Below are 117,892 nucleotides of genomic sequence, written 5' to 3'. Positions count from 1 at the left end.
GTATAGCATTGTGGTTTATATGCAGTCCTATGGGGCAGATACACTGACTACAGACTGTTCTATTCTGGTAGCTCTGCATAGTTATAACTTTTAGTAAATGGCATTTTGTTCTACAGTATAATCACACATATAACATCTGCTTATATGGCAAATTATTTCCCCTAAAGGATATTTAAACAAGCTTTATCGCTTATCGGCGGCTGATAAGTGGATGCTATCATAACCCTTACTTGTCGCTCTCAGAAGAATAAAAGGCTGAGAATTTACCTACAGTCCTGAGGTCCACAAAGGATCTATAATGTCAAAATATAATATTGTGTAGATAATTAAACACAATGGTTATTATGTCTAAAGAGCAAATCCAGAGACATTCTAAATATAGCATTGAGAAGGAACGTTGCACCAATTTGAATCATCATTGTCCCACTTCTAGATATTTACTGCACAATAGTTTTTTGGAAAAAACATTTTATTAATTTTTATAGGAATTGGTCTAGAGAATGTCCCCAAAGGTGCTCTTCATATATAACACCCAATATGGTTTGACTGACTTATGGAGAAGTATACAGGACCAGGACATTATGCAAACAAACTAATTCAGAAACATACAAAATTTACAAACATCACACCATAGAACAATAAATTACAAGATTTGGGGAGAGCTGGTCACAACATACTGCAGTAAACATTGTCTTTCTATAAATATGTTAAATAACACTTTAATAAATCTGCCAACTGTCTGTTTATATTAGGTGAGTACAAACAGAAGAGCAAAAGCTGGCAAAATATCCAACTTACTGCAATTTCTGTGCATAATGGTAATAAAACTCACAATTCCAAGGAGCATTTTACACAGAGTGTACCTGTGTATATATATATATATATATATATATTTTTTAAAATTATCCAACAAGCCTGTGGGGTGTACAATAATATACTGAAAATGTATAAATACATGTAATACCTATGAAACCTTTGTATCCAGAAACAATGTAATTCTTGACGCACCAGACCGAACTATAAAACATATACATGAAGTGTAAAAGGGAACACTAAGATGTATGCAAAAATGAACTCACGTGTTGTAGAGCTACAGCATTGGCTCTCCTACCAGTGTTTGTAAAGTGGAAACTATTATACATATTAAAATATTATATATAATCCTACGACAGATGATTAAAACACTTTAGTTTATTTAGCACTAGCGTTATTTAATTTGTCTCCCATCTTAGAATTAGTGTAGAACCCACCGATATTGGGGTACTGTTAAGTACTGGTGGGCTTAAAGGACCACTATAGTGCCAGGAAAACAAACTCGTTTTTCTGGCACTATAGGGTTATTAGGTACCCCCCATCCTCATGGCCCCCTTCCCGCTGGGCTGAATGGGTTAAAAAACCCTTTAGCTACTTACCTTTCTCCAGCGCCGGGCTCCCTGCTGACTTCAGAGCCGAATGCGCATTTGCGCGGCTAGAGCCGCACATGCATTCAAACCGCCCGTAGGAAAGCATTATTCAATGCTTTCCTATGGACTTTCAGCGTTTCTCACTGTGATTTTCACAGTAAGAATCACGGAAGCAGCCTTTAGTGGCTGTCAGTGAGGCTGGATTGACCCTAATGTAAACATATCAGTTTCTCTGAAACTGCTATGTTTACAGCTGCAGGGTTAAAACTAGAGGGACCTGGCACCCAGACCACTTGATTGAGCTGAAGTGGTCAGGGTGCCTATAGTGGTCGTTTAACAAAGTATGGCCATGTGGTGGAACTGAATCCCCATATTTGTTTGCTGAGATAGGTGATTTTTAAGTAGCCTTGTAAATTTTAAAAATGTATTTTTATGTGTGCGCTGTTCCTTAATCTGTATTATTGATTGTCACTTATGTCATTGGCACTTTGTTCCTTTTCCTGCGCAGGGATATTTGAAAGGTGACTATGGGGGGCAAGAGCACACCTTACATGTAATGGGAATCCCGGCTTGTTATATTTCACTCTATTGCATAATCCACATTTAGAGTGTAAGCCTTGACAACGACCCAAACATTCACAAAGCTTATTCTGCCATTATGTTCTACAATGCAATTGTTTTCAATAAAAAAAAAAAAAAAGAAAACTGTGAGTTTAATTGTTTAACACTGATTTGTGGCTAATTGACAACAAACCTGCAAATCGGAACAACCTTAAAAAACCTTCTCAACTCAATTTAGCTATTTTTGCAACTGAGCTATTTAGTGCTAAATTTAACAAGGAAGCAGCATGTTCGTTACATCCTCCCCCTTCAACGCAGTGATTAAACCACTTTGCTTCTTTCACATCACAATCTGCATAATATTTCAGATTCCGATTGCGTCTGGCTGCAATACATATTTCAAGAATCCTAATAATCTATTTTCTCTCTCATGACAAAATAAATTCTTTTTCAGTCAGTTGTTAACATAAACCGCTGCTTTCCAGAAAGATACTTTATGAGAGTTAGTTTTTTTTTTTCCAAACATTAATGTGATAAATGATCTCTAGGATAATCTGTTTGAATCACATATTTCCTGTTTGATAGTGATCATCCAGCCTTGTTAAAAGGGCATTTCTGCTCGCATTATTCGTGTTTACATAAATCCTGTTAAATAAAAGGAATCTCCAACCAATGCATCCCCAGCGGCCTCTTAAAACATTAAAGTACAAACGCAAGAGAAAAGGCACTTTCCTAAATTAAAGATCATGTTAAATATAGTGTGAAGAAAAGCTGACTCAAGTTACCCTAAACGCACTCATCAATTTGTCTCTCACTTTCCATAATGCACTCTCTCCTGCACATGCTACATTAAATGCACACTATAGCCACCCAGACCGGTGCACAGTCCCTCTCTCCTTAACCCTGCAATGTAAAACATTGCAGTTTCAGAGGAACTACAATGTTTACATTGCAGAGTTAAGACTGCCTCTAGTGGCTTCCTGCTTTTTCTTGGAGTTTAACTCCGGAAACCATGCTCGTCGTCCTCATGCTTTGTATAAGGACATCCAGCGTCTTCTTAATTCCCATAGGAAAGCAATAATTCAATGCATTTGTACAGAGAAGGCCTTAGGTTCCCCCTAGCACTGACATAACAGGAAGTGAGGACAATACCTGCGCCGAGAGACTATGGCGCTGAATTTAGGTGAGTATTTTTTTTGGCTTTAACTACCACGGGGGGCATTTGCTCCACTTTAGAGTTTTGCCCTGAATGGTTCCATTTTATTCCTAACGCCTGGTGCAACTTTACCTGACTAGACAGGTATATAGACTAAGCTTAATAAACTAGGTGACATTTGTGTAAATGCTCACCAATAAGCAAGGTGCACAATTTACTTAATCTGTATTGAACTTTTACAACTAAATCTAATATGATTTATACATCTGCTATTTTTCCAATTAATACTTTGTAAATCCATGATTTTACTTTTATCAAAAATGGACGTTTTGTCACTCGATCATTGTCTCCTAACCCAGTCCTCAAGGGATAGTAACAATCCAGCATTTAGGAATTCCCCGGAAATGTTCCGTGGAAGATGGTAAGAAACATTGGATTGTTGGTAGGTCTAGATACCAGTTTCACTTGATTTATATTTTCTACCTGGCAAACATTGCTTTATTGTAACAATATACTCAATCCATTATGACTTTGAGAGGCATGCACTAAATTGGAAAAAAATTCTAAATTATTAAAAAAAAATAGACATTAACAACTAATTAGCGCTTTAGCTTTTGGCACTTGTAGGAATTTTCTAAATCAAATATTGAGTTGCTAGTAAATTCCATAACAGCACAAATATATCCACAACTTATAGCTATTTTAACACATTTGCTAAGCTCGCAATAAAATTACATAGTAACGGGTTCCTTTAACATGCTATTTAGTGCCAGTATATTTTTTAAAATTGATGTTTGACTGTCAACCTATAAATAATGAAACTGCCAATTTTTCTTCCCACTTTATTCATTTTTGCATTTAAAAATCTGAGCCTTGTTTGTATATGTTTTAATAGAAAAAAACAAACAAAAAAGGGTTGTTTTTTTACCGTTGCAATAAAGCAATGTTTCTGAGTTAATTAGTGACGGATACAAAATACAAACCTGTATTCCAAAATGCTAGTGGACAAATAAAGTGCCCTTTTAAAAAGAATTGATAATAAATGAGCAAATCTTGTAAGAAACATTTAACACAAGTAACAATTCAATGATCTCCACAGTAACGTAGTTTTTAGATACACTGGAATAAAGGCTTACATGTTTCTGGTCTATCTGAGTGGATTGGTTGCCATGCCAACAGCCAATGCATTTGGAATCCAGAGAGAGTGAATCACACCCACTCTGTCATGGAAAAGTGACGGTTTCTCTTTAAATGAGTAAACCATGTTATATATATGATGTCATTAAGAAAAGCTTTGTATCTTGTAACTTATACATTCTATCAATGTCAATAATTTTTCATAATCCTCTTTGCACACCAGAGCAGTTCACAGAACATGGCTACATAATGCCTTTGGTACACTCAAAGAGTTAAAAACATAAATTCAAATATTTGCTATCTTTCTTTCCAGAACGGCACAATATCTTATAAAAACATGAATAAATTTAAAGGAACCTATCAATGTGTAAACACGGGTGAGGCAGTCTATTGGTTATGTAGTTTATATCAAGACGCCAAGTGTTGTCCTAATAGCATTGTTTAATTACATGAGATTAAAAAGTACGATGGGGTTATTATTCACACAGTGAACTCCTTTGCAGAACCGAACAATGTATCTGCCAAACTTGGACCAAAACAGCCAAGAGAGGCATGGGACCGAGCAGGAGAAGTTTATCAAACTGGCCAACGTTGTCTTCATTTAGCAAATTTGTTTTCTCTTCAGCACTGTTAAGCGAGTATACCCTTTTTATACTTCATTCCCTGACATTCGAAAATGGGTTCCCTTATACTTAATGTTAATCTTTTTTTTTTTTTTTAATTACCCCATTTGTTGTAAAAGAAAATCAAGACATAAAAAATAAAATCTACTAAACAAATAAGAACACAACCTTTGTCTATCTCAGATAGACATTTTTAGTCCATTTGTGCTAAAACTGTGCTATGACTGCAGTGCATGGAGATGCATAGTATTCTTTATGTGTCGGTGATACACAATCTGAGAGAAATGTGCATGGTTATACACATGTGTGGATGAATATACGGGTCTGATAAAGTCTAATAAGATGGAGATATATAAAATGTACCCTCTGTGTACAAGCAGGAGGTACAGTCTAAAAAGATGTACCTGTAAAATAAACCACGTCTCGGAAGAATACCCAGTAATTCTAAAATGCAAAGTTTGTAATGAATTTACAGGTGTAATGAACAGCCAGCACTGAATGTAAAGGTGTAATGCACAGCCATCAATAAATGAACAGGTGTAATGCACAGCCAGCAATACATGAACAGGTGTAATCCACAGCATGTAATACATGAACAGGTGTAATGAACAGCTAGCACTGAATGTAGAGGTGTAATGCACAGCCATCAATAAATGAACAGGTGTAATGCACAGCCTATAATGAATGTACAGGTGTAATATACTGCCTATAAAGAATGTACAGGTGTAATGCACAGCCTATAATGAATGTACAGGTGTAATGTACGGCCTATAATGAATATACAGGTGTAATTCACAGCCAGCTATGAATGTACAAGTGTAATGTACAGTTTATAATGAATGTACAGGTGTGGTATGGCCTATAATTAATGTATAGGTGTAATCCACAGCCAGCAATGAATGTACAGGTGTAATATACAGCCAGCAATGAATGTACAGGTGTAATTCACAGCCATCTATGAATGTACAAGTGTAATATACAGCCAGAAATGAATGTACAGGTGTAATTCAAGGCCAGCAATGAATGTACAGCTTATAATGAATGTACAGGTGTGATGTATGGCCTATAATGAATGTAAAGGTGTGATTCACAGCCAGCAATGAATGTACAGTTGTAATATACAGCCAGCCATGAATGTACAGGTGTAATGTACAGCTTATAATGAATGTACAGGTGTGATGTATGGCCTATAATGAATGTAAAGGTGTGATTCACAGCCAGCAATGAATGTACAGGTGTAATATACAGCCAGCAATGAATGTACAGGTGTAATATACAGCTTATAATGAATGTACAGGTGTGGTATGGCCTATAATTAATGTATAGGTGTAATCCACAGCCAGCAATGAATGTACAGGTGTAATATACAGCCAGCAATGAATGTACAGGTGTAATTCACAGCCATCTATGAATGTACAAGTGTAATATACAGCCAGAAATGAATGTACGGGTGTAATTCACAGCTAGCAATGAATGTACAGGTGTAATATACAGCCAGCAATGAATGTACAGGTGTAATGTACAGCTTATAATGAATGTACAGGTGTGGTGTACGGCCTATAATTAATGTATAGGTGTAATCCACAGCCAGCAATGAATGTACAGGTGTAATATACAGCCAGCAATGAATGTACAGGTGTAATTCACAGCTAGCAATGAATGTACAGGTGTAATATACAGCCAGCAATGAATGTACAGGTGTAATTCACAGCCATCTATGAATGTACAAGTGTAATATACAGCCAGAAATGAATGTACAGGTGTAATTCACAGCTAGCAATGAATTTACAGGTGTAATATACAGCCAGCAATGAATGTACAGGTGTAATGTATGGCCTATAATGAATGTAAAGGTGTGATTCACAGCCAGCAATGAATGTACAGTTGTAATATACAGCCAGCAATGAATGTACAGGTGTAATGTACAGCTTATAATGAATGTACAGGTGTGATGTATGGCCTATAATGAATGTATAGGTGTAATTCACAGCCAGCAATGAATGTACAGGTGTAATTCACAGCCAGCAATAAATGTACAGGTGTAATTCACAGCCAGCAATAAATGAACAGGAGTAATGTACAGCCAGCTATGAATGTAGAGGTGTAATGTACAGCCAGCAATAAATGAACAGGTCTAATGCACAGCCAGCAATGAATGTACAGGTGTAATGCACAGCCAGCAAAGAAAGTAGAGGTGTAATGCACAGCCAGCAATAAATAAACAGGTGTAATGCACAGACTATAATGAATGTAGAGATGTAATGCACAGCCAGCAATGAATGTAGGGATGTAATGCACAGCCTATAATGAATGCAAAGGTTTTGTCTTATTTAACTGCAATAAATGTTCAGCTGGAATACACAATATTTAAAAAATATAAGTGTGCTTTCAGATTGCGCACTCAGTAATAAGTGCGCAAATGATATGAACAGCCAGTAATAAGTGCGCAGGTGGAAAGCAGTCAGTAAAAAATGCAATGGTGCAGCAGGACTGTCGACACTTTTGACACTGGGAAGCGTCTAATGAAGGCGCATTACATAATTAAGAACAGTACATATTACATCATCATTTAAGGTCACCAAGGTAGTGACATGAATACCACGTGGGTGTCAGTCAAAAGAAAAGTTAAAAATGAATGAGTTACACTAATGCATTTCCCTGACCCACTTTTATCCAGTGTTTCTTCCAGAAGACATAGGAGTACAATGTAGGCAACATACAGAGATAAGTATGGAATGTAAACTAAGTATTCACTCTGATGACACAGGCTAAATGTACACACTAGTTGCTGCCACAAAGCAACTTTTAAAGTCACACACAAACTGCAGAAGCATGTATCCTGTAGGAGCTCTATTTCTACTTTCCCGCCGTGACTTTGCATTACCAAAATGGCTGCCACAAGGTGGCTGAAGCCTTTGAGGTAAGTGGTACAGAGGTAAAATGAAGGGAGCATTAATACAATGAAATAACACGGCACATACTTGACCGACTATACAGTAACCAGGCTGCTATTTAACCAGCCACTAACTATCCCATATAAGCTTGCCCCTGCAGAGAGAAAAACTTTAACCCTTTTTCTCATGGCTTCGAGACCACTGCAAAAAGAACACCGCTTTGCGTCCCCTTTATTACCAGGTATTGAAAGGGGTTAAAAAGCATTGCATGTGATAATCAGTAAAAAAAAAAAGCACAATGGTGAATTTGAAAATCAAATCATCAGCAAAGTTTGTTCTTACCTCGTCTGAATTGCTTATAAGCCATAACAATTTGGGTGACAGAAGAGAGAACAATCTGTTCTCCTCTACCACACCCAAAGTGTTAAATGTTAGATGCCGATAATTACAGCGTGTGCCATAGATTTCATTTTGTGCACTTTATTTGCTTGTAGCTGTTAAACCAGTGCTGATGACCATTTGTTTTCAGTTGGCTTTTTAAATTCCTCTACACCTACAAAGTCATTTTAAATGATGCTGGGATACACCAGCCGAACATGGAGGCCTTGTCAAAAATAGTCTGCATCAGAGCATTATTGCATAATCTCCGTCTGGTGGATACACAAGCATCTACTGTGCAAGAAAACACCTTCTCAGCTGCAAGAGCCTGTGTGCACTCGGAGGATGCCTTTACTGTGCATATGGATGAAGTTAAAAATCTCTGAAGGCATTGCATGGAAGCCGGGGCGAGGTTTGACATTGTCATAATAGTGATGAGTAATAAAAGTCCCTGAGGGATTCATTGGGAAACCCCAAAAACCGTAGAGATGCACCTCTTCACACAGTTCCAGGGCAGCAGTCACCAGAATTAGACCGCTACTGACGCGTTTTGCACGAACGCCTTGGGTGAGCCAGAAGCGAGAGACATTTATGAGATACACTGGATGAAAATAATACACTGCTTGCTGTGACTCGAAGTCATCCAGGACATACTTTACCCGGATCGACACATCGGTGTTTCTGGTGTTGTAAAAAGCAGGCAGGAGCAGTGACGCATTTTCGTACCCTTGCAATACTTCGTAGAAAGGTCTTCTCCATTTTTCTAGTTTATTAAACCTGCAAAGAAGGAAATGTGACAGCAGTTAATAATATGCACAAGGACTAGCGCTAGTCATACATGTATTCCCAGTTTTGCTGTACATAATGCCACTGTACATTAATAACAGTATTTACATTTTTGTATTATTATTGACCTATACTCAACACAAATCCTAAGGTTAGCATAGTATATATGGTACATTTGAAGATTCTAGATGTAGTGTTAAGGTTATGTTTATCTAAACCTAACCCCAATTCTTAACTCTGCCTTATCTAAATTCTAAATATAAAAAGAGGAATTACTTTACCTTAACAACGACACGAACCATAAACCTCTAAATGTGTCTTCCCAACATTAAATCTATTTCTAAACTATGACATCGATTGCACCCTTAACTGATCCTAACGTGAAATCTTAAATTCAAGACTTCATAAAACTACCCTAAATATAAATCTATGTATCTAAAGATACTCGTTACTAGACTATTGAAAAAAATATTACAATCACATCCCTACAACTTGATGGATGTCTTTGAAAAAACAGACAACAAACCTATCTGTTATAATACTTGGGTTGATTGTCACCACGTCTGTCTTTTTCCCAACATCATCTACATATTTTTCAGATATTGGAGGCAGGTTACATCTAAAAGAAACAAAAACAAGCATTACACATGATAAAACCTTGATTCTAGGTCAAATTTAGAATTTAAATTATGTAAAATAACATTCTGCTTTTCTCAAAGTCTGTTTATAATAATGAGAATAAGAAACATATTTTTCTTGTTACTTTCTTTTCATTTTTGCAAGAGCTGCTTAGTCTTTTTGTAAATATATCAAAATCTCCAAGATGTTCAAATAACAAAGTGTACTTTTTTAAAACTTGTGCCACAAGGACTTTAGCTTAATGAAGCAGTTTTAGTGTATAGCTTGTGCCAGTGCAGTCTCATAGCACAGTGTGTTTAAATTAGAATTTATTATCTCCTGTTCTGTTAATTGCCTGCTAGAGCCTCGTGTGTGTGAATAAAGTTTAATTAACAGAGCAGGAGATAAGAGCTAAAGTAAACACACTATGCTGTAAGAACTAATTGAAAATAAAAAGTTTTCTTTTCATGGAGGGTGTGTAACAGCCATGGAAAGTGTGACTAGGGCTGCATAAACACAGTGATTAAATATATTCCAATAGCAGCCCATGATCATCCTAGCCATTGAGCACAGAGATCATTAAAAATGAACACAAAGGTCAGACAATAGGCTCTCCTCTAGAAATAATTTTCTCTCTATTATGCCAATTAACTATACGTTGAGAGCAACTTACCTAAAGACAAAATCTGCATTATCAATTTCTTTTCCACACTTGCTATTCTTTAAGATTCCACCATTTCCAATCACAGCACATTTTTTAAACTGGGAACGGTAATAAGGCATATCCTAGAACCAAGAACAACATGAAATTACTTGTTATAAAGACTTTTGGCCTTTCACAGAGAGGTCAATATCAAGAAAAGAGTAAAACATATAGAGCAATGTTTCTTGACACTGAGCGGAATTGCCGCCGTCACAAAGTATCAATCCCCCAGCTATCACCAGTTATGACTTTATGGAACTGCTCCGGTCTATGGTGGATCCCGCAGTCTCATGGGATCCTCCACAGACCAGTACAACTGTGATGTTGGCTACTGGCGCTGAAGTGCCAGAACCAGAAGAGGTTCGGCCAGAAATAGATGGCAGCTCCCACGAGGAACAGATTCAGGTAAGTAAAGCTCAACTTTCTCTGCCTCCCCCCAAGGGCACTGGGCCATCAGTAGCAATGTCATTGTTAGGGTTCTTAATTTTGCAAAGTTTCCAGGTGGTGAATGTAGTGGAGCTCCCTGTACCCCTGGCTGGGTACCTCCGCCAAGGACTACTTCCTAGCTGGAACAGGGGACAAACCACAGCACTTCTGCCCACAGTCCCCATGACTTGACTGGGGGCCCTGGAACTGCTCTCTCCTGAAGCCGAATGGGGAATTCGCTCTGGACACCCCCAGGCACTGGACGACACTCAGTTCTGGGAGCACTAGTCTTTACAAGGACTTTCCCCGTTGAATTCTCCACACTGGATGGTGATTAAAGAGTAGCCCTTTCCCCTCCCAGTAACCAGACAACACATAGTTCTGGGAGTACCATCTGGGATACCTTTAATGGCAACCACAACTGGCCTTATATGCATGACTCATGCAAGGGGCACTCCTCCCTGGACCTGAGAGTAAACCACAGTATAAACAAATACACAATTACATTGGCTCTCAGATCCAGGACACTACCATACATAATCAGATAATTCCTCCTCTGTGCCTGGGAGATAATTGGATCAGGAATTGTACTAATCTAATCCAATTATCTCCAAGCACAGAAAAAACACACTTTTTCCCAAACACCCCAAAAGTACCCTAAAAATACATAAAATCTCCACAGTTACATCCCCTGATAGCCCCAATCTGGGTGACCAACATATCCAAAAATCACCCAGATCGGTTCAGGGGTTCAGGAATTTCCTGGAAATCATAATTTGACCGACCGTGCACATGGTCCTATGCCCAAAACAGTTCCATGAAATCAGTGCTAACAGTCGGTCAAGTTTGGTAGTATTTTACAGGTTTTCCTGCAGGGCCCATAGTCTGTGGGCAGGAGGCTGGCAAGCAAGCTCCTCCAGGAGCTCGTGGCAAACTTACGTGGGAAGGGGAGTTTGTCACAGTGACAGTGCTGCTTCAAGACTTAAGTCATAGCTAACATATAAAGTGGCCATACTGATTTACTCAGGGCATGCCAAGGCCAAATCATTGTTGTGAAATGCAAATGCAAAAACTGTTGACAGAATTTGCCAGAATTGCTTGTTAAAAAGCCATATGAAAAGATTGGGAAACTTTTTCTAAATGACAGCAACAATACTAAGTCCAATAATTACTTTCTGAGTCATCTTTTCTCTACAAGTACCTACATTTGTTTAGTGGTTTTGGATTCACGGACGACTAATACAGTTATAGTCCCAGCATTCACAATTATATCCTACTGCATATTTATTTACTATTTATCACAGTATCATAATTATTTCCATAATTTAGTTTTGGACAGTTAGGGCTTAAATACAGAATTTCTAAAATTGAAAATTTCTACATAATTCATTGACCAAGATCGTTAGCTGATGCTCTCAATACATTTATGTTCCAATTCAGTTGGAATTTAGGTCACTAATGCAGCAGTAGGCAAAAACGCCTTAGTGGTATCTACAGTGGGATCCATTCATGCTCAGGGGACGCAGCCAATTGTAAAAATTATTTTAAAATGGTTGACTGTGGGGTGGTGCCAGGAGACTATTGGCACTATAACCAGTACAATATTTGTAAAGGTTGTGGTACTTCTAGTGCTCCTTTAACCATACATTGCAAATTATTACATCTATTATACAGAGCAATTTATGCATCACAAAATAATAATGGACTTTCAGGTGGCCAACAATAGAAAGATCTCTCTGTTTACGCATAGATGAATCAATGGCTGGTTCAGGATGGTTTATCTATATATTAGGGCACTGTGAGTGGTCCTCAAAGACCAAGCAGCATTTCTTTAATTTAGGCCATAATGACAAATCAAGTGCTTTAAATGTATGGAGTGTTAGCACGCAGCCAGAGATTCGTCTCATATGCTGCTTTAATATTACCATCTGAGGCCTATTTTCTGTGAGGTCAATTTGAGTCAGCATGGGTGTGACGGACCGCCTGGCACCCCGACTGGGTGCCTCTGCCAATCAATGCATCCTAGTGCTCACCGAGTACTCCAAGCACTCCACCAGACACCATAACCACCGTAAACCCAGCAGCCAGCATTACAGCTTGGTTGGGGTCTCGCTGTCCTCCACCCACCCTGGACCCAAGACCAGGATCCAGCTTCCAGTTAAACCTCTCCCAATCCAGAGAGTAAAGCAGGATAGCTCTTACAAGAGCTAGTGATTATAATCCAAGGGAGTATAATGAGTATAACAATCCCCAGAGTGAATATAAGACGAGGCTCTATGTTGAGGATGAAGAGGAACTGTTTAATGGCAGCCACAACTGGCCTTATATGCAAGTCCCCATGCAAGGGGATTTCATAACATATACCATAGTGTGTTCTCTTGTCACCTGTCCCGGTTGGTGTACTTAGATAGTATTACGTTTGTTGGCTTTACAAAAAAACAAACTTTTGTCTGGAGCTCTATTGTCTATTTAAGCTGATTTATTATAAACATTTTAAAATCTTAAAAAAAAAAAAAACTCACAAAGGAATGTGTACAGTACCATATATGACAAATACTACAAAAAAAGTAAAAGGCCTGGGGGAAAAAATTAAATCAGAAGAAGGAAGCGAAGAGGAGGGGAGAAAGCATCCAAGTATAATAAGGAACAGACTGAGACATGTGTAACATGGTTCATTGTGTAGAATGTGATTATGCATTAGAATTAGTGTGCCATTGTACCACTGGGTCATAATAAGGCAGCATGTGTTGCATCAAGTGTACAGCCTGTTACATTTCTTTAGCATGTTCTAAGAATATCATGGCTTCCTGTATCAAGATGATTACTCCTCCAATTTCAGGCCGTGGCAGTTATACATTTAGCTATATTACGAGGGATGTCCTCAGGAAGAAGCCCAAAATAACTGTTTCCAGTAAACGATTCAATGTCACTGCTGCCAAATGTTTTATATATATTGAAAATGTGCTGCCCATTTTCAATATATATAAAACATTTGGCAGCAGTGAGAAAATGTGCTGCCCATAAATTATGGGTCTTGGCGCACTCCAACCATATATGTGGAAGAGAACCCATCTTCCTGCAACCTCTCATGCACTGCGACAAGGTAGTGGAATAGACATATTATAAGTCAGCTATACTTTCAGTTTCTTTACTCTGACCTTATATTTGATTCACCTGGAATCCCCACTTTACTGAATAACCCTGTGATTTGCGCAGTTAGAGAACTGAGATAAATCAGCTATCACTTCTATCCATTCATTTTTTGGGAAGCGTTTATCAAAGCTTCACTTCCCAATTATTCCACGGAAATCTGTATAGGTCCCTATAATGGAGTAATTGAATGTATCTGCATATTCCCAGTCTCAGTTGTCTGGGGGACCTCTAATTTTGTAATATATGTACCGAGAAGTTCTACTTAGTAAAACAGCTTTACAGAGCTGGTCTATAGCAAATACATGATATAAGGTCTCAGACTGGTGTATTATAAAAGATAGCAAAAGGCTAGCTAAGGAAGATTGCAAATGAATTTAATTTAATTCTGTCAATCAGAAGTTAATTCGGCACAAAACACATGACGCTGTATGACCGCACAAATCTACAGTTTTAGAAATCGAAAAAGAGTAGTTTTCTAAATGTCTGAATTACCTTGGGAAATATTTTGAATACTTCTAAATTGATCTGGAATATCCCACTAGTGTCAACTTCATATCTGAGTTTAGTTCCAAGTGGGGTGTTCTTCTGGGTGGTGAAAAGAAAGGATGGGGCATTACAACACCTTGACAGAGTAGACCTAGAATGCAAAGAACAATGATGTTACAAAAGACTGTTTCCTGGGTTACTACAAACTGCTGTGTCTCAGTTATTGTTATATTATGGGATTAAACTTGTAACATAGTGTCCATCAAGTAAATGGGACCTGCCGCCAGCTCCCTGTTGTAGACAGGATACGCCTATGCAAATGCATGGGGTCTAAGGCAGAGAAGCCCCAGTGCATCGTAAACTATTTGCTCAGCTTATCAACAACTTTTTTTTTTACTTTTTGCCCGGTGTCCACCAGAACTATCATATAGACAATGACATTTCCCATTTTGCCCATTCTTAAAAGCCTGTTCCAAGTTCCAGTAAGCATTACCAAGTTAGCTTGAAATCAAAAGAATTGGAATATCTAGAGAAGGTATAAAATGTAAAAATATGCTGAACATTCTAAAATGTTACAACTATGTATACAGTAGTTTAGAATGTAAATAGATCCACTCAAATAGTCGCATCCCCTCCTCCCCCCAAATTCTCCCTGTGAAAAGAAAATTCACAGAGCATTGATTTCCAGGTACAGAACGTGTTACAAGTATTAGCAGTCATTTTGAAAGCATTGCAATGAGGCAATAGAGGCTGCCCCTGTCTAGTGTTTCTTCGAGGGAAAGCATAGTCTTTTTTACCAGGTATATTTCCTGTACACCACTTACTTGAAAGAATTTGCTTCTGTTGTGTTTAGTTCCCATTTGCAGATTTGAAGACTTTTCCATCTATCAAACAGTTCCGATTCTTTTACCCTGCAAAGGTGAAAGAATAGGCATAATACTGAGGGTCACACAGAGGTCAAAGTTATCTCCCACTGGCATTTCCGCCCCCCATAAAACTTTTTATTCCACCCACAGCCACCCCCCTCCAGCCACAGAATATAGAGGTATGTACAAATCCGAGGTTTACCTCTCTATGTCTCGGATCGCTGGTGGTCCCTTTTAATGTTTAATGTTGGCGTGTGTATAGTTGTGTATGGGAATGTGCAGCTGTGGTTGAGTGTCTGGAATATATAGAGTACAGATCTGTGTCTTGTCCTGTAAGTTGAATCTGAGACCTGTCCTTCAGAGTCATACAAATAAATAAATAAATAAATAAACATTCTATTTGAAACCAATAGAAAATGTCTATTCTATTACATTTCTGGATTACTTAAACTGGAATATTTAAAGAGGAACATAAAAGTGGACCCTTCTGCTGAAATGTCCCTCAAAATATGTGATATTTACAGTTAAATACTCCTAAAGTATCACATATGTGAAGATTAAAGGATGCTTTACCCAGGCTCACCATGAATTTGGCATTCACACCAAGACAATACTCAAGCTACTTTAATCAGAAGATCAATCTGTTACTTTCAAAGAAATTAAATTATAGTATTTTTCTAACACTTAGTCAATATTTTTTTTTGGTTCAAGTATAATTTATTAAGTGTTTTCTTTTTTAAAAACAAAAAATACAATATGAATAATAAGCATCACAATTCACATTGGAGAAGTTTGTTAAGTACATAATTCAGATCGCAAAAAATTACAGTCCGAAGTTTCCCTTGATGGTACCCGTATTAAACAATGGGATAAATGTATTAGTGATATCGGTCTGTAGTTTTCTAAAAAAAGTGGTATCTTTCCCTATTTTCGGGATTGGACAAATAGAAGCCTGTAGCAGCTCGTCTGGTATGTTCCCTCTCTCTCCCAAAAAAATTAAATAGCCTGAATCAACAACGGGCAAATCAAGGGGTCCGCAATTTTATAGAATAACGCAGCGTATTTGTCAGGACCCCGTGATTGACCAGTTTTTAATTTTGAAATTGTGTTCCTCACCTCTTTCAACGACAAAGGTTTGTTAAGAAAATCTAGAGCCTGATCAGTAATCCTAGGCAATTTTAGTTTCGACAGAAAATCTTCTAGTGCCATCTTGGGAATCTGTCCCTGTTTTAGATTATACAGTGACTGGTAGTAGTTCTCAAAAGCTTCTAAAATTTTAGATGGTTCTAATATAACCTTCCCACCCACTAACAAGGCGCTGAATCCTTGATCTTTAGTTTTTTTGCTTAAGTTTATTAATGAGTGTTTTCTCCACTCTATTGCTTGAATGGTACCATTTCTGTCTAGAGTTGTACATGAGCCTTTCAAGACTCTCATCCAGGTTCCCCTTAATCTCCTTCTGCACATTATTTATTTTTTCCACTGAAGTGGGGTTGGGGTTCATTTTATTTACTCTTTTTAGTTTAAGTCTGAGATAAGCTGCCCTTTTATTTTTAGAATATATGCATCCATTTTGATTAAGTATTCCCTGATCATATATTTTAAAGCACTCCATAATATTGGGCCTGCAACCTCATTGTTATCGTTACATTGTAAACATTGTTGTATTTCCTTACATAAATCTTGTTTAGCTGTGTCTGAAATCAAATTAAATTAATTAATTATCCAAACACATCTTACTTTGTAATTAGAATTATTTTCAAAGATGCAGAAAACCGTGACACAGTCTGACCATGAGATATTGCCTATATTTGAGGAGATACATTTTCCAAAATTTACAACCTTTGTAAAGATGGCATCGATCCTAGAACAGGATAGGTGTCTCTTTGAATAAAAAGTAAAATCTCTCTCACTTGGGTGTTGAGTTCTCCAGATATCATATAAGTTATATTTAACTAGACAGCCAGCTAATTTTTTGAGCGTGGGTCTTGTTCTTCTTATCTACATTATTTCCCATCCTTATCCTTTCATCTAAACTGACATCAATGACACAGTTCATGTCGCCCTCCATAATTAATATTTTAATATTTCTCTATTTTCTCAAATAATGAGCCCAATAATTTAACAGGAAAACCATTTGGAGCGTATAGATCACATAGTCTAATTTACAGATAAGGATGACATATCTTCAGTTACAGTCTGATTCATGGAAAATAGGTGAATTTAACCCCTGCGTATTGATGGTTACAAATTTGACACTCATTCTGACCAACCTCTGTCCTCATGATGCTCACCGCTACAGTACCCAAATAACAAAAGAGCTCTGTGTACAATTAATCCAAGACTCCATAAAAATTATTTTTATTATATATATATATATATATATATACATATCATACATTCATACCAACTATCTGGCAACTTTAAACGTAGCATCCCAGAAAGCAGATTACTGTGAAACTACAAAACAGAGTACAAACATGTGTGAGAGGTGGGTTTAGAGAGGTTAGCGTCTTTTTCTCTATAGAAGAACCCAATATTTTTGAGATCCACCACCTCGTCTGCTATAGAACGTTAGTTTTTGACCTCCAAATATTTTGGAGTTGAAAAAAAGAAAATAAATAACAATAATAATAATAATAATAATTAGGGGATTAAAAGGTTATTCTTATACTTATTAGCTCATCGTTGCCTTTAGTTTTATAATTTAATATTCTTAAATATAATTCTATATTTCTCACAGTAATGTACAATTATACCTGAATAAATTGAACTTGAAAATAAATTGAGATTGAAAAATAAATATATATATACTTAGTACAGGTGATAAACCCGAGTTTTACCCTCAATGTGTTCAAATTCTACTATGCGTTATCTACTGTAACTCGAGTATATCTCTTCCACAGTGAACTTTAACATTTACATTGGAGGGGGATCAAGTTAAGCCCTTCGAATAAGTAATTGCTTTGTGTTAAGAATCTATTGTGATTAATCCTCAATGCTATTATCCGCTTTGATTTCCATAACTATTCACTGTTCTACCTAACCATTTCCAAGTGCGTTAATATATAAGTTCATATAAACATAGCAAAACATATATGTGCTTAATTGAATTGACTATTTCGTACTCGCTTAGTAATGCTTTCTTCTTTTCCCCCCCTTTCCTCCCCTCTCCTCCCACCATCCCTCCTCTACACTACCCGTCCACCCTCCCCCCTCTCCCCTCCATTTTAAACATTAAAGATTCCACATAAGAGCTTATAGGCATATCTAGGGGCAGATTATTATTTTTTTTTTATACCCACCCTTGTGTTTGTAAATAGATTTTCTATTAGATGTTATCTTAAAAGGTTCATAATTATTAAATTCTTTGACCAGTTTCTTTCCCTTACCCCCTCGTCTCCCGGGTCAATATTTTTAACAAGCAGGAATATAACACACAGAAAGCCAAAAGAGGGGCGGGGCCATTGAGTGCCCACAGTGAGGTAGTACTCCCCAAAAGACACGGAAGCATGCCTTGGGGAGGGAAAGGGGAAGGGCCTGTCACACCCGGGGGAACCGGGGAGACCCAGAGGGGCACAGCTGACTCATCATGTGCACACTTGCCCTGCAGTAACTATGGTGAGGCCATACCAGGGGGAAGCCTGAAGAAATACCACCATGGGGGACGACAAGTCCACACTGGACAATTTCATCACACCGGGCGCCATTACGCCCCCTCCAGCGAAGTGACTTAAGGTCTAAATCTGGAATCAGTTTTGCTAGAGCTAAACATGTTACTGTTTTTCTTTGCACATGTCCTTGAACATCATATACAATTCGCTCAATGCTATATCCCTATCCACATATTGCATAAGTACCTATAGCATACATTTGATCGATACACAACACGCGGCACACCTATACTATATCCACAAACTGCTAACAGTAACCACACAACACACACTCACGTCTAGATGCTCTCAACCACACGAGGATGTATAGACATGAACGTGCAACTATCCAGATCTATACGTTATCATAAGCCACACAACAACGTAAAGTTGGCCAGCGATACTAAGGCAACAAGAGTGACATATAGAGGGCCTGACACTCGCATAACTCTGCTGCCACCAATACCTGCGCTACATACAAGTAAAAGCGATAAGATAAATTGCCTGCACTGAAAAGACTCACATGACATTCAACATGGTTTTAGCATAACCTCGCATAACATATAACTGCGCATTACCATTTATAATCCTAAGCTATTTACTGCGCCAGATACATGTAAACTTAAAAAATGTATGCAAGCTTGCGATATACAGATATGCACCCGCTTTGATTTACAGGCCTCTGCGCAGACAACCACATGACTTATACTGTCATGCACCCGCTCTGAATGATAAACCTCTGCGTAGGCAACCACCTGCCATATGGTTTTATACATAATACAGGGATTCCCATATTCCTAATAACCTAAATCTCTTTAGTGACAAGTACCAAGTGGCATTTTATCGCCTGTTTTATTACTAGCATGTTATACTATGAATATCTTCTACGTTTTTCATTTTTACTTAACTCCTACCTAGCATATACCATGTTTTATGCTCTGCCTTACTATTCTTTAAGATTGTACTCTCTCAGCCTGCTAATTATACCCATAAAAATGTGCAATTTACTCATATGCTATGACACTATATTTCGATGTATGTTCATATTATGCTTGTTACTGCCGTCGTAGCATCTCGAGCTTGTATGTCATTCTTAGCACAATAAAAATTATTTAAAACAGAAAGCCAAAAGAATCAAATTTGAGTATTATTATTTCTGGAATTATACAAAAGCAAAGTTAGCTCTGATGGAAACACTGTATTCACAGAATAGAGAGCAGACTATTTGGGTAAGTGAAACAATTGTGCACAATGGGAAACTAGAATGGCAATACTCAATTGAAACATGTAGGACCATGCTGTGTTAGAACCGATGAGTATGAAGTATCTCCTGGTCTGGAAGGATAGAATGTGGACATCTAAATCCTAAAGCAGGCAGAGGTTTTACGAGAATTATTGTGGATGAAAATCTGTGTATTTTGTCAGGAAACCAGCTACATTTTATGATTCAATAACAAGAAGAATCTGTAAGCACTTTATAAATAAATAAGAATAATAACCAGATAGTATGTAGGACTTCTTTCAAGGGCTAGTATCAGTAGCTGTTTGCCAAAACTGATAACATAAAACGGCGGAGCTGGCCACCGAGCTAAGCGGCCGCATGCCGCATGAGCTTCCGCTACTTTGAGCTATTACCACGGTTTTTGGCTGCTCCACGCACCAGGTTGAGATATACCGGACTGCCAAAAACTCCAGCATGCCATGGGGAAACACTCCCGAAAATCTGGGGGTCCAGTGAAGGGCAGACCAGGGATATAGCCCTACTCACTCAACCGAGCAGGCCCAAGATGGCAGACCTCCATCCAGATTCGTTCAAGGGCTCGATTACGGCCTCAGATGAGGATATTGACCTCTTGAAAGCTCCATCCCCACCCCGCAGATACTGGGGACAGGTCCAGTGATAACCTGAAACCCCACTGGCCTCGAAGTCAGACCTCACAATCATGGTCTCAGACCTAAAGGCCTTCTTTGCCTCTGAATAAGCAGTGCTTCAGGAGGACCTGGGCACACTGACAGGCTGCATTAAGATCACGGAAGAGGATATTCAAGACCTCAGAATCCAACAACACAAATAAACAACCTCAGCTCTACCTGCAAGCACCTTAATGCCAGAATTGGGCAGCTAGAGGACAGCACTCGACTATGCTGTAACGGATCGCCTGGCACCCCGACTGAGTACCTCCGTTAATGGATGCTCCTAGCGCTTCCTGAGGACTCCAAGCACTCTGGCAGACACCACAATCACCGAATCCGAGAAACCTTTAAATTCTCCCAAGCATATGAATGCTGTAGACCATTGAATAGGAACCATACGAATAGGCTTGTACTCCTAGCAGTCAACTGGAACAGCATACAATAAATCCTTCCCCCCAATAATGAGACGACACATCACTTTGAGGGTAAAACAGGAACTCTGGACTGGCTCATCCAGCCTGGCTTTTATTACAATAATACACAAAAAGTCCACACCCAGGGGGAGGCATAAAATACCCAATCACATACATGGTTCAGCCCACACATCTCCTCCCCTTAGATAACACTTAACCCAATTATACAGTACACACTTTTCCCCAATTCCTGGATGTACCCCAAATACATATGATACACCCCTAAAACAGGTATCCCCTGATAGCCCTGATCTGGGTGAGCAACATACTCAAAAATCACCCAGATCGGACCAGGGGTTTGGGAGTTATGAGCAGGCAAAGTTTTGACCGACCGCATGGGTAAAGTATCCGAAAACAGTTCCATGTATTTTGGCCCTGCGGTCGGTCACAGAAAAGTGAATGAAACAGACGAATTGCCTGGGTTATAGAGACTAAGGGGAATTCGCATGAATCCCCTAGTTCGTGAGTTTCTTTCTACCGAACGGCGGGCCGTTCGGTAGTTTCCCCACAAAATCCTGGAAGTCTGGAGGTCTCAGCGGTGCTTGCCTAGTCGAGTGTCCGTTTTCAGTTCCAGACACTCGACGGCAAAACACCGCTGTTCGGTAGTTTAAGATGGCCGCCGCCACGTGTTCGGCTCCCGAATGGCGGCCACCCAGAGGACACAGACCACACTGCACTGATTGCCAATTACCCATTTGCAACATTGTTGCAAACGGTAATTGGAGGCACACTCATTCCTGGGTGGTCTGGTTGTTCGGTAGTTTCACTCAATATACTGAATGGAGTGATTCTACCGAACAATCAGATGAATGCTGAATACAAATCACCCAGGATAAACTTAACACATAAATACATATATAATATTGCAGGCAGTACACTAGAGTATGCTTCACAGTCTTAAAGGGACAGTAGTGTCCATAGATGCTGTTAAAAGGGCCAGTAGCAGCAATATACAGTATAACAAGCCCAAATATAAATCTTTAAATGTACCAGTTTTCCAGGGGCCATAGTCAGCGGGTAAGAGGCAGGCAGCCAGACCCCTCCAATGTCCAGTGGCGAGGTGGGTTCCGCCACATATGCAATTTGAAGGTACGGGGGATCCCAGACATGATCAACGGGGCTGAGCTGCTGCAATCTATTCGGAGGCTGTTCTCCACCGCCTTAACATCTATACAGGCAAAGGGACTCCTACTTGAAGGGCTGTTTCGCTTGCCGGGCCGGCCAAACCCCAAGACCCAGACACCAAGAGATGACATCCTGTGCTTTAGGTCACGCAGTGACAAAGAGGTATTCCTGAAAGCCACTGGAGATCAAGCACCATTTGAGGAGCAATCTCTAACCTTCTTCCAGTCGACCGACCTTGCAGTGGCGTGAAACGCTGAGAGAAGTGACATCCCAACTGCGAGCAGCATCCATCTTCTACAAATGGGGATACCCCAGGGCTCTCATAGCCAAAAAGGAAGGCCGGAGATTCAGGCTGACATCCCTATCGGAAACAGATACCTTCAAGCACTCCCTGGGGCTAACGGCTAATACAGCCAATAACAACCCGGTCAGGCCCCCTCACCAATGGGATGTGGCGAATGTGGCAGTCTTCACCCCCATCAGGCTCCTCAGCTCCAGGCTGATCTCCCTTGGAGTGGAGTAATACTCACTTTAACTTGGCCTAACCCATACTCTGTTTGACTTACCAGAGTCATATGCATATGTTTGTTGATGCTTTATAGTTTCTTTTTACTGTTAATTTATTGACTTAAACGCTATCAAACAGTTCACAGAGGCACTTGCCGGTCACTAATTTACAAGGTGCTCCAAGCTGGTCCCTTGGTACAACCCCACCCCATGCTCTGGGGTTACAGAGCCTCTAACTCCCTGAACTAAATCACTTGCCACGATTATGCAACGCATGCAAGGTAGACTTCCCATCTGCCCCAGGTAGACTGCCTAATAAGTTCCATCACCGACCCCAACCCATGTAGCGGTTTGTGATAGTGGACCACCTTACCTGACCCTTACACGTGTCATAAAACTTTTACCCATTTTTGTTTTAGCTCAAATGTCTGTATGGAGTCTACCTGTACAGGCTTTAACGGGCCCCATAGGAGCCGTCTAATAACGGTTCTCCTCTATTGAGGCAACGTAAGCCATTTATCTCTTTCACCAACTACTTAAAATGGGCATGACACCTCACATAGCGACTCCCACAGTCCATCTAGGCCACAATGTAACGCCATTGATATGCCATTTTCTTTACCGCTATGTGTACTGGAAACTCTCTAGCAAGTGTATCGCTAGAATGCGCTGTGCAGCTACGATGCCCTAAAAATCTGCCTGTTCATATATATCTATTATAAAATGTGCTTGTTTTATCCTGCCTACAACTTTAAAGCTCTATGTACTGGATCGCCTGTAATACGCTGTTGGGGCGTGACACGACTGTTTGTCTATCTGTGCACTTCAAAAATAAAGAATTGGAAAACAAAAAATTATACCATCAAAAATATTTTGACAAAAATCAGAAATAAGGCTGAGAACTAATTTTAAATGTTCTACAAATGGCAACAAAACCAACAGTTTAAGGAACATAAATATATACTACGTGTGGGTTATGTAGAGCTAATATTACCAGGCACATCAGAGGCTTTTTACTGTTTAAAAAAGTGCCCAAACTTTTCTGGTTGTTTTCTGGTTGAGACGTGCTTGGATGCACAGTGGGAACAAGAACAAGATATCAGCCATTTCTGCTAATGCAATATGCAGCACTCACTATAATCAACAGAAAACCATTTACCAACTCATTTGCCATTAATTACGCTCTAAGGATGTGGAGTTAAATCCTGGTACTTGAAATGGAACACAATATGTTCAGCGAGACACAGTGGATGTTATGATGTTATGCCATTATCTGAGGGATACTGTGAAGATGTTTGTATTTATAAGAAGTCACTGTAATTTCAGGTCCATCAATGTTAAAGCCATTTCCAATGTTCCAAAGGTTTGTGGTAAGGAAAAGTTAGAATTAGGGGTACTTGGGGTTTGAATACTCTGCTACGTGAAATAAAGAGGCCTTGAATGGATATCTCATAATTCTCATGATCATTCAGTTTGCCATATAATTTTATACAAAAATCTGGGCACCTGTGACTCTTGTTGCTGGTTTTCGAACTAAAAAAGGAGTTAGCCCAACCACCACAAGGGAGCAAATATAACCTCAACATAATTCTGCAAATTGTAATTACAGTTATTTTTTACTTAATAGATAAAAAAATTAATATCTAAACTATTACCGTATTTTTCGCTCCATAAGACGCACCACACACTGAGGGGGAGAACACTATGGGAGGAGGGGAGGGGGGGGGGGACACTATGGGATGAGGGGGAGAACACTATGGGAGGAGGGGAGGGGGAGGAACACTATGGGATGAGGGGGAGAACACTATGGGAGGAGGGGAGGGGGAGGAACACTATGGGATGAGGGGAGAACACTATGGGAGGAGGGGAGGAGAGGGGGGAACACTATGGGTGGAGGGGAGGAGAGGGGGGAACACTATGGGATGAGAACACTATTGGACAAGGGGAGGATGGGGTTAAAGAACACTTGGACAAGGGGATGGGGGTTAAAGAACACTATGGGACAGGGGAGGAGGGGTTAAAAATCACTATGGGACAGGGGAGGAGGGGTTAAAAATCACTATGGGACAGAGGAAGGGGGGGTTAAAAATCACTATGGGACAGGAGAGGGGAGTGGGTGGTAAGGAACACTGGCCGGCTTAACAGAGCGCACCGCGGTACTGGAACTTCAATTTCAGGTTCCGGTTTCCGGCTGGACTGAAAGGAAGTGTGCACACTGAGTGCGCACTTCCTTTCAGTCCCACCGGAAACCGGAACCTGAAATTGAAGTTCCTGTACCGCGGTGCGCTCTGTTAAGCCGGCCCACGCTACAAGACAGGTAAGTAAAGCTTCATATTTGCTCCATAAGACGCACAGACATTTCCCCTCACTTTTGAGGGGGAAAAAAGTGCGTCTTATGGAGCGAAAAATACGGTAATTGTGGCATTTGTAAACATGTTGGCACTTTTTAAGTTGATCTTCTCATGATATCTTTTATAGGTCAGAGAACCTCAATTGCCAAGATGCACTAAGCCTTGATTATAGTCTAGTGGTGACAATTCCAAATTTTGAGAAATCCTCTGGCACTTTGAAACTATCGTGGTGTTGTGCTAACAGTCTACGATGGACTCCTATAAGCGACGACTGAGTCACACCACACAAAAAAAAAGTTTTAGACTTTAGAAAAACAGACTTTTCTAAAATTAGAATATGTGTAAAGTACTCATTATCAGACTGGATCAGTTTAAATGGAGTCCGAGAGAAATGGGATTTTTTTAAAAGTTGCAGTGCTGAAGGCAACAGAAGTGGCCAAAATAGTTAAAAACAAAAAGTTAGCATTTAGTAATGATAAAAAAAGTCCAGAGTGAGGAAGATAGACTGATCTTTAAGATTAAACAGAAAGAGCAATTTATAAGAGCTTCCAAATCACAAACAGAAGACAAAATAGCACAGTCAGTAATAAAAGGGGACAAAACATTTTTTTAGATAGATAAATGAGAAAATGAAAGTAAAACAAGAATGCATTAGATTAAAAACAAAAGAAGGAAGGTATGTAGAAGAGGACAAAGGTCTAGTTGACTGCCTCAATTAATATTTGTGTTCAGTATTTACAGATGAAAATGAAGAAAATGGACCTCAGTTAGGAAAAAGGACAAATTAGTCATGCGGTACAGAGGAAGACGTTCTATTTCAATTGTCAAAAGTAAAGACAAATAAGTCAATGGGGCCTGATGGAATACACCCAAAGTTATTAAAAGAGCTTAGTGGTGTACTAGCAAAACCAATAACAGATTTATTTAACCAATCATTGTTAACAGGAGAAGTCCCAGAAGATTGGAAGTTAGCGAATGTTGTGCTATTCACAAGAAAGGTAGGGAGGAGTCAGGAGACTATAGGCCAGTAAGCCTTACTTCAGTAGTGGGGAAAGTAATGGAAACCATGTTAAAGGATAGGATTGTTGAACATCTAAAATCACATGGATTTCAAGATCAGAGACAACATGGGTTTACTTCAGGGAGATCATGCCAAACTAAACTTATTGATTTTTTTAAATTGGGAAACTAAAAGAACTGAACAGGGTGGTGCAGTAGACATTCCTTACCTAGATTTCAGTAAGGCTTTTGACACTGTTGCACATAGAAGGCTTATCAACAATCTTTAAGTTCAGATTCCAAGTTAAGTTCAAACTGCAATCTTTAAGTTCAGATTCCAATATTGTTGAATGGGTTAGACAGTGGCTGGGTGACAGGCAACAGAGGGTTGTAGTCAATGGAGTATAGTCGAAGCATGGTCTTGTCATCGGTGGGATACCTCAGGGATCTGTACTTGGACCCATTCTCTCTAATATTTTTATTAGTGATATTGCGAGAGGTCTTGATGGTAAGGTATGTATTTTTGCTGATGATACTAAGATATGTAACAGGGTTGATATTCCAGGAAGGATAAGCCAAATGTAAAATGATTTAGGTAAACTAGAAAAATCGTCAGAATTGAGGCAGCTGACATTTAATGTGCATAAGTGCAAGATAATGCATCTTGGACGTAAAAACCCAAGGGCAGGGTACAGAATATTTGATAGAGCCCTAACCTCAACATCTGAGTAAAGGGATTTAGGGGCAATTATTTCAGATGACTTACAGGTAGGCAGACAGTGTAATAGAGCACCAGGAAATGCTAGCAGAATGCTTGGTTGTATAGGGAGAGGTATAAGCAGTAGAAAGAGGGAAATGCTCATGCCATTGTACAGAACACTGGTGAGACCTCACTTGGAGTATTGTACGCAGTACTGGAGACCTTATCTCCAGAAGGATATTGATACTTTAGAGAGAGTTCAGAAAAGGGCTACTAAACTGGTTCATGGATTGCAGGATAAAACTTACCAGGAAAGGTTAAAGGATCTTAACATGTATAGCTTGGAGGAAAGACGAGACAGGGGGGATATGATAGAAACATTTAAATACATAAAGGGGATCAACACAGTAAAGGAGGAGACTATATTTAAAAGAAGAAAAACTACCACAACAAGAGGACATAGTCTTAAATTAGAGGGGCAAAGGTTTAAAAATAATATCAGGAAGTATTACATTACTGAGAGGGTAGTGGATGCATGGAATAGCCTTCCAGCTGAAGTGGTAGAGGTTAACACAGTGAAAGAGTTTAAGCATGCATGGGATAGGCATAAGGCTAACCTAACTATCAAAATAAACATTAACTAAACAACCAAAACACAACCAAAATTAAACATTATCCAACAACCAAATCTCACCTCAAATCAAACATTAACCAAACAACCAAATACACCTCAAATCAAACATTAACCAAACAACCCAAATACACCTCAAATCAAACATTAACCAAACAACCCAAATACACCTCAAATCAAACATTAACCAAACAACCCAAATACACCTCAAATCAAACATTAACCAAACAACCCAAATACACCTCAAATCAAACATTAACCAAACAACCCAAATACAACCTCAAATCAAACATTAACCAAACAACCAAAACACACCTCAAATCAAACATTAACCAAACAACCGAAATACACCTCAAATCAAACATTAACCAAACAACCGAAAAACACCTCAAATCAAACATTAACCAAACAACCAAAATACACCTCAAATCAAACATTAACCAAACAACCAAAATACACCTCAAATCAAACATTAACCAAACAACCAAAACACACCTCAAATCAAACATTAACCAAACAACCGAAATACACCTCAAATCAAACATTAACCAAACAACCAAAACACACCTCAAATCAAACATTAACCAAACAACCAAAATACAACCTCAAATCAAACATTAACCAAACAACCCAAATACACCTCAAATCAAACATTAACCAAACAACCGAAATACACCTCAAATCAAACATTAACCAAACAACCGAAAAACACCTCAAATCAAACATTAACCAAACAACCAAATACACCTCAAATCAAACATTAACCAAACAACCAAAATACACCTCAAATCAAACATTAACCAAACAACCAAAATACACCTCAAATCAAACATTAACTAAAAAACCAAATCACACCTCAAATCAAACATTAACCAAACAACCCAAATACACCTCAAATCAAACATTAACCAAACAACCAAATACAACCTCAAATCAAACATTAACCAAACAACCAAAATACAACCTCAAATCAAACATTAACCAAACAACCAAATACACCTCAAATCAAACATTAACCAAACAACCAAATACACCTCAAATCAAACATTAACCAAACAACCAAAATACACCTCAAATCAAACATTAACTAAAAAACCAAATCACACCTCAAATCAAACATTAACCAAACAACCAAAATACACCTCAAATCAAACATTAACCAAACAACCAAATACACCTCAAATCAAACATTAACCAAACAACCAAATACACCTCAAATCAAACATTAACCAAACAACCAAAATACACCTCAAATCAAACATTAACTAAAAAACCAAATCACACCTCAAATCAAACATTAACCAAACAACCCAAATACACCTCAAATCAAACATTAACCAAACAACCCAAATACACCTCAAATCAAACATTAACCAAACAACCCAAATACACCTCAAATCAAACATTAACCAAACAACCCAAATACACCTCAAATCAAACATTAACCAAACAACCCAAATACACCTCAAATCAAACATTAACTAAAAAACCAAATCACACCTCAAATCAAACATTAACCAAACAAGCAAAATACACCTCAAATCAAACATTAACCAAACAACCAAATACACCTCAAATCAAACATTAACCAAACAACCAAAATACACCTCAAATCAAACATTAACTAAAAAACCAAATCACACCTCAAATCAAACATTAACCAAACAACCCAAATACACCTCAAATCAAACATTAACCAAACAACCCAAATACACCTCAAATCAAACATTAACCAAACAACCCAAATACACCTCAAATCAAACATTAACCAAACAACCCAAATACACCTCAAATCAAACATTAACCAAACAACCCAAATACACCTCAAATCAAACATTAACTAAAAAACCAAATCACACCTCAAATCAAACATTAACCAAACAAGCAAAATACACCTCTGTGGCGGAACCAACCTCGCCACTGAGAACTGGAGAAGCCTGGTTGCTAGCCTCCTGCCCAGTGATTATGGTCCCTGGGAGGTATTGCCCTTTAAGGGACTGAATTTGGGGCTTATGGACTGCTACCATAATGTACTGACCCTTTTGAACTATATTTGGGCATGTTTTAGTTTATATTGCTGCTGCTGGCCCTTTTAGAATCATCCGTGGACATATTGGGACGTTTGGGAATAATGTCCCATTAAGACGTTGTAACATATCACAGTAATACTGTCTTAAATATTATGTAGGTATTTATGTGTTCAGTTAAACTGGGGATATGTAGAAATGTGTGTTTTATGTGTTAAATGTATCAGTATGTAATTTTATGTCTTTTACTGTCTTTTTGTCTGCCATGTGGGTAATGGAGTTTTGCCTCAGTCCTTGGAGATAATTAGATTCCTTCCCCAATTATCTCCAGGCCAGAGGGGAGGGATTGTGAGGCATCGTGGGAGGTAACCGGTCTGAGCTGGAAAGTCATGCTGACAGGGGTTTTAAAAGATACTATTACTAACTTTTGGACCCCTGGTCTGATTCATGCCATTTTTAATATGTTGTTCCCCTGAATGGATTGATTGTGGATATGTATTTTTATGTGAATGTGATGTATGGTTTTGAAGTTACAGGTATTGTGTAAAAGTTATGTTTTAAACTGTATAATAAGTGGATTATCTCTCAGGCTAAGGGGAGGGGATGTGTGGGTTGTACCATATCTCGGATTGGTTATTTTATGCCTCCCCCTGGGTGTAGCCTGTATGTGTGAGATGGAAATAAAAGCCAGGCTGGATGAGCCAGTCCGGAGTTCCTGTTTAACCCTCAAAGTGAAGTGTCGTCTCATTATTGGGGGAGGATTTATTGCATGCTGTTCCAGTTTGACTGCTAGGAGTGCAAACCTATTCGTATGGTTCCTATTCAACTGTCTACAGCATTCAGAGGCTTGAGAGGATTCATATGCTTCTCTGATTCGGTGATTGTGGTGTCTGCCAGAGTGCTTGGAGGCCTCAGGAAACGCTAGGAGCATCTTTTAACGGAGGTACTCAGTCGGGGTGCCAGGCGATCCGTTACAACCTCAAATCAACATTAACCAAACAACCAAAACAAACCTCAAATCAAACATTAACCAAACAACCGAAATACACCTCAAATCAAACATTAACCAAACAACCAAATCACACCTCAAATCAAACATTAACCAAACAACCAAAATACACCTCAAATCAAACATTACCTGCTTAAAGAAACAAGCATTTACGGTTTTGGCATGGAATTTTCTGTTTCCAAATTTGTACATTAGTGAAAATCGTTGAGTTGATTGCAAACATATAGTGCATGAGAGGCAACTTGAATAATAATTCTGAACTAATTGAAGTTTAATGGAAAAGTTGCTAAATCAAACATATAAAGGCTACAAGAAGTGTGTAGAGGCTGTGATTTTTAGATAGAAAATGCAGACTGACATGGTGACCAAACCATGCAAAATGTACTCTGTTCTATTTAATTTGTGTAATCATTTAAGGGGGGGCTTAACTTCTTTTCACTTGGAGAATTAACAAATATTATTTTAAACAGTGCCATAATAGTATTAATTTAATCCACATCCATCCAGGTTATTTTGATGTACTTACATAGAGAGAACTTTCACATCTATGATATCTTGTCTCAACTCCAAACATTTTGTGGAATTGAAATCCAAGGGACCTTCATAAAATTCAAAATACCTGAAATTAACCAAAAAAGGAAAGTGTTATTTTACATTAATATTTAATCATGAATAAAAAGACAATGTTTATTGCGTTTACGTCCATTACATCACTAATACCTTCTTGCTATATTAGGTGAGAGGGGATAGGGTGTGCCTTGGTACATTAAAAAAGAAAAACATGAATATATACTCGCTCTGGCAAACTTTGATATACTCGTCACATTTGTGACGATAGTTTTGGATTCCTTTGTTTAACATCCAAAATGTTACCAAAATATAAAACTTGCAGGCGCTAAGAGAACATTGTCCTAATCATCATTTTTGTGATGGTGTTCCTGTTCATTAAATAAATAATGCCTAAAAAAAGACATAATTCAATGTATTGAATAGCTTTTTGCACAGTGTGATAGATTATAACAACACTCACAATAACACTCATAATAATAAAATGTGACCATCTCTATAAAAGCCAAAGCTTTAGCAGTTTGTTGGTCTGGGGCATGTGTGTTAACACAATACCAAGGAGAAAAGACATCAGCAATGATTTTAGAGAAGCAATTGTTGCTGCCCATCAAACTGGGAAGGGTCATAATGCCATTTCCAAACAATTTAAAGTCCATCATTCTACAGTTAGAAAGACTATTCAAAAGTGGAAAACATTCAAGACAGCTGTCAATCTTCCCAGGAGTGGACGTCCAAGCAAGGTCAGACCGTGCAATGCTCAGAGAAATAGCAAAAAAAAACAAGGCTTACATCTCTGGCTCTAAAGGCCTCATTTAGCATGTCAAATGTTAAAGTTCATGACAGAACAATTAAAAAAGACTGAACAAGTAGGGTTTGTTAGGAAGGGTTGCCAGGAGAAAACAATTTATCTCTAAAAAGTACATGGCAGCACGGCTTAGGTTTGCAAAGTTACATTTGAACAAACCACAAGACTTTTGGAACAATGTCCTTTGGACAGATGACCAAAGTGGAGATGTTTTGCACAGATCCACATTTAGCGAAAACCAAATAAAGCATATCAGCACAAACACAATACCAACTGTAAAGCATGATGTTGATGATTTGGGCTTGTTTCCCACTTAGGGTTTCCCAGTTCTATACAAACTGAACCTAGGTAACCTAAGTTGTATTAGAGAGGACAGATGGATGACACTTGTTGAATGTTGTTTTTGGTGGATACAGAGACGAAGAGTCAGGAGGTAATTTGTACTCAATAGATCTTTTAAGGGTCTTTGCACAACAAGGTTTTATGGTCTTGATTTAATATTTGTGCACAAGCTTTTCAAATAATGTAATATTTTTGGATTAACTTTTAAAATTAAAATATCAAAAATGTATCACATACAAAATATTAACCTATGAAAAGAAGTCTAAATATTAAAAATAATACAATATTTTTTAAAAATAATAAATCATTTTAAGAGTTAATCCAAAAATATTAAATAATTTGCACAGCTTATCCAGAAATATTAACTCGAGGACAGCTGCTACATTAGTAGATCTTAGAATAATGATATTACAATAGTAGACCATAGGATGCTTTTAGAGGAAACAAGTCTCTTATATCACCTAAGACCGGCCTGTCCATCCTGCACCTCACAGATGTTGCTGAACTATAACTCCCATGATTCTTTCAATGAAACAGATACCCAGGGAATCATGGGAGTTGCAGTTCAGCCAGGGCCGGCGCATCCATAAGGCGGCACAGGCGGCCGCCTTAGGGCGCACCGGCTCTGGGGGCGCAAAATTCCAGTGACCGGCAGGAGGGAAGTGCTCCCTCCTGCCAGGTCACCTCCTGGATCCCCGGAGCTGCTGCGCGGCGTGCGGCTGAAGTTGATTAGGAGGCGGCGAGGGAGCTCTCTGATCTCTCTGACCGGCTCCCTCGCGCGCCTTTTGCTGATGCCGCGGGAGCCGGAATATGACGTCATATTCCGGCTCCCGCGGCATCAGAAAACAGCCTGCGAGGGAGCCGGTCAGAGAGATCAGAGAGCTCCCTCGCCGCCTCCTAATCAACTTCAGCCGCACGCCGCGCAGCAGCCTCACTGGACCACCAATGAGAGACCCATGCCAGCACTCCAGGTAGGGAGGCTGGGTGGGACATTTAAATGTAATTTTTTATTAATTACTGTGTGTGTGCATGTGAGTGTGAGTGTCTGTCAGTGTGTGTGTAAGTGTGTCTATGAGTTTGTGTGTGAGTGAGTGTGTCTGTCGGTGTGTGTGAGTGTGTATGTCAGTGTGTATGTGTGTCTGTGAGTTTGTGTGTGTGTGAGTGAGTGTGTGTGTGTCTGTCAGTATGTGTGTCTGTCAGTGTGTGTGTGTAAGTGTGTCTATGAGTTTGTGTGTGAGTGAGTGTGTCTGTCGGTGTGTGTGAGTATGTCAGTGTGTGTGTGCGCATGTGAGTATGTGTGTGTGTGTGTTCGAGTATGTGTCTGTGAGTTTGTGTGCGTGTGTGTGTGTGAGTGAGTATGTATTTTTCTGTATGCCTGTCTGTATGTATGTATGTATCTGTATGATGGTATGCCTCTGTATGTATGTATGTGTCTGTATGCCTGTATGTCTTGTACGTATGTTTCTGTATGTCTCTGTATGCATGTATGTAACTGGATGTATGTTTGTCTCTGAATGTCTGTATATATGTCTCTGTATGCATGTATGTAACTGTATGCCTTTATGTCTCTGTATGTACGTATGTGTGTGTCTGTGTGTCTCTGTATGCCTGTATGTCTTTGTATGCATGTTTCTGTATTTATGTATGTGTCTGTATGACGGTATGCCTCTGTATGTATGTATGTGTCTGTATGACGGTATGCCTCTGTATGTATGTATGTGTCTGTATGCCTGTCTATATGAATGTGTCTGTATGACGTTATGTCTCTGTATGTATGTATGTATGTATGTATGCATGTGTCTGCATGCCTGTATGTCTCTGTATGTATGTTTCTTTATGCCTGTATGTATGTGCCTGAATGTCTTTGTATGTATGTTTCTGTATGCCTGTCTGTATGTATGTGTCTGTATGACGGTATGCCTGCATGTCTCTGTATGCATGTATGTCTCTGCTTGTATGTCTCTCACTGTATGTGTCTGTATGTCTCTGTATGATTATTGCTGTCTTTGTATGACAGTGTACCTGTATGACTTTGACTGTGTGACTGAAAAATGATGCCTGTGTGCCTGTGGCTTGGGAGGAAAGAAACACAGGTGAAGATGCATTTTTTTTTTTTTTTTTTAATGAGGGTTGGGGGCACCAAAATGCATCTTCGCCTGTGTAACTAAAAATCCTAGCACCGGCCCTGAGTTCAGCAACATCTGGGGGGGATGCAGGTTGGACAGCACTGACCTAAGATCTTGTCCCTCTACAATAGCTTTAGAATATGGAAATTTTATTTCCACATTATCCTTACAAAGCTATCTAGAGTCGGATGTCAACAAATGTTTGTGAGTGCTGTGAGCAGGCTAGTCTTTACACTGTGTCCTCTTTGATTAGTTTATATTTAATTTACACCCACAAAATGGTTGTTTGATTATTGCATACAGTCCATCCATATAGACCAGGGTATCAGGTCCTGTTATAGGTCACAAAGTGGGATCATGTAACTTCAGCAAGGAGCATAGATTAAGATTGGCCTCATGTTGGTATTTTCCAATTACCGGTATAATAATAAAAAAATTTCAGCTTAGTCCCTCAACATTCTCTGTACATCCAAAAAAATACAGACCGATATAAACACTACGGAAGTTCCTTCTGTCCTGATGGCCTATCGCATATCAGACATTTCCACTGCACCCCATTTAGAAATGATCAGTTCTACAGACATCAGATACAGGCTAATAGGAGGGATATTATTCCTGCAACCCCAAGCTATGTTAATTATTTCCTGTTTACCTAATGCTGCTTGCACTTTGCTTAAACTTAGAGCCACATGGCTTGCCAGTTGGTGTGTGCTTTCTATCGGCTTGTCACTTTGCCCACGCAAGTCAAATGCACTGCATTTTTATTAATAGTCGTTGGTTTTACTTCCACCAGCCCACAATCCGGCTGTCCATCTAATCTGTACCAAGTATTACGATGGATCGGCCACCTGAGGATTTAAACTTATTGGATTTATTTTTTAAAGTATTCTATTGGCAGTTACTCTAACAACTTAAATAGTGTTTTATCTCTGCAGGGTTCTGCCTTGTGCCTTTTCAGCACACCCCCATGAGCTGACACTTTTTCATATATATAACGTGATGAAACCCTCCGCTAAAACAAGTGGATAAATTATTTATTTTTAACAGAAAAACGTGTTAATGAAAAAAAAAAATCGAACAAAAAGCAGTGCTATTTATTTATTTTTTCCATATTTTAAAAAGAGTGATAAGAATATTTCTCTTAAATAAATTTGGGAAGTAGCTAAACCGTATGCACTTGGCACAGCCACTTCTGAATCCAAAACCTTCTGCTGGGAGTTTCAGGCCAGACTTAGTTCAGACAGAGAACTTCCGGCTTCCCTGTAGGGTGTAGTGGAGAAGGGGAGCGTGGCATCTATTGGACCCAAGGTAAGATAAACCCATTTTAAAACAGTTTGACTATTTACATTGGGGGGACGCTCCTGGTACCACTGCTGTAGTGGTGATGGCGCTTGGAGTATTACTTTTTAACATACCACATATGCTGCAGGTATGGTAAGATTCATGATAAAAATCTATGAGAGTCACACTTCTACCTGCAACGAGGTGAATGTGGCTTCTGAACGAGGTTGTGTCAGCCCATAGCGCACAACGCTGGCTGACACACAATGCAAATCAGTCTGCAGATTTCCAGACATCTAAGTTTAAATGGCCCAAGTGACTGTCAGTCAGAGAACCATTAGAAGCTCTTCCTACGAAATAGAGGAGTAAAACTCTGCTATATCATAACTCCCAACTCTGGCGTCCAATCTCAATGATCTCATCCAATGAGGTGGACAGCAACGGAGACTGGCGCTGTGAGGGGGAAAAGGTTAATAAAACTACCCATTTTACTCCTTACAAGTGAGGAATGGGGGTCTAATGGCCATAAATGGAATACACATTTGTATTCCTACCACAATAGTGTTCCTTTAAGGTTCCCTGTTTAGAATTTGTTAAAATGACCGCATACAGCATTGAATAAGTCCAAGAAAGAGGAATTGAGTTGGTCAAGATAGACAGAAGACTGGAGTTTTGCAGTGGAGAAGGAGATGAGCAGTTTGATTCTATATAAAATAGATGGAAATGGCATATGGAGATAATAAAAGGTATTTGTTGGTCAAAGACAAGAGAGGGATCAAATGGTTTGACTTTATAAGCTACATATTTGCAACCATAACACAAAGAGTGGGTAAATACCCAAACTGAAAAAAGAAAAAGCGGCGAATTTAAAAGGAAAAGCAGCTGGATGATTTTTATGCACTGATGAAAACTCGGACTGAGTTGAAACGCGTCTGCATAGCTGCATAGATGCAGTTTATTTTGGGGGGGGGGGGGCGGCATCAAAATTCATCTTTGCCTGTGTAGTCAAAAATCCTAGCACCGGCCCTGGGTGGTATGCATGACGTTACCATATAAATGTGAATTATACCTGGGAAAACATGCTGGATTTGGAAGCCCTGAGGACAAGGTAGGTTATTCATGTAATGTAAGTAGTTACAAGAATCTCCCTCGCTATTCCAACAGCCCATGTTCAGCAGCTTGTGAAATAGCAATGAATAGCGTGGGTCTCCAAAGACACCTAACAACAAGGAACTGGCACAAACCGAAAAATCTATATGGAAAAACTTAACTTAAAATTGCTGATATGGAAAAAGTCTTCACCTTAGTTATAGCCGTGTCTATTTTTTCTCTTGAGATTTGAGTTTGCTAGAATGTGGAGTTTAGTGAACAACCATAGTGTGTGGCAGTCCAGGGATTATTGACTAAGCACATGGTAGCAAAGGTGTTAATTTGCACATGCAGATGATTTGTGCAGTAGGCTGTGGGATCCTGTCAGGCATTAATTATGTCTTCCTGTTGATCTGAAACACTATCAGAGCACAGCTGAAGCAGGCATATTATTACATAAAGTGTCAGCACTACTTAAGCACTGTGCTTACATGGAAAGGCATGTTTTCATTTATATGATTATTCACTACGAAACGGAGGTGCCTCCGAACCGTAACACTTGGCAAACATCTCAGTTTAATACATGGCTAAATGCAATTTGAGTTTAAATTCAGCGATTAACTCTAAAAGTGAAAATAAAACAATTCTGGTTTGCTAATAATTAGCTTTAAATTCCATAGAAAGCATTGAACGTGGGCATTTATTTTAACATCTGATTGATAACAAACGGACCTCATATTTGCACTTTTGGAGATTTCTGCACCCTACATTTTGCAATAGAAATATCAGAAAACTAAAATATTTACTTGCACAATTATCTTAAAGTATTTTACATATTTACACCTCTGAGTTCCAGAAATATGACCAGCAGTCAAGCATACTGCATGTGGGTTATATTCCTGGCACTCAACGGGTTTAATAAAATTAAAATGTGGGGGCGGGGCCGGGCCGCCGAGCTGAGCGGTCACAGGCCAGCTCGGCTCCTGCAAATAGAGGCACAAATAGCCTACTAATCGTGATTCTTGGAGAGTTTACCGGCAAAAACTGCGCCCCCGGTGATAACGGGCTGCCTGAGCTGAGGAGAGGCTTGCTCTCGACAGTTTTAGTCCCTCGGAGGATGGGGCCCGCTGCTACAGGCGGGACCTATACTGGCGGTGAGTGAAGCGGACGGCCGCCGCAACGCTATCCTGCCTGACGGAGCCCGACATGCGTGGAAAGCCTGCGGACCCGGTCCTGTCCCCCCCTATGGACCGGGGGAGTGATCCCGGTCCAAGCCAAGCCACGCTTACCAGCTCACTATACAAGCACCGACATGCAGCCCGAGACCCGCACACAAGATGGCGGAGACCACGTGCGCAAGACCTGCACTCTCAGACGCAGGACGACCTGCAGCCACCACCTGCTCTGGCACACGGGGCACTACCAAGTACGGGCCCAAACACCCGGAGATACCCCTGGCACATGGAGCTCAACAACCACCGCACACGTATATTTCATTTCCGAGAGGCCCGCACACTCTTCATCTGAGCTGGGCGCTCACCGGGAGGATCCCCCCCACAGCCTGCCATACACCCAGGGAGAAGCTAGAGGCCCGGCGGAACCCTGGGCCCACGGTCCTGATGATGGGTCCAATGGCACAAGGGCGCGAGTGCCTATTAAGGCCTCAGGCCGAGAATGAGCGGCCCTCGGAAGCAGCGTAGCCACAACAGAGATCCTGGTCAGCGGGTTAAAGGCACCGGATGCACACGGGACTTTGGGCCCAATTTTGGCTCCCTGTTACCTGACAACTTAAGGACTAACCCGAGTGGCAGACCTTTGGTGGTATTTGCCCCTCTCTTTGCTTCCAACAGGTCTCCCCTTGCTTAGCAAACGTACCTCTACCTAACCCTATCAGCTTAATTATCTCCACTCAGCCGATGCTGATGTAGACAAGCTAGTTTAGCCTATTGGTAACCTCTTTAATTTTAGTGACTCACACAGCACGATATATTACCTGATCTTTATACTATACTAGCTAGACTAACTAAGCCTGCTACTCTATAATAAGTGCTTATTGTATTACCATTAACGTTATCACTATGCATGCCACTCTGCTGTCTCTTATTCTGTAACACTCTTGGGTGCGGGCAGCTATCCTCATGTTGATCCTCAAGATATTCCTGTTATTAAGCCTGGCGCAAATTCTCAGCGTGTTTTAACCCATGTTTCAGTATAATAATTATTCGCCTGTTATTGCTAAGAACCTACGCTATAAAGCCATGTATATCATACATAATGTCCATCACCTTGACCTCTTTACTTTATTTTGTACCCTCTAAGTTAAGCTTGTTTATATAATATAAAACAAGGCTGTTAATCCTAGGAGATATTGCACTGTGTCATGATGTCTACAACCTGTATAACCCCTGCAAGTCTCCCTCTCTTTATTCTGTACCACCATAATCACATGCCTCAATAAAAGAAAGATTGACAAAAAAAAAAAAAATTAAAATGTGACCCAGCAGTGGGGTCCCCCTCTATTTCCTTACACCATTGCCGGTCATGTTCTCTTTTTATTTAAAATACTTTTATTAATGGCTTACTTATTATTAATTCATGTAATCGTTCTAAATCAATTTATGAGCAATTCCCAAAGCTATTTAAAAAGCAGTCAGGGCGAATAAAGATCATTTTGAATGGACATCAATTTCTGTCAAATGAACAGAAATCATGTCTTTTCCAGCACCAAAAAGACAAGCCCTTTGCCGGTCCCTTCAGGACTTCTGAAGAATTGAACCTTTAAAATAATAATCGCCGAGCTAAAAAAAGATGGTTGGTATTTGAAATCTGACGATTTGGGTCTAAAGGATACAGTTATCTTGCCAATTACAATTTCCAGTTCAGTGCATTAATTAACCCCAGAATTATTTTGCTAGAATTTCAACAAAAGTGTATCTATCAAGTGAAAAAACCAAAAACCAAAAACACAACTGAACAGTTCAAATCTTTTAACCTGAAACGGGTCAGTGAAATATTGGAAAAGATTGCAGCCGATCTCAAATTTAAGACTGGACATAATTGGTTCCTAGGGCTGATAATGAACGTGGAATTTGGAAGATAAAAGGCTTCTCTGTGTTAAGGTGGTATTTGGCTTGGCTGGTCACAGTATGAAAGAACAGAAACCACCTGTTTACTGCTCGATGAGGTACAGTGATACATTGCTGTATAATAAAAAGCTCTTTGTGTTATGATGAGTGCCCCATTTCTCCTGGCCCTGCTTGGGGTACATTAGAAAGGGGATCACTGAACGCAGTGCAGACGAGCAGAAGGAACCCTGGGCTGATATATCGCTGGGTTATATAACACTCAGATTCAGCTTTCAGCTCCTGCAGAGCATAAAGTCACATTCTGAAACCTAGCGAGCTGCTCACGCCAGATACTGTGTGCATGGATGGGATGCCTGCTTACTGACCCCATCTCAGAGAGGGCTTATAGCTCCCAGTAAGAATAATCACGGCATCAGAGCAAGTGAAGAATGGTACTATGATTGGCCAAATGTACAGGAGGATGTACACACACACATATATATAGATATACATTGTTGTGAGCACTCACTGGACTTGTAAGTATATATAATGTAGCCATTATTCGCTACATATAAACATAGTGACTTAAACAAAATATCGATGTTTCAGCCCACAAGGACTATAAGCATCTGGGGACACCAGGTAACTGTCCCATGTAGCACAGTGTGAGCGCCTCATTAGATGTGCATGCGCTATGCACAGGCACTAGTACTCTTTGCAGAGAGAGTTGCTAAAGCTTTCTCTGCAGTCATGTAGACTGGGAGTCAGTCAGACAGGCCCGTTCAGAAAGCAAGTCTTTCCTTTTCCATGCAGGGCCCCCAATTATGGGCATCGCCAGTGACGTGAATTGCACCGCTGGGAATGCCCGCACAACCTCTATCCTGATCTGCATACCTTTCCAGTTTTGGGAGGTATAAGCACACCCATCTTTCCAGACGCACAGACACACATTCCAAGACGTTTCAGACACATATGCAGAAACACTTTGCCAAATGCACACAGACAAATACATACAACCAAACACACTCCCTAACAAAAACATTCAGATACATACTCTGACACATATATACACTCTGACGGACACACATTTACAAAAATGCACAGCGACAGATACACACTTTCATATACAAATACACACTGTCAGGCAAATATATTGCCACACAAACACAAACAATAAGCATCCCTTATTTCAGTGAGGTGGCTGCACAAACACACAGTGGCACATACACACAGATACACACTAATACACAGATACAAACACTGGCACATACACACCTACATTTTACACAGAAAGTCACTGTTTATTAATACAGTTTTGTTGTCAAAAAACAATATGGGGATTATTCACTTAAGTCTAAATTGTATATAAAGGGAATCCATATGGAAAACTTTGGACAAAAATAACCCGGTCTGGTAAAATAATCACAGCGTGGCTATTTTAGACAAAGTTTTGCAAATCAGATTTAAATTTGCACGAATAAACCCCTATGCTACAATTAAATAAAATGTGCCACTGCTCTGAGGTGACTCTGACACTTTATATGTCAATGTAAACTTCTCCTAGTCATTAATGCCTAATTCATATAATCAAAAGCACAGTGGGCTGCCGCAGTATATCACTGTTCCTCCTATTCGCTGTTATTATGGGTGACCTCCACCGACTCTCCCAATGTACATATAATCTGCATGTTTCAATATGTCATCTTTCAAATGTCCCTCATAGTGACACTATTATGGCATTACATCCTTACAATAGGGTCTATTCACATCCTATAACTGTAGCCCGCATACTAATCCCACGTCATTATTGATGAAATAGGGGGGTTAGGGTACGGGTGTCTTTAGGGTTTGGGATTACCTGCCTTCGATGCTGTGGACTGTAACTCCCATAACTCTTAGCCGGGTTTTACAAAATACAATGGCTGATGTGAGTGAGAAAATTTAATTGGTAGCAAAAAAGAAATAAATAATTTTTGTCATAATGTTTAAATAAACTGGCAAACAAAATGCTAGTCAGTCTTAAAATGTCAGGTCAGTGTTTTTATTAATTCCACATGTTACTTTTACCACTATCAAAGTAATATGTACTGATAAGGAATGTCTGTTCATATTTCAGCATGACCAGGAATGAATGTCTAGTTCATTTCCCATTTATTACACAGCTATAATACGAACCTGGCATCTGAGAAGCAGTCGGCATTGCTACATTATGTATGGCCATCTGCCACACCACAGTATTAGCACGTCCGTCTGCTTGCCATCTCGTTACACACACAGACAAGTTATGTAATCCAAAACGCAAAATTTGAAACAAAATTTATGTTTACTGGAAGTCTGGAATCAACTCTCTCTTGTTGGACCTAAAGATTCCAAACTATTTTATGCTGTGTCATAACTAGAAGAACTGATTGTGTGAATGAAAGCAAAATAATGTGTCTTGAGTTTTTTAACCACTTAATAACAGAATTGTCACAATAAAAATTACGCATAGACTCTAAAGATGTGTCATGTGTCCTTAAGGGGTTAATGATGTACAATGATGCTGAATTTGAATGGATGCAGGTGTATTGCAAAATCAAATTTGTGAACATGCTAAATGTTAATATTTAACCAAAATAGCCAAAATGGTTGCCTTGGAGAAAATTTTGCAGTTTTGCTATTTTGGTCTAAAAATGTAAATTTACTTTGAAATCCCAACAAATCTCACTTTAGTAAATAAACCTGCAACTACTACATTAGATAAAATGTGAACTGTTTGTGAAAAAATATACACTTCATGGATGTAACCAATCAAAGGTAAATGGTGGCTTCTAGTCTTTATCTCACCGTTGACGGCCACACAATATTAAAGGGACTCTCCAGTGCCAGGAAAACAATCAGTTTTCCTGGCACTGCAGGTCCCCTCTCCCATCCCCGGTTGCTGAAGGGGTCAAAATCCCTTCAGTGACTTATCAGAGGCAGCGATGATGTCCCTCGCCGCTGCTTCTGTATCTGCCCACGCTCCTCCCCTTCATCACGTCAGCCAGAGGGGGAGACTGATCATGCCCGCCGGCGGGGGAGACCTAATGCGCATGCGCGGCAATGCCGCGCACGTGCATTAGACCTCCCCATAGGAAAGCATTGGAAATGCTTTTCAAAGCTTTCCTAAGGGGATTTTAGCGACGCTGGAGGTCCTTACAGCGTGCTATAATCCCGGAAGTGCCCTCTAGTGGCTGTCTAGTAGAGGTCTAGAGGAGGAGTTAACCCTGCAAGGTAATTATTGCAGTTTATAAAAAACTGCAATAATTACACCTGCAGGGTTAAGGGTAGTGGGAGTTGGCACCAAGACCACTCCAATGGGCAGAAGTGGTCTGGGTGCCTGGAGTGTCCATTTAATTACTTTCTAAGCATCTCTAATTAAAATGGGAAAATAGTATCCTTACTGACTTCAGAGCATCTTGGGAAATGTAGTCCAAAACAGCCTGAGTGCCAACAATACATCTGACTGTACTAAATAATATTATTGAAATGGTTAACAGACTTGTTCATTTTATTCAGTTTTTTCAGACCCAGTCAATAGATGGCCGTTAGCCAAATGTTACCCTATTAAAAAATACTCAATCAAATTTACAATCATATCTTTAAAGCAAGGGTGTCCTTGAGGATCATAATCCTAGGGCTTTTTGATTTCTCTAATGAACACATAATTAACTAAGTAATTTTGTGAATCACTGAAGGAATACATCATTACGGAATCACCACAGCATCATTAGAAGATTACACAAATATGTCCCGTCTAGGCCGCTACGCTCTAACCTCTGTTAATACTCTCACCTCTGACGCTCACCTTAAAGACTTCTCTAGGGCTGCTCCATTCCTATGGAACGCCCTTCCCCTCTCTGTTAGATTTTCACCCAGTCTCCTCTCCATTAAAAAATCTTTGAAAACTTACTTCTTTAGTAAAGCATATCAATTAAACTGTGAACAGCTTTCCCTCCCAGCACCCTGATTCCATTCCTGAAACTGTCATCAAAATAAAACTATAAGCCCTCAATGAACACTATCCTAGCAACCTACTTTTCTACCCTACCCTTACCTTTTGTGTCACATTACCCCACTTCCTCTAGCATGTAAGCTCATTGAGCAGGGCCCTCAATCCCTCTGTTCCTGTGAATCCAACTCGTCTGGTTATAAATACTTGTCTGTTAGTCCACCCATTGTACAGCGCTACGGAACTTGTTGGCGCTTTATAAATATTAATAATAATTATGACCGTTAAATATTACTAATAATAATAATTTTGAAAATCAACAAAAGAGGAGGGGTGCTATCATAATATAAAATAAATAAAATATAAATTAACAGAGAAGATAAAAGTTCTACAAGTGGAACATTTAGAATAAGATTAGACTAGGTACGACGCACATTGTGGACAGTGAAGAGTTAATTATGCTAATAAGAAAATAGCGGTTACAATGTGGCAACACATTGACAGACGTCATTTGTGGTGTTAAAAAACAAATACTATAATTATAATGTGTATACTACAGGGCAGTATTGAGTTAAATGTAAGCCGAAGCCCACAGTATACATATTTATAAAAGGTTCCTGATTAAAACAGAGAGGTGGCAGCTGTAGCTCTAGGGCTGCATTCATTTTAAGACAATGTTGTGCTATTTGTTTGTCACAGACCTCACCCCCTACAAGGGAAAATTGGCTGCACCCCTAACCTAAAGGGTTCACACTCAATCTAGCTCTCCATTGTTCCCAGCAATCTCACTAGCTGTGTGTCATATTGAGTAAAACAGGAGGAATGTAAATGAAATGATCATATATGGCTAGGATCTGATCAACAGGTGGCATGTGGGACGAATGTGGGGGGACCTTATAAAATACTACATAGTGGGTAAATATAGAGGGTGCATCCAGGCACAGAAGTAAAAAAACATTTGGTGAGACTTGGGAGACCGAATCAAGCAGAACAGAGAGAGTAGGTTTGCTTAGAAAGTACAGCTAGGGCATGAGTGTTTCTCAACTCAATTCTCAAGGCAGTGGATGGTCTTAGCATGTACAGCCATGTATTATATAGACACAACAGGAGCTAATGTGAATCCCGATTCGTTTTGAATCCCATCTGGGGAGAAGTGGGTGGTTTGTGTGGATCACATCTGCTGCTGGCGCTCTTTAGTAAGATTTTTAGTTAAGGTGGTTGTGTACGTATGGTCAATTAACGCAGGTTACTACAGAGACACCTATCATGCGAGCCAGCATTAGTTTTGTTTTCTGCATGCCGTCTACAATTTTGTATACTGTTGTTTAGTAGGGTGTATGTAGATTTTCTTTTGCTGAGATTAAGAGTTTCTGATCTATTTTGCTTGGGCGACCTGCTAGATCACTGGGAGCTCATCAAGTCCTGGTGTTCATGGTAAAATATTCTAAACACTTATAAAATCTCCCTTAGTTACAGATAAGACTTGTACGCATTAATTGCTCTACCCGCACAAGTAATCTTTGTGCATTGAGTGTACTGCAATCTACACTGATCAGCCCCAACATTAAAACCACCTGCCTAATATCGTGTAGTGCCCCCTCATACTGCCAAAACAGCTCTGATGCATAAAGGCATGGACTATCCCAGAGTTATATGTTTTCTCTATATATAGTCCGGGTTCTAGGTTACGCTAGCTCATGGGTCCTCAAACTCCGGCCCCCCAGATGTTGCTGAACTACAACTCCCATGATTCTTTGAATTACATAGATAGCCAGAGAATCATAAGAGTTGTAGTTCAGCAACATCTGGGGGGTCGGAGTTTGAGGACCCATGCTCTAGCTCAAAGGTTACATGCTGCATCTGGATCTAGGCCTGGCATATCGCTACCTATCCTGTCACAAGGAGCACTGTTTTCCTTACAACGGTGATAATTCATGCCTACTTTTCAGAGTTAGACATAGTTTGTTACATAGTTTGTTACAGGGATTCGAGCCCTAGTTCTGAGCTAATGTTACTGCCGGAGGATAGATTTCAATCATGGTATTGTAGATGGGAATATTTGTCTCGGGAAATCAGATTCTGTTTTGTTTATGTAGCAGGTCAGAAATATTTTAGATCTATACAAACATTTGGTTTAGATTTTTTGCCTCCTGCTTTTCTTCTAGTTTATTACGTGTAGTTTGGGGCTTCCAAATCCATATTACACTTCTAGAATGGCCAGATAATAGTCCTGACCTAAATCCAATAGAAAATCTGTGGAGTTAATTAAAGAACGTGTTAGTCGGAAGCAACCATGGAATAAAAGATAATTGATAGAGGCAATCATACACATATACATAGCATTGCGCACATGGGCACACATAGAATTGTATCTAAATTCTGCTGCCGAGTTTGGGCCCAAATTTAAGTGTATGAGTTCGCAGGCCTAACCTTATCCCTAAAAGTTGTACATGGGGGTCGACTTGTCCGGCGAATACAGCAGGCCTAAACCTTTATAACACTCCTATTTTTTAAGATCTAATCATATGCCACCATATACAGAACAATTAGTTGGAGTAAGAGTCAGTACATTGTTTCCAACTCTAGACACCCGGAATTGCTTCCAACTCCATGACAATGACTCCACAATACTGGCATTATATCCACAAGCACAAGTGTAAAGGCTAATTAATTAAATTAAATTAAATTAAATATATACCTGCATCAACCGACATGGTCGTCTTGTTACAGATAACCCGCCTCTGCTGCATCCCACCCATTCAGAGGTAAATAGCTATTGATCAATTTCCATTCAGTTCCTTATTCTATTATTTTCCAATTTAACTTTATAAACTAGCTTTCTTTAACGTTTCTCTCAATCCATTTTATATTACAAAACTCCACGTCAGCTTCCTTCAGACCGGTCCTGCATGGCAGTCTGGGAACACTATTTCTTATACCTTACTGGAGGCATTTTTGTGCCTCCATATTACGTCTTATGGCCCGACTGCAAATATGTATTTAGCACGTTTATTATAAAAACAAATGTATTGTGACACATTTCATTTAAATCCAGAGGGCTACCATCAATGGTACAGTGCTAATCCAATATATTAGGGTAACCCAGTGCAATTCCTCCTATTTACCTACTGTTTCTGTTCGAATTAATTTGCTAGATAATTTTTTTATTGTTTTATGTTCTGATTGTAACATTTGAAAGTTCTGTGGAATATGTTAGTGCTGTATAACTACTTATTATATTAATAACACGCAGGCTCTGTATTCACTACTAAGAGTGATAATACATCTTTTCCTTGTTTAGTATCGCAGCAGGTAACATAGAACTGCATTTTTATGGGGAAGCTGGGGTGTCTGAAAATACTGCACATACAAACTCTTGAAACGTAAATCTGGCCTGGTGTAGCATGCTGGGAGTTGTAGTTCACAGCAGTTAAGGGTGGCTATGCATTATCTCCCATATTACACATCAGGAGAAACCATTAGGTAGCTCTCCAGCTGTTGTGGAATTACAGTTCCCATGATGCTTTGCCAGTTTATTGACTGTAAGAGTTCTAACTCCCCATTTTACTTTGCCATTTAAAGAGTCAGTTGTGGGCAGGGTGACCAGACGTCCCTGTTTTACTGGGATCGTCCCGGTTTTCGCCCGCTTGTCCCGGTGTCCCTTGAATCTTTTGCGGGCCACATAAATGTCCCGGTTTCTGCAGAGTCGCCTCCTTTCCTCATGTGCCGAGGCCGGCAGGGGATATCCTTTCATCTCCCCTGCCGGCCCCAAGGCAGTTTGTTGCTGCAGAGAGAGGAAGGGTGCTGGGCCTGGGAGGCAGAACGCTCCTCCCACGAACAGTCAGGTCGGAGCGTTGCCACACATCACCATAGCAATGCTCAGACACTGCACTGTACTTGCAGGAGGAGAGAGTAGTCAGCCTGCAGCCAGAAGAGCTGCAGGCTGACCTGTGCACGCCACCACTGGACCACCTATGATTCAAAAGTATATATTGTGTTTTAGTTTTTTTAAAATATGTATATTTGCTCCATTATCCCCCCCACACACACTGAACCCCTACTCACACTACACCACCCTCCCCCACACACAGCACCCTCTCTCCACAAACTCACTGAACCCCTACACAGACTACACCCCCCCACACACACAGCACCCCTTCCACACACTGAATCCTTACATATACTACACCCCCACACATGCACCACCCCCTCCACACACACACACACACAGCACCCTCTCTCCAAAAACAAACACACACACTGAACCCCCCCAAACACACAGCACCCCCTCCACCCACACACAGCACCCCCTTTATACACACACACAGCACGTTCCACACAGCACCCCCCCACACACAGACAGCACCCCCTACACACACACACACACTGCACCCTCCACACACTCACTCTGTGTTCAGAGGTCTGTGTGTGTTCAGCAGCCTGTCTGTGTGTATTCAGCAGCCTGTGTGTATGTGTTCAAAAGCCTGTGTATGTATTGAGCAATCTGTGTGTGTGTATTCAGCAGTCTGTGTGTGTATTCAGCAGTCTGTTTCAAGTGTGTGTGTATTCAGCTGTTTGTCTCTGTGTGGGTATTCAGCAGTCTGCTGTGTGTATTCAGCATTCTCTGTTTTCAGCAGTCTCTGTGTGTTTGTGTGTATTCAGCAGTCTGTCTGTGTGTGTGTTTAGCAGTCTGTATGTATTCAGCTGTGTATGCAAATGTATTCTACAGTCTGTGTGTATTCAGCGGTCTGTGTGTATTCTGCAGTTTGTCTGTGTGTATTCAGCAGCCTGTGTATATGTGTTAAGCAATCTGTGTGTGTGTATGTTTTTAGCAGTCTGTGTGTAACAGTCTGTGTTTGTATGTGTATTCAGCAGTCTGTCTGCATGTATTCAGCAGTCTGTCTGTGTGTGTGTGTGTATTCAGCAGTCTGTGTATGTGTATTCAGCAGTCTGTGTGTGTGCATTCAGCAGTCTGTGTGTGTGTGCATTCAGCAGTCTGTGTGTGTGTGCATTCAGCAGTCTGTGTGTGTGCATTCAGCAGTCTGTGTGTGTGCATTCAGCAGTCTGTGTGTGCGTGTATTCAGCAGTCTGTCTGTGTGTGTGGGGCCTATTATGTGCCTGGGGCCTATTATGTGTCTGGGGCCTATTATGCTGTTAAGATGGCCCTGCTCTAGGGTATATGTGTGCTCTGATCATGCACCTACAAAATGTAAATGAAAAGACACTCATTTGAGTAATAGAAAGGGGATGAGCTGTAACAACCACTTCTGGCCAGGAATAGATTAAAGACTTCTAAAATGTATGTATTTTTTATCGATTTTTGTATCGCTAATGGGTGTTCCAGTTTTTTGTTTTCAAAATCTGCTCACCCTTGTTGTGGGGTGTATTCACTAGCCAGTGATTTGCAGTGACATTCCAACCAATTTGGACCAAAACAGTCAAATTTAAAAAATTCTCTGCTTTAAGGACCAATAGGTCCAAAACAAAAAGCCCTCATAGTAAAATCTATCATTAAGGGAGAACGTGCTCCCCAGTGGTTACTGGTGGTTACTGGTTAGCAAAGCGTCATGGGAGTTAGAGTTCTACAACAACTTGCAGGCTTACCTGCTGGCCAACCCCGCAATGCGAATAAACCACAGACTATAATATGTGAAGCTGCTCTGGAATAAAGTGCACAGCATTCACCATTGTTCTCTCCAATCCATTGTTATTCTGTGTGGGTCTGTACCTGCCGCCTGCGTGACTGCCCGTCTTCACTGCTCCGTCATCCGTGAAATTAAAGATCCCGCTCCAATTTCCCAATTCCTCTCCAGTCTGCCAGCTAAACTGCAGCCCTCTAATAAAAAAAGGAGGCAGTTTATATTATGTTTCTCTGTTCTTCCATCACGTCCTTGTAAATGACATAATATCAGGAAATAACCACATTTATTGTAAGCATAAATTGAAGTGCTCAGAAAACAGCATTTGACTCTTAACTAAAATGCAGATCGGAAAGATCGAACAGGCTCTTATTTAGCTCCAAATTATCCATTAGTTCTCATGTAAAAAGGGGTATGTTTGGTAGGACAAGTATAATGAATAAAACTAATCTAAGGAGTTAAATAAACCCTTACTGGCACGAACCGTGCCCTTCTTTAACATAGTATCAGCATAAGGTATTTCTACAACAAGGAAGAAGTTCAGAGCTCAATATACTAAACCACCAATTCTAGCAAAAAATCCATAATACAAACATTATCGCAAACAACTGCAGGGCATTTCGCTAAAATAAGAATTTTTCCAAGTTTGCCACGTTTTCAGTTTGTCTTAATATGTACAATTTAATGCAGCTCTATGAACAGATGCTGAATGATGCAGTGCCGCATTTTGCAGCGCAAGAGCAATAGCCTCCCAATGCTTTCCTACGGGAAAGCATTCCATTGGCTGAGATCATCAAAATTGATGATCTCAGTCACGAAGGCGGATCAAGGTGGGACCAGCCATGGCGAGACCAGCCCAGCGTGGGATTAAAGGATCACTATAGTGTCAGGAAAACAAACTCGCTTTCATGACACTATATCATCCTTAGGACCCCCCTACCCTCAGGTTCCCCCTCCCTCGGCGCTGGTGACCTCTCCTCCCCCGCCGACGTCCTGCAATGTTAACATAGCAGTTTCTCTGAACTGCTATGTTTACATCTGAAGGGTTAAAACATGGGGGACCTGGCATCCAGACAACTTCAATGAGCTGAAGTGGTCTGGGTGACTATAGTGTCCCTTTAAAGGTGTGTAAAATCACCTTTTCAGACAAGCTAAGAGGGGCCAGTGACCTAAATAGTCACACAGGCACTATAGGGTCAGGAATACAAGTTTGCCTTCCTGACACTATAATGTTCCTTTAATACATTTTTTTCTGTAAACAAAAGTTTTATTGTCATTCAGCAACAATGGAGAAGCATTGTGATTGGATCAGGTCACCACTTCTGATGATGTCAGCAGACAGCTTGTTTTTTCTGAGGCAAACAGCATACAGAGTTACAGCTTCAAGCTTGAATACAAGTAAGACGTTGCTATATTTATGGAGGCATAAGGGGCACAGGGGGGCTAGATTGTGGTTTTAACACTATAGGGTCAGGGATACATGTTTGTGTTCCTGATCCTATAGTGTTCCTTTAAACTCCATTGTCCAAATAAAAATCACTGTTTAATAGATATGCCCCCAATAAAAAAAACATGCATGCATTTATGCATTCAATTACACTTTTTTTTCATTGGAGTTATATTTAAAAACAGCTTGCAAAATCTGCAGCCTTTGCAAGCCCTCTCCTACTAACCCCGCCTAAACGTTCTGTGACTGTCTAATCACAGACTTCCCAATGCAGCTCAATGAGTAGTCTTTGCAAGTCAGGTGCTCTGAGCAATTGCTGTCTCTTCAGTTTAGCTCAAATTAACCTTGTTACACTCTCTGGCTTTCAAGCAGAAGCAGGTCCTGTTACTTCCTGGTTAGAAGTCAGGCAATGGCCCAGAACACCTGCAGCTGTTTTTAGCTTTACCCTGCATGCATTTTTGTTTCGGCTATATCCACAAAACAGATATTTTTTAAATTTGGGCAGTGAAGTGTCCCTTTAAGGTAAAGGTCTATATTTGTACCTAAATTATCTAAATTAAGAGGTAACTGCGGTATTTTTATTCTTTATAAATGTCCTTTAGTAGGGCTAATCTAGTCTAGCTACCTCGATTCAGAGTTGATCCCAATCGCTAGAGCCCGGCTACTGAGCCTCCCAGGTAACAATCCACTGCCTGTTGGCAGGAATGTCTGCAACAGCACTACTGACATCTAAAGAGTTAATCAAGAAGACAGAACAATTCTACAATACAGAAGAGTTGGCGGTGTTTGAATGTGCCTGATTCGAAAAAGAAAAGATTGGTGATTGGCATATTCTGTGATTATTTAAATTGTTTCCAGCTATCAGACACAGTTCTCGGGGCACAGAATACATACATACAACTATAATTCCATGCTAGATATTTATACATCAATACGCCTCGCGGCAGTGAAACAGTCACATAGGGTTTTAATCACCGAATGATGAATTCTCGTAAATCGACAAACACATCTATCTTCTATTCTTAATATATTTTTCAGTTCAATTGTCAATTCAGCTTCAGCTCAATACACTATTTAGTAAACAAACCCTCTGAATGTAACAAAACACTATTCATTTATAAATGTGTCACTGCTCATTTAGATTTCAAAATCCATAAAAAAAAAAAAATTAAAATCTCTTGATAGTAAAATAATGGTTGTTAGTTTTTGGACAAGAAGGTTGTTAGTTTTTGGAAGCTCTGCTTTTAGTAAAGACAAGATTTGGTTGCTGGAATGAGGTTTAATATGTTTTGGAATTTAGGACACAGTTTTTACCCCAAAATTTGGGGTAAAAAACTGCCTGCGTCCTATATTCCGAGTGTCAGTTGGCGCAATGTCTGGGTGAGAGAATGTAGTGAACGGTGATCCTATACTGCGGTCTGCAACGCCATGACAGGAGGTCAGAGCCACAAGGAAAACAGGGGGGTTCAGAGGCTCATGGGGGTGAGAGAAACGCAAGTGGTATCGCAAAAGACACAAGGGGTGTAATATAAAGTAACGGGGGCAAGAGACCATAAAGGGCTAAGACTTTTATTTGGTTGTTTTATTATTTTTCTTCTAAATTTCTAGTTAAAAAAAAAATATGGATGCGTATTTTTTTTCTCCAAAAATTACTATAATAAACATGCCCCGTTGTCGTAAGTAGATCATATAATTGTATTATATGACAGGAGGCTTGTTCCTAGTTACAAAAGTCTGAGACATTTATCACAAGTATAATTGATCACTTGTTGGGATTGATGTACACAAAAACGGCTGGGATGAGAGTGATGTGAATTGCAGTATAGAGCAATTTAGAAATCAAACATGAACTTACAAAACTGAGAATAATTAAAGAATCGCCCTGCACTTCCAAAGGTGGAATAAACTACTCACTAATTGCCCAACGTTTCCTTTTAGATTCTAAATGAATGTCACCAACAGAAAAGCTAATGAGAATAATTAGCAGGTATCATTAAACGCAGAAATATCACGGTCAATCCAAAGGCATACAAGCAGAAACTTTAGCGTTCCTTTTCAAAATATTTACTTAAGAAAATGACTAATTTACAGAAACTGCAGGATGGCTTTATACTTTTGGATGCTTAAAAAATCCCACATTAAAGCATGAATTTAGAAAACCATCCGGGTTATTTTATAGTGGAAGTTAGGTCATCCTAATTTTGGGGAAGAGTGGGTTAACTTGGAATCAAACGATAGATTAGGCAGATAACGGGATGTGTGTGTTTATTATATTCCAAATCTAGCATCGCCAGAGGGGGTATAAATGGCTTCATTGCACTGCACTTTCAGATCAAACAATAATGAATCAGAGAGCAGATAAAATAACTTGGGTTTGCCAAGCGCAGTGGAATGATAAGAATGAAGGGACAAGGCACGATCAAGATCACACTGCAGCACTTTGACATCTAAATTAGCAATATGGGTGGGGATTATCTGACATTGCTTGGCTAACCTTTGTAGCCACAGACACAGAACTAATTTTACCATTGCTACATTCAATTACATACAAACTCAATAGCGCTAAATAATTTAAAGCAGATCTGTCACCACTGAGCATTTTGCCCAACCCAAGCATATCTACTAACATATTAAATCTAGCGGGCATTTGGTGGGCAAGAGTTAAATAAATGAAGGGGGAGGGCAGATTACTTTCCTCCCTCCTGTCCCTGTGGCCAACGGGTGGGGTCATGCCATAAAACAAAATGGGGGACATCCTCCGTACTATACTGTGGTCAGGGGAGAGGAACTAGTGTCCCCCCCAACTTGTGACCAAGTTCATGTAGATCTTTCTTACAGGGGGATAAGCTGTACCCTTTGATTTGGTAATTGGGTAATTCAATACCTATACAGGAAAGAGAGAACCACTTCCCCCTATCTCCATTCCTCTCTGTTCCTTCTTGGCTGTGCTGCAGAGCAGATGTGCAGACGCCATGTGCTATCATGGTGAACTATGTTACACTCTGTTGCTTCCTTTTCTTCCTTGGTGGATGTGATGTCGAACTTGCAGCAGTGAGCCATTACTAGATGTGAAGGCCTAACCGTGGGTGAGATCAAACGTGTGGGGAAGGGGATTACTATATAGATAGATAGATTTAAAAGGGTTGTTGCTCCGTGGGTCTGGGCTGTGTGTTTGTGATATATTTATAGTATTGTGTTGTTGCCTTCTAATAAATACCTTTTAACCCCTTAAGGACTGGACTTTTTTTGCGATGTTGTACATTTGCGACCAGGCATCTTTTTGACACTTTTGTGGTGTTTGTGTTTAGCTGTAATTTTCCGCTCTCTCATTTACTGTTCCCATACAAATTATATATTGTTTTTTTCAGGACAAAAGGGGCTTTCTTTACATACCATTATTTATATAATCTCATGTAATTTAATTTTAAAAAAATGAAAAAATATGATGAAAAATTGAAAAAAATACAAGTTTTTTGAATTTTATGTGAAAAATCTTTTACTTTTCTACAAAAGCGAATTAAAAAAACTGCTAAATAGGGGGCGGGGCCGGACCGCCGACGGGATCAGACGTGTTCTGTCTGAGCTCCCGCTCCGGGGCCTGAAAGTCGGAGTAAATTGGAGGTTACCTGCGACCGGCAAATCATGCCAAAGCCCACATGAACCCCCAGATACTGGGAAGATCGGAGTACCCACATGGGTCCCTGTCCGGCACCAACAGCAACCCGGCTGGACCCGGAGCTAGTTGGAGCTTGAGCCGGGATGGGACGGCCGCCCTCCCGGGTCTCCTAGCCGGCGGCTCGCGCTCCTCCTCCCCCCTCTGGACCGGGGGGGTCATCCCGGTCTGCGGAGGCACTAACCAGCATACCAACCTGGGCCTAAACTATCTCCCTGGCGAGGAACATCAAATGGGCGACAGTCCACAAGATGGCCGCTGGCCATGTGCGCGAGCTGCCAGGGTGATCGAGCCGACGCTCGCTTACAGCGAAGAAACCAACGAAGCTACAAAGACAACCATTTAGTGTCACTTCACCAGCTTACCAGAGGAGACAGAACGTCACTGCAAAGCCAGGAGACCCCTAACATGCACCGTAAATCCGTCGGGAGGCACAAGCTACGAGAGCCAGGGGCCTCATGCGGCCTCATGCAGCCGCAGAGCGCAAACCAGCGAGAAGAAGGACCCACAGCAAAGTAAGGGAGGTATCCAGCGACAGCCACGAGAGGCAACATATGAGAGGGCTCTGAGGGTACCTAGCACTAGGACTATCAAAGCTCTGGAGGCACCGGGGGGGAAAAAACCCACATTTAATGGCTACTGCTGCATTTGATAGACTGTCACCATACCTCCCATGGAGAGACCCGGTACAGACTGTAACTGGCATGGCTTGCTCTGGGCTCCCATATCCACGGCAATCACACCGGACTACCCTATGCTGCACAAACCAACAAGAAACCCAGACCAGTCAGGGTGACATACTCCTGTGGTACCACTACTTGCAGAACAAAATTTGTTAAGGCTTGCATTTACCCATTTAACTATTTGTGTACTTAGATAGACATGTAATTTTCTAAATGTCACTGTATGGAATGCATGTCCCTCTTTTAGGCTCAGATAAGCGTAGCTCAGCATGATCATATTACTATCGAGGAACTGAAAAAAATGACACTCGCCAGGTCCACTTACTTTAAGCTACTGAGTCAAACGTATTTAGAAATGTTAGTTGCATTGAATACTTAAACTTAAATTACGCTACCCGAGAACCTAAACAACTACTTATTTGTTACTTTAACTAAAAATGTGCCTGACAATCAGTTACCACAACCTGTAATGCAAATATTCAATATTGTACCCAGATGTCGCTGTTGTGGCGCACCAAAGCTTGTGATTACTCTTGTGCACACCAAAAATAAAGAATTATAAAAAAAAAAAAAAAAAAACTGCTAAATAGATTCAAAATGTTGTCCTGAGTTCAAAAATACCCAGTGTTTACATGCTTTTTGCTATTTTTTTGCATGTTATAGGGCTATAAGTACAAGTAGGATATTGCGGTTTCAAAACATACATTTTTAAAATGTATCAATAGTGACATTGTAACACTATTATCTGTCATAAATTGCTAAATAACACCCCACATGTACATATTTTTTTAAAAGTAGACAACCCAGGGTATTCAATATGGGGTATGTCCAGACTTCTTTAGTAGCCACTTAGTCGCAAACACTGGCCAAAGTTAGCGTTCATATTTGTTTGTGTGTGAAAAAAGTAAAAAACTAAATTGAACGCTAATTTTGGCCAGTGTTTGTGACTAAGTGGTTACTAAAAAAGACTGGACATACCCCATTTGCAATACCTTGGGTTGTCTTCTTTTGCAAATGGTATGCCATCATGGGGGTAATTCTCATTCCTGGGCTACCATACGCTCTCAAAGGCAACGTAACCAACCTGCCCATTTTCAATGTAAAAATATTTGACCCATATATTTGACCCTGTAACTTTCAAAAACGCTATAAAACCTGTACATGGGGGGTCCTGTTCTACTCAGGAGACTTTGCTGAACACAAATATTAGTGTTTCAAAACTGTAAAATGTATCACAACAATTATATCATCAGTAAAAGTGCTGTTTGTGTGTGAAAAATGCAAAAAAAGTCACTTTCACTGACAATATCATCGCTGTGATATGTTTTACTGTTTTGAATCACTAATATTTGTGTTCAGCGAAGTCTCCCGAGTAAAACAGTACCCCCCATGTACAGGTTTTAGGGTGTCGTAGAACGTTACAGGGTAAAATACAGTGATAGCAAATTAAATTCTCTGGACTTTCGGCCTGGGTTGGCAGGCAGGTCCCTTAAATTGCAATCAATAAAATAACTTAATTATGTAAAAATATTACATAAATACGCACGTAGAATTTAAATATATATGCATATTTATATATTTGAAGTCTACGTGTATATTTATATAATTATTTATGTAATTTTGTATATGGACATATGAATAGTTTGCATTCTTTTTATTTATTTATATATACATAGATATATATACAATTTCATTCTAAGTGTATTTTGAAATAAATATATATATATTAATATCAAAATACAGTTAGAATAAAATTTCATATAGATATATAATTTTTTTTAATTTTTATTATTATTTTTAATTTTTTAAATTTAATTTAAATTATTTATTATTCGTATTTTATAATATATATATACAATAAATTAATTATAAGTGTATTTTTATATTAATATATGTACATATTAATATAAAAATACACTTAGCATGACATTATATATATATGATATATAGACATATATTATATAGGTATAATATATGTCTATATATCATATATATACACATATATAATAATATTTTTTTTTTTATTAACTTTCACTTTAATTTTTTTTTTTGATTTTACAGTTGCAGGGAGACTGCCTGTCAGCACAGACAGTCCCCCTGCAGGCAGAGACTAGGACACCTATTGTGACCATATGGTCGCCCTGTTGGGCGATCACATGGCCACAGGGGTCCTAAACCGCCATGGGGAGACTGTCTGGGCTGCAGGCAGTCTCCCCACACCGGGAGCACCGCCGATCGCCGCCGGGGGAACGACAGCGATCGGGTAAGTACATTGGACGGTTAGGACGGTTCAGGACGGTTCAGGTTCAACGCAAAAATGCCAATGACGATCCTGAACCGTCCTCCGTCCTTAAGGGGTTAATGTAGACGAACCTTGTGTAATATATATATATATATATTCATTTGGTGATACACCACAGGGGGTCCTAATTATAATCTGGTATTGAAGACTAGTGTCCCTCCTCAGCCACCACATATAAGCATTGGGTGGAAACTCAAGAATGTTCTTTCTTCTAATTTTTTTGTGCTTCAGCCTCAAAAAAGGGTTTTTAAGTGGTGTGGCTTGGGTCCCTTAGCCACATTATGGTGGATATTAGCATGTACACCTCCTTATATATATATATATATATATATATATATATATATATATATATATATATATATATATATATATATATATATATATATATAGAAGGCTTGGCCTGTAATTGTGGGAGGAACTTAAATTCCCTATTTAAACTCAGTGAGCCCCTGCTTACCTGTCTTCGACGATCTCGGAAGTGCTTCAGTGTACTTCCGGTTTGCAGATCCGTAACGTCAGTATTCCCGCCCGCCGGCAGCCCGGTTCATACGCCCGGTGGCTATATTCGTGAGTATTCCGCTTCCTGCCTCTCTCGGACGGCATCGGAATCGTAAGTTTAGCCCTGTCGCTCACGGGCTCGCATTCAATCCGCTGCTTTTCTCGGTCAGTGTAACACGTTCAGTTACACTTACACCTCGTAGTCTCTTTCAGCCACAACGGGTTGCCATACGTTTTCGTTCAGGGGGTACGATTATCTTCATTCTGTTCCGTATTCAGGGGATGTGTTCACGTTTTAAGCTAAGTCTTAGTAGTTACGTTTGATATGAAAGGGGTTTAAGCGGTTTAGTAGTGCCCAGTATTCTCAACTTCGGTGTTTAAAGTAGTTATGTGGTCCCCTTAATGTCATAAATAGCTAAATAGTGTGTATAGGGGGTATGTTGTTCCATTGTGTTAAATGGCTGTTCCTGTCCTGTTTTTGTTGTAGTTCTTACTAGTACTGACACTTTTCGCAAGTGGCCCTTCGCGGGTGTACGTATTCGCAGCTTTGTTAAGAGGTAGGCCTCGGTGTCACCCAGTTCTTGTGTGTATGTTGTAGTTAAATAGTACATATCATAAATAGGTCACGTTTCTTTTCCTTTAGTTCCATTGGTTCCCTGCAGGATTATACTTTATTAGGTCAAGTAAAGTTTCCTTCCTCAGCAGGTATGTTATTGGTGTGTCCTGGCGGGGGGGGGGGGGGGGGGGTTCGAGGACTAGTTGTATTTTCTCCCGCCAACTTAGGTATGTTCCCGTGGGCTCTTTGCCTACAAGGTTAGAGGTCCCGCAAGGCATAGGTCAGCCCTTACGTTCCGAGGTTCAGGCCAATCGTCCCAACGCATAGCTATAGCCTTGCTTCAAAATTAGTTAGGGCCTCACCAGTCACGGCCAATCGTATTGCTTCTTTTTAGGTCACCGAGAGGCCAACTCCCCGCCACCCACCTCAGTGGCACCAAGGCCCCACGCGCCAAATCATAGTTAGAGCCTCTCATAGCCGCTTGGCAAGTAGTTAGGGCCTCATCTGCCACCAACAAAAGCTAAGCTAATACAATTTCGCCTATGGGCACTAGCCTAGTAAGTGGGGTCCCTCCAGCTTTTTATTTTCAACACTAAACTCGCCCTCTCTGCCCCTTAGAATGTCCAACGCTTCGGTATTAGAAGACAATCTGTCGGTTTCCAGCACCCCGCTCAGGTCGGGCACGCAGAGAACGCAACCAACCCCTCCAAGTCCAGCTTCCAGCTATCGCTCCTGGACTATCCCTAAGATTACCGCTGAACTTAAAAAGAGAAATATCCCTTATCCGGCTTCAGCTAGGAAGAACGAACTGTTTCGTTTATTGAACTCTACTGAGGATAACGAAAGGCCTGGCCCTAGTTCACAGGTTAACGTACTTAATAGCCTAGCTGAATTACACGCCATGATGGCCTCCCTGGTGTCCTCAGTTGCCACCATCAATAACAGATTGGATAACCTGGAAGCTAATAACGTCCCTTCAGTCCCCGAGATGCCCGGGCCGGTTGTCCAACCCACGCCCGCTCTAGGAGGTAACAGTGACCCTCCACCGGCTAGGAAAGTTTCCAACCTTATTAATCCTATTCACCTGATACCGCAGTCTCTCAGACGTGACATCATAGAGGGAAAGGATGTTAACTTGGCCTCGCTACTGATAGCGGCTCAAGACGTGGTTGAAAACAGGGCATACACGTTTGAGGACCTGTCAGTAGTGATGAGGGCCAGGGACCCTAGGTTGAATAGGAAACTTAACATCCCTGAGTTTGTATTGGCATTTGGCCTATACAGAGACGTTATCTGTACTGCTTTTCCCCTCCGCAGAGAGGAGCTGGATTTGTACCTTCACAAGGTAATAGAGTTGGCTTATAAGTACGGGGGCTTTGCCTTCTACGACTATCACAAGTCGTTCTCCGCTAGGTCAGCCGCTTCGTTGTCCCAGTATAATACAGTCACGGACTGGGGTCAGTTAGATACAGAATTGTTTCTCATGCATTTTGCAGGTCTCAAAACCCCTTCCTGTGCCATTTGCTCATCTGCAGCTCACTCTATTAATTTCTGTCCCGAGAATGTAGCTATCCCCTCTACCAGCAGCGCCAACTCCGATTTCCAGTCAACTTCCAGCCAGAAGGAGGTTAGAGATAAATTAGGCAGGCCCATAGTGTTCTTGGGAAAAGCTCAGGTCTGCAATAATTTTAATGCTGGGGGTTGTAGTTACAGTGCTTGTAGGCTGCTGCATGTGTGCTCGCTTTGTTTCAGGGCACATGCCAAGACGATGTGCCCTAACAAATTGTACCCTAAAAAGGCTTCTACTCCAATAAACATTCCGAGTTTGCAACGTTACCTGGCTAATCATCCTTCTTTACATCTGGTGGAATTTCTCACGTCAGGGTTCACTCACGGGTTTCACACAGGCTTTGTCTCTCTCCCCTCAGGCATCCTGGAGTGCCCCAACCTTCAGTCAGCTCTCACAGACCCCGATACCCTACAAGTTCTCTTACAGAAAGAAGTGGATAACGGCTTCATGATAGGCCCTTTCACTACTCCTCCTTTCTCCTCATGGAGGACGAACCCTCTAGGTATCGCCACTGGGAAGTTTAACAACAAAAAGAGGCTTATTATTGATTTTTCTGCACCACACGCTTCTCCCACACCTAGCCTGAATGCACTAATCCCGTCAGAAGATTTTTCTCTTCAGTACGCTAGAATTGATGATGCCATTCAGGCGATTATTAACTCCGGGAAGGCGGCCTGGTTAAGTAAGTCGGATATTACCAACGCCTTTAAGTTACTTCCCATCCATAAATCACTCTGGCATCTGCACGGAGTTAAGTGGCTAGACAACTACTATTTCGCTACCAGGCTTACTTTCGGCTCCAAAAGTAGCCCCAAGTTATTCGACCTATTCGCCGAAACCTTGACATGGCTTCTCCTTAACTTCTGCAGATGCCCAGTTGTGATACATTATTTAGATGACTTCCTCACCATAGAACCTCACCACTGCACTCCACGCAGCCTTCATCTCTTGCTCACGCTCTTCAAAGATTTAGGTGTCCCCGTAGCCCAGGACAAAACTGAAGGTCCCAAAACCGAAATTACTTTTCTGGGGATTACACTCAATTCTGTCACCATGCACGCCAGCCTACCCCAGGAGAAAGTAGACCGGATTCTATCTTACATTAGCACCTGCATGTCACTAGGCACTTGCACCAGGAAACAGCTACAGTCACTTTTAGGCTCACTTAATTTTGCCTTGAGAATAATTCCACAGGGTAGGTCGTTCATTTCCAGGATCCTTTCACTGTTGCACGGTCTCCCTGACGATGACTCCACTACAACCCTAGACGAGTCGGCTATAGCTGACCTGAGAATGTGGCAGCTGTTCCTTTCCTCGTGGAACGGCAGGTCGCTGTTTGTTCCCCCCGTTTCCGACGATTCCCCAGTACTCTGGACTGACGCTTCAGGGGCCTTAGGATATGCGGCCATTTTTGGAGACGAGTGGCTATACGACTCCTGGCCGGTCGAAACCACGTCACTCGAGGGATTCAGTACCACCTCCTCTCTTTTCGAGATCTACCCTATCGTAGCAGCAGCTTACACGTGGGGGGTAGAGTGGAGGGGGCAGTCAGTCAGGTGTTTTTGTGACAACTTAGCTACCTGTAACATAATCAACAAGGGCCGCTCTCAGTCCCTCACGATCATGAACCTAGTCAGGAGACTCACTTGGCTAGCAGCTAATCTCCAGTTCTGCATATCCTGTGTTCACGTCCCAGGTATACAGAATACTGCCGCTGATGCTCTGTCACGCTTCAATTTGCAGGAGTTCTTCAGGCTACATCCTACTGCTTCCCAGCGACCCAGGGTACCTCCAAAGTTCGAAGACCTGGTAATGCATTAAGCTCTCTCCTACATCTGAGCGGCACGCTTGCTCAGGCGGGTTTATCCCTCAACACAAGGAAAGCCTATTACAGAGCTTATGAACTGTTTTTGTGTTTCATTCGTAATTACTGTGTAATAAATGTTTTTTCTGTTGAAACCATGGTTGCTTTCACAACTTTTTGCCACTTTTCTCTTAATCTATCTTACAACACAATCAAACTCTACTTAACGGGAATCCAACACTACATGTTAACCTCCTTTCCCAACAAGTCTCCTTTCCTATCTTCCTACCCTCTTAAAAGTGTCCTCAAAGGCATTCACAACTTGTCAGTACACATACCCACTAAACGCCTTCCCATAGATAGTAAGTTGTTTAAGAATTTGTCCGATGTACTCGACACGTCCCCTTTCGAACATATCACAAACCTCGTTATCAAATCAGCGGCTTATCTAGCCTTTTATGGTTTCTTGAGACCCAAAGAGTTCACTGTAGAGAGAGCTTCTGTTTTCAGCTCGTGCCTCCAAAAGAAACACTTAATTAAAAATCTAGATCACTACACTTTGTCCGTTACCCGTACCAAAACAAGCCAAACAGGCCCACCAGTGGAAATTAACTTTTATCCCACGTCAACCAAATGGTGTCCCGTCCGAGTATTGGATAGGCTAGTAGCAGCCCAAGCTAGTTCCGCTCCTGATAGCCCACTTCTAGCTTTACTAGGGAAACCCCTGACCACAAAAATCTTCATGCTTTACATACGCACCCTTTTACTCCGCTTGGGACAAAACCCACGTTCTTTCTCGGGCCATTCTTTTCGCATTGGAGCAGCCACAGCTGCCTCAGGTAATCGTGTACCGACACACATAATTAAAAACATGGGGAGGTGGAAATCATCTGCATACAACAGATACATTCCCAATCCAGAGAAAGAGATAAGGCTGGCTTTCTGTGATATGACTAAATGATGTACCGCTTAATAAACGCATTTTGTTTCAATGGTTATTATTTTTGCCCTCTTTTACAGGCCTAACCTTACGTCAGTTTCGGCACACCTCAACTGACTTGCTATTAAGGAACTACTTATTTTTAAACCCTGTTTTCCTTACGTCCTCGGAATGTGCCGTACACAAATAGAAGGCTTGGCCTGTAATTGTGGGAGGAACTTAAATTCCCTATTTAAACTCAGTGAGCCCCTGCTTACCTGTCTTCGACGATCTCGGAAGTGCCCCTCCCACCGCACCCTCAATTTTATCATATTCCTAGGTGGGCCCTCTTTTACAGGCCTAACCTTACGTCAGTTTCGGCACACCTCAACTGACTTGCTATTAAGGAACTACTTATTTTTAAACCCTGTTTTCCTTACGTCCTCGGAATGTGCCGTACACAAATATATATATATATAATTAGAGCACCCACCCAATTCCCATAGGGGTGTTTAAGGGGCACTTTAGGTTCTCCCCTTTAATATTACAATTAGAGAGCCTCCATCCACTGCCAATGGCCCCATCAGTTGGTAAAAAGGGGCTGTACATTAGTCTGTCTGCCCACCATTTCTTACATGAAAGTCCCCCACCCAATGCCAATGGGTGGGTGCACGGGTCCCCCTCCCTGTTATTTCAGTAGAGGGCCCTTTTGTTTTTACATGTTCGTAAATATGCCCATGGGGGCATAGGACGGTATAAAACTTTCTTAAAGGGATACTGTAGTGTCAGGTGTACAAAGCTGTATTCCTGGCACTACCACTCATGCTGCCTCACCCCTCGGTACTGGGGCGACGCTCTGCCCCCTCTCCCATTGAGCAGGGTGTACTGCGCATGCGCGGCAATTGCCCTGTGCGCATTAGACCTTCCCATTGAATCAATGCTTTCATATGGGGAAAATCTGACGCTGGAGATCCTCATGGAGAGCGTGAGGACTTCCAGTGTCAGATACCGGACCAAAGGTCCGTTTCGGTTCAGGAAGTCCTCTGTGGTAGACTTAGAGCTTTCTCTGGTACTGCAAAAAGGACAGTGCAGCCAGGCCACTTCAATTTGCTGAAGTGGTCAGGGTGCCTACAGCGTCCCTTTGAAGAAAAATTATTAAAGGGACACTGTAGGCACCAAGACCACTTCAGCTCATTGAAGTGGTCTGGGTGCTCTGTCACTATTACACCTAGTGCTGCAATGTAAAACATTGCAGTTTCAAAGAACTGCAATGTTTACATTGCAGCTCTAAGTCTGCCCTCAGTGGCTGTCTACCAGACAGCCACTAGAGGGCTTCAGGAATCGAAATGGACCTTTTGTCCATTATCTGACGCTGGAGGTCCTCACGCTCTGCATGAGGACCTCCAGTGTCAGAATTTCCCCATAGGAAAGCATTGATTAATGATCAATTAGATAAATGCATTTGATATGTTGTCCAATTCTATAAGCTTTATTTACTAAACAGTAAATTGTTGTGAACTGAGAACAAAATTGTAAACTGTGGTTGATATAGCTCACATTTGTTTATTTTAGCATTTTTTTTAATATATTTTTTATATATATTTTTTATATCAGTTTTCAGCTCACCACAATTCACTGTTTAGTGAATGATCACATATGTTTCTATGAACATAATAATAGGATTTGAACCAAATAATTTAGGATTTTAGGGGGAGGGAGAGCCACAATCCTTGACAGCAGTTCCGCTATTTAGCCATCAGGTACATTGTCTCTCCGCACCAGAGATTCAGGTTTACGGTTATACGAGTAGCTGTTCTGCTTCACCTCAATTCTGTAAATCACTAAAAGCAACACGTCTTAAAATAGCTCTATTGCCTCAGCACATCTTCCTGTGTGTTTCTGCTGATCACAAGTCTGTGGTCCATTCTGGCTTTGACGTCTCTGTATCCATATTGATGTAGGAACAGCAGCAGTATTATTAACTCAAAAGTGCTCGGATTACCAGAAAAAAAAATTCCATGGGTGTTTTCACAGACTCTAACATTGAAAAGGAAAACCATGGGTCGTAAATAAGGAATAATACAAAAAAACTACTAAAATGTTTGAGCACTGGGTCTCACTCAAAATATATATATATACATTTGGCACAATTCGTAGCCCAGGCACGAAGCCATGAGGCCATAGGTACCGTACTTGCCAACAGAGTCTACAGCCAATTTTGCTGCCTACGTCATATTTCCTCTAAGTGCTTTGTAATATATAGTCTCCTGCAGGGCAGTTTGAGCAAGTTGGCTCATAATACACAATGTTATGAGTGTCCAACTGCCAATAATATGTGTATAAAGATAGAATGAGTACAGGGTTATTTTGTTGGTTGTGGTTTTCAGTTACCTCTTCAAAGCACAAGACAGGTCAGAGATGTTAGAATAGAAAGTGCTTAGCCTAACCCATACCATAGCAAGTACCTATTTTGTACCAGCAGGAAAGCACGTTATAGGCCCCATCTTTATTTAAGGCACAAGCCATTACTTTCATCCTATTCTCAAAAGTCTCCACCCACATGTCCTTGAGAATTTCTCACCAAGATCTCTCTTCCACTGAGAGACAAACTTGGGTCCAAGGGGGGATTGTCAACAGATATCGAAATTAGAGCAAACTAGGCTTCCTGCTCTAACTTAGATTGGCAAGCACCAGAAATGTCCAGAGGGTGGATAGATCCTCAGATTCCTTCAGGTAAACCACTGACACAGAGTTGCCTCTCCGTGTAAAGGAGCCTATACTTTTGAGTTCCTTATCAGTTTAAAGTCTTTCCAAAAGTAAGCATCAGTCTAATACACAAGTATGTCTCGTCGAGGCCCCTGCGCTCTGCCAAAGAACTACGTCTATCCTCTGTCCATACTCCCACATCTGGTGCTCGCCTCCAAGATTTATCCAGGGCTGCACCTTTTCTGTGGAACTACCTTCCCTTTTCCGTTTTCACCCGTTTTCACTTTCACCCAGTCTCCACTCCTTCAGAAAATCTTTGAAAACACACTTCTTCAAGAAAGCATATAATTTAAACTGTTAGTGGGTTTTTATCCCCATCCCCCACTACATGACTCCTCTCCTGCAACTGTCAAAAATAACCTACTAAGTTACCAGTGAATATTTTTCTAGCAACCTATTTCATTACCCCTACTTATACCCACTCCCTCTAGCATGCAAGCTCATTGAGCAGGCCCTTAATCTCCCTGTTCCAGTGCGTCCAACTCATCTGGTTACAATTACGTGTCTGTTAGTACACCCATTGTACAGCGCTACAGAATTTGCTGGCGCTATATAAATAATAATAATCCTTTGGCACTCGAGATGTTCTGGACTACATTTCCCATAATGCTCCAATTCAAGTATTTGAGGGAGACTCTAGAGTTGTCATGCATCACACCAGCAAACCAGTCAGCTTCTTGACCTTCAGAACTTGAACAGTCACGCACATCCCCAATCTCATAAAGAATTCCTAACACTCTTTATGAGATGAGTGTAATGAATATTGGGCACCATGACACATGGCAATGGGACCGAAGAAGAACTACTATCAATCAATAATTAAGCTCTTCTACTCTAAATGTTCACAAACAGTAAGAAAATTACTTATTTCTTCTTTTGTATAGTTCAGTTATTATGATGTATTGAAATACAAATACTTCTTAATCGCCAACAAATGCTATGGCAAAAAAAATACATATATCCAGTGTGAATTCAGCCCTCCAAGTAGATTATAAAGAAAAAAGGATCTTGAAAAATGACTTTTTTAATGCAGTAAAATTAGGCTAAAGCTGTTTTAGAAGAATATAAAAATCTTGTACTCTGGGGAAAATGCTGAATTTAGAGTTCTATGCTCTCAGGAACAAAATAGATATTCAGCTAACATATTACTTAGGTCACAGTATGTCTCTCAGGTCATTCTTCAAGAATTAGTATCAGAACCCTTTGTTCCAGTAAACACACTGGCCCACACATGTCTAACCTAATAATATTATAAAGATTTTTAAAAATGCTTTTTGGCTGTGTTGCAGGTGCTAGAAACTAAAATTTGCAATATGTATAGCCAGGTTTAGTGGCGGAACTACCACTGGGTACAGCCGGTGCGACTGCACCAGGACCCCAGATGGCTAGAGGGCCAAGCTCGCTGCCTTTTGGAGTTAACAGCCAAGAGCTCTGTCTCTATAATATGTGACGGGCCCTCACTGTTGCCAAAGTGCTGCACGAAGAGAGTAGCGGGTGGGCCTGGCATACTTAAATAATGCTGCTGCTATAGGCGCAAGCTCTGTCACAGAAAGAAGCAGAGCCACACGCTGAGTGAATTGTGCTGCAGTCCATATGGGACTCTTCTTCAAGATGCAGCCTGAGCCACAGAGAAGCTCTGGAGGCAGGAAGGAAGTGAGGCCAGATTTCCCATTAGGCAGAGTATGCACCTACCTACAAGCACTTACAGCACTTAAAATGTGCTTTTTGGAGTTCAAGTGTGCTCATGGGGAGAGATAAGTATCAGGAGCCTTGGCCACGGTATTCTGTAGTCCAGTCAGCCTCCTATGCTTGCTAGCAGAGCTGAAGGAATAGTTATAGAAACAGTATGAAACTCTGTCCCAGCTCCTCTAGTATCTGTGAGGTGTGAGGCTGGACAGGAAGTGGAAGGGATCACTTCCCATCAGCCCACTAGTAACCTCTCATACAGGAAATGCCTTGCAGGAGGAGCATGAGTGAATATTTCTAAACATCCCTTATACCACAGCTATGACTCTGTCAGGATTACTAGTTGATCCAGCACGTAGAACTGTGTAACACAGGCAGGGCCGGCGCTACCATAAGGCGGCACAAGCGGCCGCCTTATGGCGCATGGACCCGAGGGACGCAAAAATGTCCAAGTGACCGGCGAGAGCATGGAGAACTCCGCTCCCGCCGGTTAATTTCTGAAGCAATCTGCTCAGCTGGCTGGGAAATATGCAGCCACTGAGGGAGGGGGGGGCGGAGCAGCAAGGAGCGAGCGCGGCAAATCTCTTCCTAAACTACAGGCCGCTGGGATATGTGACATGATATCCCGGCAGCCAACTGCTGTGGAGAGAGGAGGAAAGCTTCAACAGTGCAGCGGGACCTCTGTTTAGCAATTATAAGAAACAGTAAGTCTGTGTGTGTAAGAGTTAGTGTGTTTGTCTGTGTGTGTAAGAGTTAATGTGTGTGTGTTAGAGCCAGTGTGTGTATGTAAGAGTTTGTGTGTGTGTGTGTGTGTGTGTGTGTATGTTAGAGCCAGTGTGTGTATGTAAGAGTTAGTGTGTGTGTTAGAGCCAGTGTGTGTGTCTGTGTAAGAGTTAGTGTGTCTGTGTGTGTAAGAGTTAGTGTGTGTGTTAGAGCCAGTGTGTGTTAGAGCCAGTGTGTGTGTAAGAGTTAGTATGTTTATGTAAGAGTTAGTGTGTGGGTGTAAGAGTTAGTGTGTGTAAGAGTTAGTGTGTGTGTGTTAGAGCCAGTGTGTGTATGTAAGAGTTAGTGTGTGTGTTAGAGCCAGTGTGTGTGTCTGTGTAAGAGTTAGTGTGTGTGTGTGTCTATAAGCTGTGTGTGTGAGAGACTGTGTGCGTATTACAGCCAGTGAGTGTGTATTAGCAGTGTGTGTAAGAGACTGTTTGTGTGTGTCTGTTAGAGCCAGTGAGTGTGTATAAGCAGTGCAAGTGTGTAAGAGACTGTGTGTGTGTATAAGCAGTGTGTGTGTGTGTGTGTAAGCAGTATGTGTGTAATGGTCAGTGTGTGTGTGTGTGTATGAGCGAGTGAGTGTGTGACGCAAGGGGGTAAAGAAAAGTGGGATGAAGACACAAAACACATAAAAAAGAATGCCAAACAGGGGATACAATATACAAAAAGGGAAAACATGAGAAAAAGGTGGTAAGATGCACAAAAGGGGCAAAAAAATGGGTAAGAGGGGCAAAAGTGGGAATATTAGACAGACAGGTGAAGATAAATTTTGTGGGCAGCAAAATGTGTCTTCGCCTGTGTAGACAGAAGTCCTTGCACCGGCCCCGAACACAGGAGACGGTATACGTTAATAGGTAACGTATACCGGACCTTAGAATGGCCAGACTCACGTACCAAAGAATAGTCAGGAATAGCCGAGGTCAGGGGACACAGAAAGAGACACAACGATAAAGGAAAGCCAGAGGTCAGGGATACCAGAAAACAGGGAAGTCCAAATCAATGCCAAAGTCAAATAATCAGAATAACCGGAATAAGGAACGCGCTCTTGGACAACCACTAGGGAAACCACGACAGGGCAATGAAGAAAGGCAATTCTATGCTTTTATACCTGCTTTACCTTTCTGATTGGCCGTGATCGCTCTTTGATCCCAAAACGTGCGCGCATGCACCCGTCACGTGCACGCCGACATCGTTAGTTACGTGGGCGAGCGTGGGGGTATAATTAGCCTTGGATCCACAGTGGCTGGCGTCCATTAACATGCCGCAAGTGTCATTCGTGCAGATGCATGGCCGCTGACCGCAAGGTGAGGATGAATATCTTACAGGCTCCTCTCGAGAGTTTAATTCTTCTAATACTAAATGCCCTATGTAATCTAAATATGATGTTAACTCTTCTCAAAACTAAAACAGCCCTTTACTCTAGTCACTTCTAACATTACCTTTAACCCTGTATGCATTTACACAGCTGCACAGCTCAGACACTATGATACACTAAGTGCTACACACTCACAGATATATATGATAAGGAGGAAGAGAAGAGGGAAATGTAGAAGTCTAAATTGGAGAGGGAGAGTGTGAACTGGCATGGGGATGAAGGGTCTTGTGACCCTCACCCCTTAATTATTTCAGCAAATAATGAGAAAATAAATACAAAATAACAATTCTGTACATTTAATTTTGTAGGTAAAATAAAAACTTGTTAAATGTATGTTCTAATTGTCAGTGTGAGGCAAGGCCCAGAGCTTAGCTTAATGTCATTAGTAGTTGACTTGTGTCCTGCATTAATAGCTTTGTTCCCATGGATTGTATTGGGGAACGCAAGATATAAGTTGTAGCTATATATTATTTTTATTTTATTAGATTGAGTGACCTAGCTATGATCTTGGTTGGAACTAAATACTTCTCTCCTGGCTGCAAGTGAATGATAGAAATTGTAGTCTTTGCCTGATTGGTTGTTTTAACATTAGTATTACCTAGATGTAAATTAAAGGGAACCTCCAGGTAGGCACATTTGGCACTCCAGTTGTGAACTACATTTCCCTTGATGCTTTGCAAGCATTATGGTAGTAGAAGCATTAAGGGAAATGCAGTCCACAACATCTGGAGTGCTGAAGGTTGCCTACGGTGCTCTAAGCCAAATAGAAGCTCTCCATTCACAAAATGGCTTGAGAAACAAGACATTTTTCTCAAGTTGTTTTGTGAATATGGTGCTACAGATTGGCTTAGAGCATCCGCTGACACTTTAAATCAAATAGCGGCACTCCTGTCCGAGGCTTCCTGATTCAATCATCTGACAAAAAAGGAAGGAGAACCGCTAAACCCCTAAAGGTTCAATCTTCAGCCTGACAAAGTTGTTATGGTGCAGAGAATGTCCCTTCAATCTTCTTCCACCAAAAATATATCTGACACTGTCATTGATCACAATAAGTAGTTTTGTTAATGGTCTTGATGAAACAATTCTACTGAACTAATTTTTGTACAAGCAAATTGTTTTAATATCAGTGTCGTAGTCAGGGCCGGTGCTACCTGTAAGGCGGACTAGGCAGCTGCCTAGGGCGCCCCTTGGGAAGAGGCTCCGCCAGGAGCGCCGGCCCCCCTCATGCTGCAGCCACCCGGGCGCTCTGTAGAGAGCCTCAAGCGGCTGCAGCTTTGCCCGGGCTGGTGCGTCCATGAGGGCGCACCGCCCGGGCGTAGCCAGAGGAGAGGGGCTGACAGGAGGCAAGCGCTCAGCGCTCCCTCCTGTCAATCCCTCACTGTAGCGTTGCCGAGCCCTGTATGGTCCGCGGGTACAGGGAGCATCTGTCTGAGTGTGCACTTCCTTTTAGTCCGGCCGGGTACAGGAAACAAAAGCTCCCTGTACCCGCGGACCATACAGGGCTCGGCCACGCTACAACATAGTTAGGGGAGGGAATAAATAAAGGGGGGGGGGAATAAATGGAAAGGGGGGGAATAAATGGAAAGCGAGGGGGGGAATAAGTGGAAAGGGAGGGGGGGAATAAATGGAAAGGGAAGGGGGGGAATAAATGGAAAGGGAGGGAGGGGGAAGTAAGGGGGAAGTAATACATTGACAGGGAGGGAGGGGGAATAAATGGACAGGGGGGGGTAATAAATGGACAGGGAGGGGAGGGGAATAAATGGACAGGGGGGATAAATTGACAGGCAGGGTGGGGGGAATAAATTGACAGGGAGGGTGGGGGGAATAAATTGAAAGGGAAGGGAAAGAAATTGACAGGGTGGGGGGGGAAGAAATTGACAGGGTGGGGGGGGGAGAAATTAACAGGGAGGGGAATTGACTGGCTTGGGAGTGGAGAAGAGAGTGACAACGGGGGAGACGAGAGTGACAAGGGAGGGGGGAGAAGAGAGGGGGAGAAGAGAGGGACAAGGGAGGGGGTAGAAAAGAGGGACAAGGGAAGGGGGGAGAAGAGAGGGACAAGGGAAGGGGGGAGAATAAAAGGACAAGGGAGGGGGGGAGAAGAGAGGGACAAGGGAGGGGGGGAGAAGAGAGTGACAAGGGAGGGAGAAGAGAGTGACAAGGGAGGGGGGAGAGATTGACATCCATCACACACACACAATGCACCCCTTACACACAAAGACAATGCACCCCTTGCACACAGAAAAACACAATGCATTACACACACAGACACACACACACACAAGCAATGCAACCATTACACACACTCAATGCACCCCTTACAGACGCACACACTGCATCCCATACATACACAGAAACACACCTTGCAGCCCTTACACATACAAACACAGATTCACACAATGCATTCCTTACACACATCAGGACATCCCCTACTCCACCTCCTGTGAACAAACTCATTGGTGGAACATGAAGGTGGACCCTGGGACCCAGACCTTGAGCTGTGTAAAGGGCGTTAAAAAAAATGGAGCTGCTTCCCGTTCTCCCAGAACATTGATTTTTGTGACCACAGTTACAAACAGCCTCCAGAGAGCCTGTTCTACACCAGACCAGTGGAGCCAGACTGCAGCCAGAGCCCATCACCATCTTCATCTGGTTGTAAGTAGGCAATCTAGTATATTATTCGTGGCACTAATCTCTAATTTACCTCACATTAAAGAAACACTATAGTCGCCAGAACCATTTCAGCTTAATGTAGTGGTTCTGGTGTCTATAGCCTGTCCCTGCAGGCCTTTTAATGTAAACACGGCGGCACTGCAGCACTTGCGTTAGTTAACATGGCAGATCATATGGGTGGGGCATTGTGATGTCACATGGGGGGGGGGCGGCAAACTTTACTTTTGCCTAGGGCGGCAAAAATCCTTGCACCGGCCCTAGTCGTAGTAACAGAGACATAGATGATTTTAAGATGCAGACGTACACAACAAACCTGGAAATGTTTTCCCAGAATACCAGCTGTATTATTTAGGTCTAAATGTGGAAATGTGATTGTCAGCACAACTCACCGTTTAGTGAATAAACTCTACAACTCTGCTGTCATTTCTAAATCTAGGGAATATCTATGTGAGTTTATTTTTGTTTTGTTTTTTTATCACGGTGGCCTAATCGGAAACAAATGTTGGTATCTTGTTTAATGTCACTGAATGGCGTGATCATTTGTGTGCCAATGGAAAGCTGTTTGTAGATGTATTGTTACAGCGGAATGCAGGACATATGAGGTCTACAATTTCGTACTGTCCCTGTAGGGGGAGAATTTATTTGTGCAACAGAAGACCTCTAATGCTCCACAGTACAGGCTAACGGAGAGAGGAGAATTTAGGACAAGATTAAAATGATTTCCAGCATCTACATTGTTTCAACAGAAACAACATCAAACAAATGAACATTCAAACCTTATTAATCACATGTTCCATTTCATATGGTGATCCCACAGAATGGTTATTTTTTTTATTTATTTTTTTTATTCTTTATTTTTCATGTGCTGCTTTTGACAATAGGTTGTACATATGCATTCTGAGTAAACATTGAGAGGAATTTACATTTGCAGGTACATAATGCATTGGTAGCGTTCCTAGCACGTATTTTATGTTTTATGGGGTGAGATTAGTTATGTGCTCGGGTGCCAAGTGGTGGTGTATGCATGTCGTCCTGGTGTCAAGTGCCCTGCTGGGCTGTATGGTTTCTGCACCATAGCGTTGTAAGGGGTTTATGCGTCTGTTGTTCCAGTAGGAATTGTGCGTCTGTGATGGTCGGTAGAGGTTGAACTCTAGTGGGAGCGTCAAGTGTCTGGGGGGGTGCCTACATGTGGATCTCGACTCCTGTCGGGGTCCCGTGTGGAAAAGTTGAGTGCGACTCTGGAGTTACTCTAGAGTCCTTGCGTGTGAAGCGTTAGAGTGCGCCGATGTGTGTTTGGCCGGTATACGGTGTATGACCTATGTCGTGATAAACTTTGTATGTGTACTTCGAGTCAGATTAGTGGGCAATAAGGCATTGTAAGTCTAAACAAAACCAAATATACAAAACAATAACTTGTAATTATAACTAGAGTCCTCAATCAACAGTGTGGTGCATCTTTATATTGGTGGACAGTCCTTTCAGGTTGGGGCCGCTGGGCGTTCGGCTCCTCTCGGGGTAAAGGGCACCGATCTCTCCGGGTCCCAGGTGTGTGAGCTTGAGGTAGTTGCTATCTCCGCAGCCAGCGTGTGAAGTCCCAGGGTTTGTATGTATAGGGTTGCTTCTTGTAGTGTGGACAGTCTTTTCGTGTTCCCATCTTTGGTGACTAGTAGAGTGCGCGGCAGTGCCTACCGGTATTCTATGCCAGCGTTGCGGAGTTGGCTGGTCGCAGGGCCCAGCGATCGACGACACAGCATCGTGGTGCTGGTGATGTCTTGGTAGAATGTTAGTTGCGCGGTTTCAAAGTTGAGGGGTGTTTTGCCCCGGACCGCGGTCATTACTTGGATTTTGTCGGTGGTCGAGTGGCATCGGACTATCACGTCCTGCGAGGCTCCTGTTGGTGCTTGCTTCGGCTTCGGGATGCGGAAGAAGCCTTCAAAGGTGAGTTTCTTCGCTTGGGCGTGTGGCATTATCGAGGTGGTGAGCCTCCTGATGTAATGGGGCAATTCCGTTAGGCTTACAGAGTCTGGAATGCCCCTTATCTTAATATTTGTCCGCCTGTGGCGGTTCTCTGCTTGGTCCGCTCTCGTTAGAGGCGTGGTTTGGGAGTTTTGTAGTTGAGATAGAGTTTCTTTCAGACCCTGTACCTCCTGTCGTAGATCCAAAATGTCTTCTTCGGAGGCCTGAGTATGTGCCGTAATTGCTGCGATTTCGGTTTTGAGTAGGTCCAAGTCTGCGGCATGCAGCTGCCTCATTTCGTGTAACAGGTCTGCTATGTCCTGTTTTGTGGCTGGATTTTGGTTTTGTCCTGGCACCTGTTCCGCTGTGAGCAGATCGATATGTGCGGTGCCTGTGGGCCCCTCTTCGAGCCTCTCGTGATCGCTCGGGCCCTCGGGTTGCTCCTGCGTCACCTTTGTGACAGTTGGGCGCTTTAGCATTGCGCCTATGTCTTGCGTGTCTTTGTTAATGTTCTGTGGAGTCTTTTGTTTTTTTTCTGCCCATGCTTTCGGTAGTTCGTGGGGGTGCTGGGTCTGGTAAGTAGGGGAGTATAGATAGCATTCTGGCCACTCCGGTATTTCCCACGTTGCCCGTGTATTGCGAAGGCTCGGAGTAGGCCCCAGGCCTCCGACGTATTTTCCTGCTAGATTGCGGGAATAAGAAAGGCATCAGGTTGTAGCTCCCCTCCGGGTGTTTCAAGGTGGGTAATTTGCTCTTTCAGTATTGTGGTGAGAGCGTTGTTTTACCCCGTCTTTTGGTCTCCTTTGTCGGAGCTTCAGTAAGTTGCGGCCATTCCGTTTGAGTGCTAGGCTCCACCCCCTTTATCTTTAATGTATACCAGCAAACAGTATGTGACGGCTGCTTAAAGTGGAATAGTCGCATTTCTGAAAACTACACTGTTAAATAAAACATGTGCTTAGAAATTAGTCAGTGTAAATTAAATATTTTAGTCTTTAAAATTACATGTTCAGTTTTCAACGGAAAAAGCTCATGGCTAACAATTTAGAGGTTACCTAAAACCACAAAGGATGGCATGGGGTGTGATTCGTGTCACTGGGGCAGGGGGGCAGGGACAGGTCAGCCTCCCAATCAAGGCAGACTATGCAGGGAGAACTGTTTCAGTGCCCTTTGCAGGGTTCCAATGCATTGAGCATATTATAAGAGCAACTAATATTACGCTTGCCTTATGCTTGTTGGGACAATTCAGAAGTGTCCCCAAAATCAAGACACCAGGAACAGGACAGCAGAACAGAACCTGAAAATCAAGACTGTTCTCAGAAAATCAGGATGGTTGGGAAGCCTTCTAAATTTACTGGATACCGGTAAAAGCTTGAAGTTCTTCATAAGTAAAAGGTATTTTTAAGACATCAGAATGAAAACCCAGCAACTAGATTATACTTTAGATGTATCTGTGAGTGGAAAAGAAGAGCTCAAAGTAGAATTTTCCTCTATGCACTTATTTAAAATACCATACCTCCCAAACATCCCAAGTTCAGCAGGACAGTCACGATTTTCAGGTCGTGTCTCTCCTTAGTTCCTTGGTGTCCAGCTTTTGGGAACTGTCCGCAACAATCTTAGCATGAGTGCATCATTAGTAGCACTTGCGCTATGATTAGGGCACTAGGACCTTGCAGAGAGAACTGAAACCGTGCTTCCTGCAAGGTCAGCCCTCAGTGGGCTGGCTAAAATGATTGGCAGGTAGCCTAGAATGTATTCACACCAGTTTGATGTGCCAGTTGTGTGGGCGGACATGCTCCCTTTCCACACAGGTCCACCCCTTTTGGGTAGAACGAGTGACATGATCATTTCGCTGGCCTGCCCACTTTACTCCCCTCCCACCAGCGTCCCAAATCTGGGACTTGTCAAAGTAGGGAGGTATCACATTAGGTTTATCGATAATCTGATATATTATGATACATTCCGTCAGAATTGTTTAGAAATGGTATTCCATGTTTGTTCACTACAGGGAGTGCAGAATTATTAGGCAAGTTGTATTTTTCAGGATTAATTTTATTATTGAACAACAACCATGTTCTCAATGAACCCAAAAAACTCATTAATATCAAAGCTGAATATTTTTGGAAGTAGTTTTTAGTTTGTTTTTAGTTTTAGCTATTTTAGGGGGATATCTGTGTGTGCAGGTGACTATTACTGTGCATAATTATTAGGCAACTTAACAAAAAACAAATATATACCCATTTCAATTATTTATTTTTACCAGTGAAACCAATATAACATCTCAACATTCACAAATATACATTTCTGACATTCAAAAACAAAACAAAAACAAATCAGTGACCAATATAGCCACCTTTCTTTGCAAGGACACTCAAAAGCCTGCCATCCATGGATTCTGTCAGTGTTTTGATCTGTTCACCATCAACATTGCGTGCAGAAGCAACCACAGCCTCCCAGACACTGTTCAGAGAGGTGTACTGTTTTCCCTCCTTGTAAATCTCACATTTGATGATGGACCACAGGTTCTCAATGGGGTTCAGATCAGGTGAACAAGGAGGCCATGTCATTAGATTTTCTTCTTTTATACCCTTTCTTGCCAGCCACGCTGTGGAGTACTTGGACGCTTGTGATGGAGCATTGTCCTGCATGAAAATCATGTTTTTCTTGAAGGATGCAGACTTCTTCCTGTACCACTGCTTGAAGAAGGTGTATTCCAGAAACTGGCAGTAGGACTGGGAGTTGAGCTTGACTCCATCCTCAACCCGAAAAGGCCCCACAAGCTCATCTTTGATGATACCAGCCCAAACCAGTACTCCACCTCCACCTTGCTGGCGTCTGAGTCGGACTGGAGCTCTCTGCCCTTTACCAATCCAGCCACGGGCCCATCCATCTGGCCCATCAAGACTCACTCTCATTTCATTAGTCCATAAAACCTTAGAAAAATCAGTCTTGAGATATTTCTTGGCCCAGTCTTGACGTTTCAGCTTGTGTGTCTTGTTCAGTGGTGGTCATATTTCAGCCTTTCTTGCCTTGGCCATGTCTCTGAGTATTGCACACCTTGTGCTTTTGGGCACTCCAGTGATGTTGCAGCTCTGAAATATGGGCAAACTGGTGGCAAGTGGCATCTTGGCAGCTGCACGCTTGACTTTTCTCAGTTCATGGGCAGTTATTTTGCGCCTTGGTTTTTCCACACGCTTCTTGCGACCCTGTTGACTATTTTGAACGAAACGCTTGATTGTTCGATGATCACGCTTCAGAAGCTTTGCAATTTTAAGAGTGCGGCATCCCTCTGCAAGATATCTCACTATTTTTGACTTTTCTGAGCCTGTCAAGTCCTTCTTTTGACCCATTTTGCCAAAGGAAAGGAAGTTGCCTAATAATTATGCACACCTGATATAGGGTGTTGATGTCATTAGACCACACCCCTTCTCATTACAGAGATGCACATCACCTAATATGCTTAATTGGTAGTAGGCTTTCGAGCCTATACAGCTTGGAGTAAGACAACATGCATAAAGAGGATGATGTGGTCAAAATACTAATTTGCCTAATAATTCTGCACTCCCTGTATATTTTCTTTTTTAACACATTTAGGGAAATTACAATCCCATATCGATATTTATCAACACATTAAAGGCTGACAATGAACCATTCTGATAATTTTTCTACACCATTTTTAAGCCCTATATCTTATGTTGGAAATCAAAGACTTGACGAAGAGAAGTCAACAAAACGTTAATGGGACCACTAATAACCTAGCAAGTGTATCAATTAAAAAGAACTTGTAAAAGGACCTGAAAACACTATTTCTAACAAATAACCAATACCCAATAATATTCCTGCGTTTGAACATGAGTATGGTGCACAGCACAAACACCTCTTCTAATTTGATTTGATTACAAGCAATTTTAACTAATTATTCCTCGTTAATCAGTTACATCAATTAAAGGACATAAATAAGCACTGTATCTGAAATTTAAATAGCAAATCTGAAACCATGCCAAAACAAATATAGACGGGCACAATGCCAGAAACATCCATTTAGAGTTAAACACGCACACACTGCAATGTCCCTATGGAACATGATAGATTAGTGACATACCTGTCACATTTTAGCATCAACAATGCAGGGCCAGTGCAAGGATTTTAGGCCCCCAAACTGATTCACACACACACACACATACACACACACCAACTGCCTAATACATAAACATACACACAAAGTACTTTATACGTACACACATACATACAGCAAGCAACCCTCCCTCCTATAATTGGATGAGTATTGAGGGTACTAGAAGTAGCCCATTACAGATAGCGTGGTACCTCCTCTCTGTCTCAGGATGTCCAACTGCCATGCCTTACACTCCTACATCTCTCAGGCACGTCGCAGGGTGGCAGCATGCCCTCTTTTACTCAAGGCTTTTTGTCCGGGCATATCCTGGAGTGTGCCTGGAGTATGGGCGGGTAGTAGATCAGCACTGTAATTGCTGCTGCCGGCTTGCTGCTTGCGTCCGGTGACCCAATTTTTATTCTAAGACTGGCCATTCTCATGTGAGGGCAGTCCAGACAGGCTGTACATCCACTGAGGGCGCCCCTCTTACTGAATGCCCTAATTGATCATTGATGAGTGCACGGGTCTAGCGACAACTTGGGGTGAATATGAACTATATTTCGCCTTTTACACCATTGAATAAAATGTTGTAAATTACATCATAATCCTGTTCAGACAAGGCACGGCTAGGGTATACATTGTAAATGAAGATAAAAGTCAGAAACATTGTTTCATTTCTTACCTTCCCTATATGCTTTCTGTATTCTGCCAGGTGCAAAGGGCGGACAATGATTGACAGGGAGCTAAGATGGAGACACTGAGTCACAGTCAAGAGGTGTGGCTTTGTAGATATCATTTTATTTTTCACAAATGCATATTTATCATATATAGGGATAATTAAACATAATAATACAAAAGTAAACCTTAGAAATGACAGTTCCCTTTTACGATGTAAGATATGCGATATGGAGATAAACTCAATGTGGAGGGAAAAGGTGAGATCTAAATCAAAAGTAATTTCAAGGCAGTTTAGGGGTTGGCGTAATAATATTTTAATAATTCATTGTTTGACAACCTATGTTTTTACCATAAGGCAAAGTAGTCGCTACTTTGGCCCTTAATTTAATATTGTTGGATAAGCTTCAAATTATCTACAAATATGCCCATAGACATTCTGTAGATAATTCAGTTTATCCAAACATAGTCATTCAAGGCCTTTGTCTTATGATATGTTTTGACTGCATTCGAATGCAAGCAATATAAGCATTTCATAAAGGTTTTATATTTAGGAAATACTCATAAATATATTTTGGTTACTTAATCTAAAATTAAAAAAGAACATTCAAACTGAAAATACATAAAAAGTTGACTTTTGGTATATATTTTGTGTATCCCTCATTCTTGGATCCTCTACCAGAGGCTTGGGAGTCTGAGGGTTCTGCGCAGTATCGTAGGTGTTCCTAGAACTGTACTCTTCCGGACAGCGATCTCAGATGTCCCACCTGGAATCTGTTGAAGCCACTCTCCCAACTTGGGTGTCACAGCCCCAAGTGCTCTTATCACAATTGGGATGACTACAGCCTTCACTTTCCACATCCATTCTAGCTACTCTTTAAGACACTGATAATTGTCCACCTTCACATGTTCCGTTTTATTGTCATGATTAGTGGGCATTGCCACATCCACTATCACTACAGTCTTCCGTTCCTTGTCTACCACCACAATGTAGGGTTGGTTGACCACTACTTGCTTATCTGTCTGGGTGTGGAAATTCCAGGCTCTTAGTCTGTCATCAACCTTTTGTGGTATTGCTCATCTCTTAAGCAGGTTCAGCTCATATTCTAGCCCAAATGTGCAGATGTTTCTGGGGTTTACCACACCACACAATACCCAAAGTGTAGCCTGTGCAAAGAGGACAATCCAGCACCTAGTTGCTGGGGTACAACACGTTAACAGGGTAGGGTAGTGGGTAATTCTGTACCTGATACTCACATTAATCGTTTATAAATTAGCTACAAGCAGAATTCTGCAAAGGCTAGCAAAGTATCATGGAACTTGTAGTACATGCTGCTACCTATAACACTGTGCAGGACTGGCTATATTTTTTTAACCAGACACCAGTATAAAAATGCCTATAATGTAAGGCTGTATTAAATGTACTGTACCCCTGGACGAAGTATCCCAGGCTCTTGCACTTTGCCTGGGTTACAATATCGGTTCACTTGGTCGGGGCACAATGAGCCTGTGCTTTCATAAATATACTTGTTGGCTCCTAACTTTTTACAGTGTAACATTTGTATCTCCTAAATATATATGTTTTGCTATTTCCTATGTTTATTTTGTTTTGCTTTCTATATATATATATGTGTTCTCCTCCAGATAAATACCATGCATGTATAGATTGTAAGCTCGTTTGAGCAGGGCCTTCTTCACCTCTTGTCTCTGTTAAATTCTGTATGTAAACTACTTACTGTCAAATATCCCCATTTTATAACTGTAACGCGCTGCGGAATATGTTGGAGCCATATAAGTGAGAGCAATAATAATAATATAGAAAGTCTATAGAGTTTGTATGTATCCTATCACAGAGGACGCTGTAGCAAAATTTAGATCCAAACATACTTCATTACGCAGCGTTACGTGATTTATATTGCATGATTTACAAGTTATGTCTGCCATGAAGATTGCTGTCACATAGCGGTCTTGATGTGTAAAATCTTCCTTGATCAGCACAGCTCCCCCGGCAGGCTGCTTGGTTCACAACTTGCCACACCTTTCCATATATTCATATATGTGGGCAAGTTCTTTCAGCACTATTTAATTTGGTTGCCAACAGTGTTTTGGGTTGCCTTTTCATTGGCAACTGTGTTGGGCAAATAGATAGGACGTGAGTTGGGACAAAGGTTTATAAATAATATCAGGAAGTATTACTTTACTGAGAGGGTAGTGGATGCATGGAATAGCCTTCCAGCTGAAGTGGTAGAGGTTAACACAGTAAAGGAGTTTAAGCTGGATATTGGGCTAAGGTAACATCCCCAATATGTACTTGAAACCCAGAGTAATCTGAATGTAATCTGAATGTGCTTTTCCTGGTTAAATACTTTGTTATTATTTGGTACCTTCTAGTGCAGACATAGGCAACCTTCGGCACAGATGTTTTGGTCTACACCTCCCATGATGCTTTGCCAGCACTATGGATGTCAGAGCATTATGGGGGATGTAGTCCAAAAAACATGGATGTAATCTGGAGTGCTGAAGGTTGTCTATCCGTTTTCTAGTGTCTCACATGTGAATCCTTTATATAAAACCATTTATCAATTACCAAATTTAAAGGTGTTTACTCTGAACAAATCCAGTAGAAGGCCACGTCACTATTTGAATTCACTTTAATTTTGCATTAAAACCTAAAACAATCTCCAAATTTGTCCAAAGGCTGTGCAAGAAGGCAAACTGTTAAAATAATAATAATAAACTAGGATATATACTATACATTTTATAAAGTAATAAACTAATAATATTTAGAAATTAACAAAACTCTCCCTGATATTGTATGGTGATTATTTCATCATTATCTATAATTTTTGAGCTACCCTTTTTTAATTTTTATGATATGAATTTATTTGCACGGTTTCCTAAATAATATCTATTTGTATTCAATCTATCAATATCTTGTGTGCTTTATTATTATCATATTAATGTCTTTCTCAATTATCTCGATCTCCTGTGTTATAATAGGATTCGGATAGACCTTGTTTTTCGCCATCAAGGCATCTAATGCGATGTAGATAATAATAGTAATATTTAATAACCTAAATATATATGTTTAAGTTATTGGTGTATACCTGCCCCTTCTACAGAGTCTATCCCTTCTTCCATAAAGTTATCTATTAATATGTTACCAAATACAGCCTTTTGTAATGAAAGCTTAAAGTGCCCACCCTCAAATGAGCATTTCATAACAGTAAAATCTTTCTGAAATACTCACATTGACTATGTTGGAATTTCATTGAAATATCAAAGCAGTCCAAAGATATATTGAGACAAACTATGGACTACGTTGTTTTATGTATTTTTCCTACGCTTGACAAAAAAGTGGAACTACCGCTGTCAAAATTTGTCAAGCTCCCAGCTGTCACTAGTGATGGCTCATGGGGAAAAGAGGCTTTGCCTAAGGAGACTCGCGCCAACATCGTCACTACCAGGGAAAGACCCCAGAAGGTGACGGAGCCACTTAAAAATAAACTTACAGGAAGACCGCTGCTAATTATTTTTGATAATCACAAGTGAATCTAATGATGTACTTGCACAATCTTTATGGTGCTTTTTGTATGGTAACCCAGAGGCAAACAAACCTGGGATAGTGTCAAAGAGCACAAAGTTGGAACTGTCCCACATGATCCAAGACATGTCAGGAATGCATCAATTCCAGACCAGACTGCGTATTCTGGTTCGTAAAGAATGGTGGCGTCTTTTACGGGCATTTTACATATTTTCTCAGACCATCAAGCTGACGTATACCTATTGCTTTCTTAATGATTTCCCCATGTCCCATTGCAGCTTATTCCAGGAGTAGAAAGGTACTCCACTGGAGTTCATTGTTCACCATTAGCTTACCCTTGTAATATGGCTTTTTTCAAGATGTGCGTTGTCATGTCCTTTCCTGTACTTGTCTATATTGATTTAGCTGCCCGGTTAGTGCATCAGATACTCCACCACATCGATAGATAGCTTGTATGGGGTTTACTGCAAAACTAATCCAGAAAATGAAACAAACAAACTACATTCCCAGTCTGGCTATTGTTCCATACATTCATCAACTGTCATTTTCAATTCAACTAATCTAATTAAAGTGATAAACAAATACTTGTGTAAGGGGCAAATAGCCGTATATGGAGTAAGTATAAAGGGAGCGTAGGATAGTATAAAGGGAGCAAGTCAGTTGTGGTGTGCCGAGACCGACGATACGGTAGGCCTGTAAATAAAGAGAGCCCACCAAGGAGTGAGAAAGGAAAGTAAAGTAAATGGAAAGAAAAGAGAAAATGTTGAAATGAGGAGTGGGTGGGAGGGTCATTCTGATGCTGACCTCAAGCGATATGAGTCAGGTAAGGGGTGTCCCTTAAATAGGGGAGTGAATTAATTTAAGCCCCTCCCACAAATACAGGCCAAATACTTGTGTAAGGGGCAAATAGCCGTATATGGAGTAAGGATCCAGCATAAGCGTAGGATAGTAGAAAGGGAACAAGTCGGTTGTGGTGTGCCGAGACCGACGATACGGTAGGCCTGTAAATAAAGAGGGCAAAATTGAATAATCAAAGATTTAATACAGTCAACAAATATATACAAATTAACCAGACATTTCCTTAAATGCATTACAGTATTTAAGTCCTGGAAGGATTTTGAAGGTAGGACCAAAAGTGGACACCATTTGTTGTGGGTAGGATAGTATGTTATCTCTACTGTTGGTGCGTGTTGACTCGTTTCAGAATGTGGTAGAGTCAATAGGTAATGATATATGTGTTTACATACGTGGGATCGTTGAAGACAATGATCTGTCTGAGTGGTGGTGATGGTAGTGGATTCTCTGGCCTGAGAAAGGCATAAAAGGCAATGTGCATGACTGGTAATGGCCGACTTGGTAGTATAATTGAATGGTTGTAGATCTAATAGGTCCGATAAGGATGAAAAGTTGGATGGCTATTGGTAATCTCTGAGAGGAACGTGGGGGAATGTATTCCTGAAAACCTCTGAGTATATTCTTGTCTGGTATGATAGCATGAAGTTATGGCATGAAGTTATGGTAGTTTTGGCCATAGGTTATCCTGTGTTGTTGAATGCCTGTAAAATATATAATTAATGGTGTGTGAGATAGTTTAAGGTGGCAAAAAGAAGCAAAACCTAGGAGAAATGTTATGACACAGGTTGAGCTATGTCGTGTTCCAATGAGATTCTTTAAGCCAGGTGAAAAGCTGTGTTATGCGTTCTACAAGTATGGGACGAAAGTGCTAGGTGGGATAGTGCATGCTATGCTGCATGAGTATGTCTAATCCGTGATCCGTGTCTAATCCGTGATTTTGTCTCTAGAACGAAAGAGTGGCCGTGACTGTATGGGCGGCTGTAGGAAGCGTATGATGAACATGCCTGGAATATAATTGAGACAATTGTCGGCAGGGATGTATACCCCGCCTGGTACATGAAAGTAAAAGAAATGTGATAAGTTGCCAACCAAGTGAGTTCAGCAGAATTATCATGACCTTATGGATGAGTAGTGGCGTTCGTTGATGATATGACATGTGCTTAGTTGTCTGAGTAACAACGGATTGATGACCCTGACCATGATTTACCCCATGCCACAGCAGCTGCTACAATGGGGTAGATCCCCAAAGGGGCTGAGGTGGTGGAAGAATTTCCAAACCTGGATGCCATGGCCAACAGCTTCAAAGCAATCGTTCCCGGTAGATCGCTGCCAAACCCGTGGTAGACGCCGCGTCTGACCATCTGGTTGGAAACGTGTCAGACTATCCTGGAAGGAACATGCTTTTAACATGCCTAGTGGTTAAGAAATTCCCCCCCATGTGCAGGTCTGCTGTTGCTGGGGTGTCTAGGGATATCCTCTGATCGTCATGTTGGAAGTGTGGAAAAAAGGGGAAAGTACTCTGGATGTTAAAGCGTGGTCTTGTGGTATGATTAGCATGGCAAAATTATGCAACCGGGTAGGGATTGTAGTTCCTTGCAGTTGTAAGTACTAAGCAGGAGGTAGTGATTGATGTAGTTGAGAATGTTCCCTATTTGTCTTGTGGTAACTTGCGTGTATGGATGCCGACTCAAGTCGTATGCCCAGTAATGTGATGATAGTGTCTGGGCCTTCTGTTTCTTATGAGTACTGGGACGCCCAAGTGGCCAACCAGACTAAGCTGCCGTGAGGCTTCTAGTGAAAAATATGTTATCTTTGATCAACAAGAAGTCTTCTAGATAGTGTATGACTGTAAGGCCTCTGGATATGTTATCTAAACCAGCACAGAGTATCTGCGAATATCGATAGTAGGCTAATCTGTAGCCCGAAAGTTGAGCGGGGAAAGGATTGCCTATTTTATGCCCTGTAAGTGCCAGTTTGTAGGGTAGATGGTAGCCGTTTACTGCGTTGATGATATTGGTCTTACTTAACCAAGCTCCAACCCATGCTTGAGTGATAGCTGTAAATGTTGATCAATGGTGTTGTATAGTAAATGCAATAATGTCTGTGAAGCCTGTAGTACACCGAATGATCGATAGGGGTCAGTGTGTAGGTGAAAAATGCGGTGGTTCGTTGGTTTGTACATGAAATGCAATAATATCTGAGAAGCCTGTAGTACACCGAATGACCGGTAGGGGTCAGTGTGTAGGCGAAAATGCAGTGGTTCGTTGGTTTGTACATGAAATGCGATAATGTCTAAGAAGCCTGTAGTACACCCAAAGACCGGTAGGGGGTTTAAACGAATGATATGCATGAACATGCAATGGTTTTAGAACATACTTAGACAAAATGCAGCCGTAAAGTGAGGACCTGACCCGTGCATGGTGCCGTGGGACTGATGCCTGGCGTAACGGGTAGGTCGACTTACGGTTTGTGAGTCACTTGGACACCATCCACGGCGATGGATTGAAGAAAGAAGGTGGTAGGCCGGAAAACCCTTTGGCTGGATTCCTGACACAGCTCAGCTTAGAAAACCTCATGGAGTAATCAGGTAAAATGGCGTCTGGATGACCCGGAAGTGGAAATAATTCTGATGCTGACCTCAAGTGATATGAGTCAGGTAAGGGGTGTCCCTTTTATAGGGGAGTGAATTAATTTAAGCCCCTCCCACAAATACAGGCCAAACGGCCTTAATACTTGTGGAAGCTTTGTTAAATACATTAAAGAAACATTCACTGTTTATTGGAATGTAAACTGGTGGCAACTACCAGAACAACACAAAAAAAATTAATCAGTCATGTTCTGTATGTATTAATTAATTCCACAAAGAAACTTGGAGGTGATTTTATTAATTCCTCTTAATTTAACTACTTCAAGCCACTAATATTTGGGTATGATTAGGATCAACGTCAAACGGCATGACTTACATTCCATTAACTTTCTCTCAATGTAAAAGTGCGCTGATATTCTAGATATTTGCCAAAATGCTCATCGTTCATCACTTCTGATCAGAATATACTCTTATATTCATATCCCGCTTATGGAGTGATTTAGCAGGAGTGTGGAAATTTAAAATAAATCTACTTCTCTATGGGACTAAAGTGGTAGCCCAATCTACCACACAAAATAACTTTAATTAGAAAGATTGGGACCCCTGCCTAAAGCCTTGGACATAGCATCCTTTGCCTCCCCCCTAAGTCTCTACATCTGCCCCTTTCCTATTGTGCATGTGTACTAGCTGTGTGTGATTTGTTTGTGTCTGCGCACTGGCTGAGTGTGTTGTGTGTACTAGCTGTGCAGTATGTGCATGTGTGCTGGTTGTATGTAATATGTCTTTCCTGGCTGTGTATGTGATGACTGGGTGTCATGTGCGCTGGATGTGTGTGATGAGCGTGTTGGCTGTTTGTGATGCTTGATGTTAGTGGTGTTGTTCTGTGTTTTGTTTTCCTCCAGCTATCTTTTGTCTCCGGTGCAGGATTTGTCTTTTGCAACGGTGCAGGATCCTAGGTAGTCAAGCATTAGTTAAATTCCCTGGTGGCCATAAGGCATCAGACCAAAGTAATCTCTTGTGTTGGTCCTGGTGCTCAGTGATGAATCAGAGTGAAGGCTGAGGAACACAGCTGCCCGCTGCACTCTGAGTGACTAGTGAGTGCACTCTGCACTCTGAGTTACTATACACAGAAATAAATTTCCAGGGGGTTGTGCAACAGACGGCCAATGTTGAGAAGGGCTTCAAGGGTGGTCATTTCCTATTTGTAGATTACCTGCCTGAACCGAGATTGATGGAGAACATTTTTAGCAATGGTACACTCATCAACAATATGTATTTTACATGTAAAATACATACTTTTCCATTTGATTTGATTTGTTCATCTTGATCTTAAATATTGCTGGATATATTTTAGAAACTATGTGGAATCCCTTATTTTGTAGTATTTCATACAGAGTGTAAAATATTATACATTACCAATTTTGTCTGTCCAAAGTGTGTTTAGAAACTTTCCTTCTTTCTACCTTCTCATTGGCTTTTAGAATACATCCATTAAATCCTGACCTATGAGATCACTGTGGGAGGAGGAAGCAGGTGGCATTTACAGTCCCTGTGCAGAGAACGTAAAGACGAGTACAAAGTTGTGGCAGGTAAATGTGTTTCTCTGCAAAGTGGAGCATTGGAGCAAATGATATTGTAATTTGGGTTTTAGAGGCTACATTTCATTTTGCAACAAAGAAGTGATATAAACCAGGTGAATTAAACAGATGTAATAAAACAGCTTCTTTCGTACTCAAGTTTCCCTCTTACACTCAACACCAAATCAGAAAATAAAAAATGGGGGAAATGTAGACTCATAAACCATGTAAAAGAAAAGAATATACAATAGTGCAATACGATGCTATTGAATAGAAACAAATGTGTGTAGGTGTGCCAATCCAGAGACTTTCAAGATTATTTTTTGTGCATTCACGTAGCACACACACCACCACTCCTTCTGGACTCCTTCATAACCAATTACCAAGAGGTAGGGAATATCTTCAATATATTTAGACTTTATAATAGATGGCGAAAAAAGAAATTTGCTCTCCTGAACTTGCTCTGAGTACAAACAGCGTGGTGCAGCTATGAGTGTGGCACTACCCCCCTGGTGCAATAACTTAGCTTGGATTTGTGCGGACACCGAAATCATAGTACTCCGAATATATAATAAAATGGACAAAAGTTGATTTTACAGCTTAGCGCTATAAAATAAAAACAGTAAAAACTCAGACCACCTCCAAGACACATTTCACCTTTTCTCGGGCTTTCTCATACTTTCTCATTCCAGTTGAGAAAGCCCAAGAAGAGGTAAAACGCATCTCAGAGGCAGACTAAGGGGCTCAATGTACTGTTTTTATATATTATGTTTTGAGCTGCATATATATAGCTATTTAGATGCAAGGAGCTTGGGTGGCTTAAAGGGTTACTCCAACGTCAATGACTACATCTGCTTTTAAATTTCGTCATGAAGGAAGGAATTTGTCTGAGCAGATTTTCAGCTTTAAAAGCAGCATATCCTTCTTGTTGGTTACACCCCAGGCACAACTATGTTCCAGGCTGGCTAATGTCAAGTCTGTGCAAAAAAAACACAGCTGTGGTCAGCACGCACTGTGCATTGGCGACAGCTGTTGTCAGCTTCTCCCCTTGCAGGGGGCGCACCTGCAATGGAAAGCATCTATGTCTGTGCTGGAACCCCATCTTGACTCCTTGTCAATCATCACCATAAAGGTTGCCCTTTTCTGCGTTTGAACATAGGGGCAAATATGAAACTGAAACAATGTTTCTGTTCTCCTCATCTGCATCGTGTGCCTTGGCTGTGCCTGGATTTAACTGGATTGTGATGTCACTTACTAAATCTTTAACGTAAATTTTATAAGAAAATGTAGCATCAGATTATAAAAAACATTAATATAAGTTATAGGTGATTTTCAATATTTTTATAAAATGGTGGTGCAGTCAGTTCTGGAGAGAAGGCTAGTATTTAAAGTGGTACTGTCAGTTTAATTTTCTCTCAGTTTTCCTGTCCTTATGCCCATTGTATATGTATACTTTCCCTATTGCCAGGTGTCTTTATTTATATTTATTATCTTTTCCTTGTGCCAGATCTCAATACCCAGGTGCCACCATGTTGTTCTCGAATGCCCATAACCTAATAGTTTGCCATCAATGGGATTCTTTTGACTGATAGATTGTGGGTAAACTCGCTTAGCAAAAGAAATTGACCTTTACTTAAGTTCCGACCATCGTCACAGATTGCCAAAGATTTTGCTTCTTATAATTTTCATTAGGTGAAAGTGACAAGGAGGGGAAATAGACGGACAAAAATGTATTACCTTAAAAATTAAACCTGCAAAGTGACAGAACCATTTTTGCTAAATGCAGATTAAGGAACAACACACACGTAACTAGACAGTTTTAAACCACTTTTGCTAACATCTTCTAAAACAATAACAAAAAAAAATTGTAACTATAATGATTAATATATAAGGAGATATTATTGCTAAAAGTGAACCGGAATTTGTCATCGTCACACTTACAGGTGGCAGGCCCACCATAAATATACTCAAGTCACCTGAGGGAATTAAAACCAAAAGGTTGTTTTAAGAAAAGCCATGACTCAAATCAGAGGCTCAGTTATGACTTTGCAGTATATGAGGGAGTTACCTATAAAATGTTTAAATAGAAATGTGTCCATTTATTCCCCTACTCTGAGACTGGAGTATAAACTCTGACTCTGTTTATTTGGGTTAAACCCTGAGTGCTCCTGAGAGGTACATTGATGACAGTTATAATGCAAGCCTGTAGTTTATAAAACACTATTAAACAGTTCTACTTATATACTCAGTTTTTTTTCTAGATTCCACAGGACAGAACTATACCATAAGGATCTTACAGTTTTAGGCATGCTTACTTTGCTCAGACACAAAACTGTTTTACTATCTAACCAGTCAAAAATACCATGAAAAAAGATTGCAAGCTTTGCAGACAAGATGCTAGATTCGCACTGCATCTGCTCACTCAATCATTAACCTTTTAACGTGTGCAATGAGAGAATAATGCCACAACAAATACGTTTGTGATAAATAAATGATTAAGTATATAATTAATAATAATTTGATATTGATTATCAACATATATATTCTGTAGACAATTAACTCAAGGGCATTATTATTATGAACAGGTAACAATACACAGTGCTGTGATTTAACTCTTTGAGTCCCAAAAAGTGTGAGTAACAAAAAAAAATAAAAAAAAATGTTAAATCCGTTTTCTTCACAGACTGGCAGTGTGCAAGCTTTACATACAGCTAACAATGAGTTAATATTGCAATAAAACAAGGATCTCATGTAGAACATGTGTCTTCTGTGTATGTAAAAAGTGCAATACAATTAAGAGCTTGAATATGACAAATCTGGGCTATAACTGACTTATAGGGGACACCAGCAGCTGAAGTGGGATGGTTACATGAAATATAATTTTTTTATAAAAAATAAAATATTGTATATGTCACAGTGAGTTTTAATTATTAAGGGTTTTTTGTTTGGGTTTTTAAGAGGATGCACAGAAATAGATATAAGTATAAAAGCACATTGCAGTAGAATCAATAATTTAGAAATGGAACGTTCATCATTAGAGTTGCTACTGATGAAAGGGTTAAGAAGTCACCTTGAACACTGTTTGAGGCAGGTGTATAGAAAGCATGTCTCAGCCGGGAGGCAGTGCCAGGCTGGGGAGCTACTTACCTCTTTATGTAGTTTCTGCCATACAGGATCTGTTGCAGCAAGGTCACCAGGGCAAAGGCGCATATGAAAATGAAGAATAAAGTTCTGTTGCCCAGCAGATCTCTGCTGGAAGTGGGGTCCGCGTATCCCATGATTTGCAGAGGCCCCCCCAAACGCAATGCAGCCGGGGGTCCTGGTGGTGGTAGTGAGGCTGAGTGTTATTGCAGAGCTGCAGGGACGATGCCCTTGCTATTCACAGTGGAAACATGACAAGCCCCCAGCCCGGCCCCCCTAGGCTCCAGCAAGCAGAGGACAAGGTGCCCCATTGTGTATGCTCAGTGCCTGCCCCAGTGGCCAGATTCCAGGAGCACTGAACGTGGGGGGCATGTAAAACAAACAGGGCTGAGCCCCCCAGGCTGATGGGTGGAATAAATGCAGATCACAGGCAGCCCCCTGACATCTCTCTGCCCCCAGTCTCAGTCTGTCTATCAATACAGTCTATTTCTCCTGTGTCTTGTTTCTCCCAAATCTGCCTTCTTCCCTCTAGTCTCTTTCTCCCCTAGTATGTCTCTCTGCATCCCCCCAGTCTCTCCTATCTCCCCAAATATCTATAGTCCCCGTCTCTCTCTCTTTCTCTCCCCCAGTCTCTTTTTCCTTCAGTATCTCTCTCCCTTCCCCCAGTCTCTCCTATCTCCCCAATCTCTCTAATATGCCTCAGTCTCTCTTTCTCTCTCCCAGTCTCTCTCTCTTTCTCCCCAATGTGTCTCTCTCTCTCTCTCTCTCTCAGTCTCTCTCCTCCCCCTTTCACAAACCTCTGCTTGCAATTATTTACTCTAATTTCAGCTGATGTTCCAGATGACTTGGGCAACAGCAAAGCACATGTAAAATTTGTTTTAAAAAATTCAGGATTCAGCAGCAGCAGCCATGCATGTAAAGCATGCCCTGTGCCATCAGCAGGTCCTGTGATCCTGGCCAGTCATATCTGCACCCCTTTCTCTTTGCACAGGGACGTGACTTGGGTAGAGCTGTTTGTGAAGAATAGAAATCTCTTCCACTAGCTGTCTCTGCAACACTATGTAGCAGTGGCTGGATGCCTGCTCTAGATGCTGAGAAGCCCTGTGCATTTTATTTTGGCACTCAGGATGCATGAATGAGTGAGGCATGCTTTGAATTCTTCCCTCATTGTATCTCTCTCTCTGTCTCCCTCTTTCTGGTCACTGCTTCATAGAAGATGTATTATTTTTCCTGACTAAGCACAGTGAAGGTCACAGAATCTCCTTTTCAAGGACACAGCTCCTGCAATCATGAGTTACTGCAATGCCTCATGTGAAATTGCACAGTGCATGTAGAACAGATTGAGACTTGCATGCACCGATAGTCCAAATGTTAACCATTTCGGCAACACCTGGTATATCTGTATTGTACTGTCTGTCATCCCTCAGTTGTACAGCACTGCGGTGTATGTTGGTTTTTGAAAAATATTAACAGTTAACGCATACAATATACACCCCTTTGGCTCTGAAAACAAGGTTAATAATGTTTGAACTAAATACACAAGGGTGAGATAGTCCAGTAATTTGAAGGGTTAATTCCGTCATTTATCTTTCTAAGGCAGATACTATATCATTAAAATTACCATTGAGAGGGGAAGGGGCCTGGCTTCTAAGATGGCAAGACGTGTTCTCTCTTAGCTCCGACACAATTTAGCACAAAACCTGCTATAACTATTAAAAAACACACACTGGTTGCAGCATCCTAAGCACTGTGGACTGACCGGTACCGAGTGGGAACCCAGAGACTCCAAATTTGTGCGGATACACTGGAAAGCTGAGCTGTCCGGCTATGAGGTCTAGCTTGTACTGCGGGCTGGTGCTTGGGAAAGGCGGCCGATCTCCCGACATAGGGCTTGCTCCTCATGATGAATCTTATGCCGACCCCCAACCCCCCATCTGGACCGATGGGGGATATGTCTGTCCCCACTGGGGAAACTTCACCTGCAAGATGGGTATCGCCTGACAAGTCGATTACTGCATGGCGAGTCCAAGATGGCCGTCGAGCCGGAACATTTCCCACACTCGAAGGCCCAAACGATCCAAGTCTGGAGAGCAAGCTTTGAGGCCAGATTTGACAGTGTGTATCAAGCTTTTTGGGAGCGCATCTATTGTAGAATCCCTACCACCACTGTGGAGCCAGTTACCCACACTCCTGTACCAGATTGCCGACACCAATCAGGGCCGGGGACCTGTAAGAAGGTCATGACTGCCAGCCGACTACACAGCCTAGTACCCCCCGTAACCCAAAGCTCCCTCAACCCTGCTGACTGGAGAAGGATGATTCCTGTAAAAAACAGTGAGAGTCCCTCCTAAGGGACGGAAGCCAATGAGAGATAAACTCAGGTGCAGTGGCCACTACCCAGCTTACAAGCCGCAGTGTGATACCTGGCTCCACCAAGGAGCTACTGATGGCTACATGCCAGGCCGAACTATAAACGGTCTCCTGCGGCATACCAGCAGTGCTGGTTGAAGTCTGGACAACCAACGGAGTCGAGTACCCAGTGGCCCTACAGCAAGCCTTCTCTAAGCTAGCATGTTGTATCACAATTTCCAGCCAAGCTTAGCTCACCACTAATCTAACGTGCTAACTGTTTATGTAGAGCTAACATGTTTTGCACCACATATACCTTGTATGCTGTCAGTTTCCATAACCAAACTGTGGCTTGCTATTTAATTCATGTACACGGACATACTCATTATGGTGTTTCCTCTTGCATACAGATTTAAAAATGTGCAGTTACATCTATTGCCACACTGTTATACTATGTGTTTCACTGATCTTGCTTCTGCTATTGGAGCAACTCAAGATTGACTGTGTACAACAAAAATTAAAAAATACCATTGAGCTGGGTAAAGAGTGCATCTGGATTACAGAACATACATTGAAATGAGAAAACATCTCAGTGTAGGAAAAACAGGCCATGCATGCACGCAAAATAGGAACATTTAATTCTGGCAAAAAAAACACGTCTTTATCAGCCTCTTGATTGAAGTTGAGGATGGATGGTAATGGTTGGCACAATTTGGAAGAACAAAACCAGAAAACTTAAAATACGTTTCAAACTAGAAGATTTCGTCTAAGGCAAAGAAAAGTTTTTTTTACTGTAAGAGCAATTAGGATGTGGAATTCTCTGCCTGAAGAAGTGGTTTTATCAGAGTCCATACAGATGTTCAAACAGCTACTAGATGCATACTTGCAAAAACAGAATATTCAAGGATATAATCTTTCAATGTAGGGTAATAATTGCTTGATCCAAGGATAAATCTGACTGCCATTCTGGGGTCAAGAAGGAATTTTTTTCCTAGCTTGTTGCAAAATTGGAAGTGCTTCAAACTGGGTTTTTTGCCTTCTTTTGGATCAACAGCAAAAATCAAATGTGAGGAAGGCTGAACTTGATGGATGCAAGTCTCTTTGCAACTATGTAACTATGTAACTTGCAGTTTTCCCCTATGGCCGTGATAATACTCAATGTATCCTTTTTGGTGAAATATTATGATTATTAGACTTATATAATTATATATAAAATCCACAATAATTCCACAGTATTGTATGTTGTGACACCTGCACAAAAGGAGATGTGGGTCCTGCTAATAAGTTAAAAAGTTATGATAATTTGCCTTAGTTTACCCAAGTATAAAATGTTTAGAGTATTATTATCCTTAAAGGGACACTATAGGCACCCAGACCACTTCATCTCAAACCGCTGCTTTTTCTTTCATAAGGTCTCTGAGAGACGATATGATTGATACAGTATGGGTCCCAATGCTTTCCTATGAAAAAGGAATTGGACTGGCTGAGATCATCAATCTGGATGATCTCAGCCAAGGAGATGGAACCTCCTCAGAGAGACCGAAGCTGGGAGGGAGAAAAGGTAAGAAAAATACCTTTATGTCTCCCTGCAGATGGGGCCGGGAACATAAACAGCCAACAGGGCACTGTAGAATAGGAATACATGTTTGTAATCTAAACGCTATAGTGTCCCTTAAAGTGGATGTGTCACCACAGGGACTTTGCCTGATTTGGTCTGGTGGTTGGTGGGGCAGGTAAAGATGAGTTTAACTTACTTGAACCTGTCCCTTGTGCATGCCGCCATCTACTTCCACCAGTCCTCTTCTGCTCCTGGCGCTTCAGCTGTCAGGATCCATCGCTACTGCTCTACTCTCGTGCATGCGCAAGCGACCATGGGAAGCTCCATAAATAGAGCTTATATCTCTGCAGCCGTCACTGGTAGTAGTGCTTCCAGTGTACCTTTCAATAGTATATAATTGCATTTTAATTATTTTAACAATTTCTTCAACAAGTAGGAATTTCATGTGCAGTAAAACCTAAAAGATTTGTCACTGGTTCTATTGACAGGAAATTAAAATATTAGGATAACAATCTCTGAACTGGAAAAACAAACAAATTGGAGAATTTTTCCAATTATGCTACTTCAGCTTAAAATGTTAAATTCTCTGGTCACTTCCCAGTTTAGTAAATAGCAGTGTTTGGGAGGGTTTGTTTACTTAACCGACTTTACTTTACTTGACGTCTGCCTCGCATTATGTGAAATTCATGAGCTTCTGGTATAAACTGAATTAATTTTCCACATGGATTTGTTTGTGATCCGGGATCCAGGCCATTATTACGTGGCTGATTTCACACCAGGTGTTCGTGAATTCCAAAAACTCTGCAAAACTAAATGTAAAATTCAAGTGGTTTCTGGAAAAAGCTGGAACAGCCCTAGACCAAATTGCACTTAACCAACTCTGCTATTGTTTCCAATTTGACTATTTTGGACTCAATTTCCAGTTTTAGTTGTCTCCTCATCAGAATTCTTTTGTTAAAGTACAGTGTTAAGGGACACTATGGGCACCATAACAACGTCTTTTGAATTAAGTTGTTATGGTGCTAAGAGGTCCTTGGTTGCCGGCCCAGAGGTTATGATTAGTGTTTCACGGTCAAGTTATGATTACTGTTTAACCCCAGAATCTTGAATCCAGCACCTGTCAGCTCTTCCCAGCTAGTTCTGATGTAGTCTCCGGCTGGAAACGAATCCTAGGATTGGAAGTCGCTGATAGGCTGGTGTGAGTGGACCTCCTTGCACCATAACAACTTTATTTCTATGAATTTGTTATGGTATCCAGAGTGTTCCTTTAAGTAATTCATTCAAATAAACATTGAGATTAGAAAAAATCCAAAAGCCCACGATTTCTTTCATTAAAATCTGCTGCACAGAATAGAGCAGATTTTACTGCCAGTGGGTGGAATAAATAAATACTACAACACTGTATGAAATGTAACTCTCTGGTGACATGAATTCGGAGAGTACCCACGACGTACAATGTATGAAAGTAAATTTTGAGGTTGGGCCATCATCAAAATAAATGTCAAATATTATTGTTTGTTTGTTTCAAACATAAATGTATCTCTGTTTTATGAATGTCTTTGCCAGTATTCCTTTTAAAACTACAATCCTTGTCTTTCAAAACTAGAGGTTTGTCATTTTAGGATGCCTGCAGGCTGGCTGGTAACTTTTGGCAGCTGAATAAAACTCTGTTTCTGACAGCAGTAGAAACTTAATTTCCATTGAAACCTACTATTATGCTACTGGGGATAAGCTAAGGAAAATGCTACCCTAGTATGTACGCTAATTCAGAACATATGGTCATAAACCGAAAACCTACATTGTTCCCCATGGAAAAATTTAATGTTTCTAATGTTGGGGTCAAATTTAAAATAAACATTGTATTGTATTTGTAACTGAAAATTCACTAGTGTCATATGTGACCATATAAAAATAACCCAGAATTTTTCTCTCCCATAGAATTATAACAATTTATTTTCTAGAATTATAACTCCTTATTTTCTAGGATGTACTGGTAACTACTTAACATCAAGGCAAACTGGCAAGTTTTAGCCCAGAGTAAAAGGTCAACCCAATTCATGACTCCATAAAATGGGAAAATATAAGATTGGGGGAGGGGGGGGGGGGTTATACCCAGATCATGTATTTCTCAGCAGTATAGGTACAACTGACAAAATGGAGAATCTAAAAAAATAAAATAAAATGAAAAAATAATAGTGTAACACTGTAATGAAAGATATTATAACGCGCTATTGGTTTATACTCACAGGATGAAGAATTATATATCGCCTTAGGGTGCCTCCCCTGATGTAGCTGGGGGGGCTGATCCAAGTCACCCACGCTCCTGTCAACAGCACTGCAGTATGAAGGGCCGAACTTAAATTGAAGAGAATATATTACATCTGCTTTATTATTAAAATAAATGTGTAAAGAAAGAAAGTAAAATATGTATAACATATTGCTATGTCTGGTCCTACATGTTTCGTCCAAAAGTTTCGTCCTACATGTTTCGTTTCAAAAATGTAAAGCAACCAAACTAGTAAAATCTGAACCAAAATGGAAATCACTATATAAAAAGCAGTATAAACCCTCCCCCTCATTTAAATTCGGACCAAAACGAAATGCACATGTCTACCAGTATTGATTGTTAAATGGCTCATATGTCAAGGATCTAAATTAAGTTTTGGTAGTTAACAATAGCCATATACCAACCCCCATACCAGCAATACCCCTTACCTAATGCTTACACTAACTCTAATCTTATCCTTAGCCATACACCCAAAGCACCATTAACCCAAACCCAGCATTAACTTTACCCTAACACTAACCATAAACATTACCTTACCCTAACACTAACTCTAAACCTACCCTTCTCTTACCCCTAAATCTAACCCTACCCTAAACCCACTACTAACCCTAACCCTAAGGAAACTCTATTAATATCAATTCTGATTTTAGAAAATTATTTTTTTTCTAATTAAAACAGTAGATAGTAGTCATAATCATAGTCACTGTAAGAATGAATGGAGGCGGCTTCCCAGCCGATTACACTGATTGGTGCTGGGCAGCTGGCATAGCCCAGCATTGGTCACAATTTGGTGGGGACAGGCTGGGATACCCTGCCACTAAAATTGGGCCCAGCAGAAAGAGGGTAGCCACATGTATCCATTGTTTCTGGGGCTCCCTGGAGTGAAGAAAGATTTAACCCTGCTCACACTAGGTCGGCAGGCATTCCATGCCGTCCTACAGGCATTTAAGCCCACTCTGTGCAGGACAGCATGGAACGTCCTAACATTCGGAAGGGTTAAGGAAACAGCGCACACAGAAAAAACACAGTGAGTATTCCATTGAGTTGTCATTTGGGCCAACTGCCCATGAGTGGAGGCTATGCTATTGGCCTCTCTATTCACGGGTCGTCATTGGTTGATAGCACTAGGGGGTGGGCTTACAGTGCCCACAGGAGAGAGAAAGAAGCCATCTTGGAAGTCGCACAGGGAGAACACAGCAGCAGCAGATCCTGGCATCTGCCAAATGTAAGTATAATATCTTTTTTTCTTCCTCAATAGCCCCAGTGACTGCCTTAGCACTGATTAAGCAGGGGAATTTACTCAAATATATAAAAATATATGAAAAGCCAGGAAGTCCAGGGGTGACAAGGGGAGATGGACATTTCTGACTCAGAGCAACGTGCTGCCTGTCATTAATAGTTTTAATAAGTTCTACTGCAGATACCCGCCATCTTCTTTAAAGTGCTCAGTCACTCTACAGCTAAGACCTAAGACACTCAAGCTGTAGCTAGTTAAAAAGTAGCCAAGCTTTAAACTGCAGGACTGGGGATGTGACTCTGAGGACTGATCTAATTCTCAATTTGTAATCATTGTTGCTTCTGTTAACCACATCAGCCACTTCTTGGCTCCATATTACCACTGCAGCTTAATTATATATAATAAGGAGTTTATCAGCTGTAACCCTGTGTACACTGTATGCTGATAGCTAATAGTGAGACAGGAGTAGCTGACATGGTTGAAGTCTATCAGTATCTTGATGCTTTAACCATATGCACACTGTGCGCTGATAGCTAATGGAGTAGATGACATATTTCATAAAAGCAGCAATATTTACAAGAAAGATGAAGCATTTGGGAATCTCTGTATTGCACCTCTGCATAACCGATCACAGTGATCATGGCTGTGTGGGATAGTTATAAGTATTCCTTATTGTGCCTAGCTCTGTGTGTTATTTCTCTGTATTTTACTCAGCTCTATCTGTTGTATGGGTCTCTCTGTAGTCTACCCAGCTCTATGTATTGTATTGCTATCTTTGTATTGTTCACAGCTCTGTATATTGTCTCTATTTCTTTCTCAGCTCCGTTTGTGGTATGGTTATCTTTATATTGTACTCAGCTCTATGTATTTCATAGATATCTTTATGTTGTGCCAAGCTTGTAGTATTGTATGATCATCTCTGTATTAAGCTCAGCTTCCTGTATTGTATGAGTACCCTATGGGGAGAAGTACAATTCTGGGTAGTTTAGTGCCCCACCATCTTAAAACGTAACCAGTCGCCATTACTTGAATACACGTTGAAATGTGTTGTAACTCTTTTTGTGATTCTCAAAGTAGGACATTGTTTTTCTCAGGAGCATGCACCTTTATTTGTGAAACACATTAGACATATTTCTTTGATCTTTTCTGTTAGGCTGCATTTTGCCCCGTTAGCGTATCACTTCCACTGTCATTTGATGAGATATGGATTTTGACTGTCTTCATTTTAATATGGTCAATAACTAACATGGATGTTTTAATCAAATATGTTTTATCTATTTCTGTAGACCTGACCACTAAGGAAATGTGATCCAACAACATCTGGGGATCCAAAGTTCTCTATTCTTCCTTTCTGTCTGACTGTAGAAATCAGGACTCAAATTGTGTTTTCAAAATATTCTTAAATTATAAAAAAAATCCATGGCACATTGATTTACATACATAGCTCCTAACTATCTCAACTTGAGACTAGGGTTGTGTTATTTTGGTGTCCCTGTTCTCTGGAACACCTAGAATGAGACATGAAAATTTCATAACATACACTCACATAAGAATGTTTTGTGAATTCTGCGCATGCACAACTGTGTACGGACTCCAGGAAATCATTGATTGAGTTGGAAGATTTATTTATGCTGTACAAAGAAGAACAGTATAATGCAATCAGTTTACAGATTTCATTTGTATTGAATAGCTTATGACCAAGCACTTGAAAAAAAATATAGCTAATGGTAGAGTCTGCTTGTTATTTTTAGAGATTACCAGATAGTACAGACTTAGATATATTACCTTTTGTGTAATAGAATTTTTTTTCCCTCTTGTTTAGGAAGAATTCGTCCTTCTGGAGATTGATTGCCTGGATTTCAGGTTTAATCCACTGCATTTGTTTAAGAAATTGAGAGGAAGCTCGCTGTATATTTTGAGTATCAAAGAGTTTCAAGTTTGATGGTCTCATCAGAAATTTTAATTTCCCTTGTGTCCCTCATCACCAACTTATTGGTGTTCCTAAGCACAGGTAGACAAATGTCATCAATCTCATTTGTAGAAAAGTGACACGTTCATACAACTTGACCAAAGCCTTAATGTGATGGTACTGTGCTACATTAAAAGGACACTATAGTCACCAGAACAACTACAGCTTATTGAATTTGTTCTGGTGAGTAGAATCATTACCTTCAGGCTTTTTGTTGTAAACACGGTATTTTCAGAGAAAATGCAGTGTTTACATTACAGCCTAGTGATAACTTCACTGGCCACTCCTCAGATAGCTGTTAGAGATCCTTCCTGTGTCATGGCTGCCTAAAATGCATCCAAACATTCAGTGTCTCCTCCCTCTGCATGCAGACACTGAACTTTCCTCATAGAGATTCCTTGATTCAATCCATCTCTATGAGGAGATGCTGATTGGCCAGGGCTGTGTTTGAATAATGCTGGCTCTGCCCCTGACCTGCCTCCCTGTCAGTCTCAGCCAATCCAATGGAGATGCATTGTGATTGGATCAGGCCACCACTTCTGATGATGTCAGCAGACAGCTCGTTTTTTCTGAGGCAAACAGCATACAGAGTTACAGCTTCAAGCTTGAATACAAGTAAGATTTTGCAACATTTATGGAGGCATGAGGGGCCCAGGGGGGCTAGATTGTGGTTTTAACACTATAGGGTCAGGAATACATGTTTGTGTTCCTGACCCTATAGTGTTCCTTTAAATTGCCATGTGCCTTTGCCAAAGTAGATTTTTTCCACAATCATCATTGCAGTAGATGCATGATCTGACCATTCAGTGTTTTGCGTTAAAAGGACATAGTAAGCTGCAAAATGTCCTGAATCAGTAACAGTCCAAATGTGTATATATTTCCCTTTTTTATTCCAGTGGAGATACTGACAAAATCTGGACTGTCCTGGGCCGGTTTGGAAACCACTGGTGTAGATCAATTATTTAAAAAAGGCTTTGTTAACATTTGAACAGAATATGAACATTCTTTTTTGTAATGATGTTCTACGTTCTACGTTTATGAGATACAATGCGAATGATGAGATGAGCACCACTCATACACTTCAAACACATGTAAGGTTTGGATTCTTGCCTGACAAACTGTGTACCAGTTCGGTATACAGTATTATGTCTCAACTGGCACACACCATCAAAACCCAATTTTTTGCTGCAGTGTATTTAATAGTACTGCTAATGTTATGTACCTTAATGTTATAGAGCATTAGACAACTTTTTGAAACAATTCTATATTAGACACATTTTAATGACTTGTTTTTCCCTGTGTTCAATTATTTATTTTTTGGGGATCAGGGGGGTATCCTTGGTTTTCTCTGTAAACCTGCTTCTTTTATTATTGGTTTTGTTTTCTTTTACTCAACATCATCTAGCTAAAAAATCTCGCCAAACTAGTAGATAATGTTAATTTGGAATGAGGTCTTCTAATTGTAGTTCTTTATATGTCCAACGGTGCATTTCCTTGGAATTCTACATCAGTCCAAAACCTTTACCAAGTTTTGCTCATATTCAATTCATACTTCTGTCAATTGAAAATTAGGGATGCATGGGTCGTGCGTATTCACCAGACCAAAATATGCCACTGAATATATATTATCAAATAAAGATGGCAGATTTGCACGCCCAAGGTTCACATTTTTCTATAAAACATTAGTCTACTAGTGACTTTTTCTAGTGACTTAATGAAGCTCTCTTCCTCATCTGTACATGTGAATGTGATAGACTTGCAAGGAACAATATAGGAACAATATAGTCACCTAAATTACTTTAGCTAAATAAAGCAGTTTTAGTGTATAGATCATTCCCCTGCAATTTCACTGCTCAATTCACTATCATTTAGGACAGTGATGGCGAACCTATGGCACGCGTGCCACAGGTGGCACGCCGGGCCCTCTCTGTGGGCACGCGGCCATAGCTTTGCCATCACTGCAGAGTAGGCGCCTGCCTGCCCAAAACGGCAGGCGCCTACTCTGCTTCCGTGTCGGCAGGACCGGAAGCAGGGGGGAGGGATCGAGGAAGCAGCTCTCCCGTCCTCCCGCGAGCTGTGTGGAGCGTTGCCGCGCGTTACCATGGCAACGCTCCACACAGCATCGCGGGACCTGTATGCAGGACCTGTCCTGTCCTGCATACCACCACCGGACCACCAGGGATGACTGTGTTCCCCCCTCCCCTTCACCAAAGGTAACAAGAAGGGAAGGGAATGGGGGGGATACTGATTTAATAACCTACCCCCAGCACCCCTACTCCCACTACCCCCAGCACCCCTACTCCTTCTACTCCCACTACCCCCAGCACCCCTACTCCTTCTACTCCCCCTACTCCCAGCACCCCTACTCCCACTACCCCCAGCACCCCTACTCCCACTACCCCCAGCACCCCTACTCCTTCTACTCCCCCTACTCCCAGCACCCCTACTCCCACTACCCCCAGCACCCCTACTCCCACTACCCCCAGCACCCCTACTCCCACTACCCCAGCACCCCCACTCCCAGCACCCCTACTCCCACTACCCCCAGCACCCCTACTCCTTCTACTCCCAGCACCCCTACTCCTTCTACTCCCAGCACCCCTACTCCCACTACCCACAGCACCCCTACCCCCAGGACCCCTACCCCCCTTACCCCCAGCACCCCTACCCCCTTACCCCCAGCACCCCTACCCCCCTTACCCACAGCACCCCTACCCACAGCACCCCTACCCCCCTTACCCACAGCACCCCTACCCCCCTTACCCACAGCACCCCTACTCCTCCTACCCCCAGCACCCCTACTCCCACTACCCACAGCACCCCTACTCCCCTACCCCCAGCACCCCTACCCCCCCTTAACCCCAGCACCCCTACCCTCCCTTAACCCCAGCACCCCTACCCTCCCTTAACCCCAGCACCCCTACTCCCACTACCCCCAGCACCCCTACTCCCACTACCCCCAGCACCCCTACTCCCAGCACCCCTACTCCCACTACCCCCAGCACCCCTACTCCTTCTACTCCCAGCACCCCTACTCCTTCTACTCCCAGCACCCGTACTCCCACTACCCACAGCACCCCTACCCCCAGGACCCCTACCCCCCTTACCCCCAGCACCCCTACCCCCCTTACCCACAGCACCCCTACCCACAGCACCCCTACCCCCCTTACCCACAGCACCCCTACCCCCCTTACCCCCAGCACCCCTACTCCTTCTACTCCCAGCACCCCTACTCCTTCTACTCCCAGCACCCCTACTCCCACTACCCACAGCACCCCTACCCCCAGGACCCCTACCCCCCTTACCCCCAGCACCCCTACCCCCCTTACCCACAGCACCCCTACCCACAGCACCCTTACCCACAGCACCCCTACCCCCCTTACCCACAGCACCCCTACCCTCCCTTAACCCCAGCACCCCTACCCTCCCTTAACCCCAGCACCCCTACCCTCCCTTAACCCCAGCACCCCTACCCCCACTACCCACAGCACCCCTACCCCCAGCACCCCTATCCCCATACACACAGCACCCCTATCCCCCTACACACAGCACCCCTATCCCCCTACACACAGCACCCCTACCCCCCTACACACAGGACCCCTACCCACAGCAGCCCTACACACAGCACCCCTACCCCCCCACCACACAGCACCCCTACCCCCCCCCACTCACAGCACCCCTACCCCCCCCCACTCACAGCACCCCTACCCCCCACACTCACAGCACCCCCCCCACACACACTCACAGCACCCCCCCCCCCACACACACAGCACCCCTACCCCCCACACACACAGCACCCCTACCCCCCCCCACACACACAGCACCCCTACCCCCCCCACACACAGCACCCCTACCCCCCCACACACACACAGCACCCCTACCCCCCCCACACACAGCACCCCTACCCCCCACACACACAGCACCCCTACCCCCCACACACACAGCACCCCTACCCCCCCCCCCACACACAGCACCCTTTCCCCCAAACACACACACAGCACCCTTTCCCCCAAACACACACACAGCACCCTTTCCCCCAAACACACACACACAGCACCCTTTCCCCCAAACACACACACACAGCATCCTACCCCCCCACACACACAGCACCCTACCCCCCCCCCCCACACACACAGCACCCTACCCCCCCCACACACACAGCACCCCTACCCCCCCCACACACACAGCACCCCTACCCCCCCACACACACAGCACCCCTACCCCACACACACACAGCACCCCTACCCCCCACACACACAGCACCCCTACCCCCCCACACACAGCACCCTACCCCCCCACACACAGCACCCTACCCCCCCCACACAGCACCCTACCCCCCCACACACACACAGCACCCTACCCCCCCACACACACAGCACCCTACCCCCCCCACACACAGCACCCTACCCCCCCCACACAGCACCCTACCCCCCCCCCCACACACAGCACCCTACCCCCCCACACACAAAGCACCCTACCCCCCCCCCACAAAGCACCCTACCCCCCCACACAAAGCACCCTACCCCCCACACACTGCACCCTACCCCCCACACACTGCACCCCAACCCCCCACACACTGCACCCCAACCCCCCACACACTGCACCCCACCCCCCCCCACACAACATTACACACAGACACATACACTGCACCCCTCAATGCAGTATATGTGTGTGTGTTCAGCAGTCTTTATGTATTCAGCAGTGTGTGTGTGTGTGTGTATTCAGCAGACTGCGTGCGTGTATTCAGCAGACTGCGTACTCAGCATTGTGCGTGTATTTAGCGGACTGTGTGTGTATTTAGCAGTCTGTCTGTGTCTCGGTGTGTGTGTTTGTATTAAGCAGTTGGTGTGTGAATGTGTTCAGCAGTCTGTGTGTATGTATTGCATTTGTTGGAGATACTAATATAAGCTTAATTTATATAATTATTTTAAATTTTTATAATTTAAATCTCTGTTGTGTTCTTCTTTTAAAACAAAAGTTGTTAACTGTACGAGTAGTTTTTTCTAAACGTAAACCTCAGTATTCAGGTTTAATTGCCATGTTGGCACTTTGAGGGAAAAAAAGTTGGCATGTATTGCGGTTTGGGCACTCGGGCTCAAAAAGGTTCGCCATCACTGATTTAGGAGTTAAATCACTTTGTTTCTGTTTATGCAGCCCTAGCCACACCTCCCCTGGCTATGATTGACAGAGCCTGCATGAAAAAAAAACTGTTTTCACTTTCAAACAGATGTAATTTACCTTAAATAATTGTATCTCAATCTCTAAATTGAACTTTAGTCACATACAGGAGGCTCTTGCAGGGTCTAGCAAGCTATTAACATAGCAGGGGATAAGAAAATCTTAATTAAACAGAACTTGAAATAAAGAAAGCCTAAATAGGGCTCTCTTTACAGGAAGTGTTTATGGAAGGCTGTGCAAGTCACATGCAGGGGGGTGTGACTAGGGTTCATAAACAAAGGGATTTAACTCCTAAATGGCAGAGGATTGAGCAGTGAGGCTGCAGGGGCATGTTCTATACACCAAAGCTGCTTCATTAAGCTAAAGTTGTTCAGGTGACTATAGTGTCCTTTTAATAATATCCTGTGCCAAATAGCTCTCATTGGCAAGTAGCATCTTAAACAGTTAATCACATTTTATAATAAATTGTAATAATAAATAACCATAAACACTACTGTCTGCTGAAGTTGTTATGGTGCCAATAATCTCATATTGCCCTCCCAGAGTAATTAGTCAAAATGTACATTCTACATTTAATTAGATTTTTTTACACCTCACAGATGATCTTTACACCATAACTGCTTCATTATGTTCTAGCCAAAATGGAAAAATCTCCAAGTCAGCTAAGCCTCCAGTCCGGCTATTGCATCACTTTGAATGTCCAACATTTCTCACTATAGTGAATAACCATGACAGTTGTAAAATGTGACAATTCCCTTTTAATTTGCAGCTGCAATTGGCTTGATTTATGTATCTTCACAAATGTAATATTTTTTAAACCTCAGTTTATTCCTTTTTGTACGACTGTGTGATTCATGGGATGGTACTAATACATTTGGTAGATGTTTCAGAGAGAATATGTGAGTCAAGCAAGCAGATATTCAGCTCTCTGCCTTGCGGGGTAATGACCTCAATCAGAGCTCTTTGTTGAGCTTGTTACGTAGTCTCCACTTTTGTATGTGGCATGCTAGTGCTTTAAACCATTATTAACATGATATTCAGCAAAGGGAGGACAGAAACTGGCCTATGGGAAGCTTCGTTTTCTAGCCTGGCTTCGAAGAGATGTCATTCACAAGGACATCTGTACGCAGTGAGCTGCAGTATAGACAGAAATAATCAAAGCAGAAGAATTAAACAGTGGATCTATAAACTATCAGATGCTGGGAATATTCCAGTCCAATGTAAAATGAATCAAAGAAAGCTAAATACAAACATTGAGCCCTAATTTCTGGATTGATAGAGATCAAAACAAAAACGATAAAGGCTAGAAGCTAAAAAGAAAACATAAAAAGGGAAAATGGGCTATAAATATGTATTATTGTCCTGTGTGGCCAGGCTTAGAGGGGAATGGTCACTTACCATATTTTTTAACACTATGTTTACTTACCCCTCTACTTAAAATTTACTTATTTGTGAGGTTTGAAAAATGAAATTAAACGTAGAAACTCACATCTTTTTATCCTGCAATTGGATGCTGCCATCTTAGAACCCTGACAAATACTGTTATAAGCATCTGGCAGTCAGCACAGAGCAAGCATATACAAAAGAAGACAAATGAAACAAAGTTTATATTTCTCCTCCTCATTTGCAATGCTTGCCATGACTTTGCCTTCTTCAAATTTAGCACTGGAGGGCACCAGGGCACTCCTTGCACCAGAACCACTTCAGCAGGCTAGTAGTGGTTATGGCCCTTCCAATGTTCCTTTAAGACAAGACTTGTCATAGAAAGGCTGTTTGTGGTTCTAAACACCTGCGTTCAAATGTCTGGTTTCTTGTCGTTCTGTTTCTTTCTGTCCTTGAAGCAGCTGTGTTTTAAAAATGATAGTTTTGGCAGTTACTCTCAGAGTGCTATGATACCCTTCTAATAGAAGATGCAGAATAAAGAGTTCCTGTGAGTAAGGTTGGAAAATTAAGACTGCCCACTGGTCTTCTCTTTTCTTACATCCTTGTTTAGACACCTCTGTTCTTTTCCTGCTACCCTGACCCCAAACATCCTTTCTCCTCCGCCATCTTAGTACCTCTCTGTACCTCTCTGTACGTCACTGAAACCTCAGCAATTTAACTGTTACCTAATCACTCAGGCACAGTCGCAACTGTCACTGTGTTAAAAAAAAAGAAAAAAGAAGTGTGTGTGAAAATATTGTATACCGTGAATGTGTTGCACTGCGTGTGTGTGTATATTGTGTTGTAACTCTGTGTGTGTGTGTGTATTTATTTATTTATAAAATATTTTATCAGGAAAGATATATGAACATTTGCACTATACATAATATGTTGCTTTCATATAAACACTCAATTATTTCCCCTTTGTTTCCTAACCTCCACGCCTAAGCGCTGTTATTTAGCTTTATCTGTGCCCGGGTTTTTATAACGTCTTTCACTGTTCAGTTTGTGATGTGTGTTTGATTTGAGTAAATGAGGAGTTGGCACCGTTTGATTTGGAAATCGATTGATCAGCTGTTTTTCTTGAACCTCACATACACGTTACGTTGATTTTTTCTTAGTCCGAAATGACTTCCGCAAGAAATATATTTACAGAAGCGGGGAGTAAATGAATCATTTATGTAACAGCAAGTCATGCAAGCAAATTGCAAAGAGTTTATCCTGACTCAACTTTTATTTAATGTACTACGTGGATATTTTCAGGCACTAGTAAATTGACATTGCATATCTGGCTATTTAAACAAACACTCTGGCGCTATTAATATACCGTATTCATTTATCGATAATGCTGAAGTATTGCAAAGTGTCTTTAGATTGTTGGTCCGTTGTTTCCTGTTAAATAAAGAGGTTACCTACGTCTAATCTGAGAGGGTCTCCTTGCCACTGTTCTGCTTCTCTTAGCCATAGAGAATCCGTAGGATATAGGATGCTTGTGCAGTAATTGCTGTACAACTGAAGCCAATGCTTTAGAGATTTTGCAGTGTTATTCCATAACTGTACTTTTCCATGACCTCCTTTCAATATATACTGATAAATAAAAAAGTGTATCCAAGTAACGATTAAATAAAACAATTGGCCATCCCCTCCTGTCAATCACCCGGACATTGCGCCCCCCCCCCCCCCCCCCGCCCCAGGCTGGTTTGCCATAAGACAGCTGCCTGTGGTACCTTATGGGTGTGCAAGCCCTGCACAGAAATTACATTAGCCAGCTTTAAATGACAGTTTATGGAGCTATTAGAGGTGAAATTGCACCTCGAAATTGACTCTGGCTGAGACCATGTCTACCTTCTTATGAGTACAACCATTTAAAGCGCAGAAATGATCGTTATCTGCAATATTGCACTATGTATTGTTTTTCTTCCTTGTAGATCTTTTTTTTCAGCCAGATCCCATTTGTGTGTATATATGTTTTGGAGTGTTAAGGGTACCTGACTGGGAGGCTGAACTTTATAGTGAAGTTAAGTTATTATACTTCATTTATTGATTACACTACAGGCATTATTTTTTTTTTTTACCTTCACTTGTGGTTAAAATGTGATGTACACTAAACAGGGAATTACACCTTTGGCAGCTAGCCTAAGTATCTCAGTATGTGCAGCTTTTCAAACTGAAATACTGCACATACAGACCCCAAGCACCACGAGCACTTCAAAATACAGAGGTGGTCGTGCTGCTTGGAGTAAACCTTTAAGTAGCATTATGCCACTCATCTTTGCTTGTTTAATATGGTTTTTGGTTTGAACCTCCAGTATAGCAAGTACTCCTCCCTTTGTCTAAACATATCCTGAATATATTTATACAGTTAGTTTGTTTACCGATATCCAGTATAATAGATTATGCATAGTTTTTCCTAAATTGGTACATCATGAAGGCCGTCAACTTGATAAACCATTAAGCCAAGTTGGGAATTACTGTAAAACTGATTAAAAACGCCCTGCACAGGTGGAACTCATTTGCCAACTTGCCTAAAACACATATGACCAAATACTTAAAGGGACACTATAGTCACCTGAACAACTTTAGCTTAATGAAGCAGTTTTGGTGTATAGATCATGCCCCTGCAGTCTCACTGCTCAATCCTCTGCCATTTAGGAGTTAAATCCCTTTGTTTATAAACCCTAGTCACACCTCCCTGCATGTGACTTGCACAGCCTTCCATAAACACTTCCTGTAAAGAGAGCCCTATTTAGTCTTTCTTTATTGCAAGTTCTGTTTAATTAAGATTTTCTTATCCCCTGCTTTGTTAATAGCTTGCTAGACCCTGCATGAGCCTCCTGTATGTGATCAAAGTTCAATTTAGAGATTGAGATACAATTATTTAAGGTAAATTACATCTGTTTGAAAGTGAAACCAGTTTTTTTTTTTCATGCAGGCTCTGTCAATCATAGCCAGGGGAGGTGTGGCTAGGGCTGCATAAACAGAAACAAAGTGATTTAACTCCTAAATGACAGTGAATTGGGCAGTGAAATTGCAGGGGAATGATCTATACACTAAAACTGCTTTATTTAGCTAAAGTAATTTAGGTACTATAATTTAGGGACACTATAGTGCTAGGAACACAAAGACCTATAATGCCCCTCCCTAGCGCTGGAAGAGTTAAAAACCCTTCTGTTACTTATTTGATTGCCTCCTCCTTGCCGACGGCAGCCGTGGGGGGGGGGGACCTAATGCGCATGCATGGCGAGTGCCGATTTCGCGTTAGGACTACCCCATAGAAAAGCAAACCCCATAGGAAAGCATTGTCTGTTTGGTAGATAGCCACTAGAGGTGGAGTAAACCCTGCAAGGTAATTATTTCAGTTAACCAAGAAGTTGCCTGGGTGCCTATAGTGTTCCTTTAAGCTATATCCTCAAATCCAGTGGATGGTACATAAATAAAATCTATTTTTTTTTTTTACTGCTGTAAAATAGAAATTATATTCCTTACACAAATTATTATGAGAACCGAAAAATCTATTTTTATACATTTAGTTCTAACTATTGTTTCAGGATACAATTCAGCCTGTGGCTCTGCGATCAGGGAACATTTTAAGTAAGATTATGTACGCAGCACTTCCTGAGCACAATTCTTCCTACGCTCAAAGAAAAACGGCACAAAAACCCTGTGGGGATCCCCAAAAGTGCCTAAACGAAGAACACTTGGTATTACTGTGCTGAATGGAGAACCCCCGCGTAGGCTTAACTGCTACCAAACATATAAAACGTCACATAATTATTATTTAACTCGTACAGTATTGTTTCTTTTGTTAGCATTTTTTTTAGTTGGGGAAATTAGAACAATAACGGTTAAATCGATTTCTTGGTTTCAGGACCAAATTATATTCTAATGTTAGAGTAGATATTTTACCTTGAAGAGTTCTTCTTGTAAGTTTACCTTAAAGGGGAACTGTCACTGTCTTGAATTTGTAAAGATGCCTGATGATGACATTTCCGTTTGGGGTCTAATGACTGCTGCTGGTAAAGGTGAGTTCTTCTTATCTGAATCTGTCCCTCACCTTCACAACCATCTTGTTCTGACGGGTCTTCATCAGCTCCTGGTGCCTCAGTGCATGCAATAGAGTACCGCAGTAAATGTAGGATTCCGCAAGACCTTCCATGGGCCGAACCAATTCCCTGCAGTCATCACTGGTGATGGCTGGGGGGATAGACCCTTCTAGATGGAGGTAGCTCCACCTAGTGTCTAGAAGTGTCAGATGGAGGAAATATACAGAGACAAAGTAGCCCCTTGCTTGTCTCAATACATCTATTGACTGGGTTGGAATTTCAGTGATAGTCCCACAAAGTCAAATTGAGTATTTCATAAAGATTCTATCTTTTCTCATGTTTCAGGGGTTCATATTACCTCCTTAAATGAGAACCTTCCATTGGACAACACACTTGTAAGTAGAGCGGTAAGTGACAAGTTGCCACAAAGAGCAGCCAATCAGAGCCCCCCATAATGCTGAAGTGCTCACTAAGGGGCTGAAATATTTTGAATTTCACTCCAACGGCAATATTTACTAAAGTGAGAATTGTTGGGAATTTAAAGTAAATTTTAAATTTAAGGCTACAATAGCTGAACTGGAGCCTTTTTGAATTCCCCACAATTCTCACTACAAGTGTTCAGGTCAACATGATAATAAAATCCTGTACCCTCTGAACCAAGTCATGGAATGGCCTTGTATGGGACAACGTGAGAGGTCTACTTTCTGCAAATCAATAAAGTGTTAAAGGAACACTATAGTCACCTAAATTACTTTAGCTAAATAAAGCAGTTTTAGTGTATAGGTCATTCCCCTTCAATTTCACTGCTCAATTCACTGTCATTTAGGAGTTGAATCACTTTGTTTCTGTTTATGCAGCCCTAGCCACACCTCCCCTGGCTATGATTGACAGAGCCTGCATGAAAAAAAAAACTGGTTTCACTTTCAAACAGATGTAATTTACCTTAAATAATTGTATCTCAATCTCTCAATTGAACTTTAATCACATACAGGAGGCTCTTGCACGGTCTAGCAAGCTATTAACATAGCAGGGGATAAGACACTCTTAATTAAACAGAACTTGCAATAAAGAAAGCCTAAATAGGGCTCTCTTTACAGGAAGTGTTTATGGAAGGCTGTGCAAGTCACATGCAGGGAGGTGTGACTAGGTTTTATAAACAAAGGGATTTAACTCAGAAAATGGCAGAGGATTGAGCAGAGAGGCTGCAGGGGCATGTTCTATACACCAAAACTGCTTCATGAAGCTAAAGTTGTTCAGGTGACTATAGTGTCCCTTTAACCCCTTAAGGACCAAATTTCTGGAATAAAAGGCAATCATGACATGTCACACATGTCATGTGTCCTTAAGGGGTTAAAATATAGATATATTAGTTTTTTGAAGAGACAGGCAGAAATGTAAGAATGCAATAGACACAACTATTCAGATTCTTCTTTTTCAGAGCCAAACAACATTTCAAACTATTTGAAGGTGTGCTTCTTAAAAATTAACAAATTAAATCTAATACAGTATTCTGAAAGTGTTAACGGAGCACTGGTCTGAATCAATTCCAAGAACAGATGCCTTTTTTTCTGTTGTAATGTTATGTCATTAAATTAGATTTAACCCCTTCAGGACCGCTGACGGTTCAGGACCGTTAGCGGTAAAACGTGCGTTTGGACCGCTGACGGCCCTGAACCGTCATAACGGTCTGGGGCTACTTACCTGATCGCCGTCGGCCCCCCGGCGGCGATCAGTGCTCCTCCCGGTCCAGGGGGACTGCCTGTCTGCCCGGGCAGTCTCCCCTCGGCAGATCAAGACCCCATGGCCATGTGATCACTCGATCACATGACCGCAATAGGTGTCCATGTGTCTGCCTGCAGGGGGACTGTCTGTGCTGACAGGCAGTCTCCCTGCAAGTGGAAAATAAAAAATAAAGTTAAAAAATAAAGCAATCAGTGTAAAAAAATAATAATATGTATATATATATATATATATATATATATATGATATATATACATGTATTATATCTATATATAATATATGTATATGTATCATATATATAATGTCATACTAAGTGTATTTTTATATTTATATATACGTATATTAATATAAAAATACACTTATATTTAAATTACACACGAATATATACAATATATATAATTACTATATATATGGTATATATATATTATAAAATACAAATAATATGTTAATAAAAATAAATAACAAAAAATAAAAAGAATTTTTAATAATTAAAAAAAATATATATATATGCAATTTTATTCTAACAGTATTTTGATATTGATATATATATATTTATATCAAAATACACTTAGAATGTAATGATATATATATCTATGTATAAATAAATAAATACAAATAATACGAAATATACATATGTCCATATACATAATTACATAAATAATTTCATAAATATACACGTAGACGTCAAATATATAAATATGTATATATATTAAAATTCTACGTGCGTATTTATGTAATATTTTTACCTAATTAAGTAATTTTAATGATTGCAATTTGAGGGACCTCCCTGCCACCCCAGGCCGAAAGTCCAGATAATTTAATTAACACTGTGTTTAACCCTGTAACTTCCTATGACACCCTAAAACCTGTACATGGGGGTACTGTTTTACTCGGGAGACTTCGCTGAACACAAATATTAGTGTTTCAAAACAGTAAAACATATCACAGCGATGATATTGTCAGTGAAACTGAAGTTTTTTGCATTTTTCACACACAAACAGCACTTTCATTGAGGATATTATTGTTGTGATACATTTTACTGTTCTGATACACTAATATTTGTGTTCAGCAAAGTCTCCTGAGTATAACAGTACCCCACATGTAGAGGTTTAATAGTGTTTGTGAAAGTTACAGGGTCAAATATAAGGCTTGATTTTACTTTTTTTTTTTTATTGAAATTTCTCGGATTGGTTAGATTGCCTTTGAGAGCGTATGGTAGACAAGCAATGAGAATTAGCCCCATGATGGCATACCATTTGCAAAAGAAGACAACCCAAGGTATTGCAAATGGGGTATGTTCAGCCTTTTTTAGTAGCCACTTAGTCACAAACACCGGCCAAAGTTAGCGTTTTTTGCATTTTTAACACACAAACAAATATAAATGCTAACTTTGGACAGTGTTTGTGACTAGGTGGCTACTAAAAAAAACTGGACATACCCAATTTTGAATACCCTGGGTTGTCTACTTTAAAAAAATATGTACATGTTAGGTGTGTTTCGGGGATTTATGACAGATAACGGTGTTACAATGTCACTATTGATACATTTAAAATATATATATATTGAAACAGCAATTTCCTACTTGTATTTATAGGCCTATAACTTGCAAAAAAAAAGCAATAAAGCATGTAAACACTGGGTGTTTTTAAACTCGGGACAAAATTTTGAATCTATTTAGCAGTTTTTGTCATTAGCTTTTGTAGATAAGTAAAAGATTTTTCAAGTAAAAGTCCAAAAACATGTTTTTTTTTTAAATTTTTCACCATATTTTATTATTTTTTTTAAATACAATATATGACATAATACAAATAATGGTATGTAAAGAAAGACCCTTTTGTCCTGAAAAAAAACAATATATAACTTGTATGGGAACCGTAAATGAGAGAGCGGAAAATTACAGCTAAACACAAACACCACAAAAGTGTTAAAACTGCTCTGGTCCTTAACGTACAAACATCGCAAAAACAGGCCGGTCCTTAAGGGGTTAAGATTACTTCCATTTGCATACACAGTTCCAATTTTGGCAAATAGAAAACAACACAAACACATGCAAGCAATGCCATCTAGTGGACACCGGGGGAATTAATGGCATGAAAGAACATGAGTGAAATGTATTTCCTTTTCAGTATAATAGTGCTAGTGTTTATTCACTAAACCAATAACTGATGAAAACACACAAAGGAACTACATATTATAGGCCAAGATATTTAAGCTGGAAATAAAGACTTTGTGAGTTTTTTTTCCCCCCTATCCAACTAAAAATTAGAATCCCCTTGTGAAGCTGTCATAATTCCCATACTAATCAACCTTGCTGTCCTACTGGTGGAGAAATAAAGGATTTGGGTGTTGAAGTTGCATTACATGCGCCCCACTTTGTTTCTAAATAGCGAGCGCACACACACACGTGGTATGTAAGGTACTCTATTTCTAGGTAGGTCTGCTCAGCTTTTCATACTTCGGAGAATAATAAATGGTTTCCATTGATTTGGATAAGATCAGTTACAGATAGAATGAGGTGTATAGGCCAAATGATGTGAGGACACTTGGGGCTATTTAATAGATTACTATTATTTTTTTATAGTTAATTTTGATTGCACTATTGGACCCTATTCATATTAAAATGCATTCTCTGTGTAAAAAAAAAAGAAAATCAGGACTGCATTCTTATGTCTTGTTTTTCAATTTGTCACTGTGGATTTTTTTCTCTCTTTTCTTTCATATATTTATATTAAATAACTATGCCTTCCTGTTTGAATAGTAATTATGCGTGTCATTAAACGGAACATCGTGTTTCAAGTTATGTTCTCTACACCAGCTGTATTGAGGATGCTGCTCTATGGCTCACACAGTGCATGCTCCAGCCCCATCAATTCAAATTAATTATACTCTCTTCACAACACCCATTGTTTATTTCAAACTTGTTTTGTCCCAGCAATCATGTGCTTGTCTTACCTAAGCCCCTCCCCCTTTTATTACCAGGTAGTGTTCTGTTCCCCCTTCCCAAATTGTCACATGTGCTTTTAAGCATGTTTAAGCAAGGAATCCAACATAACGTTTGTGTAAGTTGAACCTATTTTGTTGGTTACACGTGCTGCGAAATGTGTTGGTCCTTTATATACAATATCATAATGATGAACTGAGCGAGACTGTCCCAGACGGCCCAAGATGAAGATCTTCCTTTAGATGTTCAAGTATTGCCTTTTTTTCTATGCATCTTTTGGTTATGGACTGGATGTGGTTATAATGTGTATTGTGTATATACCTTTTAAAATCTGTAACAGTATCCTAAATCAATATTAACAACACATTTATTTTAAACGCTGGTATTTGTGTCTTATTTGTCACACATTCCCTAAAAGAATAACCTTGTAAGAGGGTCATCATTTCTTACAGAATGCAAATACCAACCTCCGGGCATCCTCTCAGTATTTCAGCATCAGGTATATGGATGCTATTGTGTACCGTAAAATTTGGCTCCGTATTATTTATTTTTAGAGATATTACCTCTGAATATTCCATATTTAATATACAAATACATGAACAGGATTTAAAGTGACTCATTTTGTAAAAGTTCATAATATCTGCACTATAAATCCACGTCTGCCATAGCTTTATCTTGCAGGAGCACTATAGATCCTGACTTTTCACAAAGGTTCCATTGAAACATAGAATTTCAGCAGATGTCTGCTGTGGGGAGGTTTGCAAGCTCAGTTAAGCTGGTAGACAGATAAGAACATGGGGGCTACATTAACATTCTCAGTTATGATTGACACTCCCATTCTTCATTGCCAACGACAGAAAGTCTTCTGCAGCAAACCTAATTTTAGCTACATTAATAGTCAATGTTCCTTGATTGATGTCAGTTTTCGTGATGTCAACTCCCCAATTTTATCTAAAAATAAACATAGAAAACAGTGTATTTGATGTTACACACTGTTCTGATATAAAATATCACATGCGACCCAGCAATCTGTACTAGATTGCTACATTCCATATTTCTTTCATAGTGTTTAAGAGATGAAGAAAAATCCAGAACTACTTCTTGAAGTTAGGATTGCTGAATTAAATGCAAAGACTGCTACTGATTCCATTTACATTTAAATTGTACCACCTACTCTCTGCTTACAGATGGGGACCTGCATCTTCTATCCTGTAACAGGGAATCCAACAGAACAGATTATTTTAGCACTTAGCAGGTGTGAAGCATGTTCCAAATCTATGGAGATGATGACACTGAAGTATAGTGAAAAGTTGGATTTAATATCATTTCTAGAATGTCAAGTTTCCAGGTCTCAGCATGTTGTCACACATAGTTTAGAGGTCTACACTGGAACAACTGCACTCAATAGATACAATGAGCAAAAACACTATCTACATTGAAGAGTGTGTGCTTATTTAGAAGTCTCTCGTGGTGTCCTTTGGTTTTGGTGCAAAATAAGTATTGCATTACTGACTTGTCAATGGATGGGATGAATGGTAAATGAACAGAACCACATTAACCTGAAGATAGACCAAGATGGATGAAACTCAAGGCAAAGCAGACATCCAAGACTTCTGATGTGATGCGAAAAGCAAAGCAAAGTTACCATCCAAGACATAAATTTATGTTACACTAGTTACAGTAAAACTTTGTGGACCATTCTTTTGAATTTCTATCGTATGGGCTCATAGAGTGCATGCTATGGGAAAGCATTGGAGTGGCTGAGATCATCGATCTTGATGAGCTCGGCCAAAGAGGTGGGATGGCAGTGCAGAGACTGGGATCTGAGGGTAAAGTAAAAAGGCATTTTAGCTCTAAAAAAAAAAAAAAAAAAAAGCTTTAAGATTATTTGTATTCCTAACCATATATAGTGTCCCTTTAACAACATTAAGTAGCTTGTTGAAGAGCACAGAACAAAAAAATAGAACAGATGTGTTTATTTTATCAGAGTTAAGTTGCCCGATAAGTAGGGAGCAGGATCTGTAATACTGTGTTAGCATGTTGTGTGTTCATGCTACCTTTTTATTCTTTTTTGCTTGGTAATAGCTCAGGATAGGCATTTACTTATGGTCAGGGGCAGACTAGGAATGAAATTCAGCCAGGGCATTTTTTCAGTCACAGCGGCCCACCAAAAAGGCGGCGGGTTCAAAGAGGGGATGGTTTGTCATCACCAATGACAAGCATGTCTGCTCTCAAAGCGAGCATGTTGGTTCAATGCTCTTGAAGGGTGCAGTGTGTGTAAGGTGCAATGTGTATGAAGGGTGCAGTGTGTGTGTGTGTTTTGGTGTGCGGTGGGGAAGAGGAGTGCAGTGTGAGAAAGGTGCAGTTTGTATGAAGAGTGCAGTGTGTGTGTTTTCTGAAACTGCAATGTTTTCAGCTGCAGGGTTAAAACTAGAGGGACCTGGCACCCAGACCACTTCATTGAGCTGAAGTGGTCTAGGTGCCTATAGTGGTCCTTTAAGCGGTGTTGGTGTATAAAGCATGCCCCTGTAGTCTTACTGCT

General features: G+C 41.1%; 1 protein-coding gene across 2 annotated transcripts; it reads right to left on the bottom strand.

Annotated features, from left to right (window-relative positions):
- Positions 1 to 5,908: 5,908 nt before the first annotated feature.
- ST8SIA5 (ST8 alpha-N-acetyl-neuraminide alpha-2,8-sialyltransferase 5) lies at positions 5,909 to 91,162 on the bottom strand. Of its 2 annotated transcripts, XM_063453881.1 has the most exons (8): positions 90,633 to 91,162; positions 49,553 to 49,660; positions 31,106 to 31,198; positions 15,149 to 15,235; positions 14,331 to 14,475; positions 10,230 to 10,342; positions 9,465 to 9,557; positions 5,909 to 8,929 (listed from the first exon to the last, which is right to left on the bottom strand). In XM_063453881.1, exons 1-8 carry the CDS (start codon positions 90,761 to 90,763, stop codon positions 8,467 to 8,469), a joined length of 1,233 nt encoding a protein of 410 aa, XP_063309951.1. In that variant the 5' UTR covers positions 90,764 to 91,162; the 3' UTR covers positions 5,909 to 8,466. The 2 variants fall into 2 exon arrangements, with proteins under 2 accessions (XP_063309951.1, XP_063309952.1); XM_063453882.1 differs by lacking the exon at positions 49,553 to 49,660.
- Between the last annotated feature and the right edge of the window lie 26,730 nt (positions 91,163 to 117,892).

Source organism: Pelobates fuscus, chromosome 5, assembly GCF_036172605.1.
Source record: "Pelobates fuscus isolate aPelFus1 chromosome 5, aPelFus1.pri, whole genome shotgun sequence".
In the NCBI taxonomy this organism is placed as follows: Eukaryota; Metazoa; Chordata; class Amphibia; order Anura; family Pelobatidae; genus Pelobates; species Pelobates fuscus.
The sequence above is the reverse complement of the archived record's forward strand: the minus strand, read 5'-3'. Positions and strand labels throughout refer to the sequence as shown.

Excerpts from the sequence above, each read along its gene's own strand:
- ST8SIA5 (XM_063453881.1), bottom strand. The coding sequence starts at position 90,763 with ATGGGATACGCGGACCCCACTTCCAGCAGAGATCTGCTGGGCAACAGA. Across the intron at positions 14,476-15,148 it reads ACAGAAGCAAATTCTTTCAA|GTCTACTCTGTCAAGGTGTT; the intron begins GTAAGTGGTGTA and ends TTTGCATTCTAG. Across the intron at positions 10,343-14,330 it reads TATTCAAAATATTTCCCAAG|GATATGCCTTATTACCGTTC; the intron begins GTAATTCAGACA and ends TCTTGGTTCTAG.